This window comes from Loxodonta africana, chromosome 6 (assembly GCF_030014295.1).
Source record: "Loxodonta africana isolate mLoxAfr1 chromosome 6, mLoxAfr1.hap2, whole genome shotgun sequence".
In the NCBI taxonomy this organism is placed as follows: domain Eukaryota; kingdom Metazoa; phylum Chordata; class Mammalia; order Proboscidea; family Elephantidae; genus Loxodonta; species Loxodonta africana.
The window spans coordinates 23,069,381-23,213,559 of NC_087347.1; the positions used below are offsets into that span (position 1 = coordinate 23,069,381).

A 144,179-nucleotide genomic window follows, 5' to 3' on the forward strand; every position below is an offset into this window, starting at 1 on the left:
GGGAAGGGAATCCTACTCTCTGACCAGATGAATGTGGCCCCAAGAGTGTAAGGGTAGAGCCCCATTGCTTCTTTTCTTTCTATTCTCTAACCATTTACTCATGTTAACTAGATGCAGTTGTAGGAAGTGCTAACATAGTGAGGAAGACAAAGCCCTGACTTTTCAAGTCCAGAAAAGTCTATAGAGTCTTTTCCTAGAGAGAAGTGGAGGGGAGTCCCTAGAAGCAACTAATCACAGAGAGGAGGCACTCAAGGAAGTGATACCATAAATTTGTATATGAACTTCTGGACTCACCACCAAACTGCCTGTACATGGATCTGATTCTAAGTAGCACACCAAAGGCTTTGAGGACTGAGCCACAGGGAGGACCACTTCCAGATCCAAGAGTGAGGAGCACACAGGACAGATCCAAATAGCACTACAAATGTTGTGAAAAGTGCACTATCTGAGAACCACAGCCTATAGAAGGCAGGTAGGAACTTACAGCATGAATTCAGGCAGGTTCATGGACAGGGAAAAAAGAAAAACTAAGAAAAGAAAAAAAATTAATATTCTCCATAGGATGGAAATAAGATGATGAGTCTCATCATATAAATTTAAAACATCCCTAGATACAATCCAAAATCACTCAAAATACAAAGAGCCAGAAAAATCTCAACGTATTACAAGGAAAATAACATAGATGCCAACCTCAAAACAACACAGGCGTTGGAGTAATCATACAAAGACTTCAAAGTAGCTATTATAATTATGTTATAAGACATAAGGACATATACTCTTGAAGCAAAGAGAATGATAGAAAGTCTCAGCAGAAAAATAAAAGATATAAAAAGACCTGAATAAAAATTTTAGAACTGAAAAATACAATGTTGTTGTTGTTAGGTGCCATCGAGTCGATTCCAACTCATACCGACCCTCTGCACAACAAAACAAAACACTGGCCGTTCCTGAGCCATCCTTACGCTCTTTGTTATGCTTGACCCCATTGTTACAGCCACCGTGCCAATCCACCTCGTTCAGGGTCTTCGTCTTTTCCACTGACCCTGTACTCTGCCAAGCATGATGTCCTTCTCCAGGGACTGATCCCTCCTGACAACATGTCCATAGTATGTAAGACGCAGTCTCACCATCCTTGCTTCTAAGGAGCATTCTGGTTGTACTTCTTCTAAGACAGATTTGTTCGTTCTTTTGGCAGTCCATGGTGTATTCAATATTCTTCGCCAACACCACAGTTCAAAGGCCTCTATTCTTCTTCGGTCTACCTTATTCATTGTCCAGCTTTCACATGCGTATGATGCAATTGAAAATACCATGGCCTGGATCAGGCGCACCTTAGTCTTCAAGGTGACAGCTTTCATTTTCAACACTTTAAAGAGGTACTTTGCAGCAGATTTACCCAATGCAATGCATCTTTTGATTTCTTGACTGCTGCTTCCATGGCTGTTGATTGTGGATCCAAGTAAATGAAATCCTTGACAACTTCAATCTCTTCTCTGTTTATCACGATGTTGCTCACTGGTCCAGTTGTGAGGATTTTTGTTTTCTTTATGTTGAGGTACAATCCATACTGAAGGCTGTGGTCTTTGATCTTCGTTAGTAAGGGCTTCAAGTCCTCTTCAATTTCAGCAAGCAAGATTGTGTCATCTGCGTAACTCAGGGTGTTAACAAGTCTTCCTCCAATCCTGATGCCCTGTTCTCCTTCATATAGTCCAGCTTCTCAGATTATTTGCTCAGCATACAGATTGAATAGGTATGGTGAAAGAATACAACCCTGACATACACATTTCCTGACTTTATACCAATCAGTATCCCCTTGTGCTGTCTGAACAACTGCCTCTTAATCTATGTAAAGGTTCCTCATCAGCACGGTGAAGCGTTCTGGAATTCCCATTCTTCACAGTGTTATCCATAGTTTGTTATGATCCACACAGTCGAATGCCTTTGCATAGTCAATAAAACACAGGGAAACATCCTTCTGGTATTCTCTGCTTTCAGCCAGGATCCACCTGACATCAGCAATGATATCCCTGGTTCCACATCCCCTTCTGAAACCAGCCTGAATTTCTGGCAGTTCCCTGTTGATATACTGCGGCAGCCATTTTTGAATGATCTTCCACAAAATTTTGCTTGCATGTGGTATTAATGACATTGTTCTATAATTTTCACATTTGGTTGGATCCCCTTTCTTGGGAATAGCCATAAATATGGATCTCTTCCAGTCAGTTGGCCAGGAAGCTCTCTTCCATATTTCTTGAGATAGACGAGTGAGCACCTTCAGCGCTGCAACTGTTTGTTGAAACATCTCAATTGATGTTCCATCAATTCCTGGAGCCTTGTTTTTCACCGGAAACCCGGGTGGCGTAGTGGTTAAGTGCTAAGGCTGCTAACCAGAGGGTCAGCAGTTCAAATACGGTGAGTGCTCCTTGGAAATTCTACGGGGCAGTTCTACTCTGTCCTATAGGGTCGCTATGAGTAGGAATCGACTCAATGGCACTGGGTTTGGTTTGGTTTTGGTGTGTTTTCACCAATGCCTTCAGAGCAACTTGGACTTCTTTCTTCAGTACCATCAGTTCGTGATCATATGCCACCTCTTGAAATGGTTGAACATCAACTAATTCTTTTTGGTACAATGACTCTGTGTATTCCTTCCATCTTCTTTTGATGCTTCCTGTGTCATTTAATATTTTCCCCATAGAATCCTTCACTATTGCAACTCGAGGCTTGAATTTTTTCTTCAGTTCTTTCAGCTTGAGAAGCACCAAGCGTGTTCTTCCCTTTTGGTTTTTCATCTCCAGGTCTTTGCACATGTCATTATAATACTTTACTTTGTCTTCTCGAAAGGCCCTTTGAAATCTTCTGTTCAGTTCTTTTACTTCATCAGTTCTTCCTTTTGCTTTAGCTGCTCAACATTCAAGAGGAAGTTTCAGAGTCTCCTCTGACATCCATCTTGGTCTTTTCTTTCTTTCCTGTCTTTTTAATGACCTCTTGCTTTCTTCGTGTATGACGTCCTTGATATCATTCCACAGCTCATCTGGTCTTCGGTCACTAGTGTTCAATGCATCAAATCTATTCTTCAGATGGTCTCTAAATTCAGGTCATATTCAAGGTCATATTTTGGCTCTTGTGGACTTGCTGTGATTTTCTTCAGTTTCAGCTTGAACTTGCATATGAGCAATTGATGGTCTGTTCCACAGTCAGCCCCTGGCCTTGTTCTGACTGATGATATTGAGCTTTTCCATTGTCTCTTCCCACAGATGTAGTCAATTTGATTTCCGTGTGTTCCATTTGGCAAGTTCCATGTGTATAGTCACCGTTTGTTGGTGAAAGAAGGTATTTGCAAAGAAGAAGTCATTGGTCTTGCAAAATTCTATCATTCGATCTCCAGCATTGTTTCTATCACCAAGGCCATATTTTCCAACTACTGATCCTTCTTCTTTGATTCCAACTTTCGCATTCCAATCACCAGTAATTATCAATGCATCTTGATTGCATGTTCGATCAATTTCAGACTGCAACAGCTGATAAAAATCTTCTCTTTCTTCATCTTCGGTCCTAGTGGTTGGTGTATAAATTTGAATAATAGTCATATTAACTGGTCTTCCTTGTAGGCGTATGGATAGTGTCCTATCACTGGCAGTGTTGTACTTCAGGATAGATCTTGAAACGTTCTTTTTGATGATGAATGCAACACCATTCCTCTTCAAGTTGTCATTCCCAGCATAGTAGACTATAGATTGTCTGATTCAAAACGGCCAATACCAGTCCATTTCAGCTCACTAATGCCTAGGATATCGATATTTATGCATTCCATTTCATTTTTGATGATTTCCAATTTTCCTAGATTCATACTTCGTACATTCCAGGTTCTGATTATTAACGGATGTTTGCAGCTATTTCTTCTTATTTTGAGTCATGCCACAACAGGGAATGAAGGTCCCCAAAGCTTTAGTCCATCCATGTCATTGAGGTCGACTCTACTTTGAGGAGGCAGCTCTTCCCCAGTCATCTTTTGAGTGCCTTCCAACCTGGGGGGCTCATCTTCCAGCACTATATCAGACAATGTTCTGCTGCTATTCATAAGGTTTTCACCGGCTAATGCTTTTCAGAAGTAGACTGCCAGGTCCTTCTTCGTAGTCCATCTTAGTCTGGAAGCTTAGCTGAAACCTGTCCTCCATGGGTGACCCTGCTGGTATCTGAATACCGGTGGCATAGCTTCCAGCATCACAGCAACACACAAGCCCCCACAGTACAACAAACTGACAGACATGTGGGGGGAAAAATACAATAATTGAAATAAATTATTCATTAAATGGGTTAATAGTAGAATAGAGAGAACTGAGGAAAGATTCAATGAGCTTACAGATTAAGATAAATCAACAGAAATTATCCATTCTGAACACCAGAGAGAAAAAACTTTAAAAAAAAAAAAGAGCTTTAGCAACCTATGAGATAATACCCAAACATCTAGCTTTCACGTCATCGGAGTCCCAGATAGAGAAGAGAAAGAATATAGTACTGTAAATATATATATTTATATATATATATTTGAAGAAATAGCACCTGAACACATCCCAAATTTGGTGAAAGACATAAACTTACAGATTCAAGCTCATCAGGCTCCAAAGGTGATAAACTCAAAAGAAATCCATGTGTAAGCACAACATAAACTGCTAGAAAGTAAATACAGAGAAAAAATCTTCTAAGCAGCCAGAGTGGGGGAAAATGACACATTAAATAAGGAGAATGGAAATTCAAACGGCTGTGGTTTCTCACCAGAATCCAGGAAGGTTAGAAGAGAGTGGAACATCATTTTTAAAGTGCTGAAAGAAAAGAGCTGTCAACACAGAATTCTATATCTATCAAAATATCCTTCAGGAATGAGGGCAATGTATAAAGACATTCTGAGATGACGGAGAGCCAAGAAAATTTGTAGCAAGCAGACCTGGTCTAAAAGAATTAGTAAAGGAAGTACTTCAGATGGAAGGAAATGATACCAGAGGGAAACTTGGAACTGCAGAATAAAGAGTAACAGCACTGGTAAATAGCCCAGGAGAGAGCTATTTTCCTCTTCTTGAGTTCTTTATCTTCTTAAGTATGACAGTTGAAAGGAAAATTTATAACATTGTCTGATGGGGTTTTAAATGTATGTAGATGTAATATCTATGACAACAGCATAAAGAAGGAAATGGCAAAGAGATCTCTATAGTGCTAGAATTCTACATTCCACAGGAAATTACAAAATATTAATTCTAAGTAGACCGTGAAAAGTTAAGTGTGTGTGTGTGTATCCCTAAAGTAACCATTTAACAAAAATACAAAGAGACTTAGTTAAAACTTCATAGATTAATTAAAATAGAATACTTGTTGACACGTCTTGGGGTTGGCAACCAAAGTCACAAAACAATATGGGTATTAATTGTTTAATGAGAAACGGTTTGCTCTGTAAACCTTCATCTAAGACACAATACAAAATAAATAAATAAAATACAAAAAAAAAAAAAATCCAAAGACTCTAAAAGAAGGCAGGTGTTACGGATTGAATTGTGTCCTGAAAAAATGTGCAACAACTTGTCTAGGTCATGATTCCCAGTACTGTATGATTGTCTACCATTTTGTTATCTGATGTGATTTTCCCATGTGTTGCAATCCTACCTCTATGATGTTAATGAGGTGAGATTAGTGGTAGTTATGTTAATGAGGCTGGACTAAATCTACAAGGTTAACTTAATCTCTTTTTAGATATAAAAGAGAGAAGTAGGCAGAGACATGGGGACCTCATACCACCAAGAAGGCAGCACCGGGAGCAGAGAGTGTCCTTTGGTCCTAGGTTTCCTGCATGGAGAAGCTCCTAGACCAGGGGAAGATTGATGACAAGGATCTTCCTTCAGAGCCCTCAGAGAGAGAAAGGCTTCCCCTAGAGCTGGCACCCTGAATTTGGACTTCTTGGCTATTAGACTGTGAGAGAATAAATTTCTCTTTGTTGAAGCCATCCACTTGTGCTATTTCTGTTATAGTAGCACTAGATAACCAAGACAGCGGGAAAGAGGAAAGAGAGGAATAAAAAATCTGAGGGAAACACCAGAATACAAATAGCGGAACGGTGCACCTAAATCCAGATATGAATAATTTCATTAACTTAATGGTCTAAACAAATCAATTAAAAGGTAGACTTCATTTTATTTTGTAAAAATTATACCTCAATAAAGTTAATTTTAAAGCTTTTTTCTTTTTTTAACCTGTAGCTAATTCTCTAAGGCAATAGTTTTCTGCCTTCTTCTCCTCTCTGATTAGTCTAGTTATATTAAAACAGAGAACTGTCTCAAGGAGAGCAAGGTTTCACCTTCTGAATTAGGTAGAATTTTTTTACTTTGGTTCTTTACTGTGTCCAGGGACACAGATAATGGAAATCTCTCCCCCTCTCTCCAGCCTCCAGCTCTGCTTTTCTCAACTGGGAGATGTTCTTCTGTGATACAGAAAGACTTTCTCCATATGGTAAGGAAGGAGCCCTCTGAATAGCACACTTCCACTTCTGAAACCCAAAATGCAAGATTCCTTTTCAGAAATCCAGCTCCAAACGGAAGAAGCCTAAAGAAAGATTGGTCCAGCTTAAGTCACAAGAGCTCCCCAGTACCATTACTGTGCTCAAGAGAATGGGGGATCTGTGATTAACCAGACCTGCATTGTTTGGCTGAAAAGAGAGGCGATGGGGAAGGGACAGGATATTGTGAATGATGGTCCCACCAGAATTACGCACTTAAAATACAGGAAGTATAGTACCTTGATGGAAGTGGAATGCTAGACACCCTAAACTCACAGATGTCCCCATATCTTCCAAGAGGAAGGGCCCCTTACCAATTGAAATATAAAAATATAAAGAAAAGATGGTAGCCCCAGATTCCCCAGAAAACCCTCCCCAAAAAACTTAGCAGGAAAAAAATATTTTCACCAAGAGCTAAGTGGTATTTTGCTTTAACCCAGAATAGCAAAGATTATGTAAATGGAATATTATACTTTCCTAACTGGTACAGTTTTGAGGGGAGAAAAATGCACATTCATAAATGTACACACAAATCTATGCATTCATAACACATTCATGTTTCATGTGTGATTTGGGTCCTAGTATGCAGTAACTCTCATTTTTTTTTTTTTTTTGTTTCTATGATTTTAATACTTCTCAGTTGCCTGGGATGCTAGAAAGTTTCTAGCCCCATTTCCCTAGTGGCTCCATGTCAGAGGAAATAACTAAAAAGGAAATCAAAGCCCTAATTTCATCAGCTGACACTGCAGAGGGATCACAGACTAAGGCTGGCAACCGGCCTCTTTTCTCACAGAGGAAAATTACCAGAACTCTGCAGAATGACTAAGAGTGGCCAGAAGAGCTGCCTGGTGTGCTCTTGTCTGAAACTGAGCAGACTAAGCTTTATAAATAAGACAGCAGAGAGAAGCCAGGATTCCAACCTGAGGCAGAGCAGGCCACCTCTGACCAGGTGGTCGGACGGCATGAAACATCAATGAGCAGCAACACAATAGATGCTTCCTGGAACTGCTACAAGAGTGAAAGTCAGGGCTAGGGTGGTACTGGCTTTTTTTATCATATAGTTGTGGAGAGGGAAACCCCCAAGAAGCTAACTGGTGTATCCAGTTGTCTGGCAGAGATGAGTCAGTGTTGAGGTCTATATCCCTGACTGTGCAGAGTTGCAAGGACCCACGTGGCTCCTGGCACAGAGAAGGGAGAAAAAACATAAGTCAACTGAAATATTGTAGGGATAGTAGAGATTTCAATTTATTTCATTACATGAAATCAGTTCTGAGTCCCATGAGAATAAAGACCTCCCTCACTTATCTCCTGCTATATCCCAGCTCTTAGTATACAGCTGCTTCGTAAAACAAACAAAAAAAAAACCCATTGCCATCAAGTCGATTCCAACTCATAACAACCCTATCGGACAGAGTAAAACTGCCCCGTAGAGTTTCTAAGAAGTGGCTGGTGAATTCGAACTGCTGACCTTTTGGTTAGCAGCCAAGCTCTTAACCATGCGCTACCAGGGCTCCGAATTGGTTCACAGAGGTGCTCGAAACATATTTTTTGAATGAATGAATGAGACATTACCTACTTTTGCTCCATAACCAATGTGAATCATGAAAAAAGCTGATATATGTGTGTGCGCATGCATGTGTGTCCACACATGTGTGTGCGTTTTCCTTTGGATCCCATCTTCTGAAGTACTAAAACCCAGGAAGAAAATATGATTTTTTTCTATATGTTGTCAGTTAGGTGATGAAAGTAGAATTTGGTCTGGTCAGAAATGTCCTATTGATGGGAGATTTTTAGTCTAGCGATCCCATGTATAACCATACATTTCAATATTTTAAATATTCAATTCTCATCTTCCCTTTGCGGGTAGGAAACTGAGCCATCCATAGGAAAGAGCAAATGAGGAAAATTGCACCAAGATCAACGCTCCGGGGGAACAGAATCTCAAGGAACCAAAGGAAGGGGGAAAGCAGGCAACCATCAGCTGGCAGCTGAAATCAAGTGCTATCAGTCCTTAAAATGCAACTAAAAATATCCTACCAGCATCATCATCCGTTGTTTCCTTGTAAATTACTCTGGTTGCTTTTTATCCATTTCTGGTACCTCCTCTAAGGAACACTTCTTCCCACCAGCTACCGTTCCTGATGTTAATGTCCTCACTCCACAGAACACACCTACTCTAAGCATTCTCTTTAGTCACTTTTTGCTCAAATTCCATTGTCAGTTGAGGGATGAGCCCCTTTCCTCACCTCTGTCCCTTTGGGGCTATGGGGCTGAAAGCAGAGTAATCAGTCTGGACATTCCATAACAGAGACAAGGCAACCACTCTAAGCACTCAGCCCCTTTCCAGGTAGACTCCAGTACGAGTGAGGAGGCCTCTACTCTCAGAACTAAACATAGCAGCACAACTTGAAGAAAACTGTCAAATGATATGGACAGCCAGGCTTTGAGTGCCCTTGCCCCTACAATGACGTTCTCTTCTTAAGGATATTCCAGGAATAATTTTGCCAGAGGTGATCACACATAAAGGATATGAGGACACAACACTAAAGAGTCTCCACCCAATCTCCTTCCCCATGTTGAGGCAGGTCCACAGAGCTACTGTCCTTTCACCCTCATGGATGGTCACACATCCCCACCACTAAAAAAGCCAGTATTTTTCCCTATGGCTACCAAGCACTGCCAAGACATTGGATACTTAGCTCTCAAGCAACATAAAATCTTCAGTAGAATATAATTGAAATCCAGCTCTTAGATTGGGAGCAATGGAAGGTTGAATGGGCCCTAAAGGCTGGGATTGCTGACATTATTTTTTCTAGCAATCTTCATCTGAACAGGCTGAAAGGGAAGGTTTCTAAGAGCTGGGAGGGAGAATGAAAAGGAAAATAAACAGAATGGAGAGACAGCTGGAGAGTAGATGCCCGAGTTCCTTCTGAACTTTGTACAGGGAGACCTCACATGTTCTCCTCTCCTCCTTCCATAGCAAGAACAGATGGACTCAGCCTGCCACATGGCCAGACTGGGAACCCCCACACACTCTTTTAAAATCCATGGGGATTTTTCTCTCTCCTCTTAAACCTGACATACTGAGATGAAGCTGGATAGCCTTATTTTACCTTCCCTACTCTCTCAATTATCACTCTCTACACTTCAATCTCCTCTAATCTCCTTCCTCTCTTTTTTCATAGCCAGTTCTTATCCTTCTACCCCATTCTCACCAAAGTAAATGGGAAAAGAATTCTCAGGAGAGAAAGAAAGGATAACTTTCTCATCACAAAAATAAACGTTTGGTGTTTATTCTTAGAGATTATCTTATATAACATACATGTTTTCACACATTCAAATCCATTTCCATCGAGTCAATTCCGACTCATAGTGACCCTATAGGACAGAGTAGAACTGCCCCATAGGGTTTCCAAGGAGCACTTGGTGGATTCGAACTGCCGACGTTTTGGTTAGCAGCTGAACTCTTAACCACTGCACCACCAGGGTTTCCTTCATACATTTAGTAACTATTAAATATCAACTCTGTACCCAGCCGTGTACAGAAGATAAAAATGTGAACACAGTACAAATTCTGCTATCCTAGGACTCCCACTGCTATAAGAATTTGCTTATATCTTAATGCTTTCATACAGATAGGAACAAGGTATTATGAAAATACAGTGGAAGAAGCTCAATTATCTCTAGAGATACCACAGAAGGCTTCTTGGAAGGGGTAACCTTTGAGTTGGCTCTTAATGAATGAATAGGAATTTCTAGGCAGACAAAGAAGGAAAGAGCTTATGAGGCTAAAAGAAAATCATGTGAAAAGATGCAAAAATGAAAAACAACTTGGCATGTTGAGGGAACTAAAGTCAGCAGCAATACTAGAGATGAGACTACACAAGTAGGTAGAAGCCAGGGAACAGAGGGTTCTATGCTCTGTACTTAAAGGTTTGGGCATTGTCCCACGAAAATTAAGGAAACTGAAGGATTTTAAGGTCTGAAACATCATCATCAGATCTGCATGTTAGAAAGATTGCTCTGGCTACAATGCAGGGGATAGTGCAGCAAGGGCAAGATGAGGAGCAGGGAGATTAGTGAGCAGGCTACTGGCATATCTAAGGAAGAGATGATGAGTATCTGAACTAAGGCAGTGGCACAAGGGTTGGAGAGGAGGGTTTCATATTATTTATTGCTCAGTTCCAAAGTGAAATATTTTCCTGCTAAATATTGTAATATGGAATCAATCAAAGCAACCCTACATCCTAAGGTGAGGATTTTGTATCTTCTTCTCATTAGTTGCTGTCGAGTTGACTGCAACTCATGGTGACCTTATTATGTACAACAGAACGAAATGTTGCCAGGTCCTGCACCATCTTCATGATCATTAATGTGTTTCAGTCCTGAGGAAAAACTTCGATGAGATTGTGTGTTTTCTTAGCTTGGCTCTATTAAAAATTCTCTTGTCCTGAGCCTGAGCTCAGCAATTCTACACAAAGTGAATAGTGGTGGTTGGTGATTGTCATTGTTGAGGTTGATGATGATGATGAAGACAACCCATTTAGAATAATAAAGATCAAACTTTGAACTACCTGGAATTAAAACTGAACACCAAATATTCCTTCAAAAGGTTTGAGGTTGTATCTTTAGATATAAAGGTATCAATATTGGTTGAGACCATTCTTGGCTTCAGATAGGACACCTCCATGCCCTGCTAAACATCCAAACCAAAGAACAGAAGCAGCCACGGAGCTTATAATGCTTGAACTTAAATATAGAGGAAGAGACCTCCTTATATACATTCTTACTGATACTTGCTTTTTCCTCCACCACTCCAGCCTCACCCGCAGCCCCCATTTATAGCCACTATCCCTTCTCACTTAACTGTCACCAGATTTTTCACACATTCTTGCTCTTGCACATGCCGTTCCAACTAGCTAGGAGTTTTTTCTCCATCTATTCCGCCTGGGAAACTTGTTCTTCTCTCAATTTCCAGCTTCAAGGTCATGACTGCCTCTTTGTTTGTAACCTCTGATCCCAGAGCAGACTTTGTTGTTCAATACTCCGGGCACCAACAGTACTGTGCTCATAACCCTGTAGCAGTACTTAGATATTTAATATAATGTGCTATGTTTGTAATGTTGCCTAAGGCAATAGGCTATGCCCTTCTACCTTGCTTAGCAGCTGGCACAATGTTTGTTGAAAGAAAGAACAAATGAATGAGAAAATATAACCATATGAAGATAGCAATACAAAGAACAGTGGAGAGCAGATAAAGACGTTAATATAACCCAGAGATGACCAATAATTAAGAACCAGGACAAAAAGACATGTATATGTATATTTTTCTGGAGATAGTGTCCATGGTTTATCAGATTCCCAAAGGGGCCTGCTGACAAAAGTGTTTTTAAAACACTTATTGTGTGACCTTGGAGCTGGAAATTGAGAGATGAGCCAAAGTTTTCCAGGCAGAGTAGTTGGAGGGAAAGACAAAAGAGAAAGAGTTAACAAAGCATCCAAAAGAAAGTAGAATATGTTAACATATTTCTGTTGAGTCTTGTTATTTACTCATGTTGTATATAATTGAATCATTTACTGTGTCCACAAAGAACAAAAGCTAATAAACATGAAAACAACAATTAGAAAGCAGTTTTTTAACTCAACGGGGAATAACAACAGAATGAGCCAGTGAATTCTGGCCTCAAATCAGACAAAGCTACATAAAATAGCTACAATCCAGTAGGATGTAACTTTGGGTCTTTAAGTGTTGTATGGTCCTAAGAATATGAAAGTTTTCAAGGTTCTGAAGTGTATAAACTTTCATTTCTTAGGTTCCCATTACATCCAAAGATGTAGACATAGAAGGAAAAAAATGTACGTATCCTAAGAGCTTATCAGCTTAGCAGGAGCCACAGGCTTCTCCCGGTAGCCAGAAACATTAGGTAAAGTATATAAATTGCATTCAACATAGTGGGATTAAGTGACCATTCCCCCCTCAAGTCAAGGGACTGTTGACATTAAAACATAAACAAAGTTAGCACACCCCACCAAGGTCAGAAGCAAGAATCCAGACAGCCTCCTGGCTTAAATCTCTGTTGATAATAACATAAATTGCAACAAAAAGGGCCTCAAGTGCCTGAGATCCTTCCATTTGTCCTAGTGAACATGTGGTCTGCAGTGCCAAGGACTGCACGGCTCATCTAAAGGAGGGGTTGATTTTTCTCCAGCTGTTTCCTCTAACACCTGGAAGATAATTGCAATGCTATTATTCCTTTATACCATGAATGCAGGATACTAGGCCAACAGCAACTTTACAGCTACACATGCAATCCAGCGGCAGAAAGGTCTGCATAGAGGAAGTCTGCAGAGAGAGCTGTCTGGCACCCAGACAGACTGTGCCCTCTGACAGTCTCCTGGCCACCCTCACGGATGCAGCCTCCCATCCAGGTCATTGTGCGCTATGAACCAAAACGTGCCCACATGACAACTTAACGTACCCACATGACAAGATGAGCTTGACCCTTCTACAAATCACAGATGTCATTTAAAACCTCAAAAGTCTACAAAGGGAATCTATCATTTTCATTTTCCTGTGACAGCTTTAGCCTACATAGAAAAGTCATATTTGTGCCACCTATACCATTCTGGTTGACCAAAATGAAATAGCAAAAAACTGCATGGGGATACATGGGACAAGAATCATCAGAGCTACTGCCATGTGCTGGAAAACCATTGGGCTGATGATACTAGCTGTGAGATTAGAAAGTTTTGACTTTGCTCTAGTTATATTTTGCTGCTGCCCATCAAGAAGACTCTCAACGAGATGGGTTGGCACAGGGGCTGCAACTATGGGCTCAAGTATAACAACGACTGTGAAAATGGTGAAGGACAGGGAAGTGTTTGGTTCTGTTGTACATAGGGCCGCTATGAGTCAGAACCAACTTGATGGCACCCAACAACATCAACAACCAGAAAGTGACCCTTCAATTTGCCCACATCCCTCCAGTTCCCTTGCAGGACAGCAAAGAACTACAATCCTTGGGAAGGTATCATTTTAGTCAAGTGAATATACAGGTATGAATGTGTGGTTTGTACATACAAAGAGTGGAGAATTGTGAGGAAAAAAAAAAACCTGCCAGGATAGGAAAAAATATATATATTATGTAGCCCTAAAACATAAAAATGCTAAAAAATAAATAAAACAAAATCTATACCTTACTTTCTTTTAGAATGCATGTCTGAATTCTTCAAAAATATTTTTTACTTGTATTTACTCTGTCTTTGCTTTCAAAATGCATACTTGAGTCCCATAAATGTTTACTATGATTCCCTTGGTTCATACACATATGCTGTCATCTTTTTTGTTAGGTGTCATCAAGTTGGCTTCAACTCATAGCGACCCATGTACAACAGAACGAAACACTGTCCGGCCCTGCGCCATCTTCACAATCATTGTCATGCTTCAGCCCATTGTTGCAGCCACTGTGTCAATCCATCTCCTTGAGGGTCTTCCTCTTTTTGTTGACCTCTACCCTACCAAGCATGATGTCCTCCCCCAGGGACTGGCCCCTCTTGGTAACATGTTTAAAGTATGTGAGACAAAGTCTCACCATCCTCACTTCTAAGGAGCATTCTAGCTATACTTCTTTCAAGACAGATTTGGTTGTGTGTGTGTATATATGTGTGTATATATACATATATATATATATACACACACACAGATACACATACCTGGAGGAGCCCTGGTGGCGTAGTGGTTAAGAGCTACAGCTGCTAACCAGCAGGCCAATAGTTCAAATTCACCAGACACTCCTTAGAAACCCTATGGGGCAGCTCTACTCTGTCCTGTGGGTTTGCTATGAGTCAGAATTGACTTGACGTCAACAGCTTTTTTTTTTTTTAATACCTGGAAATATGTATACCTAGAGCCCCAGTGGCATAGTGGTTAAGAGCTACAGCTGCTAACCAAAAATTCAGCAGTTCAAGTCTACCAGCCACTCCTTGGAAACCCTATGGGACAGTTCTACTCTGTCCTATAGGGTCACTATGAGTCAGAATCAACTCAACGAGTTTGGATTATATTTGAATCTTTAAAATTAAAAATAAAAAAAAAGACTGAGCCCAAAATAAGATGACCTTTGGCCCCAGGATTTCCAAATATTCATGAGCATTTCAGACCACATAACAAGAGTCAGTTTCTGCATCTCCGGGATGTGACCAGGCAGGAGGCTGAAACGCCACACCAAGCCAGAGCAGCTGAGCTCCCGGCTTCTTCTCCACCCAATATTTACCCAGGATGGGCTCCCTCCTCCAGGCCAGATCATCATTTAGATCCTTGGTGTCCAAAATGTGGTCCACAGACCAGAAACAGCAGCACCACTTGGGAGTTTCTGAGACGTGCAGAATCTCAAGTCACAACCCAGACCTACCTGCTCAGAATCTGCAGTTTAACAACATCCCCAGGTGAATCCTTCACAGAAGAGTTTGAGAAGCCCTAATGTAGAATGTACTGTCTATGCTGCCTGAAGAAGAAAGGGAGAAAGGCATTCATATCTCCACTTCTCAGGTGGAGGAAGGCGGGCCATAGCTGAGGGCCCTGACATCATCTCTCTTGGTACAAGCATGAACTAGATTTGAATGATGACGGCGTACCTCTTTAAGATGGACTCAGAGTTTACAGACTTGAAAGATGTTTTAAATATAATTAAATCTCCCTCTACGTGCATTTTGACTACTACTAGCTAACAGTTTTGACAACACGTTGTTGTTCTTAGTTGCTGTCCAGTCAGCCTCAACTCTTGGCAATCTCATGTATAAAAGAATGAAACATTGCCCAGTCCTGCACCATCTTCACGATTGTCAGTGTGCTCAAGTCCCTTGTTGTGGTCACTGTGTATTTTGAGTGCCTTCCAACCTGGAGGGCTCATCTCCCCACACCAAATTGGGTAATATTCTGTTGTAATCCATAGGGTTCTCATTGGCTAAATGAGATTAGCTAAAACTGATTTTCAGAAGTAGATGGTCAGGCCTTTCTTCCTAATATGTCTTAGTCTGGAAGTGTCTTAGTCTGGAAGTGTCTTAGTCATCTAGTGCTGCTAAAATGGAAATACCACAAGTGGATGGTTTTAACAGAGAAATTTATTTCTTTACAGTAAAGTAGACTAAAAGTCCAAATTCAGGGTGTCAGCTCCAGGGGACAGCTTTCTTTCTCTGTCGGCTCTGGAAAAAGGTCCTTGTCCTCAATCTTCCCATGGTCAAGGAGTTTCTCGGGCACAGGGACCCTGGGTCCAAAGGATGTGCTGTGCTCACGGTGCTGCTTCCTTGGTGTTATGAGGTCTCCAACTGTCTGCTTGCTTCCCTTTCCTTTTATCTCTTGAGAGTTAAAAGGTGGTGCAGGCCACACCCCAGGGAAGCTCCCTTTACAATGGATCAGGGAGTTGAACTGAGTAAGGATGGTGTTACAATCCCACCCTAATCCTCTTAACATAAAACTACAATCATAAAATGGAGGACAACCACAGAATACTGGGAATCGTGGCCCAGCCAAATTGATACACACATTTTTGAGGGGACATAATTCAATCCATGACAGGAAGCTTCACTGAAACCTGTCTATCATGGATGACCCTGCTGGTGTTTGACATACAGGTGGCACAGCTTCCAGCATCATAGCAACATACAAGTCACCACAGTACGTCAAACTGACAAATGGGTGGACGTGTGCCAGAAACTATCTCATGTAATTCTTCTCATGATTCTATGAGTAGAATGGAAATAGACTTCATTCCTATTCCCATTTTGCAAATGAGGAAGCTGAGACATAGCTGTTAATTAACTTGCTCAAGGTCACATAGCTAATAATCCATGATTCTCACTAGGCACATTGATTCCAGAGCTCCCACACTCATCGACAACACAAACACCACTACTCCAGCAAGAGGCAAAGTAGATATAACAAGCAGGACCTTTATACACACCACACTCAGATGATCAAGCTGCAGGGTGGGCAGTCAAAAAAGACAATGACCTAAGTTCAAGGATGCAGGGAGTCAGAGGCACACGTCAGCTTAAAAGAGAAGACTGTCACTGCTATGTGGGAAGGGGCCTTCCCCTGACCACACTGAAGTCATTCCAAGGCCTTGATGCAAGGTGGCTGGAATTCTGTGAAAAGGCTGCTATTTAAAACACTTTGCTCAGAGAGGGGGACTCAAAGCTGATGTGCATCTTGAATGCAGCGTTTATGTCTACTGGGAGCCCAAACAAGCATGACTCAGAGTATCTCTCCACCTCTATTCCTCACCCCTCAGAGGAGACTGAGCAAGTGTTTGGAGGAGCAGGTAGAGGGAGAGGCAGGTGGTGGGAGCAGTGAGTAGTGGTCAGGAGCGCCATGCAAGGGCAGCTGTGAAGACTGTGACAAGCAGGGGGCAGGGGCAGGCATCCAGAGGAAGTGGTTTTCCTTCAGGCTTGCTAAGAGCAACAAAGGTTCTGGGAAAACTGAGGAGGATGCCGTGGGAAGGTGAGTGACCCAGAACTCACCACGTGCGCTTCTCGGGTTCAAAAGATGCCTAGCGGTGGCGACATTTTTAAAACCAGAGTTCTTATATATGAACATGGATTCAAAACTCTTAGTCTTTATTTCAGTCAAAATATAGCTGGATTCCCTTGAAGGCCATCTCGTCGTGACTTCAAGATTTCCTGCATTCATCTAGTCTTCAAAGCACAGCTATCAGTCTTCCAAACAGGCAAGTTTACCTTCGAGGATTAGAAGAAAAAGCAAGAGTAGGAAGAGATGAAAAACATAGCTGGTCTGTTACAAGAGCCAGTTGTGTTTGTGTGAAGCTCTGGGGCTCTCATGGGTTCTACCAGGTCATGTGTGAAAATCAAAGTGATTATACCCAGTGCAAGAGGCTGATGTACCCTCCACCTGCCAAAGAGGTGGCCTCTGGAATCATCCATGCCCTTGGCACCACTGCAAAAACAAAACTTTAAAAAATGAGCATTTTTCAGAAGTTGCTCCACGTGAGATCCTGGGATTTGAAGAGGTTGATGATATAGCCAATGGAAGAAGGTTGGCTGGTGGTGTTGCTCCCTTCAAAACGAGTTTTTCATTTTATTTTTAGGGGAAATTCTCTTTCATCTTACAACAGAAAGAGCTATTTTAAGTCCTTTAAATTAATTTCTGAGCCATGGGACTGGAAATAGAAAAATGCTATATTCAAGAAACTATTGTAAATTGGCGAATATTCTGTTATCTATACTTTTCCTACAATTGAAAAATGGAAAGAAACTATCATAGATTTGTCTTCCTTGGTTTTACTTTGCTTTTTTTGTCCCGTTACGAGTCTTTTCCAGATAATTTTTATTTGTAATCTGTTTAGTAAAAGACTGTTGCTGTTGTTGTTGTTAGGCCCTGTTGAGTTGATTTCTACTCATAGTAACCCCATGTGACAGAGTAGAACTGCCCCAAAGGGTTTTCTTGGCTGTAACCTTTATGGGAGAGAACTCCAGCTCTTTCTCCCACGGAGTTGCTGGGTGGGTTGAAACTGCCAACCTTTAAGTTAACACCCAAACAGTTAACCCTTTGCGCCACCAAGGCCTCTTAGTAAAAGACTACAGTGTCCTGGTTCTGCAGACAAAGCTGAGAATAGGTACCTTCCTTCAGCAAGGAGTGTCATCACCCTGTGATCACAGACTTAACAGATATGAGTCAAAAAGAGAGGGCCTCTAGGGTCACCTCCTGCACGCTTAAGTACCCTGGAGAGAAAGGGGAGGGCCCTACGCCTCTAGGCAAGGTCCAGGACACTCCTCAGAGCTGAGTTAGGCAGAGGGGATAGAGCTGGGTTGGAGGTTTTCCCAAAAGCCTTTGAACATTGCAGAAGCCACTTTAAATGCTCCCCAAAGGTAACACTGTTTTAGGAGGCCTTGTCTCACTGGTCTGTGAAGAGCAGCCACGGCTTCCAGGAGAACATTCGATTGAGTCAGGCTGCCCCTCAGACAGAGCCAGGGGGCTTCTCTTTTTAAAAACCCAACTGGATGATGACAAGGCTGCTGGGCTTGTGCACAAAACAACCCTCTGAAAGTCTCAACTCAGATCACAAAGACGCAATCACACTATTCTATTTGAAACATGGCAGTTGTTCTAAGTTAGAATTGTCTTCACTATGACAAAATGGTAACATCTTATTTTTCATTTAGGACCTAAAAACTTCAAAGATTTTTGGGAGAGTTTGGTATACAAGGGTCCAGATACACAAGGGGGCAATATCTCTGCAAACAATTATCCATGCAAAACCTTAAGAGTAAAACTTAGACCTTATTGGCTTCTACCGCAATTCTCCCATTAGCTGGCAATGAGACCTTGGGCTAATCACTTGCTGTCCCAGGAGCAACATCTCCTCATTCATTCCACAGTCAACAAACACATTTTGAGCCCTAAACACATTCTAGGTACAATTAACTGAGATGGTTCCCAACCTTATCAGGTACAAAAGATCCTATCTTAACACCAGAAAATTTCCCAAACCCTCCCACACAAATGTTATTGTACTTTGCCTGTTGCACCATTTTTTAAAATTCAAAGCAGGAAGCTGTGGATTCCATGATACTTTTAGTAAGTGTATACTTATTAATTAGAAGAGCATCTACACAGATTGGAAAAGTAGCAGCCAATTATTTGCAAAGTGCAGTCCATTGCCTGGTGCACACACAGATTCCCTGGCTTCGTGCAGGAATCCGAAGCTCCCAGGAGAGCGCGCTATCCCATCTCTGCTAGAAACACACAATGCCAGGTTAGGTGTCTAAGAGTTCAACCACATTATAGCAAAGCACCAGGCACTAGACAGTGTGATGTGGACATTGTCAGCCTCATGGGAAAATAACTTCACCCAACTTTAAAGTATCATTGGATGCCAAGGGTCATTAGCAGGAAACAGTTCTGGACTAGACTTTAATCATCAAAGATTCGTCACTGCCTACAATAGTCTTAAAACCCTCAAATACCCTTGGAATTCCCAAGCCATTAGAGTCAGCAAATTTATCATTAGTTATATTTCTGTCTAAGCTCAACTGCTCATTTTGTAATTTCCCTCTCCCCCTTGACTGAGGTCCTCATGCTCGTGGGACACTGTTGTCTTTGAGAAACAGCTGAAGAAGCTTCTGCAATATGTACAATTTTTTCATATGCACAATATTTTTCCTCTTCCTCTTCCTCCTATCTTCCTCCTTCTCCTTCTTCTTCTTCCTCTCTCTCTCTCCCCCCATTTCTTGACCCCCTCCCTCCTATCTTCCTGCCTTCTCACTCCTACTACCTCCAACTGCGATGGCTTCTCGTTTTTCACTTCCCTCCTTACTTTTGTAATTCTCCCATATCATAACTCTATCAGTAGCAACATAATCACTGTTTAGATGATATCACATTCAGGATCAAAGAGGCTTCCGACCCACAGTTCTAGAGATTTTGCTCCCTGGACTGTTTCCCACAACAACACAGTCTTCTTGGTCATAGAGATAAAGAACACTTACTTCGGAGTCAAGGAGCCCTGGTGGTGCAATGGTTAAGCATTCAGCTGCTAACAAGGTTGGAAGTCCAAACCCACCAGGTAGAAAAGACCTGACAACCTGCTCCCATAAAGATTATAGTCTAGGAAACCCTATGGGGCAGTTCTGCTCTGTCCTATAAGGTCACAATGAGTTGGAATCTACTCAAAGACTTACGACAACAACAAAATGCTTTGGAGTCAGACAGGCCTGAGTTCAAATCTTGTTTTGATTGTCCTTTCATTCTGCATGTTTTCAAAAATACTTGTTGAGCCATTCCTATATGCCAGGACCCCTTCTAAGAAGCACAGATGTGCTAGGGAGCAAAACACATTCAATCCTAACCTTTTGAAAGCTCCCAGTGGAGCAGGGCATCTTACAAATGATCATTGAAACTTAGATACGTAACATAAAGATCAACTAAGTACAGGTGGGATGAGAACCTATACAGTAAAACCTGCAAAAGCTGCAAAGTGTATAAGGCAGAAACCTACCAGAGAAGGAAAACTCAAATATTTTCTCAAAAGTGGTAAAACTGTAGCCCGTCAAAGGTGAAAAACTTGTGAGACCCAGAAAAACGAGGCAGTCTCGTCAAGTTCTGGCTCTCACAAGCTTCACTGTAGCAGGAAGATTTAACTTTGATTGAGAGAAAGTAAAGTTTAAGCTGAGAAGACCTAAAAGGTGATTGGAGGTGGTTAGGTAAGGAGAGAAAGAAAGACTGGTAGTTTAAGAAAACAGCCCACATGTCCATCGATAATAGTATGGATCTGAGAGTAGCAAATGCAAAGGCCCTGAGGTAGGAAGGAGTGTGGAGGAGGGAGAGTTGGGCCAGAGTGCAAAGAGGGGCTGAATGGTATAAGACAAGGCTGAAGCGTAAGCAAGAGCCAGATCATGGCAGTGCCTGAAGAACGTGTTGATGATTTGTGATTTGCTTTAAAAAGCAACTGGCACTCATGTCCAGACTGTATAAACAACTCCAACAAATTCAAGAGACAGACCATTTAAAAAGACAGGCAAAAGGCATGAACAAACATGTCACAAAGAAAAATACCAAAATGGCCAACAAATATATGAAAAGGTGTCTAACATCATTAGTCATCTGAGAAATGCATATTAAAAGCATAATGAAATACCAGTACATACCCACAAGAATGGCTACACCAGAATGGCTAAAATTAAAAATGTGACAATACATAGTGTTGGTGAGAACGAGAGACAACTGGCACTCTCTTACATTTCTGGTAACTGTGTAAATTCCTTTCCACTTTGGAAAAATGTTTGGCAGGATCTACAAAAGCTAAACATATGTAGACTCTATGATCCAGCAATTCCACTCCTGAGTATATACCCAAAAGTGCTTATGTTCACCAAAAGAATGTTCTTAGCAGCTTTATTCTGAATAGCCACAAACTGATACCAATGCAAATGTCCATCAACAGTAGAATGGGTACATAAATTTTGAAATATCCTTACGACAGAATACTACACATCAGTGAAAAAGAACAAACTACTGATGTACACAACATAGTTGAATCTCACAGACATAATGTTAAGTGAAAGAATTACACATGAGTGCATACTCTATGATTCAATTTACATGAAGTTCAAAAACAGGCAAAACTAACCTACTGTGATAGAGGTCAGAATCGAGGCTCCAGTTGTGGGGGTAGTGATGGGGAGAGTTTATTTAAGAGCCTTCTGGGGTCATCAGTGCTCCAAACTTGATCTTGGTGATAGCTCCATTGCATCAATAAAATTTCATTGTGCTGAACAATTAAGGCATGTGCATTTTAATACATACGAATGTTGCCTTGATTTATTTAAATGAGGGAAAGAGCAATGGGAAATTAAACCAGGGAGATTGCTGAAAGGGACAAGGCAGGTCCAGTAACAGAAGCTGAGAGTCTAGGAGTTGATGGCCCCAAGACTTAAGGCTGGGTGGGGAAGGATGAGGCAGCCGCAAAGGAAACTGAGAAAAAGAACTCAGAGAAAGGGGAGAAAACTGTAGGGAGGAACATGGAGTCCAGCTGAGAGTAGTTCCCAGAGTAATATCTTGTAGATAAAAGAGGATGGAGACAGGGTGTTGGGGGGAAACACTCTCCAGTCTCGTTAGTGGAAATAACATATATAGACAAGTCACGTCTTTCTGCAAGTTTGACAAATGACCTGAGTGATTAAGGAATGAAAATGTGCAGGATTTAGGAAGCAACGAGCTTTTGTTTATGGTGACGGGAAATTTGGCAATGATTACGGGTGGTGGCTGCACAAAATGATTAATGTAATTATATCATCACTAAATTGTACACTTGAAAAATGTTGAACTGACAAATGCTGTGTTATATATATATGTATTTACAACAATTAGAAAGGAAGGAAGGAAGTAGAAAGAACCACGTGGGAGAAACAAGCATTCATTCAAAATAAGGGAGAGTCCCCTTAGGGACTCAGCAGAATCCTCCACAGAGAGCAAGCTGGAGATTCATCCTTTCAGGGTCTTCAGAAATATCTACCCATGGCCTGTTTCCACCTGGAGCCGGCGTGGTCACCACCCTGAGCTAGACAAGAGGGTGAACATTGGGGCCACCAAGCCAGATGCAGAGAAGAAAGGAATTGAATGTTGAATAAGCAATACTGACAAACACCTACAGTTAAGGGAAAGGATTTAGGTCTTGTAGGAAAGAGCCAGAACCAGGTGCAGTTTAGGTTTAATAATGTGTTTAGCACTGTGCTGGAGAACAGGTTACAAAGTGTGCAACTTCTGCAATGCACCTGAAGACTAGAATGCCACTGTTGTCGATTGCCATTCAGACAATTCTCACTCATGACAACCCCATATGTGTCAGAGTAGGACTGCGCTCTCTAGTGTGTTCAAGGCTGTGACGTTCTGGAAGCAGGTCACCAGGGTTCTCTTCTGAAGTGTCTATGGTTGAGTTCAAACCACCAACCTTTTGGCTACAAGTCTAGCGTTTAACCATTTGCACCACCCAGGGACTCCGGAATGCCATCGCTTGTATGAAAATGCTGTTTCCTCCTTCGGATTTCTGTAATACAGTCTTCCTTGCAATGTGTTTATTTGTATACTTTTCTTTTCCTCCATATTAGATTGTAAACTCCTAAGGACAGAAACTGGGTCTTTTCATCCTTGAATGTCCCTTCCCCAGCCCCCACCCCCCTTCTACCCCACCCTCCCCCTGGTTGTACACAGTTGGAATCTACTCACTGCCTGAATACAGCTATGAGGAGATACTCTGAGGGGTGGGGTCCACCCTGAGGGCATCCAATTGTACTGAACCTGCACCATCTTGACCCTGAAGCATGGCTGCTCCTCTGAATGAGGTGAAAATGAAATTTTTTGTAATTCTAGAAGATATTTCAGAGAAACACAGGCTAAGTGAAGACAACCCTTGTGGCAATAAATAGCAGAGAAAGGGGATGGAGCCCAAGTTCTGAGGCAGGAAGACAAGGTCGCTGTGCCCTCGGGTACCCTTAGTTTAAAGATGTTTGGAAGTTTCCCTGGTGATCACAAAATTGCTGGTGGCAGTATGAAGTTTTCAAAATATACAGAACATGCCCCCTGAGAGCAACTCAACTGGCAATTAGGAGAATTCGGGGTCATGGCGTTCTCTTCCCTTCTTTAGTGATGAGTCCCAGGCTGCTAATTAGGAAATCAGTGACATGTCATGGACTTGATGTTACCAGCCGGGCTAAAGCCCTTAATGGTGGTGATTAATAATACTGGTGTATTCAGGATTTGATCTTTAATTTGATATCCTGGGGTGATTGGATAAGCAGCCAGACTGGTCATTTTGTTCTTTGATAGAATCTTTTATATGGGTGGGTGTCTAATACTGTAAAACAAGAGCAATAACAAAATATTATCCCCTTTACTCCCAACTCTACAACAGCCATGCTGAGGTTAGCAGTCTTCACATACAGGTGAACATTCCTGGTAAGATGCTCAGAAATCCATATTGGCCAGCCTCTGTGTGGACACAACACACTTATTGTACAGTGAATGTGTCGAAAGCTCATAAAGAACAGTGTAGAAAGATGTTTTAAGAATGTGAGCTGAGTCAAGTAGATCTGCCTCTTACCAGCCTCAAGCACATTTCTTAACCCCTCTGAGCCTCAGTTTTACTCTTCTGTAAAATGGTGATAATAGTAGTACCTACCTCATATCAAAAGGACCCTGGGTGACGCACTTGACTATTAACCTAAAGGTTGGTGGTTCAAACCCATCCAGCGGCACCTTGGAAGAAAGTCCTGACAATCAGCTTCCATAAAGATGACAGCCAAGAAAACCCTACAGAGCAGTTCTACCCTGTAACACATGGGGTCGCCGTGAGTTGGAATCAACTCAGCAGCCGTGGGTTCTACCTCATAGCAAAGTTGCAGGAATTAAATGAAATAAGGCACGTAAAATGCTTAGCATAGTGTCTCGTTCCTAATCACTTTTTAACAGAAATCAGTTAACATTGTTATCATTATTAACAGAAATCAGCTAATATTGTTGTTACTTTTACTACTTTCTGAAAATGTCTTATAGTTTAACCATCTTTCTTCAGCAATGCAGTCATTTCTCTGTCCAGAGAGAGAAGAAAGGATCCCTGCTGGTGGGGAAAAGAATCACGAATGAGCCTAGTCATATGTACAGATTTCTACCTCTATGTTTAAAAGACAACTATTTGATCTGGGTTGGTCAGGACCTGGCAGGGAGCCTTTAGGATCCTACAGAGGAGACACTCCATAATCATCGTGCTTCCTTGTATTGTCTGTGGTTCCAAAGCAGTTCAAGATCTTTGAAAGGCAGCCCTGCTTTACTTCTGCTCTTTCCACTGATAGTGGGGAAGGATCTCTGGGATCAGTGGTAGGGATGCTGGCATAAAAATAGCGATGGGAGATACAACGCAGACAGCCAATACCCTACAAGCTGAGTGGGACTTACAAAGCTTGCACAATTGTTCATGAGAAGGGCATGGCACAGGGGTGGCCATTCACCGGGAAACTCTTGGCTGTAGCCTGCCTGAGAAGGCACAAACGGTTGGCACTCAGCTGCTAACCAAAGGCTGATAGTTTGAATCCACCCAGCAGCACTATGGAAGAAAGGCCTAGTGGTCTACCTCTGAAATATCACAGTCATTGAAAACACTACGGAGCACAGTTCTACTCTGACACACAATGGGTTTTTTGGTTTTGGATGAGTTGAGTTTTTCAGCCTTGTTTACAGAGGATCCTCTAAAGAGGAAAATATGAGAGACAGGAATTTCCTTGAGGCTGATGATTGCAGAAGAGGGAAGACAGGGAGTCACCACAACTTCAAGTCAAAGACAAACCCACGTCAATACATGTAACCTCTTTGACAAGCAGAGCCTCAGTCATTGGTTCTGGCCTATGTACCAGGGTCATTGGACAGGGCAAGATGGACCACAAAGCACAAATACTGCTTGATGGCAATGTCCATCGCAAAGACAAAATGGGAGAATAAAAGAGACGAAAGAAAAAGTTAACCATATTCTCTACTAAGTCTCCTTAAAATAAAAAGTCAAAAAATCATTATTCTTAGTTATTTATCTGCTCTAATCTTATCTTCATTTAGATCCTGATTGCTTGACATTAACAGAAATGAAGTCCGGGTTGCAAAGTTTCAGAACCTCTTCTTTGCCTCAGACATGTAACGCCTTCATTTCTATTAAAAAACTGCATTGTCGTTGTCGTCTGCCATTGACTTGGCCCCTGACTCATGGCTACCCCATGCACAACGGGATCAGACCATTGCGATCCACAGGATTTTCACTGGTTGATTTTCAGAAGTAGATTGCCAGGCCTTTCTTCCTAGTCTTCAACTGAGAGCAGTTCCACTGAAACCTGTTCAGGATCACGGCAACATGCAAGCCTTCACTAACAGATGAGTGGTGGATGTGCTCAAGGTTCACTGCCTGGGAATCGAATCCAGGTCTCCCACGTGGAAGGCAAGAATTCTACAACTGAACCACCACTGCCCCCAAACAGTGTTTTCGGCAAGTAATTTCCAAATGCCAGTGTACAATCCAAGGCTGGCCAGAATCACCTGGAGAAATTTTATAAATTATAGACCCCTTGGGCTTACTCCATATAGACTGAACCAGAATCTCTAGCTGTGGGGCCCTGATATCTGTCCTTTTAAACACCCCTGATAATTTTGATGGGTAAGCAGCTTTGCAGATCCCTGGAATAGGCCATTTCCAAGCTCAGGTTTCCAAAGTCTGCCCTTGAACATCATGTCTTCAGTAATGCTCATCCTTCTAGCTCACCATCATGAAGTCAGCCTAGCAACTTCCAAGAAGGTAACGTCAGGCCAATAGCCAGTCTCTTCTAACTAATCAGAGTTTTTCTTGCTTCTTTGCTGGAAAAAGTCCCTCTTTCAAAAGTCCTAACACTTTGCACTTAGATTGGCCTTTACCTTGAGCTTTATGGACACCTCTCTTTTCTCATAGTAGAATCCAATCTACCCCTTCTAAGCCCCAAGATGTCTGTTGAGATTCTTCTAAGTGCAATATGTGTTTATTCTCAGATTTTAACGGCTAAACATCCAGAAAAAGAACCACAGAGAAATAATCACTCTAATAGGTGCTCAGTAATATGTCCCTTCCAATGGCCCAGTCCATTGGCTGCCAAAAAGATAGAAAAAGAAAAATAGGCATTGTATTTCAACTCTGTGTATGTGTGTATATGTGTGTGTGTGTGTGTGTGTGTGTGTGGTGTGGTAGGGAAAGGGAGATTTTGGGTCAAATTTAAGCAAAGCAATAAATTAATCTCCTATTCCAATGGGGGAAAGACGATCTGACCTCGTATTTGGAAGCTGGAGGAGAGACAAGTTTCTCTTCTATCGTTCTGGAAAGATGCCAGGAGCTGAGAGGTAGAAAAAGCAAGGCAGAAGAGGAGAATAGCTTTTTGTTTTTAAATCCCAGTTTTTAAGTGGTATAACATGTATTATTGTACCTAAACCATCCTAAATTATATTTCAGAGAAACAAAAATCATTTACCCTGCAGTCTCCCTTCGTTGACAAGACAGCTGTCATGGAAACCATGCTGTGCCTAAAACAAGAGATGGAGAAAATGGTCTGTTTCCATGACTCCAAAAGGAGACGCTGGTGTCTACACAGAGACGTTTATTATACATTAGGAATTGTTCACTGGCTGAGGTACCTTCCCTACCCTATGCCGGCTACTCTCTGTCGATATTCTGTTGTTGTTGTTGTTGTTGTTGCTCTTAGCTGCCACTGAGTCAGCCCCTGACTTATGGCGACCCCATGCACAACAGAGCAAAACGCTTCCCAGTTGTGCACCATCCCCATGACCTGTCGCAGATCAGACTGCTGTGATCATGGAGTTTTCACGGGTTGATTTTTAGAAGTAGATGACCAGGCCTTTCTTCCTAGTGCAGCTCAGTCGGGAAGCTCTGCTGAAACCTGCTGAGCGTCACAGCAACACGCAAGCCTCCGCTGACAGACTGGTGGTGGCTGAGGATGAGGTGCATTGCCGGGAATCAAACCCCAGTCTCCCACATAGAAGACAAGAATTCTACTACTGAAACACCAATGTCCCCACCTCAATATGCTACTTACTCTTTAAAATTTAAATGTGCCAGCTGCTCTAGAAGATTCCTTTTCCCTCAGTCAGAAGCCATCTTTCCTTCCTGTAAACTCTTACTGAGATTTGCTGTTGTCGTCCGGCTCTTTGGGCCTTGAGTTAGAGCAGGGGTTGTCAACCAGGGCTGATTTTACCACTCAGGGGACAGTGGGCCATATCTGGAGACATTTTTGGTTCTCACAACTGGTGTGTGGGGGAGGTGCTTCTGGCATCCAGTGAGTAGAGGCCAGGGATGCTGCTAAGCATCCTACAATGTACAGGAAGCCCCCACTGCAAAAACTGTCTGGCCCCAAACATCAACAGTGCCAAGGCTGAGAACCCTTCACTGGAAAGTGCCTGCCCGGTAACAGCACTGACACAGCCGGCCTAGCCCTCCTCCTCGCCTTTTTCTCCCTTGGCTTCCAGACGCCTCTCTCTTCGGGTTTCCTCCTACCTCACTGGTCCCTCCTTTTCTGTCTCCTCTGCTGCCCTCTTCTCGCCTCCCCAACTTCTAAATGTTGGATGCAGCCAGCCGCAGTCCTTGGGTTTCTTCTCTTCTTACTGAGTCTCACTCCCTTGGTGTCTCTACCAGTTTATGGCTTTAAATACCATTGACAGAACTACAATGGAGACTGTTGGGGTTGAGTGGTAGAATTCTGGCCCCCCATGCAGGAGACGCAGGTTTGGTTCCCGGCGAATGTACCTTATGTACAGCTACCACCTATCTGTCAGCAGAGGTTTGCATGTTGCTATGATGCTGAACCGTGGTGGGAACCCTGGTGGTCTAGCTACTAAGAGTTCGGCTGCTAACCAAAAGACTGGCTGTTCAAATCCATCAGGTACTCTACGGGGAAACCCTATGGGGCAGTTCTACTCTGTCCTACAGGGTTGCTATGAGTCGGAATCGACTTGACGGCAATAGATTTGGTTTTTAGTTTTGATGATGCTGAATAGGACTCAGTGAAACTTCTAGACTAAAATGGACTAGAAAGAAAGACCTGGTGATCTACTTCTGAAAAATTCATCAACGAGAGCCATATGGATTACAACCGTCGCATCCAAAACTGATCATGGGATGGTGCAGAACTAGGCAGTATTTTGTTCTGTTGTGCGTGGAGTTGCCATGAGCTGGAGTCCATCTCCCCAGCAGCTAGCAACAACACAGACCTACTACTCCCAAATCTACATCTCAGCCAGACTCCGCCCCCAGATTCCAGGTTCACAACCAAAGATCCTAGTCTTTCCCCTAAAAAAATCTACCCCGCAACAGTCTTCCTCATCTCAACTAATGACAATGCCATCTTTCCAGTTACTCAGAGAAATAACCTTACCATCTTCTTTGACTCTTTGTTTCTCTCACACATTCACCAGAAAATCCCATTGGCTCAAAATATATCCAAAGTTTGAACATTTCTCTCCACTTCCCCCATTGCCACCCTGTACCAAGCCACTGTCATCGCTTAGATGATTACAGTAGCCTCCTGACTGGTCTCCTTGCTCCTGCCTTTATCTCCTTTTCAATACAGGAGAATACAGAGTGATTTTTCTAAAATAAATGTTGGATCATGTCACTCTTCAACTCAGGACCTTCAGTGGCTCCCATCAATCTCAGAATCTAAGACAAAGTCTGTATAGTGTCGTACAAGGTTTTATATGATCCCCCTCTTCAAAAACCCCTGCTCCACCCCCAGCAGCCTCTCTCTGACCCATACTCTACTGCTCTCCACTTCACTCTGTCCAGCATCCACACTGGCCCCCTTGCTCTTCCTTGCCAGGCTTATTTAGGATCTTTGCCTTGGCTGTGCCTTGACTGGAATGGTCTTCCTTGCATTGAGCAAATCTATGCAAAAGATCTCTTCAAAGTTTTCAAAAGTAAAGATGCCTCTTTAATAACTAAGGTGCACCTGATCTAAGCCATGGTCTTTTCAATAGCCTTACATGCATGTGAAAGTTGGATAATGAAAAAGGAAAACAAAAAAAGAGAATTGATGTGTTAACACTGTGGTGTTGGTGCATGGTATTGACTATACCATGGCAGTCAAAATAATGAACAATTCAGTCTTAAAAGAAATACAGCCAGAATGTCCCTTAAAAGGGAGGATGGTGAGACTTCGACATACTTACTCTGGACATACCATCAGGAAAGACCAACCGCTAGAAAAGAACATCATATTTGGTAAAGTAGAGGGTCAGTGAAAATGAGGAAAACCCTCGTGAGGTGGAGTGACACCATAGGCACAACAATGGACTCAAACATACAACGATCATGACGATGGTGCAGGACCAGGCAATGTTGTGTTCTGTTATACATCAGGTTGCTATGAGTCAGTGACAACTCGATGGCAACCAACAACGACCCCATGGCTTGCTCCTTCAATCCTTCAGGTGTTGCCAAAATGTCACCTGCTCAGAGAGACCTTCTATGGCCCCACTGCTTAAAATTGAAGGTCTCTGCTTCCTCTCGTCAGCTCTAATTTTTTTTTCCATAGTACTTAGATGTAATCATCTAAGATAAATAGCACACTAGTTATTTATCTTATTTAGTTTATTTTCTGACTTTCCCGATAGGATGCAAGTTGTTTAAAGGCCGAGGTTTCTGTGTTTGTTTTTGTTTCCATTGTTGTATCCACAGGGCCTAGATTAGTGTTGTGCACCGTAGACGCCCAATGCAGTGAACAAATGAAGCCCCAGTTAGGCATCAAGATTTTCTAGGAGGAGGGGCTTGAGGTCACCTCACGCAATGTCTCCTCACATCCCCTTTTGCTTTCCCCTATCTTGCCCTGTATAGGCCAGGAGCTTTCTTGCACACGAGCAAATTTATTTCATTTATTAGAAAACTCAATCAATTTTTCATTGAATATTCAATTTAAATGCTTAAAATATAAAAGACATCGTCACCACGAAGAGACTTCAACATGCCCTTCTAGCAAGCTTGCTGATTTATCAGGAGACGGGCAGAAGCCGTAAATCACTTCTTAGAGCTTTGTTTTATTTTTCAGTCCAAGGACAGGCTGTGAGCGGCATTCCTGCACCATCTTGTGGACAGTCTGAGAACTACACCTACTGAAAGATGACGTCTTCCTGTGTCCCAGCGTGTGTGAAATCAATGTTGACTGACATACCCTCCCAACCCCCAAAGCGATACCTTTTTTCACTTCTCGTCACCGGCCCCTGACTCCCCCTGATGGGAGTATTTTAAGTTGGTGAATCCCACTCTTTTGCAGAAAAAAAATCATTTCCTCCTGATCTAGCAAGGAGAGACCTGAAAGCTGTTTGATGTTTTGACTTCTTCCAGACTGTTCTTTACTTAGCAGCTCCATTCAGTTCAAACCCCTAAATCGGTAAACCTGTGAGTGAGATCACTCTTTGCCGTTAATATTCCAAGTGGCTGTCCTACAAGACATAATTTCAATGACACCATGGAGCACAGCCCCATCTTGGCAACCTCCTAAACCCAACACCTACCAGCCTGTTGGGAGTTCTGTAACAAAATTTTGATTCCACCATCAGAACGCAGGTTTTCTCAAGTTTTAAATGTAAATATTCCTGGGAGAGGTAACAGCTATTTTTCCAATCATACTGAACTAAATGGCCCACAGCAGACCTAGCTCTATAGGTAGGTGTTAAAGGGTGAGGGAAGAGGGGAAAGGCCGCTAGTTACCAAGAAGGAAAGTTTTAATGGTCGGCACCAAGGAGAAGAGTCTACGACAAAAACAGGCCAAGAGGGCCTCCAAAACCAACTTCACACACCTTACAATTGACCTTCTACTCATCCAACCCACCCACAGTGTGGCCACACTAATTCCATCCCTTGTCATTTGGACTGGGGAGGGGAAAGGGCACATAGTGATCTTCCTTTGTGAAAACCCTACATGTAAACCATGGACAAAGCATTTCTACTACTCTCAAGACCCTCGCTATGGCCACCAAAGGCTGTCTGGGCAAAGAAATAGACAAAAACAGTAATTTGTTAATGACACACCGACTCTTTGAAAGACACACACAGTTTGAGGTATGAAAAGGGTCTTGAATCAGTTTAGTCAAGCTGAGGGGAATCGTTAACTTTTGTGACCCCTATAAAGAAGATGAAAGGAAGAGTGCGGGGTCTTGAGTAAATTTAAATTTCAGTCCAGTATGTTTGAATTACCCCCAGAGGGGGAAAAGAAGGGAATTAACCTTTACTGAGAGCCTGCTTATGGAAGGTACTACCCCAGGCACATGGCATACTTACTTCTCTGAAGCTCACAACTCTCTTAGAGGCCAGCTGTGTAACCTTGGGCTAGTAGCTTAACTTTTCTGAGCCTCATTTTCTGATCTATAATACGATGCTGAGTTACTACTCCAAGCCAGGTCTTTCTTACTCCTCTCCAAACTCAGTGTTCTTCCTACTATGCTGTCCAATTCTAAATCTGTTGAATTGTCAATTTGTTAAATTTTACTCTATACAAAAAAATGATTTAAATAAATGTTGTGATTTAAATAAATCGAATTTAAATAAATATTCAAATCAATTAATTAATTGTGGCAGGTTTATTTACAGAAGCACACTCTCTCTCTCTCTCTCTCTATATATATATACCAAAGAATTTTTCCTCATGTGAGATACAAAGTAGAAAGGAATCTTCCAGGTTTCCTCCTGAGCTGATTCTATCCTGGACCAGCTATCTCCTCCAGAAGGCCCCAAAAGGGCAGGCAATTTCTTTTCTTCTGTAGTTCAATGAGAAGTCTCTGTGGTGCACTTTAATCTTTTTCCATTTACAGTGTGGAAGGATGACTTTTTTTCCTCCAGTTTTAATTGATACGGAACATTCCAAGGCCAAGAAAATGTCATGTATTAGATGATGAGTAAGCTGGCCCCCATGGGAATGACAGTTACGAGACACAGCTATTTGCCAAAAATGTGACCTATGGGATTTAAGGACCATGTCACACTGCTCTGCTTGGTGCTTTTTATTTGGAGGAGCTGAAATCACCCAACTTGATTTTCTTGTGAGGAGAAAAACATCCAGAATATTCTAAGTATGAGTGGGTGAGTACACGTGAAGTGTGCCCATCCACGTGTTCGTCCCCATGGGGAAGAAAGCAAAGAATGATTCTAGCTAGGAGAACTCTGGAATTTTTTAGGGGAAATTATCTACTGTCCCAAGTGAACCAAAAAAGCAAGAGGTAAGGGACATGCCAACGCCCAAGTTATGTGTTTACCTGGAAAGTAAGCAAGCAAAGAGAACCGTAACTTTGGAGACAAGTTACAGAACATGAGTCTGTCCACATAAGGCACTTATTGTATTTTCCCCCTCTTTCAAGTCCTGCAAGAAGGCACACTCATGACTGAAAATATGAGGCCGTAAAACGTGATCAAAATGGCTCTCCAGATGCATAAATCCATTCCATGAGAAATTAGACTTGCAAAGACCAATAAGAAGGTGAAACAGGAAGAACCATGTTAACGCTTAAATGTTAAAGCCAACTCAATTGGTAATATTAACTGAGCCCCAACCACATACAAAACACTGGGCTAAGCCACATAAAACAAACAAAGAGTAAAACATGATCCCTGTCCCATTAGAGATAATCTAATTGTTTATTTTTTATTTTAATCTAATCCCATAAATAAAAACATCCTGCTTTGAACTGTTAATTAAATAAATAGCATTGAGATTGGAAATTCCAGTTCTAGACGGAAGGTTGGGTATGTGTGTTTAACTCCCTCCTCTCCTTAAAATAATTGCAGGAAATTTTTAAAAGATATTAACCCACAATAATAACAAAAACAAATGGAGGGATGTCACTGGATGAAAATCTAGCAAATGTTTGCAAGATAGAGGATGGATGGAGGCATGACAAGATGAAGGAGAGCAGAGGAAACCACTAGAGTTGCAGGAAGAAGACACATTCCCGGAAAAAGCCCATCTACCCTGCCAAATCCTAATGAAGCTCGGAACTCAAGAACAGCAGGGATGATGGAGGGTGGTGATGAAATGAAGGTCATGTGCAAGAAGAAGCTGCTGTGGTCCACTACATTCACGAAGAGCACGTGGAAGCCAGGCATCTGCCCCTCTCCCAACTCTTCTAATCATTAGATGGTTCCCCTCAAAACAAACCAAATAGCCTACTGGAAATCTCTCTCCCTTCTGGCATTCCAGACGTCCTCAATCTCCCAGAGGCAAAGCCCTCCAGTTGACAGGTCCTCTTACAGGTGAGTCCACTCCAACTCATGGTGGCCCCATGTGTGTGAAAGTAGAACTGTGCTCCATAGGGTTTCTACTGCTGGCTTTTGCAGAAGTAGATCACCAGGCCTTTTTTCCAAGGTGCCTCTGGGTGGATCCAAACCTCAAACCTTTCAATAACCATCCAAGCAAGTTAACTATTTGCAAGACCCAGGGACTCCAGCCAACATACAGAAACTTACTACAGTAGTCCCCCTTATTCATGGGGGATATTTTCCAAGACTCCCCATGAATGCCTGAAACCATAGATAGTACTGAACCCTATGTATACTATGTTTTGTCCTATACATACATACCTATGATAAAGCTCAATTTATAAATTAGGCATAGTAAGAGATTAACAACAATTACTAATAATAAAATAGTATAATTCTAACAATATACTGTAATAAAAGTTATGTGAATGTGGTCCCCAGGCAGGATGGAGTGGGACAGCATAATATTTCATTGTGATACTCATTTAACATTTGCAGACCAAAGCTGACCGTGGGTAATTGAAACCTCAGAAAGGGAAACTGCAGATAAGGGGGACTACTATATTGCCTCATACTTAAATCTGTATGGACAACAAGGATGACCAGTCATTTCAGGACAGGGACAACATTTTTTAAATGACTCTGGTCAATATAAAGATAAATTAGGATATAAGAGAACTAAAAAATATAAAATAAAATTCTAATTAGCAATTCAACCCATAAAACAAAAAAAGAAAAATGGGATGCTCGAAAAGGAAGAAGAAAAATCAGATACCAAAAAAAAAAAGCTATTGGAAATTTAAAAAGTGATCAGCAACATAGAAAATATCATTACAAAACATGGTTGAATCTGGAGGGCATTATGTTGAGGAAATAAGTCAATCACAAAGGACAAATATCGTATGAGATCGCTTTTATAAAAACCCAAAGAAAGGTTCACACACAGAAAAAAATAATCTTTGAAGGTTATGAGGGAGGGGAGGAGTTAGGAGGTAAAATCAGTAGACAAGCGTTAATTCTGGTGAAGGGAAAGACAACACACAATATAGGGGAAGTCAGTACAACTTGACTAAGGGAAAGTCATAGAAGCTTCCTAGACCCACCCAAACACCTTGAGAGACTGAGTTACTGTGGCTAAGGGCAAGTGACCATGGTCTTGGGAGACATCTGGGTCAATCGGCATAGCATGCTTCATAAAGAAAATGTTCTACATCCTACTTTGATGTCTTAAAAGCCTGTGAGCAGCTATCGAAGACATACATATTGGTCCTATCCCATCTGGTGCAAAGGAGAATGAAGAAAAACAAAGACAACGAGGAGAATATTAGTCCAAAGGACTAATGGACCAATCAGCTACAGCCTCCACCAGCCTGAGCCCAGAAGAATTAGATGGTGTCCAACTACTACCACCAACTGCTCTGATAGGGATCACAATAGAGGATCCCCAGGCAGAGCTGGAGAAAAATGTAAAAAATTCAAATTCACAAAAAATAAAAACCACACTTAACTGGTCTAACGGAGACTGAAGGAATGTCCGAGGCTATGGCCCTTGGACACCCTGCTAACCCAGAACTGAAGCCACTCTCAAAGTCACCTATCAACCAAAGATTAGACAGGCCTGTATAACAAACAATAACATGAGGAACGTGCTTCTTAATTTTATAAAGTAAATGAGACCAAACGGGCAACACCTGCCCAAAAGCAGACTAGATGGCAGGAAGGGACAGGAAAGCTGGATGAATGGAAACAGGACACCTGGGGTGTAAAGGGAAAGGGGGAAAATGCTGACATAATACAGGGATTGCAACCAATGTCACAAAACAATTTGTGTATAAATTTTTGAATGAGAAGCTAACTAATTTGCACTGTAAACTTTCACCTAAAGCACAGTAAAATTAAAAAAAAGAATATATCATTACAAGGCTTGGAAAATATAATCCAAATGATTCCCCAGAAAATAAATTCAAAGAACAAGAGATAAAAAGATATAGAAAAGAAACCTAGAAGATTGAGCCATGGATCTAATGTTAGACTATAGGAATTCTAGAAAAGCAAAAGCATAGAAACTGTGAGAGGGAGAAATTATCAAAGAAATAATACAAGACAGTGAGAATTCAGAGGTGGGGTTGATCGCTGAGGGTTAGGATAGTAAGGAAGACATGACAAAGGAGGGGAGTTTTCAGCTCAGCCTTGAAGGATACACAGGACTTTGATCAATGGGGACAAACAAGGAATCTCCTTGGACAACACTTTGCGCCTGTGGAAACTTCATGGATTCAGATTCAACTACCATTACTCTAGCATCGGCATCTCCAGACACAGATCTAAGCACCTTTATGCTCTATCTTATGTAATCCTCACAACCATCTCACAGCTCCTATTCACGGGTCAGGAGGACACAACCGCAGAAAGGGAAGCAACTGATCACACAGCTGTGCCATGCTAGAGGGGAATTCAAACCCATGATCTCCTCGTGCTCCAAGCCCATCGCCACTCTCTCATTTGGCTGGAGCTGAGGATCCCTGTGAGGAAAAGGAGGCCTTGATAACTAGAAAGTTGAGGATAAATTTTCCCAGGCTCAATATTAGACAAAGGAGTTTTAATTGTATCATTAAGACAGTGAGAAGTATTGAAGATTTTTGAAAAGGGAAGTGGCATGGTGGAAATGGTATTTTAGGAAGACTAAGCTGGAAGCAATCCCCGGGTGGTGCAAATGGTTAACGTGTCGAACTACTAATCACAAGCTTGGAGGTTCAAGTCCACCCAGAGATGCCGCAGGAAGAAAAGCTGACAATCTGCGTCCAAAAAATCAGCCATTAAAACCCTACACATCATGGTTCTTCTCTGACACACATGGGGTCACCATGAGTTAGAATCAACTCAGTGGTAACTGGTACGGGTAGTAAGCTGGCAGCAGATGGTGGCAATCAGGAAAAGAGACCTAGGAAGCTACTGGTATGGTCCCAGCATGAAGGACTTGGGTCTGAACATGATGGCACTAAGAATGAAAGAACTGAGACCGAAGCCAAGTATGTTTCAGTAGAGCTTGGGGAACACACAAGAGCTCATCCATCCTTGCCCTACCAAGAGAGCCAATTCCAGAGCAGAGAAGAGGAGCCTGCCATCCCCAAGGAAGGACTCAGCAGCAGGAGATGGCGCAGTGGGTTTCCCAGCTCACGAAAGAGAAAACTGAGTGCCTTTGGGCAGAGACTGAAGGCCAGGGTGAGGTGTACCTGTCAGCACCACTGGGAAGAGGCTATCCTGGTGGAAGAACTGTATCTTGGGTATTTCTGAGCCTGAATTGTAACTATTTCTTCCCATAATTGTGAGTATGGTCTATGAGTTCTGTGTGGCCATTGCGATGAATTACTGAATCCAGTAGAGTGCTGTGGGAGGGATGGTTGGTGTGTCAGAATTGGCAAAGACGGCAGAGAGAGGAGGCATGTCTGACCCCCTCCTCATAGGAATCACCTTGAGCTGTTAAGTCTTGGTTCTCCTTCCTCCTTGTGAAGTTAGAGGAGGTCAGACTCCACCCCCATGTTGTGGTTTTTTGTTAAACAACTTCCAATAGTCAACACCTGTGGCTCTTCAGAAATCAGCCCTTGGGCACAGGTGCTGAGAGCTGAACTGAGAACCTCTGTGGCCTCTCTACCCTGGCAGACCCTTAACCAATGACCGATAAACCAAAAAAAGCCAAACCCATTGCCGTGGAGCAGATTCAGATTCTTAGCGACCTGATGTGTTACAGAGTAGAACTGCTCCATAGGGTTTTCTTGGCTGTAATCTTTACAGAAGCAGATCTCCAGGCCTTTCTTCCATGGCACAGCTGGGTGAGTTGGAACTGCCAACTTCTAGGTTAATAGTCTAGAGCAAACCATTTTCACCACTGCTCACTCACCTTGGGAGGGAATCTCTGAGTTGTAACTTACACTTGAGTTCCTCTGCAGGAGCCGGGGCGGGGGGCTTCCTTCTAAGGGACATGGGTTGCCTAAAGCCCCACGGGGCTTGGCTCCCTCTCTGTGTCCTGCTTCTGCCTTTCTCCCCAGAACCGCTCAATCCTGGACACCTGGGAGCATGTCCCTAATAAATCACTTGCAAGCAAACCCTCAACTCAAGGTCTGCTTCTGAGGAGCACAGCCTGACAAGGTGAAAAGGGGTAAGACCAAGCCTACAACAGGAGGCTAAGGCGTTGATGGAGACGCGTCATCAGGTCCCCATGTGCGAGGCGGAGTAGTACTCCTTGGGGACCACAGGCCAAACTGTCGCCTCCGCAGGATGTGCCTCTAACCCTGGCGAGGCAGCTCTGAGATGAGACTGGAGAGGGAAGGCTGCTCCCAGGAGTCCTGGAAACGCTCTTCCTGTCTAAAGAAAGCGGGGATATCTCTCCCACATCAACGTTCCCCAGGGCCTCCGCCGGAGTTTGGCACCACTGCACCCAAGCCTACCTACCTCCAAGAGATCTCCTGTCGGGGGTTTAGAAACCTGAAAAAAGGACGCTTCCGAGCTCAAGAGGCCGCTAGCGCTTCGTTCTCAGCGCGAGGTCATTTCCAACAGCACTGACTTCATTATTTCCCTAAAACACACGGGGTGGGGACGGGGGTGGGGGGAGCTGAGGCTGCTTTGTAAAATTCTCTTGTTTCTAGCTTGGGGAAGAAGAAGGGCAGCTCAGTTTACATGGTGACCTAGTTAAATTAGTCCCGTCTGAGGCAGAGGCCGGCACCAGACAGGAAGTCCGTGAGGTGTCCGTCTCAAAGGCAGGCTCTGTGCTCGCGGCCCTGAGAAATACGTATCTCTTTAACCCTGGAGTCATTTGGTTACGTGGTTGATCCTGGGATTCCTTGCTCCCTGGGAAACAAAATTCCTTCTCCCTGGTGAGTTCCTGTTACAATAAACCTCGTGAATCCATCCACTCTGGAGAAGTCCTCTATGAAATTCAGTTCGGCTGTTGGTATGGTCTTTGAAAAGGCTGTCATTTCATTGTTAATGATTATGGCATATTTTAGCTGAAACAATTTTAGCGATTATTGTACTGATTTGTAGCATTTCCATGATATACAAAACCCTCCCGTTGCCGCCCAGTCGATTCCAACTCATAGCGGCCCTACAGGACCAAGTAGAACTGCCCTATAGAATTTCTAAGGAGCGGCTGGTAGATTTGAACTGCCGACCTTTTGGTTAGCAGTCAAGCTCTTAACCACTACACCGCCAGGGCTCCATGACATAAGGATCGGAAAACCCTTAGGCAAACTGGGTGTTTCTTGAGATTTAAGAATGAAGCTGGAGGTAATAATAACACCTTCAATCACGCAACAATTCACTCAAGTATTTCCTGAGCACCGACTATGTGCCGGGCACTGTGCGGGTGGAGGAGATAGAAAGGTGAGGCAAAAATAAATGTGGCCAAGACCGTGGAGAAAGTCATTAGGTTTAAAATTACAACCCAAAGGTAAAATTATAACCGTGACAAGTGCTTTAGAGGTGGAATACATGGCGCACTTGGAGCGAAATGGGCAAGTTCGATCTAATCAGGGAGCCCAGAGGCTTCTCCCAGGATCTGAGAGTTAACGAAGTGGCGCCAAGAGCCCCAGGGCAACCCTCCTGATCCAGTGTTAGAAGCAAAAGCGCTTTGAAAGGGACTAAGGCACGTGATCGAATCCACCAACCACTCCTTGGAAACCCTATGGGGCAGTTCTGTCCTATAGGGCCGCTATGAGTCGGAATCAACTGTACTTCGAAGGGTTTTTGTGGAAGCCACGTGAGCATGCGCATAAACACAAACGTACACACAGAAAAAAACTGAATGATAAACGTTGCAAAATGTTAACATTTAGGGTATTGAGATGGACAGGTGCTCGGCTGCTAACGGAAAGGAAAGTGGTTTGAACCCCACCAGCCGCTCCGTGGGAGAAAGATGTAAGCAGTCTGCTTCCGTATAAGATTTACAGCCGAGAAAACCCTACAGGGCCGTTCTACTTTGCCCTATAGGGTTGCTATGAGTAGAAATAGACTCGACGACAGCGGGTGGATTCGGTTTGGTTTTAGATGAAGCGCAAATCCTAATTCTTGTACTATGTTTGCAACTTTTCTATAAATCTGAAATTATTTCAGAGTATGTTTTAAAAAAATATAGTGAAAAATATTAGCCTAGGCATTTTGATGATAGAATTATGGTTGGTTATTGCAGCTCAATTTGTAAACACTGGCCTGTGGAGACTAAACCGGTTGCTGTCAAGTCGATTCTGAATCATGGCGACCCCACGTGTGTCAGAGTGGAACTGTACTCCATAGGGTTTTAATGGCTAATTTTTTGGACGTTCAACAGGCCTTCTTTCTTCTGAGGCACCTCTGCGTGGGTTCAAACAACTAAACTTTAGGTTAGTTGAAAAATCTAAAGCATGTAACAGTTTGTGCCACCCAGGGATTCTTTGGGAAGACTAGGGCCCCATATAGTAAAGAAACTACAAGACAGTGAATATAGTTTCGGGTGGAAAGGTTGCCTAGAATACCACTTTTTTGCACTTTATTTTCCTTTCTATTTTAACTTTTGATAAAGTTTGGGAAAACTGCCAAGAAAATAAGTAAAAATATTTAAGAAATTAAATGAAATCCCTTTACACATCAGGATTTGTGATCTTAAAGAATTAACAGGGTGGGTGGAGAGAACTGTTTGATTTTTGTTTCAAATAATCTTTGCTTCAAATGTTTTTTAAAGGTTAATATTTAGAAAAGAACTTAATGCTTACAAGGAGATACTGGTGGTTACTTGAATAGTGTCAGATAAGTACGTAGTTTATCACAGATTCCAAATAAAAGTTCTTCTTTCCAGAAACATCTAACGAGGCTGGTTTCATCTGTATCTATTCATTTTCTAATACAGATAAACGACTATAAATCCTCTCAGTCCCCCCGCCCTTACCTGATTGTAAATAATGATTTCATAAGCCTTTTGAGTCATTTGAGGAATTGTTTTATTCTACGCTTTCCCAGAAATACACTAATGAGTAAAATAAAAACGAATACAGGACCGTTAATCAGACAGAGGCTCATGCAGGCATTTGATGTAGAAGCTGAAGGCGGCCTTGCGTTTCCGTGTCTTGCCGTCCCTCCTCCCAGGAAGCAGCGGGCTCTGTGGGAATAACTGATGCCTCTGACTGGGACCATCTGGGGCCCATCCCCCTCTGTGAGTCATGTCAAAAGGACGTTCATTCAAGAAATTCAAGGAAAATACAGAAAACTGTAAAGTGAAAATGATGGTTGTCCCTTTTCGTTCATTTGTAAGCACATCTATAAATACCTTTCAAAAAGTCAAGATCATGCTTTATATAATGTTATATGCTCCTGGTTTTAATGGAAGATTAGCGTGAGCACTGACCTTATTTTTTTTTAGAGACGCAGGTCGGTAATCATACTCCTCAGTTAATGACACATTGGTTTCTACTATTTACTAACGGTACTTTTAAAACTCCGTTCCTTGTATCCTCGTTCTTTTTGTTTGTGCTCTTACAACACGTGTGTATGTTAGACATTTCACACAGCTCTTTAATTTTTCACTCAGCGTGTTTATAAGCTCTGTCTAGTCTGGGGCTTCTCGCTGCTGCAGATACCCAATTGCGTATTTCTAAATAGGTGGACTTTACTAACTGTATGATATTCCATTCTAGGACTGCACCATCATTCTAATATGACTATTTTCCCAGTGTTAGAAAATAGGTTGTTGCTGGTTTCTTTCTTGTTCCTTTTTAGTCCCAAGTCTACAGTCAGACCTATCTGCTCTCTGAGGTATGACTAGATCAAGTCTACGTAATGTCTCTGATACTCAATTTCCTCAACCTCAGGTTTGTACAGGTACGGATAACGCTATGTACACATAACACTGGTATGTGAAGTACCCAAACGAAAGGTGAAGGGATTAATGTGGAGAAAGCACTCAGTGACACCCGTCTATATTCTACAGTTCGGTTCACAAATGCCGATTCCTAGTACATACTATGATTCACATGAGGTAGATAGGGTTTGGTATCTTTTGTGAACAAAAAAATAAAGTGGGACAAAGAAGAGGGTATTTAGAGGCACCTAGGAATGTGACAGGAGCCCTGGTGGTGGTGAAGTTATCAGCTGCTAACCGAAAGGTCAGTTCAAAACCCCCATGGAAGAAAGACGTGGCAGTCGGCTTTAGTAAAGATTAACCCGTTGCCATTGAGTTGATGCTTTACAGAAGCAGCTGGTGGGTTCAAGCTATCGATCTGTTAGCAGCTGAGCACTTAACCACCGTGCCACTAGGGCTCCCTGTAAACATTAAAGCCATGGAAACCCTATGGAGCAGTTCTGGTCTGTCCTATTGGGTTGCTAGGAGCTGGGATCAACTCGATGGCAGTGGGTTAGGAACAGGGCATAGGGTCCCTGGATGATGCAAGCACTTAACGCATTTGGCTGCTAAACAAAAGGTTGGAGGTTCAACTCTACCCAGAGGTGCTTTGGAAGAAAAGCCTGGGGATCTGCTTCCAAAAAATCAACAACTGAAAACCCTATGAAGCACAGTTCTACTCTGACACTCAAAGGGTAGCCATGAGTTGGGAGTGGACAGCAGCTGGTTACTGGAGGCACTCGGCAGGCTGTCCCTGGACTCGCCTCCTAGGTGAGGGGTGCACTTATCAGCAATTTGTTCAGTGGCAGGAATGGCGAACCGCTCCAGCATCACTGAAACCTGAGGATGGACCATGGGAAGATGACAATGCAGCCTTCTGAGTCAGAGAAGCCATGGATACAGCCCCTCTGTACCGTTTCCCCAGAGCACGTAGCCATGGACATGGGGCTGTCAGCCTAACCTTGGGCCCCGACAAGGCTGCCAATGAGGGCTCAGCACACGTCAGCCCTCTTATCCTCCTAGAATCTCCCCATCAAGGCAAAAGGACTCCACAGAAAGGCTGGGTGCAGATCCAGCTGGGGCTACAGTGGAGTGACCCTGTCCCAATGGAATTCCCCATCAGGAGGCTCTGGATGAAGTCACCAGGTGAAAGCCTACAGGTGTCTAAGGCTCACCTGAAAGGGCCAGCATTGGAAGCCACCTGGGGCCAAAAGACCACCCCGGCCCTTTGCAGTGATGCCGGACGCCACTGGGGTATGGATGCCACAGTTGGAAAAAGGGGCACAAGAGGGACCACAAAGGGAATGCTCTCCCTCCCTGTGACATTGACTCCAGGGCAGGAGGCAGGAGGGAGCAAAAGCAGCCTTGGAGTGCCTGCAAATGGGCATGAAGCATCTTTTTTGGCCTGATGGGAAAGTTCTAAAACTGGACTGGGGTAATAATTTGCACAATTCTATAAAAATCATTGAATTGTACTCTTAAGATGGGTGAATTTTATGGTACATAAATTATACCTCAATAAAGCTGTTTAAAAAAAAAAAGAAAGCCATTGCATGGAGAAGTTAAATAGGAAATGTGACTGTGGGTTTTAATATGCAAACCAAACTAAAAATTACCAGAATGACTGAATTCTTAGGAACAGGATAGTTAAGTTGCCTGCTCTAATCCAGAGTTAACAAAAACCCATTCTGAGGCTATAGCAATCTTCATACTTGCACAATCCAATGTGTTCTTTCATACCTGAGCATACATAAAGCACAAGGCACAGTGCTGTGCACACAAGTCAGCAGCTAAGTTCATGATTGTGCTTAGCAGATGGTCAGGGCCATGCTTGGACTCCAGTGGCAATGAGCTAGGGTGGACCCAGAAGAGCAACGACCAGGGACTGGACAGGCAGAATATGGCAAGCATCACTGGTCCACAGGACACCAAGGCAGGATGAAAGGCTTGGAGTTATTATCAACACATTAGGGACAACAGGATGGCTCAGAAAGGCATGGCAGTATTAGCCAAGAGACTGAAGTCTAGATCAGAGTTCCCCAAACTAGTGAAGAAACAGAAATCTAGTCCTACAGCAGGCTCTGTGGTAAGCTTCAGACCACCTGAGATTTTTTTGGCTTCCTCATCTAGAGTTGTTAGCTGCCATCAAGTTGGCCCCTGACTCATGAGGACCCCAGGCACAATAAACGAAACACTGCCTGGGTGATCCAGTTTTCGCTGGCTGATTTTCAAAGCAGGTCGCCAGGCCTTTCTTCCTAGTCTTAGTGTGGAAGTTTCACTGAAACCTGCTCAGCAACACACAGTCCCCTACTGACACATGAGCAGTGGCTGTGCATGAGGTACACTGGCAGAAAATCAAAACTGGGTCTTCCCCAGACTTAATGGTCTTACTGAGACTGGAGGAACCCTGGAGGTCATGGTCCCCAGATCTATTAGCCCATGACTGAAACCATTCCGAAAGCCAACTCTTCAGACAGGGATTGGACTGGAGTATAAGACAGAAAATGATACTGGTGAGGAGTGAGCTTCTTGGCTCAAGTAGACACATGAGACTCTGTGGGCAGCTCCTGTCTGGAGGCAAGATGAGAAGGCAGGGGGGACAGAAGCTGACTGAATGGACACAGGAAATACAGGGTGGAGAGGAGTGTGCTGTCTCATTAGGGGGAGAGCAGCTAGGAGTACACAGCAAGGTGTATCTAAGTTTCTGTATGAGAAGCTGACTCGATTTGTAAACTTACAATTTAAAAAAACAAAACAAAAAAAGCTGGGTCTCGCACTGCACTACGAACGTGCTCCATCCTGAACCATACAACAGGGTGACCACGCACACCCATTTCAGCAGCACTGTCATGAGGACTAGTGGAGGCTGTGTGCATTCAATCCCTCGCAGACTCCGTGTTAGCTACTACAATTACTCCAGAACTCACAAGCAGGACCACTGTCTTACAGATCACAACATTCAGGGAGTTTCAATAATCCTGGTATCATCTTTGCGTCGTTAAAGAAAAAAAGCAGGAAGAAATTCAAAAACAATTCTTGCAACCAATACTATAATCCACAAACCGACCTTTGTTCGTGTATCCGGAATCGTGGGGTGTCTTGCCATGGGTGAGTCTGCATGCCTCAGCCTACCTGTGAAATTAGCGTTGCCTGCTCGGCTGTTCCCATCATTCGGCATGAGAAAGGCTCAGAGTGCATGCCACTTTGGGAAGCCAGGAAGCTGCGGGGCTGGTGAACGTCAGTGTATAGTAAGGACAGCATCACAAGACTGGTGACTCACAGAGGGGGATGGGGCCCAGGCAGTCCCAGACAGAGGCATCAGTTATTCCCACAGAGCCCCGCTGCTTCCTCTAAGAACCTGGGAGGAGGGACGGCAAGATACACAAACGCAAGGCCAACTTCAGTTTCTACATCAAATCCCTGCATGAGCCTCTGATTAACGGTCCTGTATCCATTTTTATTTTACTCATTATTAGTGTATTTCTGGGAGTCGGTGGAATAAAACAATTCCTCAAATGACTCAAAAGGTTTATGAAATCATTATTTACAATCAGGAAAGGGTAGGGGGACTGAGAGGATTTATAATCGTTTATCTATGAGAAAATGAATAGTCTAGGTACAGATGAAACCAGCCTCGTTAGATGTTTCTGCAAAGAAACAAGAACTTGTATTCTGAATGAGTGACACATGCTCATCTGACACTATTCAAGTAGCAACTACCAATCTCTCCTCGTAAGCATTAAGTTCCTTTCTAAATACAACCTTTAAAAAAATCATTTGACGCAAACAATTATTCGGAAGATAAACCATCAGAAACGTAGTTCTCTACCCACCCTGATGTTAATTCTTTTAGATTACAAAGAAGGATTTCATTTAATTTCACCATTTTTACTTATTTTCTTGGCAGTTTCCCCAAATTTTATTCAAAGTTAAAATATGACAGAAAGAAAACCATTTAAAACATGATACAAATATACAATAATACAAGTTAAAAAAAAAAAACAAAACCCGTGCTGCAACGCCTCCGGATAGGATGTGTTTTGTGATGTCACGAACATTACAGGGTCCTGTGTCCCCTCAGCGCTCCCACTCTCTTACCCAAGATCTGCCTTTGTCTCTTTTTTTTTTTTTGGTCATTTGATGCCTAAAGTAACCAACAATCAAGAAAATAACTAGCCTGACATGAAAAATGTGGACACCATGACTTATTAAGCCTTGATGGGAACACATCCTAACTGGTGTGGTATTACTCTTGATAAGCTTCAAATAACAACAGACAAGCATGACATATGAAAAGACTATCACACAAATGATGTTACTAGATCACAATTTCTACACTGACAGAAAAACCTGCCAATTAAATCTTCCCTCATTACAAGGGTAATTAAATTCTGAGGTATCTTAGTGAGAATGCTAGTACCAGAAGCATTCTAAACCACTCAATTTTCTAATACAGAAAGGTTAAAGTAGGAAAAAAAAGTTAAGGTGACTTTTAAATAAGCTATACTTGCATGCACACAGACACACACCTCAGTGCAAACGATGAAAAAGAAGAAAAATTCTAGATTTTGAAAGGAGATATCTGATTAAACCATCGAGACAAAAAATATAGTAAGACAATTTGGGACAAAATAATGTTCCATAACATATTCATAAATATAGACAACTCAATTGCATCTGGTCAAATGAAATAAAGAGTAACTTTCTATCCTCTGATTTTTAAATTCTACCCTGTCAGAACTGCTTCCATTTAGGTGTGGATATCTTCCTAGCTTCAAAAACTAAACAGAAGACTGCACGCTTTGCTGGGAAGCTGCTTGAGACTAATGATCAACGGGCATTCCACTTGCCGAGTTAGGGCCTTTGCTGTGAAACCATGACCCCCTACGAATATTCTGCTACATGCAGAACCAAACCAAAATTCATTTTGTTCTAATAAAAATAAATACATATATATATATATGAAGAAGATACTGTCAGGCATATATTCACAAGGTCTCAATTTCTTAAAACATAAGTATGCGTATATTTATTTCTTTCAAAGGCAAACAAGGCAATAATTACACAGCAACAAATCTTTCGTTCAACAATGATTTGATTCACAAGCATTTGAAATTTACATAATTTCACATCGATACCCTTGTATTTTTAAATACTGTAAGTAAAAAAGCCCCCAAATAACCAGTTCTTATTATTTCCTATTTATCCCTCTATACATCCAAACTTTAAAAAGTTACAAACTGAACATTATACAGAACATAAAAATCATGTTTAAAAACTTGGTTTTAAAATCACTGCTGCCCCAGTGATTTCGGAAAATCCTCACACTGACAAGTACAGTCACAGGTGGGAAGTGAACTGGAGGAGTGGAAAGAAAGAAGAGACAGACACAAGTTTGCTGTCTTAATATTTTACTAAGCCTGTCGGTTAAAAATGGTGATGTCTTGAGAAATAACAGTTTAGGTTTAATATGAGGAATGGAGTTTGCCTCACAGTTTGAGACATGCATTTCAAGTATTTTCCTATTTGATCTGAGCTTGCTTTAGCAAACTGATGCCGAAAGAGAATCATTACTTTCTTCCATACATTCGCTCAATGTCCGCCTGGTAATGTGTTTTAAGCTCTTTGCGTTTTAGCTTGAAGGCATCTGTCACTAGACCAGTTTCAGGGGTCCACGGTTCGGGGCTCAAACGAATTTTTACTGGAATTTCAAACTTTTCCAGACTTGCTGAGATGATGGAAAGAAATTAAAATGCAAAGGTATTAAAAATGTACAATTAAAATTCTGGGCAAATTAGCGTAACTTTCCTCAAGTCTCTGAGCACCTACCCAAATGCACAATTAATGGCCCAGAACTCTCACTTGCAATCTATCCCTCAGAAATACCAGTAATAAGAAAATAGATATGAATGGGAATTACAATGGCAAAAAACTTTTTAAAAAAATCTGTGTCTATTAATAAGACAAATGAGTTACACAGGCACAAAGTGGAATATAATTCAGTTATTAAAAATGAGTTAAATCTGTATGCGTAGGTGTGGAAAAATATTTTATAATACACTGTTAGGTTAACAAAAAAAAAAAGGTAAGTTGCAGCATAGGCTGGATAAACTTATATGCTGCTAGATGTATATGCAAGGCTGAGAAAGATGCCACCAAACTAAACTGTGTACATCTAGGGATTGGGAGCAGGGAGGAAAGAAAGGGGGAATTTACTCTGTATTTTATAACCTATTTGTTTTCTTCAACTTTATTATGACGAGTACCATTACTTTAGAAATAAAAATAATAAAGTTTAAAGAGAATCTTGTCACCAAACAGAATTTTCAATATAAGCTACATGAGGACAGAATATTTGTTCACTATTATGTTCTTAACACAAAATCTGATACCAGACTGAAACCATGTACTTTCTCAATATCAGGGTAATGAGGGGAGGGAGGGAGGGAGGGAAGGAGGAAAGAATGAAGATACAGTTTTGAAAAAACACATTTCCTTTGTAAGACTAATTTTTCAAGCATTTATTCAACAAATATTTACCGAGCAAAATTACTGTGTAAAATGCTTTACTAAACATTCTTAAAAATTTTTTTAAATGAATGCCTTCTTCTCTCAAGTTATATTACGATTTAACAAGAGGAAACAGGTAAACAAGTAGCCTTAATATATAAGAAGAAAATACACTAAATTAAGTGTATAAAGTGCCTTGGGAGAAAAAAAAAAGATGTATCAATTCTAAACTGTAAAAAAGTAAACAGAGATAAACAAGGTTCGAGTCTTCAAGATTCAAAGTACTTCAGGAGTGGTTCTCAAGAGGAGAAAACACTAAGAGCAAAGGCAGAACACCTACTCCTCACTTACTATCTCGTTATCCAACACTTCACATGTACAATGACTGTAAAAAATCTACTCTCCAACTATTCCGCATATTAACGGCTTATGTCTGGCAGTAACGAACACCATGGTGCAAGGCAAGAGTAACACTGGCTGTGATGGTTACGGTTATGTGTCACCTTGGCTGGGCCACAATTCTCAGTGGTTTGTCAGTTATGTGATGATGTAATTGGCAGTTGTGTAATGACGTGGTCACCTTCCATTTTCATATAACACCAATTTTCGCTTAATAACCTGGTCCTAGGAACCCAACCATGTCAGTAAGTGAGGAGTGCTATATAGTAAGGGATGTATCACACGTATGATCTGAGCAACAGCGAGATGTCTGATGCTACTGAGATGGAAGGGAGACAAATAGTTGATAGAAGACTAAAGCTTTTTCATTTCAAATGACTCAGCACTGCACTCTATGGTCTGGCTCAAAATTGTCTGATTTTTAAGTGTGGTGATATCATCTAAGCCTGTGTTTTAGAAAAAATACTAGCTACAACCACAAAATCAGCTAGAGAAATGAGGATTTTAACTGTTTTGAGTATTTCATCCCTGTTGTTATGTTTATATATGTATTAAACAAATATTTTTATTTTCCTCTCTTATTCCCTTGTCACCTGACATAAAATATATTAAATAATAGTTAACCCTCAATAAAATGGACTGACACAGTGGCTGTAACAATGGGCTCAAGCATAGCAGCGATTGTGGGGATAGTGCAGGACTGGGCAGTTTCCTTCTGTTGCTCATAGGGTCACTATGAGTCAGAACCAACTCAACGGCACCTAACAATAGTTAACTGTACATCACAGTATTTAAGTTACAGGATATCAAAGGACAAGAATAAAAATCACCCATGGACTTTGCATCCTCTTCTGGGGAGAAGGTTAGCATGCTTTCAGTTATATGTAGGTAAGCTGTAACATGTTAGGAGGAAGTTGGCCTTTGTGGTTCCAAAGACAACATTCAGGATACATGTCAGGGAAGCTTTAGTCTGGCTAGCATGGATACTTTGTGTGAAATGTAGAGGGGTTCGAAAGGGAGCTTGAGAAGTATATTCTACCATCTACTCAAAAATAGCAGGGAAATACTATTGTTTTCTGAGTAGAAAATGATGTAACCTAAGCCTTGCAATAGAACAGGTTTAATACATTTAAAATACTCTCCTCCCACCTCAGTTCTTAAAATCAGTTTAACAAAACACTCACCTGAAATAGCAGCTTCAGAAAGCACTTTAAGTACCTCATTTTCCATTTCACAACTGTTACACAGCTCCTCCCAAGTTCCTTTAAGACCTTTCCTTCGAGCTAGTTCTGTTAGTTCCTTTTGATTTGGCACAACAAATCCAATGACATAAGAATGGTAACTGTCAAAGTTAAAAGATAACTTAGCTCAGGAACTTAATAGTACACAATGTTGACGAACTGCAATTGCCTGATTACACTGTCGCTTAGTGATTAACTCTGTACTATTTAAAAACACACATGTGGCGTGTGTGGTCGTGGCAGGCATTTGGTTCATGCAACAGCCACTTTTATTGTTTGACTTGTCCTTTGTTCCAATTCTTTGGCAAAACTCCACTGCTAAAAAAAACTCAATCTTTTATTTCATGACAAATTTCAACTATGCAGGACTATCATCAATAGTGCCTTATACAAGTATAAGAAAATTCCTCTTTAAAGAAATCAATAGTATATGGCTCTGTATTAAACAAAAATAATGTCTACATAAACTAGAAACTTTATCTAAAGAAATCTGGCAACAAATCAATATAGCATGATTATATTCATGTTTCTCTTTGATATCATGAAAATCTGTGTTGAGAGAGGAACTCTGGGTATCCCCACTGAAAACAGATACTTTTTTGAAGCCTGTAAGAAAGAAAGAATCCTGAAGAAAAGGCAGGGCATTCGGAGGAGGACAGCTCGGGTTAGTATCACATAAGTAAAATCCAGAACTGTAACACCACTGAAGAAAATGTTGAATGGCTAAATAAAGGGCAGGCTCATTTACAAATCAATGTAGTTAATCTTTAACTGGGGCTGCTGTTGGGTTCTTTGGCTAACCCACAAAATACCTGATCATTAATACTGGAAAATAATTACCATGTGTAATACTATTATGGAAAAAACATAATCAGAGTTCCAATCTGAAATTCCAACACATTTCCCAAAAAATGCCTTTGTGGGATTTTGATTCAAACTCTCCTTCCAAGCTGCCTCTATGCTACATATCAAGCCACAGGTGGGGGCTGCCAGTCCTGGCCAGGGTCCCATGCAGGCTCAGGTTGAGAGCAGGTTAGGAAGAACTGAGTAGTGTACTGCTATTGACACCCTTTCCCCAACTTCCTTCTCAACTTCCCTTTTGCCTGGATTGGTTCTGTAAAGCTTCCCTGTGCAGACAGAGGCAGCTAGGGGTTCAAGGCGGCAGAAAGGAAGGTATTTTTCATGACCTCCCTACCACACAAGGACACTGTGGTGAGGTGTAATGCAGAAAATGGGCACAGGGGAAGATGCAGAGGGAAGCATCAAAAGGAAAGAATCAGCTAATGGCTGGATGAGGAAGAGGCTGTTCCCAGAGAAAGATGGGTTCTTGGGATGAATTTATGAAGAAGGCCCATGGAGGTAGGAAATATTTTAGTACACCCAAAAAAGCAAACCAAATTCACTGCTGCTGAGTCGATTCCAACTCACAGCAACCCTCAGGACAGAGCAGTACTGCCCCATAGGGTTTCCAAGGCTGTAAATCTATACGGAAGCGCTACCACATCTTTCTCCCGTACAATGGCTGGCTAGGTTCGAACAGTTGACCTTTTAGCGTAACAGCTGAGTGCTTTAACCACTGTGCCACCAGGGCTCCTCTGCTGTAGTACAGGTAGCATGAATCCCCTTCCTTACCTGTTTGCATATGCACAAATGTTATCTATTAGTGGGAGATTCTTCAAAGCTGCTTCTACTTTCCCAAGAGAAACATACTCTCCAGCCTGAAGTTTTACAAGGTCCTTTTTACGATCTGTGCCAAGCAAACAAAAGTGAGGGGGAGGGGAGTACATGGAAGAACAAATAATATTAATAATACCCTCAATACGTATAAATATTGGTCATTCCCTAATTTGCCTTCAAGTAAGTTCATTATCATGCTTCTAATAAAATTAAATGTACATGATAAAATTAGATCCTAATTTTTGTACTATCAAATACACTCTTTTTTAAAGAAAAACAATTGCTCCCCCTTAAACAGACTGCATCATCAGGGCTTCGGGTATGTTCTGCTTAATATAGGTTTAACATAGCAAGCAGGTGAATAAGATGCTCAGTGCCATCTGAAAGCTCGCACGCTATCTGAAGAGCTGCACGATGCAAAAACCTATTCTTTCAAAGGCACTGACCGTGAAGACTCTCCAGCCTGTGGATTCAGAATGACGTCCTGGGAGTGAGGCTTGAGCTGCGTCTAAAGGGAAGAGCGAGAGGCAGCCAACAAAGTGGAGCCACACTGGGAAAGGTCCAGAAGTATGTAACTTGAAATACACAGAGCATGAAGGAGAAGGAAGGAAAACAGCTGGAAGTCAAGGTGGAGATGAGAACAAGGGTCCTATAATGGAGGCACTAAAAGGTTTTCAGGAGGAAAATGGCCTGGTGAGATCAGTGTTTAGTATCCACACGTGGCAACGAGAAGGTGTGTTCAAGGGGGGCAAGCATGGCAACAGGGAGAAAGGTACTGCAATAGTCCAGGTGACAGAGCTCACAGCCAGACCTACTATCACAGTAAAAGGGGCAGAGAAAGAAGAGAGGATGATTTTGAGGCATATCTGATATGATCAATCAGGAGGATATGGATTAGATATGGAGAGGTGACAGAAGAGAGGTCTCTCTCATCCCCTGGTGGCACAGTGGTTAAGAGCTCTCAGCTGCTAACCAAAAGGTCAGCAGTTCAAATCCACCAGCCACACCCTGTAAACCCTATGGGGCAGTTCTACTCTGCCCTACAGGGTTACTCCAAGCTGTACTCAACCTGACGGCAACAAGTTTGGTTTTTGGGTTTAGGGACTGAAATGCTGTTAAATAAGAAAAGAACCTAAGAGGAGAAGCAGGAGGAGGTATCTTTGACCCCCACAGGTCAGAGCGCTTGAGCTGCTAGGCCAGTCTCATAGGAAGGTCCCAGTTCAGACAGGCGAGGGCCTGGCCCAATAACCAGGTCATTCCACAAAATGAATATTCCCTACATGGGAAGAATTTGACTCTTTAAGGACTACCTAATATCTACTCAATGGCACCTAACAACAACAAATAGTAATTAAAAACACCAGTGCTGTTGGACCATTTTTGAGACTTCATAATACGGTCAACACTTATAAATGCCACACAGTTCCTATTAAAAATTTCTACACCCAGAGATGACAGATAGCCCACATCAATGTTAAAGATATAGTTTTACATTATTAAACAGCTTCTCTCTATATATAGCATCTATTTTACAAAACTATTTCAGAAACATTTCCATTCAAAACAGTATTAGTTGGCTCACCAATAATCTTTAAACAACCATCAGGGTCAAACTCTCCAATATCTCCAGTACACAGCCACCTCTGTCCGTTTTCATCTTCAAAGAAATCAGCTTTTGTTTTTGCTTCATTTTTATAGTATCCCATTGTCACATTTTGGCCACCAATAAGAATTTCACCCCTGGGATGTGGTTTATCAGTATTAAAGTATCCACCTAATACACATAAAATAACTTAGAGTTAATTCAGTATTTTCATCCCTATATGTGACATCTGAAAATATGAAGCTATTCCTTTTTAAAGAAGAACATCCTATTTTAATTCAGACAGAATTTCCCAAAGGAAGCAAGGTAGAAACACTGAATGAACGAAGCTTACGAATGAACATAAATCTAGGTACGAAATTTCAATCACTTAAAAATAAGCATAAAAAGCATTATGCCAAGAAAAACTTAAACATCCAACATCCTCCATCTACAGTGTAAAGTAATTGTAAATACTGAAGTAATTTTTTAAAAAGATCCTGTAGCAATTCTTAGATATTATACTAATGAATTGATGCAAGTATTAAGTCATGCATGTAAATATTAGAATTAATCTCTATCAAATCAAATTCCTATATACTTAGCAGATTTATTCTTTACAGATAACTTCAAAATGACTCGAGGCTAAAATAGTTAAACATTTTTCACTATTTCTGCTAAGAGTCAGCTGAAAAATGATAAGCAAGCCTTAACATCTTTATCTTTTTGCTCAACAAAGTATACCGCTTAGATAATTTGTACATGCTAAGAATAGGAGCCAACGAATTTTTTTTTTTTTTAAAAAGTGAGGGATATTTAAATGGCAAGACAATAGGTTTTTATGGAATTTTAGTGGATTCCCTTTGTTGAATTATTTATCGCCATTACTCATTTCGGACATTTAGTTTTTTCCATAATTTTAGTTGCATTTTTGTAATAATAAAATTGAAAACGTTCTTTCAAACCACCTTTGAAAAAAACAAAATAAATGCATTCATGTAGCCCTAGATAAAACAACTCTTTCACAAAGGACAAGAATAAGGACCCACAGGTGATTTTATATTCTGGACAAAGGTAAGGAAAGAAATGAAGCATAATTCCAGATTTTAAAGGTTAATATCATATAAATTAGTGTCTCGTGGTGAAAATCAGTTATTACCTTCTTCCCAGTTCTTTAATTTGATTTCACAGCAAACTAATGGTGCTCCCACTCTGCCAGTATTATAGTCCCAGACTAAGATGCAAATGAAAAAAAAAAAAAAAGTATTTGCAAACAGTAGTTAATAAAGTGCTTCGTTTTCCCAAATTACCCAGAATGATGACTTATCCCAAAGCTTAAATATCCCTAGAGAACCCTTAAAAGTAGAAGCCACAAATTGGTGAACAGTCTATGTGACTTGTACAGACGTTCTCCTTGGCCCACAGTAAGTTTTTTTTTAGTTACTGCCATTTTAAGAAATTTCGCACGTAAGTATGGCATATCCAGTGATGACAGGCCTACACTTCCAGCACCGCAACTACGGGCACCCCCCTTTACATGGGCATGAGGCTCCAGCTCCCTCCCATGTTCGTACATCGGGCCCACTGTACCCATTCAAGTAGCTGGCTGGTTTGTGAGTCTGTAACTCTCATATATTAAAGGAAAATGAGCACAATGGTTTACACCTCTTCCATTTTCTTATTAGGCCTGACCGCACTGAGTACAAATCATCTACCCACCTTCCCCCCACCAGGTGTCACTATTTCAAAGTGAGGGCTCTGCAGCCTCCCTCACATGGGCTTCTACTTTCACACTCCACTTAAATTCATACAATAAGACCAGGCTGGAGATTAAGACTTTTAACTTCCAAAGAACTGGGAAAAGATCCTACCTCTATTATGAATTATGAATTACTAATCAAAGATGATTCAAATATGAAAAATAAAAGCCAGATACCTAATACTGTACAGTTTATTTACAAGTTAAACTGTAACTAACTAATCACACATACAATTTTTTTTTTTAAGACATAAGAAATTAGAGTTTCTCAGAAGAAAAGCTACCACTTGTTTGTCAGTTCGTCATACTGTGGGGGCTTGTATGTTGCTGGAAGCTATGTGACCAGTATTCCAAATACCAACAGGTTCCAGTGGAGCTTCCAGGCAAAGACAAACTAGGAAGAAGGACCTGGTACTCTCCTTCTAAAAAAAAATTGGCCAGTAAAAATCTTTTAAACAGCAGTAGAACACTGTCTTGGTATAGTGCCAGAAGATGAGCCCCTCAGGTCAGAAGGCACTCAAAATACAACTGAGGAAGAGCTGCCTCCTCAAACTAGAGTTAACCTTAACAATGTGGATGGAGTAAAGCTTTTGAGACATTCATTTGCTGATATGGCACAACTCAAATGAGAAGAAACAGCTGCAAACATCCATTAAAAGCTGGAACGCAGAATGCACGAAGTTTGAATCTACGAAAACGAGAAGTCATCAAAAATAAAATGCAACACATGAAGATAAAAATCCTAGGCACTGGTGAGCTGAACAGGACTGGTATCGGCCATTTTGAATCAGACAATCGTATCGTCTACTATGCCAGGAATGACAAATTGAAGAGATATGACGTCGCATTCGTTGTCAAACAGAACATTTCAAGATCTATCCTGAAATACAATGCTGTCAGTGATAGGATAATATGCATAGGCCTACAAGGAAGACCAGTTAATACGATCATTAGTCAAATTTATGCACCAATGACTAACGTCAAAGATAAACTAAGATTTTTACCAACCTATGCAGTCTGAAACTGAGCAAACATGCAATCGAGACGCATTGATAATTATTGGTGCTTGGAATGCAAAAGTTGGAAACGATGAAGAAGGATTAGCAGTTAAAGATATGGCGCTGGTGACAGAAATGACGCCATAGACTGCAAAATAGAATTTTGCAAGACCGATGAATTATTCATTGCAAATACCTTTTTTCTACAACATAAACATCAATTATACACACGGACCTCACCAGATGGAATACATAGGAAATAAATCGAGTACACATACGGAAAGAGACGCTGGAGAAGCTCAATATCATCAGTCAGAACAAGGCCTGGGGAACAGACCATCAATTGCTCATATACAGGGTTCAAGCTGAAGCTGAAAAAAATGAAAACAAGTCCACAAGAGCAAAGTACAACCTTGAGTGTATCCCACCTGAATTTAGAGACCATCTCAAGAATAGATTTGACACATTACACACTGATGACCAAAGACCATATGAGTTGTGGGATGACATCAAGGACATCATACACGAAGCAAGGTCATTAAAAAGACAGGAAAGAAACACCAAAATGGATGTCAGAAGAGACTCTGAAACTTACTGTTAAACACAGAGTAGCTAAAGCAAACAGAATGATCACGTAAAAGGGCTAAACAGATGATTTCAAAGGGCAGCTCAAAAAGACGAACTATTGAAATGAAACGTGTGAAGACCTGGAGCTAGCAAACCAAAATGGAAGAACACGTTCAGCACTTCTCAGACTGAAAGAACTGAAGGAAAAATTCAAGCCACAAGTTACAATAGTGAAGGATCCTATGGACAAAAGATTGAACTACTCAGGAAGCATCAAAGAAGGTAGAAGGAACACAGATTCACTGTACCAAAAGGTCAATGTTCAAAGATTTCAGGAGGCAGCATATGATCAAGAACTGATGATACTGAAGGAAGAAGTCCAAGCTACACTGAAGGCATTGGCGAAAAACAACACTCCAGGAACTGATAAAATACCAATCGAGATATTGTTGTTAGGTGTTACGTATTGTTAGGTGCCAAAGCAGAGGGAAAAAAAGGACATTGCTTGTTTAGTCTCTGCAAAATAAGACTTAGAAGTAGCTTACAAAAATATATCAAACATACAAAACGTAACTGGAAAAAGGAAAATAAAGAATGCAAGATACACCTGGCACAGGAACAGTACAAAGAAGCACTCAAGGGGAAAATGATTGGGTACAAGATTGAGTATCCGTATCTAGAAAACACAAATTAGGGGGAAGTCTAACTTTCTCTAGTACTGGAAAGCAAACTAACTTTCTCTCATAAAAGGGGCACATGAGGCACTACTGGGACTCATCTGAGAATCAATGATTACATGGTGGGTCATCTAGACTGAATCTGGTTGCCCTCCATACTTGGGACAGACCCCCTCCCTCCCAGAGACATTTCTGAATCTGAGCCTTAATACACATACCTAAATAACCAGGCAAAAACATGCTTGTTTTTCTACATAAAAAGACATTTAAAACTCACGTGAGAAAAATATATACTATATAGCCAATAGATGTTACTGAAACTTCTTTTCCAGATTGCTGATAGTTTTTAATACTACATTATCATAGTTTAACATGAAAAATTCCTCTGGATGAACTGTTAATACCACCAGTGACTTGTTAGAGTTTGTACGTTAGGTGCCGTCGAGTCACTTCCAACTCATAGCGACCCTATGCACAACAGAACGAAACACTGCCTTGTCCCCCGCCATCCTCACAATCATAGCTATGTTCAAAGCTCACTGTTGCAGCCATTGTGTCAGTTCATGCCATTGAGGGTCTTCCTCTTTTTCGCTGACCCTCTACTATACCAAGCCTGATGTTCTTCTCCAGGGACTGGTTCCTCCTGCTAACATGTCCAAAGTACATATGAAGAAGTCTCACCATCCTCACTTCTAAGGAGCATTCTGGTGGTACTTCTTCAGGACAGATATGTTTATTGTTCTGACAGTCCATGGTATATTCAACATTCTTCACCAACACCATAATTCAAATGCATCAATTCTTCTTCTGTCTTCCTTATTGTGATGAATTATTACCATGGCCAATGACTACAGAGGTACCTAATACATTCTAAGAACTGATACTGATAATCACAGTACCCAGAATTTATCATAATTTTGGTATTCACACATCTCGGCTATTCTTCTACTACATATTTGCAGAAAATAACCCCTACAAAAAAAAAGTCTGGAATTGCAACACAGCCTCTGCTGAACATGCCATTCCGGGGATAACACTAACCATCTGTAATTGTTCCAGCCCCAGCCGATTCAGTGAGGCCATATCCCTGTCCCACGGGACAGCAAAAACAGATATTCATGAATCGCTGTGTGGTTGCAGAAAGTGGAGCACCTCCACACAACAGAAGCCGAATGTTTCCACCTATCAAGCTTCGCACTTTCCGGAACACAAACCTAAAATAAATCAAGAAATCACAAGATTTTAAAGCTAAATGGAATTTTAGACTACTTCCAATTTTGATAGATGAGATTCTGAAGTGACTTATCCAAGGTCATAAAGCCAATTCAAGGAGATTCTCTTAACCCACTACTTAAATTTTAATAGTTCAACTAGGTAAAGGATATATGATCTTCTCTTAAGAACTTTTCAATTGCATACCCACAATGAATATTATTAAGCCATAGTGAGAAATCAAGTTATATGATACATGCTATGACATGGATGAACCTCGAAAACATGGGAAGTGAAATAAGTCAGACACAAAGGGACAAATATTGTATGATTTCCTTATATGGAATATCTAGAAAAGCCAAGGGTTTATTAGTATTTATTACCTAAACAATTAAGAGTTATTAGGAGTTGGGGCTCCTGGTAACGGGCACTGAGTGTCTGTCTGGAGTGATTGAAAAAACGTTTGCAAATAGACAGTGGTGATGGCTGCACAGCACGGTGACTGTAATTAGTGTCACTGAATGATATACTTCAAAATGGTTAATATGCGAAAATTTTTGTCATGTATTTTACCACAATAAAATTTTTAAAAAAAGAAAACTTTACAAGTAATATTTGAATTCAAAGTTTTTGGTTTTAATTTTTGTATAGTAACGGAGAACCCTTGCTACAACCAGAATAATTACGTTTCGTCGTTATACTATATATCTATATCATTATACAATATGTATTAGTATTAAATAATCCTGTTATTTCTTTATAAAACTTAACATTAACATCACATTAACTTTCTGCTTTAGCGTACTTTGTTAGGAATATGTATATATTTATATATAACAATTTGGTTCCTTTTAAAATTTCATTAACTCCAGTTTTAAAGTATTGTATCATCTAAGAAATCTGGTAAATTATCTATGAGGAACTAGAAAAAGAAAACCAACAATCCAAACATCTAATTGCTATGCTTTTTCCTGAAAATACTTTAATAAAAAAGATTGCTTACTGCTATGACCAAAAACCGGGGAAATTTTTTTTTTTTTTTTTAATAATTTTGAAAAAGGTAAAAACCAATTGTCAGTAATTTAAAAACATAATTATTAACAAACGTCCCAAAGCAAGTTATGGATCTCAGCTAGAGAAAGGACTAAAGTCGGGGCAAAAAAACCTTAACAAATTCTAACTAATGTGAAGCATGTGAAAACTGTATTAATATCTGCATAAAAAATGAGTGTCGTATATTTTCTAATTTCTAAACTATTTTATAATAAAATGATAAATCTACTTAATCTGCTAGTACTACAAAAATAACAAGTCTGGCATAAAACTGGTCAAAATTTAATTAAACGCAAACACTTCATCACATTTGGTTGTCATTTTACGTTTGTACTGAAATAAGTTTAAAAGCAAAGAGAAACTATTTATTTCTCCAAGTAATTAAAATCATGTTTAGTGTTCATAGAAAACATGGGAACAAGATTACGTACAGCTAAGTCCTAAGTGAAAATGTTTTTTCAAATAACACTGCAGATTTTTTTAAAAAACTGCTCATATTCTTAGGCAAGATGGATTTTTAAAGAGTCCTTCTGACTTTTTTAAGTGAATTTATTTCTTATAACTCTGTCAGTTAACCCGGCTATCAGTGAGAAACGGAGAGAGATCTTTAACTTACCTGTCACATAGTGGAGTGCTGCACCCTTTTGAAATCTGTTCCATTTTGTAATTATAGGCCAGAATAAACAGATTGCGTTGAAAACTACTCATTTCACTGACTTTATTCATGACATTTTTATAGATTCGATCCATGATTTCCTATATATATATAAAAATGTGTTAATATAGTTAATGATATTAGCTGCCTTTCAAATCAGTACCAGATTGACATTTCTATCTCTATTAAGGTGCTTTATAAAAATAGCTATTCTATATCAAGACCAGTTTTTTTTTAATAAAGCCACAATTAATTTAAAAATGAGAACACTGCAAACAGAAATTGTTTTGATAGCAAAAATATATCTAGATACAAATATGAATAAGAATTAACAGAAATAAAAGCCTTAGGGAAGGAATATAACATTACTGATCCTTTATAATGCTTTGCTCATTTCTTATTTATTCTGAACACTCTAAATGAACAACTAAGACGGTTTTGAAAATCTCATAATTTTATTTTATAAACGTAGGGTTATCACATTCTTTGCTCATGAAAGGACCATGGGATTTTTCTGTGTTTGAATGCTGTACCCAGGAAATTTCCTTGTCTGCATATTTTGCTTGCTAAGTTTACTGCAATGAAGTACACTTTAATAACTTGAAATGTTTTTTCCTCTATAATTTTAAATTACATGTACTATTTTAAGAGAACTAAGGATTTTAAGTAGGATATTACTTAGTAAACTCTAATTATACCTACAGAAACTCCAAAGCTACTGATTATTTATCTTTGGCTCTGGAATAACTGTGTAATTATGTGTGAATATGCATGCTCGAGTAGCTGATAATATAAGAATCTCCAATACTTTTCAAATGAAATAAGAAAGCCATAGAAAAGCCACATGGGAGGAGTCAGAAAACCAAATCCATTGCCACTGAGGAGTCAATCCCAACTCATAGTGACCACACAAGACAGAGCACAACTGCCCCAAAGGGTTTCCAAGAAGCCTGGTGGATTTGAACTGCTGATCTTTTGGTTAGCAGCCAAGCTCTAAACCACTGTGCCACCAGGGCTCCGTGGCTGTCCCACTTCTACTGATCGGCCAATCCTGATGCTGGATCAGGATGCACAGCCCTTCTAGGTAATTCGACCAGCATCTCTGTCACTTTTTTCTGTGTCTAAGCCAGGTGTTCCCTGAGAACTCAGGAGGTAATTATACAATTTGCTTAGAAGGGGGTGACCTCAACCTTCCCTCCCATCTCCTGCTGGCTTCAGGCTTCTACTCATCAGCAAACAGATACCATGAAAATGGTTTTAACAAGAAGCTACTTAGGGATGGGGGCAGATAATATCACATAAAGGCTGAAACTAAGTTGGATGTTTAATAAGTAAGAGTAAAAAAAATAAAGCTAAACTAAGATCAAATAAACCCTGTAGGGCTTAAGGCAATATGGATAATCAATAAGGAATCAATCCTACATAAACTACCTTGACAACAATATCCTCTCCACTAGCATTAACGTTCCCTGGAGAATGATGCTTCTCTAGTACCCAATAAGAAATAATGGTCCATCTTACCGGAACAGCTGCCATGAGCGTTGGTTTCAACACAGATGTATCCCCTTTGCTTCCTTTTTTTATTTTTGAAGACTATGAAGACAGAGAAAAGAATCCATGTAAGTGGTCCTTATTTTTAAAATTCAATGGAATTCTTAGATCAAAGAGCATGTTATAAATTCATCATTTTATTTCTATTTGAATAAGCACTTAAAAGGGCACACTTATTTTAAAATGAGTAATTGCCACTCTTACAATACAGTGTTGTGCTTACAGAAAAGAAAACAATGTTACAAATAACGACTTTTTTCTATCTCAGGTCACACACATTTCAGGTACCTGATCAGCTAAAGTCTGTGGTGAAGAGTAGCCAATGCAGCATCCATGAGAAAGACAGACAAGCTCAGCACTTAATTCTAGAACATGGGCCAGAGGCAAATAGCCAACATAAATATCTTCCTCCCTAAAAGAAAAGGGAGACGTAAGAGGCTGCTGTGCAGATACAGTGATTATAAGGAAGAGCAAGTCAGTGCTAATCATGAGCTGATAATATAAGAATCTCCAATACTTTTCAAACAAAATGAGAAAGCCATGGAATAGCCACATGGGAGGAGTCAGAAAACCCAAACCAAAAACCAAATCCATTGTCACTAACTCAATTCCAACTCATAGTGACCAAAACACTGGAAAGGCACATGGAAGGCCTCAGGGCATCAAGTGGAGCTCCCTGCTGGTGGTGTGCGTGTGTGTGTGCACGTGCGCTTGTGTATGTATGGAGTGGGGAGATGCAAAATGCTAAGGCAGGAGGAAGCAAACCACCACCCACTGCCACTGAGTCGATTCTGACTCCTAATGATCCTATAGGACAGAGTAGAACTACCCCGTAGGGTTTCCAGGGCTGTAAATCTGTACGGAAGCAGGCTACCACCTCTTTCTCCGGCGGAGCAGCTGGTGGGTTCAAACTGCCCACCTTTCAGTTAGTAGCTGAGCACTTAACCACTGTGCCACGAAGGCTCCTCTCAGATCAGAAAGAATAGGGGCTCGAACAAAAAAATGAACGATTCCTTTGAAGGACAGAAGAAATCAAGAAGGAAATGGTCTTTGAAGCTAATGGGCTACTAACCAGAGTTCAAACAGAATTCACAACTGTCTGCCAAGAATTTTTACAGAGGAAATTCCTGAACTGAAAGATGGATTAAATTATAAACTATATCTTAATACATAAGAAAATGTGTATGTATGTGTACATATCGGAACAACTTCCCCCACTCTCAAAATACGAGGCAACTGAGGCAAACCTATAGGTAACAGTTGCTTGTAATTTTTTTCTGGAAGTTACGCATATACAAGCAGAAATTTCTCTCTCCGTCCCCAAGTTCAGTCCCATGGTAATTCATCCTAAACAAAGAATGTATAATGTCTGTGCATAAACCTGCTGCTGTGGAGCCAACTCCGACTCACAGCAACCCTACAGGACAGAGGAGAACTGCCCCCACGGGGTTTCCAAGGAGCAGCTGGTGGGTTCAAACTGCCAACCTTTTGGTGAGCAGCCTAAGCTCTTAACCACTGCACCACTGTCTTAGTCATCCAGTGCTGCTTTAACAGAAATAGCACAAGCGGATGGCTTTAACAAAGAGAAGTTTATTCCCTCCCAGTCTAGTAGGTTACGAGTCCAAATTCAGGGTGTCAGCTCCAAGGGAAGGCTTTCTCTCTCTGTGGGCTGTGGAGGAAGATTTCTTGTCATCGATCTTCCCCTGGTCAAGAAGCTTCTCAGGTACAGGGACCCCAGGTCCAAAGAGCACACTCTACTCTTGGCGCTGCTTTCGTGGTGGTATGAGGTCCCCAACTCTCTGCTTGCTTCCCTTTCATCTCTTGTGAAAAAAAAGATGGTACAGGCCATACCCCAGGGAAGGTCCCTTTACACTGGATCAGGGACATCACCAAGGTAAGGGTGGTGTTACAATCCCACCCTAATCTTCTTTAACATAAAATTATAATCACAAAATGGAGGACAACCACACAACACTGGGAATCATGGCCTAACCAAGTCAACACATATTTTGGCGGCACAAAATTCAATCCAAGACAACCACCAAGGCTCAAAATAATCCAACCCACTGCACCAGACCAGAACAGTCACCAAAATATTGATTCCATCTTGGGGAATGTTTCCTTACAATCCTTCAAACTTCCATCTGGTTTCCTCCATCATCCTCACTGCCATCTAATATATCCAGTCATGCTATTACTGAAGTTTTGTCTTTTAAAAAATTAGAGTCTGTAAATATGTTCGCTCAGTAAGTACTTACCACATATGTTAAACTATTTATTCGCCTAAATTATAACATATTTAGGTATAAAAATAACTATAGAAGCAACACCAGCGGACCTAAATAATTTAAAGAATTTATAACTATAGTCACTTAAAATTTGCATTTTAAAGTAGTTAGTAAGTTTTAACAATGATATCCATAAACTATACTTTTAAATATCGTAACAATTTTGTGATTAAATTCTAATGTCTTTTTTTTTTTATTAAGGAAATGCCTACCATGAATAGACTTTAAAGGAATAACTTAAATACAGACTACTAAAATAACATAAATGTTCGCATTATAACAACAGATGTAAATACTGAACTACTCAGTACTGACTTATGTGACATACCCCAGTCTTGGAATCCGTTCCGCCATCCCAGTTATGCCAGCAATAATGTTACTATGAGAGATCATGACTCCTTTTGGAAGTCCTGTGGATCCACTTGTATACATGATTACGGCAATATCTGAGGGCAGCGGTTTGTTCTGTTTGTTTTCTGTATTGAAAACACACACACACACACACGTATACTTCTGAGAAATTCAGCCACATCACTGATTTTTTAATATTTGTTAACTCAATTCCACAAATATTAATTGTAGTTATTCATTCCAAACCAAAAAACCAAACCCGTTGCCGTCAAGTTGATTCAGGCTCATAGTGACCCTATGGGACACAGGAGAACTGCCCCATAGGGTTTCCAAGGCTGCAATCTTTATGGAAGCAGACTGTCACATCTTTCTCCCATGGAGTGGCCGGTGGGGTTGAACCACTGACCTTCAGTTAGCAGGCAAGTGCTTAACCACTGTGTCACCAGGGCACCTTTTATAGTCACACAGGGCTCAAAAAAAAAAGATCAAGTCCCTGAACATAAGGAGCACACACTCTACCCGGAAAGACAAAGAGGTAAATCTATAATGCAATAAGAGCTATGAAGAAAACAAAGCAAGACAAGGTGAGAAGATGACAGCAGATGCTATTCCAATGAAAGGAGGTAAAATTAGCAGGTGGGGCCAAATCCTGCAGGGCCTTATTAAGCTGTGTTTAAGGACTTTAGATTTCACTCTGAGATGGGAAGCAGTGTCATTATGAATAAGGGTACGTCATCTGTGACAAAGATTGCTTTGGCTTGCTGTATGGCTACTTTAGAAAGGGAAGAAATGAAGTAGGGAGACAAAAGGTTATTCCAGGGATTCAACAAAGAAATAAGGGTGGCTTGGGCTAAAGTGCCTGGACAATGTGCTAAAAAAATTTTCTCTGCTCCACAACAGTGACAGTCACTTGGTTATACTTACAGTCCTGGATCAAAAGATGCACCACAAGGGGTACTGCCTAAAGGACAGTAGACAACATGCTATAGAGGTGGCACAGTAGAAAGACAAAGCAAAGTGGGTCATGAACGACACTGTTGATCTAATTAATCTTGGGGCTAGCCTACAAGATTAATTAGATCAACAGTGGGGCAGGCTTTAAATATACATGAATTTTTTTAATGTGTTCCCAAGTTACTAGCCTTTCCTTCCTACCTACCCAGATATATTTATCTAAAACTGTTTTCAATCAAGTCTTTACTTCCTAGTCTTCCAATCATTCCTGCAATCCACGGTGTCACCTTCCACCACTGCCACTTCTTGGAAACCGTTCTCACTAAGGTGACTTTTGCCAGGTCTGACAGCCCTTCTACAACCCCTGTCATCTGACTTCTCCCGCGCACTAGTCCTGCAAATGACTCCTGCCTCATGAGATGCTCCTTTCCTTGCCTTCCACAAACCACACACTGCGTGGTTTCTTCCCTCCTCTCTAATCATTCCTTGGTGGCCTTTGGCGCTCTCCCCATTCTTTGTGGGTGATCTCAACTACTCCCATAGCTATAATTAAAACCTAAATGCTTCTAGCTTCTAAATTACTTAACTGTAATCTTAACCCCAGAGTACCAGACTTGTATTGGCACTGCCCACTGGGTACCTCCACTTGAATGTCCCACCAGAACCAAAATTCAACATGCCCAAAATTAACGTCTGTGTAATCCCACCCCAAAGAAAAACTGCTCCTCTCTCTGTTTATCTATGCGGAGTGAATGCTTACACCCATTAGTCAATAAGTTTCCAATTACAGAAATACAGTCCCATCTCCCAGCAGGCTTCATGATACTCCTTACACCAGTGCGTTCTCTTAACATTTACAACACTTATCTAAAAGCAGGAACTTCTAGAGTCAACATGACTAGATGTGCTAGTTGGAGAATAAAGAGCTGTATACTCTAGAAAGGGTAGAGTTAGAGCAGGGTGTAAAGGAAGGGCTGGCTTAGCCATTCTAGCTATCTGTTAATACTTGCAAGTAATTCACACAGGACAAGTCTACCGGCGTTATTTATAAAACCAACCTTCAACCATCCAAAACCATTAGAAAAGGAAGTGGCAAAACTGAATAATGTAAAAGAAAAGGTATTTTAAGTTAATTTCAAATAAACACTATTTTTGGAACATTAATAAATTAATGATCCTATTTTTCCTTAAAACTTTAAAGAAAAGCTAAATTAAAAGTATACCTACGGTGGCCTTATTTCGCAAACTGACAGTTTAGAAACCTGATTTGACACTGATCTGACTTCAGGGTCAAACATCTGAAATAATTCTGGAGAACCTGGTAAGAACATGCCAAAGCAAACATAAGGAGTCATAAAACTGAGCCGTACCAACGTCCGCCTTGGCCCCCAGAGCCTGCACTGCTGCCATGGTGTGCACGATGACACCCTTGGGGAACTCGGACCACGTTGGTGGTTTGCCATCGACAGTGATGATGTGCCGCAGGCGTGGGACTAAAGAAACGATATCCTGGAGAAACATAAACAGTCATCATTTTCCTCATTAGTCTTCAAACAGCTTAAGCAAATAGCCCAGGACGTAAGAAAGTAGTTTGCCACAGTCAGTGAATTATTAATTTCTTGCTTCAAAAAAAGCAAGGGGTAGGGGTGCACTGGCATAAATATCACCTTCTCCGATGGAGATATTCTGGCCTGAAATTGAAATTACTATTTTCTAGCTTTTTTTTTTTTTTTTTTTTAGCATTAGATTTATTATGTGTACCTTTGTTCTTTGGTAAAAATCCTAACCAACAAAGTCACCTCCTTGTACAATGGGCATGTAAAGACAGGCTGCCTGAACTATGTTGTTGTTGTCATGTGCTGTCAATTCATAGCAATGCAATGTGACAGAACAGATCTGCCCCATAGGGTTTTCTAGGCTGTAGTCTTAGGGGAGCCCAAAGTCCCTTCATGTTTTCAAGAGACTAAAGAAACCCCTTTTTCCCTTCAAAAAGTTTTTTGAAAACTCTTGATTACTCAGTGCTTTAGAAACAAAATAAACAACAAATTTAAAAATAACCTTTCAAAATTACGTTATTTATTGAAAAAAGACAAGAAAATAGATGAGCATAACAAAAAAAAGAAAAAGTAGTCATAGTTGCTTCAACTTAAGCATAGGCGTACTAACACTTAACATGTAATTCTCTGGATGCTATAACTCAGCATATACGAAATCTAATTTTTCTTTTCTAAATGAAAAGCAAAATTATGATATTCCTAACAGTTTACAAAGATATTAAAGTTTTAAAAGATCATAAAAGAACTAAATACGAATGACAAGGCTCATGACACTGAAATTCTAAAGTATGAGACGTAGTTAAAGAGTAACTACATCACTTACCTTCAGTTTTGTTTGCAAGAGTTCTTTACTAGTAATGATGTTGGTCACCTCCGTTTCGTTTAATCCATGAACAACCGCCGGACCTCCCAGAGTAGCATATAATGTAACAACTAAGGGAAAAAGAAGGTAAGTCAGCTATTCAAACATTTCATAGAGCCACCAAATGTAAATAAATAGCCACTAAAAGTGGATGTGAATGATAATGGAAGCATAACCTGTTGCCATTGAGTCGTTTCTGACGCATAGCAACCCTAAAGGACAAGGCAGAACTGCTCCATAGGGTTTCCAAGGCTGTAAGTCTTTACGGAAGCAGACTGCCAGATCCTTCTCCTGCAAAGCAGCTGGTGGGTTCAAACCCCTGACCTTTCAGTTAGCAACTGAGCACTTAACCACTGTGCCACCAACACACAAAAAAGCAAACCCATTGCCATCGAGTTGATTCTGACCCATAACAACCCTACAGGACAGCAGAACTGCCACATACATAGGGTATCCAAGGAGCAGCTGGTGGATTCTAACTGCTGACTTCTTAGTTAGCAGCCCAGTTATTAACCACTGCGCTACCAGGGCTCCTTTAATGGAGCATACTAAACCCTAAGTTGTTAAATTCATAGTCAATGAGCAACAGTACTAGGTTCTTCTTTTTTTCCTTTAACTATTAAAATATACTAATTAGCATCATACTTACCTTCCCCCAGTTTCTCCCAAGATTTCCAACATTTAATCAAAAACAAAAATGTTTTTCATTTTAGTATTTCAATTATAGATGTTACCGGGTGACTATCACACTCAAACAATTATAACTGATTCTAAAATTTCTAAGTCTGAACTGTTGACTAGTTGGTACTAAAATATGAAAATGGCCATATACCCGTAAGAAGATACATTGAATGTAATAGTTAAGGTAATGTGTTGTTAAGAAAACAGCACCAACAAGTGGAGATACTGCTTATTCTAAAGTAGAAAATCTAAAGAAAAAATTTGGAAATGTTGGAATTATATAAGAAATGTTGATATCATATAATAATGTTAATAAATAATGTAGATTTTTATTTGCTTTATGCCTAACTCAAAAAAGTTAAGACATAATGACTTTGAAAAAGATAATTCTTTTAAAGCTTCTCAAAAGTAAAATAATGTAAACCAAACCTGTGAAAACAAAAGGGTATGCCTATTTAAAAAAAAAAGGTGGGGTGTTTACAGCAAGATATTTGGTAAAGGTATCTTTTATGTTTTACCTGAAAGATGAGACAATGTCCAGACTTTGCAACACATTTTGGCACATGAGACCAAGGACTAGGCTTCCAGGACTATCTCACAGAATGATCCATTACGGTTATCATTCAAATAATTACAATATAAAACTCTCTACTGTTTAACCTAGCACCTTCAAGTTCAATAGGTTTGAATATGGATGCGTTTTAGAGGTCAACCATTGGTACTGACAGAGTGGCGTTAAAAAAAATGACGCTAACTTGAAAAGGGGATTCCTGGAAGACAGAGAGAGTAATGACCTGAAGTGACAGTCTGGTCCAAGAGCTTTGCCACTTTCTCCCTACACCCACAAAGACCCTCATTAGTAGATTCAAGCTCCCATGACACGTGATTATTCAGTTTGTTCCACAACTGGTTCCTTCTCCCAAACGGACCCAAAAATCCAAGTTATGACGGAGAGTCCTCCACTGATTGGATAAAACGTAAAAATAAAATACCCATTAACATCAGAATTTTAATTTCTTGAGAGTGAAAAAGTCAGTATCATCTCTCCCATGATAACTTAACTCTTTGGGGACTCATGAACGTAAGGTATCCCAACCACTTCTTATGACCCTGGAGTTCTTTGGGAAAGAGATGACACGATTTTAACAAACTTAGCCTCAAGGTGGGAGCCTTTTGAAATGCCTGCCAACTCCAAAATTCTGAGTGGGAGCCTCATTTTTGTGTAGATAGAGAGCATTGCCTTAGATGACACCTTCCGAATGTGTGACTCTTCTAAATTTTTGACAGGCTTGCTTTATTTCTGTGAGATAAGCCTCCTCATTATGCTTTCCAGTTACTATGTTTTGGTGAGAATGTACTTATTTTGAGAATAAGCTATTGCTAGTGTTCGTTCAGTCACAGTGGCCATTTTCTCCTTTATGCCATTCACCGTTTCCAGGTGTTACTGACTCCCTTCTTTTCTAGTTTCTGAATAGTAAATAATGCCTTTCCAGTAAGGGATAATGCGCTGCAGTGGTACTTTTCAAGAGACTCGAGCTCCTATAGGTGATTCTTACTGATGAATAAGATTTTCTTACTCGTTAACAGTAGGATTTACTACATCCTGGTGTCTACTGGGACATATGTGATCCCAGACAATGGGTCTCACAGTGTCTGCTGGGACATATGTGATACCAGATAATGGATATCAAAATCCATAACTTATAACAAAAATTCCAAATTGGTCTTTAATCAGCATGCCTTCCATTAGTGACAACACATGCTATCAACAAAAAATTCAAAGGAAAAAATAATTGGGTCACCGAACGGTTAAGTCCACTCTTGCAGAAGATAAAAAAGTCTACTTACGCTGAAAATTATACATAAAACACGCTTGTGCAGCAATCATCCACTCAGCCCTGGTCTCACAGAAGATAGCAATGTTGGTCTTTGGTTTCTGACCCAACATCTGTAAGCCATTTCCAAAATTAAAGGCTTGAACGAAGACATCTTCATAGGAGAGCCAATTATACTGTCCAAGAATAACCTGATAAAACAAAAAATACAAATAGCTTTTAATATAATACATTAATTTACAGAGAGAAACCAGGCAGGATGTGTTCCAAATTTTATGTTTGCAGATAATTAATTTTTCCTAACAAAAAGCTAGAAAATGAATTTCAAATAAAAAATCTATTTTAATTTTTAAAATCAACTATTTTGTGACAGCTTCTACAATTCAAATCTTATGCTAAATCTTTAAGTGTAAGGGTTTTCGGGGCGGGGGGGGTGTTGTATTTTATTTTTTTCGCCAAAATATTTAGGGTTTGATAGAATCATAAACGTCAACTTCTTGGCCAAATGGTCATACACTAAAATTTACTTACAGATTCCAGTTACTTAGGTGATTTAGGTGTTAACTGAAAACTTAGTCCACTAACATGTATAACTGATACCAAAATTTTACTTCCCCTCTACTTATGAATTCCTAATTTCAATATCACATGGTACAATATGATCCACAAACAGAAAACGGTCCTATCCAAGTTAAGAAATAAATCACTGCTCAATTTGAATTGTCTCTAATTCTGGATAAGCAAAATAAACGAGTCTCTATTTACTCAACCAGATTGGGGCTAGTTACATTATTCATCAAAGTCCCTCTGTTGAAGACTTAAATTAAATGCTCACTGGTACCCTTGATCTTTTAATATTTTATTTGTGTTTATCAGAAGAGCAGGTAACATGAACTTTGCATTAGTCATCACATCACTGCTACCATCCAACTCACCCACTGCCATCCAACGTTGTGATGCCGACTCATAGAGACCCTAGACAATGCAGAACTGCCCCGTAGGGTTTCCAAGGCTGTAATCTTTACGTAAACAGACCACCATATGTTTCTCTCAAGGAGCAGCTGGTGGGTTTGAACTGTCAACCTTTCGGTTAGCAGCCAAGTGTTAACTACTATGCCACCAGGTCTCCTTGCATTAGTCATAACCCCTTTTTAAAGATACTTTGTCCTTAGGGTTTTTCTCCAACTTAGATCAGACCATAAACCCTAAATTACATACAGACCGGATAAAAAAACTCCTCTCACTGCAAAAACAGACAGATAGCTCACAAACATGGCTGTGTTATATATGTCTCACATACCTTAAATCCACCTGACCAACTTCATTTTCAAACAATATTTAAGAGATTTCTAAGAATAAGTAAGGGGTTGAATGACAGACAAAAATAGAAAAAGGATAAATGCTGCCCTCTAGTGTCTTTTTCAATAATGGACTTCAGTAAATTCTTAACTTTGATGGATAAGACAACTGTGTTTATGATGATGCTCGGTTAACATTCGGGGTCCCAAAGTCTCGCCCTGCTCTGCGCCCCCATGAAATGCTCATCACGGGGAGCTCTAATGACTTCAAAAGGAGCTGTCTGGGGGTGAGAAGACAGGTGAGAATTGGCCTGAAACATGTAGGAACCAGATGACAAATTATTAAGAATTCTACATTGCAAAGATAAGCATGAGCTCCCTTCTCGATTCTAGAATTTAAATGATGAGCTTTATAAATCTCAAAGCATGTGCGTATTCTGAAAAGGCATGAGATATATAATCCAAATACATCAACTCATGTGATACTGCCACCATGTGGCAAAGAAATCATGTGCTTAATTTAAGTGTAAGGTTTCCTCTTACATACGAAAACAAAACAAAATATAAACCAAAGTCTCAATTTCATTATCTTAATTCTTTAAGCCACTGAGCTTCCAGTAGTTACCTTTCCCTTAAAGATTACATACGGAAGACCTCACCTACCCAATAATCTTATCTGACCTGCGCAGGCAAAAACGTCTTCCTAATCCCAACTGCGTCCCTATGGGAATCCCAGCCCACAATTAAACTCAACTATTTCTTTATTCCCTGTCTATACTGCTAAAACACTACTGAAGAAAAACTCCCAGCCTTATTAAATCAGGATCACAGGTCTAATATCTATTATGCTTGCCTAGTATATTCATTTTTTTTCACCCTCGAAAAAAAGTTATTTGAAATCTTTCTATTCAAACATCCTCTGCCCTCCTCTTCCCATCCCAGGTGACAATACTATCTCATACTTCACTGAGAAATTAAACAGCAACTCCCTTATCTTCCTACAGCCGAGTTTAATAACTTACATAATACAACTCTACCTATACTCTTTGTGGTTCCTTATGTTACAATGGTTGAGGTGTCCATGACAAAAGTCAACTTCTCAAGGACTTTGCTTCAAAGAACTTCTCAAATTTCTATCTCCAACCCTGACCACCTCCATCTGGATAACCACTTTCTTTTTTACTTGGCTGCACAACTAAAAGTCTACATAAACTTGGTGTGTTCTAAAACAAAACACTCTTAATTCACCTGCCCTCTCCCCATTCTCCTCTCCCAGCCATTCAAGAAGTAAAAGGTAACACCATCTCCAAACTAGCTCAAAACTCAAGTATTATTCTCCAATATGTTTATCTTTGCAAATTATTTCTAAATCCATCAGCAAGTTCTATCAACTTTTTCTACAAAATAAACCCCAAATTCAGCCATTTCTTTCCACCTCCACTCCTATCACCCTAGTCCATCTCTCCATTGAATTAATGCATGCTGACTGGTCAACCTTCCATTCTTGTCACCCTATAAACCATTCTTCTTACAGCTGTGATTTAAAAAAAACAAAACAAAACAGTGCTTAATACTTTGCAATGTGTTTCCACTAGGAATGGAGTCCAAACACCCTGTGCCTACCTCAAACCCTCTTCCCTTGGCTCACTTTATCCTTTCTGTTCTTCAAACAGACTGGGCCAGGGCAGGCAATCAAATGAGGCTGAGGGCACATTTTAATGAGGCACTCACTCACTCTCAGGGTCTAAATGCCCTCTTAAATAAGGTGCCCTAGGTGCCATAACAGGTGGGCTCATTCCTGTCTTAGAGCCACTGCACAATCCTGTCCTACTACTTAGAAGGCTCTTTACCCACATCTTTGCAAAGTTAGCTTCTGTTGTCATTCAGGCCTCACTCAGCTTAACCATAACCTACTCAGACAGGCTTCCCCTAACCAACAATCTGCTTTATTTCTTCATAGTACTTACTTTATCTGTTAACTTATTGTTATATTTATTGTCCCTCCTCCTTCTACACTTTAGCTATTGGGATACAAATATTTCATGGAAATATACGTTCCATGAGAAGAATAACCTAGGTGTGTTGGTCATATTGTCTTCCTAGGGTCTAGAACCATGTCTGGCACAAAGAAGGGACTTGGCATTTATTTGCTAAATGTGGGGGGTGAATGGTGTAATTAAACACTACTTCGATTCACTCTAGACCTTGAAGGAGTCATCTAACCTCTTCTCTAAAAACCAAACAAACAAAAAAACCTGACCTGTTGCCATCAACTCTGACTCAGCGACCCCATTGCAGCCTAATTTTAAAAAAGATCGGTTAAAAAAAAAATCCATGAATTTATTTAACTCCCATGGCCCATGCTACTTTTGTCCTAATTTTCATCTAGTCATACATATCCTTTGCCTACCACCTCATAAATATTTATTCTTACCCTTTACTCATGTGACACAAGTATGTTCTGTTTTCACAGACTGGGAGTTAAGAAAACAAAAGGCTAGTGTGGCTATGAATGAGACTATCTGTAGTCTTCGAGCATTCCCTCATGTGTCAATTAAGGAGAGGGTTAAGATGGTCCTAAGGTCATTCCTCTCTTAGCTTTAGTTAGCTATATTCTTATCTTATGACAGATGTGACATACCCGTTGCCTGTTTCCGTCGAGTCGATTCTGACTCATAGCAACCCTATAGGACAGAGTACAACTGCCCCACAGGGTTTCCAAGTAGCGCCTGGTGGATTCGAACTGCTGACCTTTTGGTTAGCAGCCGTAGCTCTTAACCACTATGCCACCAGGGTTTCCAATGTGACATACACATGTGTAAATATCAGTGCTATCACTCAGACTATAACTTCCTGAGACACAGGCACCTTATAATTTAGTTTGTTCAGGAACGTAAGAAATTAGTTGCTTTAATGCTGCTGCTGATCTCTTAGCTCAAGAAAACTGTAAAAATGAAATGGAGATAACATATAAAACATATTCTAAAACAAAAGCACTGCAAAAACTTGACCATTCAGAACTCTGAAGGATGAGATAGTTCAATAAAGACCAAACTTCCAGGTAACCAAGAGTTTAATCTCTTTAAGCACTAAGACTTTTACTTTTGCTATCTGAGAGAGAAGTATTTCAAAAGTACCCCTGACTTCATTTCACCTCCTTTCAATTGATGATCACCATTATAAACAAAGTATTGTGAGGGAGCCAAAAAAAGTGGAAATACTCGAGAGATCTGGACGGTTGGCAATATTTGTGATGATGATAATAACAAGGGCAGTTAACCTTTACTATAGTATTAACTTATTACACCCTCACGAAACTCTAAGAGATAGTTACTATTATTATTCCCATCTTACAGATAATACTAACACATAGACAGTGTAACTATAACTTGCTCAAAATCGCAGTTACAGGACTTAGATAGTATATATGACCCAAGGCAGATTCACTCCAAGGTCTAAATAGGTATCACAATGCTTCAACTGCACTGTGGAAGAGAACTGAGACCTTACTAAGCAGAGGGAGTAAGACCGCCTGGTTAACAATCGTAAAAGATCATTCTAGCTGCTGTATGCAGGTGGGATCATAGCAGAGGCAGGAGTGGAAGCGGGAAAGCCTGTAGAAGCCACTGGAGTCTGTGGGGTGGAAGGGACTGTAAGAGAAGTAAATCAGAGATGACTCACAGTTTTTTGGCTTGAGCAATCTGGTGCATGGTAGTGTCTTTAACAAATATGGGGTAGCAGGGAGAAGAACAAGTTTGGAAAGGAAAAGCAAAAGAGTGGTAGTTGGAAATAATTACCAAACCATATACCCTGGCCAAGAGATGGACCATTTGATGTAAATGTCCTAGTAAGTCAGAAAACAAATACCACACAAATATGCAAATAATACAAACGTGATTACGGGGCAAGAATTAACACAGACTAGGCATTAGGAAGAGGAAAAGAAAGGTAAGTTAACTCAACAAGGACAAAAATAAGTAGTTCTATTATCTTTTTGGATCAATCTAGAAGAAATGTCACAGTGAAATCTTCTCTCCCTGAGCACTATGATTACGTAATCCCTTTTATTCTCTTCTAACGTGTATAAAAATGTCAGGAAAAACATTAAAATGGTTTCCAGTCGTTAGTTCACAAAAAATGTTTGAGCCAGGCCTGTGCCCTTTTCTGTGTTTCACTGTAAAAGTTTTTTTGGTCTTTGCGACTTTGTTCTATTTCAGGTACATACAGTTTAAAGATGTCCTAGGAACTAGTCATTTCACTGTTCTTCATTTCAAGAAGACAGGACTTGCTGCTGGTAAGGCTGCGATCAGGTGACACTGAAACACACTTCGAACACCTAATTCTAAATTTTATAAAATCATACAAAACATAATTGATTGGAAAATAGTCCTGAAAAGGCTTGGCAAGCCACAGGACACAGCAGCCTCTGCTTCTTTGCCTTTTGTTTTTCTATCTGCGCCCCCAAAGAGGCTTGTCTCAGCGAAGCTGGTTGCCATGCCATCTCTGCCATAGTTAGGACAGAATCATCATTACTGCCTTTTCTTCCTCTTAGCCTCCCTTGGGAGCTCAAAATAGACTTTGAGGATAAGAGGTTTGGGAGTCTTTGTTTCAACCATATCAGACACATTCTGGAGTTAATCCAATAATTTGGGTTTATGGTGGAAAGGCCTGCCCCCCAAAACAGGGAGGTCACTTAGATATTGTACCATCATTAGCTTTCTTTTTCAATTAAAGATTATCTTCAAAAGGGAAACTATTAAGATACACTTCATTACAAACATGTCTTATGACCTCCCTTCTGAGCTCTCGGCTGCCAGTTGCCACTACTGGCAGATGCCGCACTGCCTAGGCAACTCCACTCATACTCATACCATCTATGGTCACTATGCGAAGGCCCCCTTTTCAATATATCACAGCAGACTCTGTGCTACAGGGTCACTGAGTCAGAATTGACAGCAATGGGTTTGGGTGTTTTTTTTGTTTGTTTTTTTTTTTTTGGCTTATCAGAGTAGATGCTGCTCCTATTGCAATACCATGGGTGTCAAAAGAAACCAAGGCGGGTGGCGTGGGGGAAGCCTAGCCTGTTTTACAGGCGTTTGAGATACCCACCGGCCAGTCTGCAGACCACTGCCACAGTTGCAAAACAGGACCGACAGAAACTAAAAACTCAGCTAACCAGTAGTACTGCACACCATCTTCTTGAGTAAGGCTAACAGAAAATTCATTCACTTCACTTGTGACACATGAAGCCTGAAAGTCAATTTTACTTTCCCAACGGTCTTTATTTGAGACAAGAAAGGTAGGTTTCCTAGGTGAGAGTACAGAAAACCTTCAGAACAGAATGTGACCAGCCACAAATGCCAATTCTGGTAGGTGGCCCTTCTGGCATATTGAAGTCCAGAAATTCCCCATGCTGAACAAAACCTCACAGAAATGTACTATAGACAGAATAAATCACTGACTAAAAGTAGTTTTTCTCACTTTTTACCTTTCCTAAATGGGTTCAAAGCTTTCCTGTTTGGTTGAATAAACAATGACTGCAAAGGCACCATGGCCAAGACAGGATATTAAGAGCCAATAACACAGATACACGCACCTTTTCCTTGTGTCCATTCTAATGGTGTTATCTGCCAAATTTAGACAACTATGGTAGCCCTAGAATTTTATTTTGTCCTAATTACAGTGATACTTAATGAAGAAGGAATTCCATATTCCCTACACATGTTTCTCCTTTTTCATACCTAGGAACCAGTTTGCTGCTGCAAGTACTGAATAACGACATTATTCGTTATATATTACCACCATATTGAATAATGACTGAAAGACAGTGTTGTCCCATAAAATGTATATAACATGAGAGGGATGGTGGAGAAAAGCCTTTCTACAATAGGACTTCTATTATCTATGATCGCACTAAAAGTGAAAGAACCCAACCTCTGAATTCAAACAGATATTAGATCAAAACACAAAAATGACTATCTTTCAACAGAAGACTAGAAGACTAGAGAAGACAGAAGAGTGGAAATATTCAGCACATGAAAATGTAACTAGACTCTGTTCTCATAAACAGACTCAAGAATGGTATGCTTTAAAAAGTATCAACTAATAACCATACAAGTTAATTTCGTTTTGATAAAATGTTTGGCAAATTATCATCTATGAACTAGAGAATAATCAAACATGCTTAACTACCTAATCTCAGTTTCTTAAAATGTCCTATTAACTCCAGCCAGCTGTTAAGTCAGTGTAGTAGAAAAAATTCATTTAAGTGAATCAAAACATCGTCAGTAAAAGTACCTACTGGAGCTTCAAGGACGGCTTATAAGAAAACCACGTGTCCAGTCCAGAAACAGCATTTTCATAACACTTCTGTATTCACTCTCCTTCCGTGGTGAACTACTTCATGATGTCTTTGTAGTCACTAATATAATTTTTCCCACTGAATTCCAATGATAATGGGGTAAAAGGTGCCCATATAATTTATCTAAATCAAGGCACTTTTGAGATTGTAAGGGAGGATTATTAATAATTATGTCAGAACAGGCATAAATCAGGACTGTTCCAGGCAAAACAAAACATGAGATCACTCTATTTCAACATGAGAAATGTTTACAGACTCTCTTATTCAAAATCAGAACAATGTTTTTACTTTCCTGGAGACAGTGACATTAAGTTGCTTACCATCGCCATTATGTTTAGAGGAAAACGGGGAATGGAATTTACATGTTTAAGTGGCAAGGTTAATGGGCCAGTAAACAGACTCAGCATCAACCCCCGGGCCTTCCAGTAACAGGAGGCGCTCTGAGTTTTTCATCCCAGACTTGGGTGCTCGAATTTGGATTCTCCAAGATCTAAGAGCTCCTTCATGACTGATTAAAAAAAACAAAGTTGGGGTAGGATATAGTTGGAAAAGGAGGATGAGAGAAAACAACCTGGCCTGCACAGGGATTAACCCTACAACCTAACCAAATTATCAAACAACAACAGATAATCTTACTGCCTGTACACAGACGCTATTTTCAATTTTTACCTACCAGATCTTCAAGAGCTGCTTATAAGAAAGGCATGTGCCCCGTTCATAAAGAACATTTTCGTCCCATTTCTACACTCATCCTTCATGGTGCTGCACTGCTCTATGGTCTTTGTAGTCACTACTGTAATTTTCCCCAGTGAATTCCCATGATAACAGTAATACAGTAATAAAAGCTACAGCATTTACACTACATGCCACAAAGAGTTATAAGCACATTTTGTACGTATACCGGAGCCCTGGTGGCAAAGCGGCTAAGAGCTCAGGCTGCTAACCAAAAGGTCAGCAGTTTCCATCTACCAGTCACTCCTTGGAAACCCTACGGGGCAGTTCTACCCCATCCTATAGGGTCGCTATGAGTCGGAATCGACTCGATGGCACACAACAACGACATATGTATATTAAAAACACACACAAACTTTGAGTTAATCCTAACAACCCCCTGAGCTACTGTGACTTGAGAAATAAGGGCTCTGGAGCCAGAAGGCCTGGATTCTAGTCCCAGCTTCACCGCTTCTAGCTGTAATGTCCTTGAGTAAGGTACCTATCTGTGCCTCTATGTTATCATCTGCGAAGCAATAACCCTATGAGTTTCTAGGAGTAACAGATTTACAATACCCCTGTGAGTAACAGAAACTCATATGGTATTTTAAGTGACCCGTTGTAGTCAAGTCAATTCCGACTCATAGCAACCCTAGAGGACAGTATAGAACTGCCCCAAATGGTTTCTAAGGCTATAATCTTTACAGAAGCAGACTGTCACATCTTCCTCCCACGGAGCAGCTGGTAGGTTCAAACCGCAGACCTTTCAGTTAGCAGCCAAGTGCTTAACAACTGTACTACCAGGGCTCCTTCATTTTAAGTTTTAAATAAGTTAATATATGTAAAGCTCTTAAAACAACCAGCTCACAATAAATGCTAATAAATATCAAACTCCATATTATAGAAAAAGAAACTAAGACAAATTTATTAACATTTCTCTAAGGGCACACAGCTAGTTAAAGCCAAGATTAAAACCAAGATTCAAACCCCAGTTTTGGTCTAGAGCCCAGGCTCTAATAGATTTCTTATCACCAGTTTCAGATTAACAATGGCAGGTTCTTCTATACATGTGGAAAGAAATTTTTAAAATCCATGCAATTGCCACACCCAAAGCACAAAGACATCAGGCACCCACTACGACCCACATTCAAATCAGGGACAGCAGGTCTATCACAAAACCTGGAGCATCTCAAGCACACAGGGGCTTCTGGAACTACAAGAGAGGATGGCTTCATACTGAACTAGCCATTCTACTCCAAGCCCTGGATGACACCCAGGTTCAGAAGTGTGCTGCACTAGCAGGGGTCCTTCTTTCTGAAAATTCAGAACAAGTGAGTGCAGGTACATATGGAAAGGGACTCAAGCACGGTCTAATCTCCTTCCTCCCCTGCTTCTCCTGCAACATCAGCAAATTCCAGAAGCTGCAGCCTGTGCTTGTCCCTCAGAACCATTTGTTAAGAGTACATTTTATTCAAAGGCAATTAAAGGTCAACTTACCTTTTTAAAAATTTTTCCATTTGGTTGCACTTCATCTTCTTCATTTAAAATTTCACGTGTTCCCAAAAGCCTCTTCTCCTTGAATTTGTTTTTTGCATATGCAAACACTTTATCTAGTGTATCGCAACCAGGGTATAATACTGAAGCCAAGCCATCCAAACTGTTCACAGATCTGTATGCAGACTCTGGTTTTGAATTTACAGGCTTTGCTTTAATTTGGTTTGATTTTTGTCTTGACTCAGACAAAAAATAAAATGGAATATATGTTAAAATAGTATAAAGTGATATTATAAACTGTATGAAATACAAAAGGATGGGGCTCATGGTCTGCTTTAGCTTCATTGTGGATGGTTTTGAAGACACGTGGTTATTCATAGTGCTCAAAAAGTTGAACCAACAGATTTCAGCAAGAATCTAGAAGGAAGAAAAAGAAAGACAGGTTTAAAATCATTTTTAATTAAAGAAAAATGTTCCATATTAGATAAGCAAATGAAGATTACTTTTCAATGGAGCACCAACTAATATACTGGCGCCCTACAATGTCCTGTCAGATACTGACATTTCTAAGAGACTCATTTGTGCCATGCTTATTAACCAGAGAATTAATAGTTTCTATGTCATACTGTAAACGGAAAGCCTTTCCAACCTAATCCCAAGCATCCACAAACATTTCCAGTGGCAAGGCGAGAGCAAGCCACAGCTACAAAAGAATGGAGGCCAAAAGTGTACCCATTTCCTGTCCTTTAGGGCCTTGTTGCATTAGGAATGGCAAGTATTTTGCATATTTACCACATTCTCCTCTCTCAAGGCCTGGCAGCCATAGCTCAGTAATCAAGGCACGCTTTCCCATTAAGCCCCAGTCTCACTCTAGGCACCAACAAGCAACTGGAGATGTCAGACAACATGAAATCCATTTCCCATAGTTGAACTAAATATTAAGCAGGTTAAATTTTAAGGCAAGAAGGCAGCAAACTTTAGTCATTTGATACTCTGCATTCATCAGATTTCCTCAGCATCTACTTTGCACCAGAGACTATTCTAAGCACTGGGAATATAACCGCCTAAGTCCCTGTTCTCATGGAATCTACAAATTCACTGGGAGAGGGGGAAAAAAAAAAAAAACATGTATGAGTGAGTATATAATTATCACCAGGTAGCGATAAATGTCATGAGGAAAAATACAGAGGGGTAAGAGAAACAAAGGGTGACTGAAGCCCTGGTGGCGCAGTGGTTAAGAGCTTGGCTGCTAATCACAAAGTTGGTAGTTCAAATCCACCAGCACTCCTTGGAAACTTCATGAGGCAGTTTTACTGTCCTACAAGGTCACTATGAGTCGGAATCAACTCAACGGCAACGGCTTTGGTTTGTTTTTTGCGGGGGCAGGGGCAAAGCCAAAAGCTCTGTTATATGGGGGGGGCTCCAGCTAGTGATATTATAAAGAGACTTAAAAGGAAAATTAAAAAAAAAAAAAAAACAGTTGCAGGTCGAGTCAATTCCCCACGTGTGTCAGAACAGAACAGCGCTCCACAGGGTTGTCAACGGCTAATTTTTCAGAAGTAGATCACCGGGACTTCCTCCCAAGGTGCTTCTGGGTAGACTCAAACCTCCAACCTTCGAGTTAGCAGCTGACAGTGTTAAACAGATGTACCACCAAAGACTCCTGAAAAGGAGATCGAATCACTAGAATTAGATTCTGCGTTTGAAGCTGACGTTATAAAAACTAGTGAGCTGGAAATATGAAGTGCTGGTCTGTGTAAAATGCTTGAAACAGATTATGGAGGGCATGTACTTATTGTTCATGTCAAGGTGTAGGCTATGGTCACAGAGAAGCGGAAGCAAAAGCAGGCTGGAGTATGAGATCACTTAAGGGTAGGAGGTCAAGAAACAGGCTGTGATATTGAAACCACCCATCATGACAAGATTAGTACTGGAGAGTCACAAGGAGCAGTCGTTCAAACATTTAAGAAATAGGGGGAGAAGGTGGGCATAGTCTGAAGGCAAACCTTTCAGGGGATACTGGAGCACTGCTTCAGTGGCAAAAAAATGAAAATGATCTAAAGACCCACCAATCAAAGAATGGCCGAAGAACTATGTCCGTAGTGTGGACTATTATACACCACTAGAAACTACTTACATATCCATGCACTGATCTGGAAGGACTTCCATGATACATTGCTAATTCTAAAAAAGACATATATATAGGCACATATGACTTTATGTCTGACAATAGAAAGAAGTATGGACAAGTCAAGGTGTGTAAACAATTACCTCTAAATATTTAAATGCAGATATAACCAAAGTACATTAATTTTTTTTTCACCATGAAGAATATAGTAACTCCCACATCAAGTTTAACAACATCATAAGAAAATAACTCATCATCATTTATATGATTCATGGCAAACACTGAATGAAATCTTAAAATATGAAATTGTGATTGTAAACAGCTGTTCATTTGATATGTTTTTAAATCTACATAGTCAACTGCATTATGTCATAAAAAATTATTCACATCTTCTACCACTTTAGTTAACAGCTGTTTTACATCATAACAAGGGAGTTTAGAGGAGATGTTCTCCAGTGGAGCTTCTATTGAGAGGAAGGACATGAGAGAGTTGGAGAGAGCAGGGGAGGGGAGCAAACAGGATGACTGTCACTGTCAGAAAACTAAAGACACTGAAATGCGGCCCAACATTAAAGAATAATGACAATCCACGAAACATCTCACAACACCAAGAGCCTGGAAGGCATTATGTTGAGCGAAATACGTCAATCACAAAAGGACAAATACTGTATTACACCACTATTATAAAAACTCATGAAAAGGTTTACACACAGAAAGAAACACTCTTTGATGGTTACCACTGATGGGACTGGAAGGGAGGGAAGGTCACTAACTAGATAGCAGACATGTGTTAACTTGGGTGAATGGAAAGGCAATACACAATAAGGGGAAGGTTAGCACATGACCAAGGCAAATCCAAGAGTAAAAGGCAACAATGGTAGAGACCATTACATACACAATCCTGCAGTAACAGTAGTAACAAATAATTTACAAGTGGATACATAAGTAGATATGTAAGCTGAACAGGTGTGGGATGGCATATGGGAGTAGCCGACAAGCGTATATCGGTCTGGCAGAGGATATCTCTACATACTATTTGTACGTGCAAATACGCTGCAAATACATCCACATACACAGTAAAGAACACTGGGGTGGGAGCGGGAGTCAAGTTAGGAAAACTTCTGAGTAATAACCAAACACCTTGAGGGACTGAGCCACTGGGCTTGAGGGCTTAGGTCCATAGTCTTGGGGGATATCTAGGTCAACTGGCCTAACATAGTCCATAAAGACAATGTTCTATATCCTACTCTGTGGAGCAGCGACTGGGGTCTTAGAAGCTTGCGAGGGCCATCTAAAACAGAACTCTTCCCGTCTGCAGCAAAGAAGAGTGAAGAAAATCAAAGACTCAAGGAAACAATTAGTCAAAAAGACTAACGGACCATACAAACCACTGCCTCCACTAGCTGAGACCAGAAAAATTAGATGGTGCCCAGCTACCACTACCAACTGCTCTGATCAGAATTACAATCAAAGGTCCTGGACGAAGTGGGAGAAAAATGTAGAACAAAATTCAAATTGATTAAAAGACCAGACTTACTGGTCTGACAAAGACAGGTGCAATCCCCAAGACTAAGGCCCTTAAAAAAAAGAAAAAACTGTTACAGTGGAGTCAATTTACTGAACTCACTCCCAGAGATCACCTTTCAGCCAAACAACAGACAGGCCAATAACACCTATGAGCAACATGGTCCTCAGAACACCAACCTAATGAGACCAAAAGGGCAGCATTTGCCCAAAAACAAAGCTCAAAAGGCAGGAAGGGGCAAGAAAGATGGGCAAATAGAAACAAGGAACCCAGGGAAGAAGTGGGTAGAATGCTATCCCATTGAGGGGACTGCAACTATTGTCACCAAACAAAATGTATATAAATTGTTTAATGGGAAACTAATTTGCCCTGTAAACTTTCACACGAACTACAATAAAATGTTTAAAAAAAAAAAAAACTGAAGACAGAGCTTGGGGTTTTGGAAATAACAGTACATAAAATAACAAATATTAATGTCCACCTACAAAACCACCCTCAAACAAAACACTTCCAAAACTGCCGTCAGGGTATATGAAATTCTGAAGTTAAAATAAGAATTTATCTTTTAAAATGTTACTAAAGAGTATTATTAATATTGTAATTTTTTGTTAACTGCCCATTTTTCTTTAAGTGCAGAAAATTTTAACAAGGTTACAAATCCTCAGACAAAATGCTCCTAACACATGTTTTTAGTAACAGAAAACAATGTGGTAAACGCCTGAACTTATGGGGGGAGGAGGCAGGAGGCTGCCACAGGGATAATGTTCGTAATATAGCAAATGCCTCTACCTGCTTAAGTCTGGTTGCAGCTATCTACAGGCAGATATTTCAAGAACCTCTGAGCTTCACTGAATATCAGCATAGTAGCTCAATCCAAAATTAATTTCCAGACTTGGTGGAGTGAACAACAAAAATAGGGAGTCACCCTCAGAATCTAAGACACTTCTCAGTGTCCATAGGAGGGAAGAGGTCAATAAACCATTATAGTTACACCCTAATACAGTGGCTCTTTTTATGCCCCGCTCACCTACCCTAATCCTGAAAAGGCAACCTAAAGCTCAAATTCCAGAGGTGGGAAAGAACCCAAACACTTGGGAATGCTCCCACTGACTCACTGGCAGCAGAGGGAGTGTGCCAGGAGAGAAGAGCTATGGGGAGAAAGGGCTCCAGGGGAGTATTCCGATACCGCACAGACCATTTCTTGGTTAATACTGACCACCACCCAATGTGAGCTCCTCCTGTGTTTTCGTTTCAGCCTACAACACCCAAACATGCATCAATACTATATAAATGTTCATATCAGCAAATATATATATATAAGTAAAAACCAAACCACACTCATTGCCATCGAGTCAATTCTGACTCAAAGGGACCCACAAGACACAGAACTACCCAAAAAGATTTCCAAGGAGCAGCTGGTAGATTCGAACAGCCAACGTTTTGGTTAGCAGCGGAGCTTTTAACCACTACACCACCAGGGCTCCATATATATATATACACACATACACACACACACACACACGTCACTTTGAGGACTAAGGTGTGCCTGACCCAAGCCATGGTATTTTCAATCGCTTCACATGCATGCAAAAAGCTGTACAATGAATAAGGAAGACCGAAGAAGAACTGATAGCTTTGAATTACGGTGCTGGCGAAGAACACTGAACACACAATGGACTGCTAAAAGAACAAACAAATCTGTCTTAGAAGAAGCACAGCCAGAATGCTCCTTAGAAACATGGATGGCGAGACTTTGTCTCATGTACTTTGGACATATTATCAGGAGGGAGCCGTCCCTGGAGAAGGACATCATGCTTGGTAAAATGGAGGATCAGGAAAAAAGAGAAAGACCCTCAAGAAGATGGGCTGACACAGTGGCTCCAACAATGGGCTCGATCACAGCAACAATTGTGAGGATGGCACAGGAGTGGGCAGCATTTCGTTCTGTTGTACTTAGGGGCACTATGAGTCAGAACTGACTCGATGGCACCTAACAACAACACATAGCATTTTATTTCTGATGAAATATAAGAAGTGATTTGCATGATGATGGGTATTAAGAAATCTGCACTTGCTAGCATGAAATATGCCTACAACATTTCACCAAGCTTGCAATACATGGGAAACAATTCTGAGAACCAACCATGCAAGCACTGTGCAGGGAGCTTTTTATATTGTCTCATTTAATTATCACAAAAACCCAATTTCAAACAGATCATGCCCAAAGGCACTTACAGCTAATGGAGGGGCAGAATTTAAACTACATATGTCTAACTTCAAAGCCTATCCAAACTTTTCAACTCTTCCACACTCTCTAAATAAACTCTATGGCTAACGCTTTATTGCTAGCAAAAAAAAAAGATGAAGAAAGTGGGGGGCCTTCACTGCTTTCGTGATTCTCTTCCCACAAAAGTTATGGTAAGTCAGTCACATACGTTCTACTGAAACACGAAGTCCAGATGAATGAGCCAAATCATTTCTTTTGAAATAAGAAACCAGGGTCAAGAAGGGCAGAAAGAACTATTTCCTTTCCACAACCAGACTCCCACAGTTGTTATGGAAAATGCAACCAGAGACTATGATCTGTCATCAGGACAGAGTTTCTTTAGCGGTGGGACCCTGGCACTGATGGGTATGTTTGCATCTGTGCTCCTGAAAGCTAAAAGTATAATAAAAATAACAATTTTTTTAAAAATACATATCTGGTTCAGGAGATTGGCTTTAAAACATTCACTGATTGTATTCCCTGCTGCCCACAAAGGAAGAGATCTGATTGTAGAGAAGTTTAATTCTTACAAATACCAACATTTAACAAATTATGTATTTCAGTACTATACAACCAATGGCTCCTGATCGTCCTCTATTAAAAGAAAAAAGGTTTTTCCTTGCTGAAAACCCCAAATATTAACACAATCTTTCGAAATCTTTTTTTTCCAACTCTGACTTTACAGCTAAAATCAAGACCATTAATGCAGTTAACACAACTTAAAAAAAAAGTCAAGAAATTCTGAACAGGAAAGTCAATTAGAGATATTATTAGAAGAGTTAGTCATATTACCATCTGGATTAAGTGAAGTTTCAATTCACAATTAGGAAGTTCTATAAGGAAATAATAATTTGGCCTCTTCTTTTTTAAGAAAACTAATAAACTTGTATTTATTCTAACCAGAGAAAAGAAACTTTGGCCCTAATGATATGAACTGGAAGGAAGGAAGGTAGCCATGCAGGCAGGCTGGCTTAGCAAGTCTTTCCCACTAATAAATTCAAACTAAAAACTGAAAAAGTTTAAATAGAGCCAACGCACTTTCAGAGTTATCCACTGTGATTTTTAAACTTTATTTCTTTTATTATGACACTTGAAAGAACAGTAGTTTTCTTAAGTATTCTCCTTGGACCACAAATGTACAACTTCCCCAAACCTCATCATATATATTTAAGTTACGTATGTATATACACAAGATCCCTGGTGGCACAGCAGTTAAGCATTCAGCTGCTGACTGAGAGGTTAGTAGTTGGAATCTACCAGCCGCTCCTTGGAAACTCTATGGGGCAGTTCTCCTCTGCCCTAATAGGGTCACTATGAGCTGGAATCAACTCAATGACAACAGGCATCTTTATACACACACACACACATATACACACACACACACACACTTTCACTCCATCTTCCATATTTTGCTTCTAGGTAAAGTCTGAGCCAGATTTTTTTTTTTTTTTTTTTAAAGGGCAGGGGGATCCCTTGACATAAAATCAAATAGGAAAGAGAATGAAATTAGACAGGGAGATATATACCTTTTCAACTTAGTACAGAGCAGGGAGTTTGAACACACACACACAACACGTATACATATACACTAGTCCAAGCTCTGCCACCATCAAGGAGACTAAGTCACTAAATCTTAACTGACCTAAGGAACCCATCTCTTTCTATAAGCCCTATCCCTTTTAAGGAGTAAACAACTTTAAAAGTAAAAGCAAAAAAGACTCAATGAGAAGATTTCTAAGGTCCACTTTGAAAATTCTAAGATTCTCCAATCAAGTCAGATTGTCTCCATGGTTGGGAAATGAATAGCTGCAGAAGAAGATGAAAATTCCTTTTGATTTGTAACCATGTGAATATCCTAACAAAAATACGTACGTATTTTTTAACAGAGCCCAAAAATTAAAAAAATAATAATATTTATTTTTAAATATGGGTGGTCCATGAGAAGGTGCTAATATTTTACAGACTGGTCCAACAAAGAATGGATAGGCTCAGATCTGGGTTAAGTTTCAAGCCAAACAGAGAAGTAAGGAACCCTGGTGGTGCGGTCGTTACACGCTCAGCTGCTAACCGATAGGCTGGCAGTCCAAACCTGCCGGGCACTCCATGAGAGAAAGATACTGCAGTCTGCTTCTGTAAAGATTACAGCTTTGGAAACCCTGTGGGGCAGTTCTACTCTGTCCTATAGGATTGCTATGAGTTGGAATCAACTCAGCAGCAGTGGGTTATAGGTTAAAGGAGAAATGACTGCTTCAAAACACCTACTCCAACGTGTGCACAGACCCCAGCTTTAAAGCCCCGGGCAAAACCTGGTGTCATCTGTTCGTCCTGCCCTCTTATATTTCTGTCCACACAACTAAAAGAACATGAGTCAGGTGCGGCAGCAAGGAAACAGCCAAATGAAGCACCCTTCAGTAGATAAATGTGCAGAAGCTAGAGGTCCACAAACAAAAGCAGCCAAGTGGTCTTTTTACACTGCAATGTCCCTTCGTTCCTACCTAAGGGTTGTCACATTTAGCCAAAAAAAAAAAAAAAAGATGCTTCGTTAAATCTGAATTTCAGATAAACAGCAAATAATTTTTTAGTATTAGTATGCCCTGTGCAGTATTTGGGATACAGAATAAAAATAGAAAAAAAAAATTCTCTATCTGAAATTCAAATATAATTGGGAGTCTTGTATTTTATCTAACAATCCTACATCCACTCCAAGTCCACCATGAAATGTGACAACGAATTCAGAGACCAACCACCCTGGCTTACCTGGGACTTCAGGGTACTTTCAGTGATAAAAAGCCAGGCAAGTCCCAGGAAAACAAGACAAGCTGGTCACCCTACAATCAATCATCTGATGGAATCAGCAAAGTAATTTTAGCCTGGGTTCACCAGTAGTTAAGTGTGGTCTTTTTATACAAAATAACTGCCCTGTATCTAATTCCCCCATATCTGTCATCATTTATCTACTACACAAAGGTAAAGTAAGGATAAAATGTGAAATGCAGTAGATATAAAGGGCTTTAGAAAAATGCAAAGGCATTATAAATGCTAGTTATTAGTACAGTATGAACGGTTTGGATATAAAGTTCTACTGTATACAGAATTTCAAAGCAGCAGATACTTGTTTTATTAATTATATACTTCATATGATCCACTGAAGGTGTTTTTACCTGCAACACTGCTTTGATTACATATAAGAAATGTTCCATAAACTCACTACTTTTAGGATTACAGCCGTAAGCTCTGGGTTTGATGCTGGCCTCCCATCTACTCATTGTGACATGAGCAAATACCTTAACATCCCAGAGCTTCAGGCTCAACTGCAAAAACAAGGAAAGCAGGTGAAAGCACAGTATAAACTACAAAACAGGTACTATAAAGGTACACTTTACATTTTGTTTATACATAACTATGTGTGCCAGTATTTTTCATCTTGATTATTTTCACATCCTGATGACTCTGAAGATACCGAAGTCAATTCAACGTTGTTGTTGTTGTTAGTTGCCATCAAGTAGGTCCGCTGATTCACGGGAGGCTGGTACACAACTGAACAAAACATTGTCCAGCCCTACATCATTCCCATGACCAGATTTGACCATTGGGCCCCACAGCGTTTTCACGGCCTGATTTTCGGCAGCACCACCAGGCCTCTCTTTCTAATTAATCGTGGTCTGGAACTTTTACTTTACTTCAACCTGGCTTAAATAAAAACTGCGAAATTCAGTACCTGAAGTTTGCAGTTTCTTAACTGTTGCCAAATAAGTCACTTACTGTGAGGGTTGTATCCTGAAGACACCCAAGGCTAGAGATGTGTGTGCGTGTGTGAGTGTGTGCGTGCGTGCGTGTGCGTGACAACAGATGAAAGTGGGGCTGTAGAACCAAACAGACTGGCCGTCAATTTTGACTCACAGCTACCCCACAGGACACAGGAGAACTGCTTGGCAGGGTTTCCAAGGCTGTAAGCAGACTGCCACATCTTCCTCCTGTGGAGCTGCTAGTGGGTTTGAACCACCTACCTTTTGGTTAGCAGCCAAGCACTTAGCCCAGTAAGCCACCAGGGCTCCTATACAGACTGGCTTACTATTTATTAAATGTCATCTTTTCCAGTTTTTGTTTTGTTTTCCTAGTTGCCTTCAAGTCAGCTCCAACTCATGGCGACCCTATGTGCCAGAGTAGAACTCTACTCCATGGGTTTTTCAATGGCTGACTTTTCAGAAACAGTCTCTTATTTTTTACTTCTATGATCTTCACAAAACCCAGTGCCATCGAGTCGATTCCTCACTTCTTAATTTTTTTCTTTTTTAATTCTGTACATAAAATATTTTCTTTAAAACATTCTTTTGTGGTTACGAGAGGGAGGGAAGGTAGGAGAGGGGCATTAATTAGATAGTAGATAAGAACTACTTTAGGTGAAGGAAAAGACAGCACACAATGCAGGGGAGATCAGCACAATTGGACTAAACCAAAAGCAAAGAAGTTTCCTGAATAAACTGAATGCTTCGAAGGCCAGCGTAGCAGGGGCAGGAATCTGGGGACCATGGTTACAGGGGACATCTAAGTCAACTGGCATAATAAAATCTATTAAGAAAACATTCTGGATCCCACTTTGAAGAGTGGCGTCTCGGGTCTTAAATGCTAGCAAGTAGCCATCTAAGATGCATCAATTGGTCTCAACCCACCTGGATCAAAGGAGAATGCAGAACACCAAGGACACAAGGCGATTATGAGCCCAAGAGACAGAAAGGGCCACAAGAACCAGAGACTACATCATCCTGAGACCAGAAGAATTAGATGGTGCCCGGCTACAACCGATGACTGCCCTGACAGGGAACACAACAGAGAAACCTTGGAGGAGCAGGAGAGCAGTGGAATGCAGACCCCAAATTCTCGTAAGACCAGATTTAATGGTCTTGACTGAGACTGGAAGGACCCCAGTGGTCATGGCCCCCAGACCTTCTGTTGGCCCAGGACAGGAACCATTCTTGAAGCCAACTCTTCAGACATGGATTGGACTGGACAACAGGTTGGAGAGGGATGCTGGTGAGGAGTGAGCTTCCTGGATCAGGTGGACACTTGAGACTATGTTGGCATCTCCTGCCTGGAGGGGAGACGAGAGGGTGGAGGGGGTTAGAAGCTGGCGAAATGGACATGAAAAGAGAGAGTGGAGGGAGACAGCGGGCTGTCTCATTAGGGGGAGTAATTGGGAGTGTGTAGCAAGGTATATATGGGTTTTTGTGTGAGAGACTGACTTGATTTGTAAACTTTCACTTAAAGCACAATAAAAATTATTTAAAAAAAATACTTTCTTCTTCCCATAAATTGTCAATTATTTTATCCACTTACATAGCTTTTCCTAAAACAAAAAGCTTCGAAATTAAAGCTCCAGAAATAAACAGCTGTTTTCCCTCTCCTCTGTACCCAATTTTCTGGCCTCTGCAGCTTTTCTGTAAATGCTCAAAAACTAGATTAGGTTTTAAAAATAGAAGGCACTGGAAAAAAGAAACCACCTTAAATAGCTATGAGAAATATTTGGCCTAACTCTAAGAAACCTTTTCCTGTTAAAACCAGGGAAAGAGCAAACTTACTGCAGTTCACATCTCCTTCCAAACTTCTAATCTAGATAGTTTTCACATCCAAGTAAAAACATTCTGAATAAGCCAACTCATCAAGACAGGGATTGGACTGGATGATAAGGCAGAAAATGATCCTGGTGAGGATTGAGCTTCTTGACTCATGCAGACACATGAGACTACGTGGGCAACTCCTGTCTGGAGGCAAGACGAGAGGGCAGAGGGGTTGAATGGACACGGGGGGCACAGGGTGGAGAGGAGGGGTGTGCTGTCCCATTAGGGGAAGAGCAGCTAAGAGTACATAGCAAGGTGTATGTAAGTTTTTGTATGAGAGACTGACTTGATTTGTAGACTTTCACTTGAAGCACGATGAAGAAAATACATATATATATATGTTCTGAATAATTTCTCTGCTTCAGGGCTATACGTACAGGTAACACTCTCTGCTGCCACGTGTGGAACGTCCGCTACCAACATGTAACACTGGACCACAGAGATGAGTTCTGATGGCCTTCCAACTTGTTAACTCTATAAAATATTTTAATATGAATTACTACAATCATGGACACTTATTATTATCAATACACGTGAACATCAAAAAACGCACGGGAAGAATGAGCCTGCTGTGAATCCATAACACAGCTTTAACACATTATATAGTAGCTAGGATAAACACCTAAGTTTACTCATAGGCAGTTCCATGTGTTAATGTCTGCTTCAAATTTATTTGAAATGAAATTTTTAAAATGTTCACTCTTGGATAAACTGATGATAGCATTACACTGAATATAAAATTCTGTAATCTAAATGCTTCCCCAGATTTTTTTCAAGGAGTTTAAACTGTTTCAACCCAATAATTCCGTAACGAACATGCACGCACAGGAATTCGCTTCAGTTCCTATAGTGCTTTCCAAGGTCCAGAAGTCAGAGGATGCAGTTCCCGATACGAAAAGGCTGGATTCTAAGGTTTGGAATTCAAAACACTGGGCTCCTCAAGTAGTCTATGAAACTCTCTACTTCACAATGTAGTTAACCTACAGAACCTGATTACGAGTCTCCTTTTTGGGGTACCCAGTCAAGCCTCAGCAAATTATAGCCGAGATAAATTCACCTTTGTCACTTTACCACAGCACTTTTTCACATGTCCCCCCCCCCCCCCAATTCCTGATACCCTTCTCCCTCCAACTCAGGTGTCCTAAGCGCCCTACACTGAGCACGAGTAAATGTATTAAAGTTCTCAATATATTACTCTGTCTACCCCAACCACACTCCGCGTGTCAGAGCAGAACCCTGTCTACCCCAACCACACTCCGCGTGCCAGAGCGGAACCCTGTCTACCCCAACCACACCCCGCGTGTCAGAGCGGAACTCTGTCTACCCCAACCACACTCCACGTGTCAGAGCGGAACCCTGTCTACCCCGACCACACTCCGCGTGTCAGAGCGGAACCCTGTCTACCCCGACCACACTCCGCGTGTCAGAGCGGAACCCCCTCTACCCTGACCACACTCCGCGTGTCAGAGCGGAACCCTGTCTACCCCGACCACACTCCGCGTGTCAGAGCGGAACCCTGTCTACCCCGACCACACTCCGCGTGTCAGAGCGGAACCCTGTCTACCCCGACCACACTCCGCGTGTCAGAGCGGAACCCTGTCTACCCCGACCACACTCTCTGTGTCAGAGCGGAACCCTGTCTACCCCGACCACACTCCGCGTGTCAGAGCGGAACCCTGTCTACCCCAACCACGCTCCGCGTGTCAGAGCGGAACCCTCTCTACCCCAACCACACTCCGCGTGTCAGGGCGGAACCCTGTCTACCCAACCACACTCCGCGTGTCAGAGCGGAACCCTGTCTACCCCAACCACACTCCGCGTGTCAGAGCGGAACCCCGTCTACCCCAACCACACTCCGCGTGTCAGGGCGGAACCCCGTCTACCCCAACCACACTCCGCGTGTCAGAGCGGAACCCCGTCTACCCCAACCACACTCCGCGTGTCAGAGCGGAACCCCGTCTACCCCAACCACACTCCGCGTGTCAGAGCGGAACCCCGTCTACCCCAACCACACTCCGCGTGTCAGAGCGGAACCCCGTCTACCCCGACCACACTCCGCGTGTCAGAGCGGAACCCCGTCTACCCCGACCACACTCCGCGTGTCAGAGCGGAACCCCGTCTACCCCGACCACACTCCGCGTGTCAGAGCGGAACCCCGTCTACCCCGACCACACTCCGCGTGTCAGAGCGGAACCCCGTCTATCCCGACCACACTCCGCGTGTCAGAGCGGAACCCCGTCTATCCCGACCACACTCCGCGTGTCAGAGCGGAACCCCGTCTACCCCGACCACACTCCGCGTGTCAGAGCGGAACCCCGTCTACCCCGACCACACTCCGCGTGTCAGAGCGGAACCCCGTCTACCCCGACCACACTCCGCGTGTCAGAGCGGAACCCCGTCTACCCCGACCACACTCCGCGTGTCAGAGCGGAACCCCGTCTACCCCGACCACACTCCGCGTGTCAGAGCGGAACCCCGTCTACCCCGACCACACTCCGCGTGTCAGAGCGGAACCCCCTCTACCCCGACCACACTCCGCGTGTCAGAGCGGAACCCCGTCTACCCCGACCACACTCCGCGTGTCAGAGCGGAACCCTGTCTACCCCGACCACACTCTCTGTGTCAGAGCGGAACCCTGTCTACCCCGACCACACTCCGCGTGTCAGAGCGGAACTCTGTCTACCCCAACCACGCTCCGCGTGTCAGAGCGGAACCCTCTCTACCCCAACCACACTCCGCGTGTCAGGGCGGAACTCGGTCTACCCAACCACACTCCCTGTGTCAGAGCGGAACCCTGTCTACCCCAACCACACTCCGCGTGTCAGAGCGGAACCCTGTCTACCCCAACCACACTCCCTGCCTCAGGGCGGAACCGTGTCTACCCCAACCACACTCCGCGTCTCAGAGCGGAACTCTGTCTACCCCAACCACACTCCGCGTGTCAGGGCGGAACCCCGTCGACCCCAACCACACTCCGCGTGTCAGAGCGGAACCCCGTCTACCCCAACCACACTCCGTGTGTCAGAGCGGAACTGTGTGCCACAGGTTTGTTAATGGCTGATTTTTCAGAAGTAGATCACCAGGTCTTTCTTCTGAGGCATCTCTGCGTGGACTCAAACCTCCAACCTTCCGGTTAGCAGCCGAGAGCGTTAACCATTTGCACCACCCTGCCCTAACCGCCCCTCTATACAGGCAATACTAATTGCAGATTTTTAGATAAATACCTTAGTAGTTAATACCTAACATTTAATATTCAATAAAGTATCTTTGCAAATTCAATTTTATTGAAAATCACACTCTGTCAATGCATGCTTAGCTAGGAATTCAAAGTTTGGGGTTGCCATAACCCGCTAACCACTAAAAGAAATTTGCAGAGGGGGTATTATGTTCTAATATATTTACTTAGTCACTTCAAGCCACCCTTCATTTGGCCAAGTACATTCCTGAGTAGAGGGAGACAAGAATTATCTAAGATAAAGTGGCGGCACACCAATGGGCAATGTATATGCCTTTTCCCATCACAACCACTTCGTTAACCGACGGTAATCTTGCACGTGCACGTAAAGACCTGGAAGGACATGCTCCAGATTGTTAGGGGGTAATCCCTAGCGACTCATTCGGGGGAACAGAAAACTTCTCACACCTATACACTCCTGTACTACTTACTGTTTTTAATATACATATTACTTGTGCAATTAAAAAATGATTAGTAGGAAACATTAAGATTGACTAATAAGTTCAACTGAAGTGGGTAGAAGAATTTGAAATGAGGCTTCTGAAATAGAAGATGAACGTCCACAACCATGATTCTACCAGATAAAATGTTTATTGCTTTCATAATCTCCTCAAAGTACCGTACCAACACGGACTGGCTATTCCTCACAACAGTCCTATGTAACTCTACTTTCACCTCACAGAATGCTAGGGATTATCCAAACTTTCAACTCACTGATCCTTAAACTCTTGCTCCAAAACTTTGCAAATTTTAATTCATTTCAGAAGTCACAGTAAGGACAGTAATAAAATTGTACTACATTTCTTTTACACTATGACAACTGTAATTAACATGCAGAACGTTCTATAGGTTAACAGAAAGCCCACTGCTGTTTTTCTGGCCTTGAACCTATACCTTCTGTTAAAATGTCCACCTAGAAATTTATAATAATACTAACAGAAATTTAAAATGACCATCATATATTTAGACAGTCATATCAGTCTAATTAGTTCTAAACTCTGGAAAATAACAGGCATTCTAGTTAAAATCCCTTGCAGACACTTAAGGAGATGCAAATTGAGGAGAGGAAGGTAGACAACACTACTGAGTTGTTGTTGTTGTTGTTAGGTGCCGTCCAGTCGGTTCCAACTCATAGCGACCCTATGTACAACAAAACGAAGCACTGCCCAGTCCTGCGCCATCCTCACAATCGTTGCTATGCTTGAGCTCACTGTTGTAGCCACCCTGTCAATCCACCTCGTTGAGGGTCTTCCTCTTTTCCGCTGACCCTGTACTCTGCCAAGAATGATATCCTTCTCCAGGGACTGATCCCTCCTGACAACATGTCCAAAGTATGCAAGATGCAGTCTCGCCATCCTTGCCTTTAAGGAGCATTCTGGCCTCACTTCTTCCAAGACAGATTTGTTCGTTCTTTTGGCAGTCCACGTATTCAATATCCTTCGCCAACACCGCAATTCACAGGCGTCAACTCTTCTTCGGCCTTCCTTATTCATTATCCAGCTTTCACATGCATATGATGTGACTGAAAATACCATGGCCTGGGTCAGGCACACCTTAGTATTCAGGGTGACATCTTTGCTCTTCAATACTTTGAAGAGGTCCTTTGCAGCAGATTTGCCCAATGCAATGCGTCTTTTGATTTCTTGACTGCTGCTTCTGTGTTTTGTTTTGTTTTTTTTTTTTGCTTCCATGGCTGTTGATTGTGGATCCAAGTAAAATGAAATCCTTCACAACTTCAATCTTTTCTCCGTTTAACATGATGTTGCTCATTGGTCCACTTGTGAGGATTTTTGTTTTCTTTATGCTGAGGTGTAATCCATACTGAAGGCTGTGGTCTTTGATCTTCATCAGTAAGTGCTTCAAGTCCTCTTCACTTTCAGCAAGCAAGGTTGTGTCATCTGCATAATGCAGGTTGTTAATGAGTCTTCCTCCAATCCTAATGCCCCGTTCTTCTTCATATAGTCCAGCTTCTCGGACTATTTGCTCTGCATACAGATTAAATAGGTATGGTGAAAGAATACAACCCTGACGCACACCTTTCCTGACTTTAAACCAATCAGTAAACCCTTGTTCTGTCCGAACAACTGCCTCTTGACCTATGTAAAGGTTCCTCATAAGCACAATTAAGTGTTCTGGAATTCCCATTCTTCGCAGTGTCATCCATAGTTTGTTATGATCCACACAGTCGAATGCCTTTGCATAATCAATAAAACACAGGTAAACATCCTTCTGGTATTCTCTGCTTTCAGCCAGAATCCACCTGACATCAGCAATGATATCCCTGGTTCCACGTCCCCTTCTGAAACCAGCCTGAATTTCTGGCAGTTCCCTGTCGATATACTGCTGCAGCCATTTCTGAATGATCTTCAGCAAAATTTTGCTTGCATATGATATTAATGATATTGTTCTATAACTACTACTGAGTTAACATGGCTTAATGTTTGAAGGGGTTTTCATGGAATTAAAATTAGTATGGAAACTACATTCTCATAACTTTCATAATTTTTTGATCACAAATGAAAAGAATTTGGAATTTTTTTTTGACAGTTTAGCCACAGTTGGATTTAACTTAATAAACTTTACACTTAAAAAAGATTTTACAATAAAAAAATTAAACTTTTACCAGTCGCCAACGGTAGGAGGTACCGGTGTCTTTGAAGATATGCACGTTTTTCCAGTACCTGTCAAAAACAAACATGCTAAAAACAAGACTAGATTACTTCTCACAGTCTAGTTAGTCAGAGCCAAGCAGCAATCTTTTCTTTAAAATATTTCTCCTTCTAAATCTCACAAAAAATTTTCTGGAGAATTTTCCTGGGAACACCACCTATATTTTATCATGCAACCTTTCACCAAAAAAGTATACTATGAAGACTGGGTTCACTCATAATGGTGAAGAATAATAATAATTACTAAGATATATACACAGCAATATATATTGTTTACATATATATCACTTTTATACATTAGCTCACTGGCTTTCTCAATCATCTATGAAGCAGGTAGGTTATATAGTCAATAAAAAAAAAATTAACATTAGCCCAAACGCACAGAGCTATTAAGTAGAGCTAGCAGCTAAGTATTTTGAATCAAAATTTAACACATCACTGCCTCAGATTATTAATTTCCTCTTTCCCTGCAAGGCAGCCAGTATTGCAGAACAAAGACAGGTCTTAAAACCAGATACATCTTGGTTCAAAATCCCTGCTCTGTTTCTTATCAGCTATTAAAAAAAAAAAATTTTTTTTTTTTTTTTAATAACTCTAGACAAGTTTATTCGTTTATTCATCCATCGGGAGGAGGGGGAATCTCCTTAATTTCTTTGTTAATTTCTTATGTAGATTGCCCCATAAATAAATGAGGACAACCACAATACATATAACAAATGATTCATATCCAGAATTTTTGCAGCATTTCTATAAATAAAAAACGACACTAGTAAAGGGGGCTATGTATATTTTTGAGGCACAGAACACTCAAATATTCATTAGTTTTTTTTTTAAATTGTCACCTCACTAGTTATCAGGGAAATGCAAACAATAGATACCATTTTCTCCTATTCGATCCTAAAAAACAAAAACAAAAAAAATTAATCCTCCAGCAGATTAAAAAAAAATTACAAGTGTTGGCAAGGATGTAGGAAGCAGAATATCTCTAGCGCTGTTTGGTGCAACGCAGACACTTTGGAGAGCAATTTGGCAGCATCTGGCAAAAGGTGAAATCGTAAATGCCGATGGCCCAGCAAATCCCCTTTGAGAAATTTGCCCTGGACAAACTCTGGCACACGTGCAATACTTACTTATTTTGTTTTGTTAATTTAATGGTTCAACATATGCCAGGTCTTGGTATTTAAATGGTCCTCAATAAATGTTAAGAGTCTATTATACAAATATTTACTGAGTGCCTACCCAACTCCAGACCTGATGCTAAAGCCTGGGAATGAGACCCCAGTACTTGAAAAGTTCCTAGCCCAGTGGTAGAGACTGACGATACAAATCGAAATCACTTGAGCATGGCAGAACTATTAGAGAAGTACACAGGCCGTAATGAGAAAAGAGGCAAATGCAGCCCTCTATCAAGGAGGGGTAAGAAAAGGTCAAGGCAGGTGCACTATGAGTTGGCCTGATGAATAATTTATTTCTGGCCAAGACACAAGGAGAAAGAACTCCAGGCAGTAATTACAGTACATTCAAAGGCACGGCAGCATACAGGAAAACGGCAATTTCAAAAAACACTAAGTACTTCTGGTGGGCTGAGTAGTGGCACCCAAAGATAGCAAGCCCTAATCCCTGAACTTACAAACGCTACCTTTTTTTTTGGAAAAAGGGTTTTTGCAGATGTGATTAAATTAAGGCTCTAGAGCTAGGGAGATTATCCTGGATTATCCAGGTGGGCCCTAAATGGCAACACAAGTGTCCTTATAAAAAGAGGCAGGGGAGAACTGACACACAGAGGTGATGTGATGGAGCAGAGAGATCTGAAGATGCTGGCCTTGAAGATGGCAGTGATGTCAAGGAATGCTGGTGGCCACCAGAAGCTGGAAGAGGCAAGGATCAGATTCTCCCCCAGTGCCTGACGGAGTGCAGCCCAGCAACACCTTGGTTTTGGCCCAGTAATACCGATGATCTGTGAGAGAACAAATTTCTGTTGTTTAACTCACCACGTTTGCAGTAATTTGTTACAGCAGCCACAGGAAACAGCACTTCTCTGCCACTGCAATGTATGCCACACTAAGTGGTTGAGACATTATCCAGGTCTCTGAAGCGTGATCCAGGGTTTTATGCTGGCTGACATCATCAGACCTATTTCATAATATCAAAGCCAGTGCCAATGTTGAGGCTTTACTGGAAAGGGGAAAAACTAAGAACAGGGAGATCATTTCAGAACCAGAAAACCACCACCCAAAGGATGATGAAATTCTGGATTTGCCAGACATTTGAGAAAAACCACTATGATGAAAGACAGACTGAAACTGAAAAAGGGGGAAAAAGAAACTTAAGGAAATAGACAATGTAGGAAATGGAAAAAAAAAAAAAAAACTTTGAGTATATGTATGTAGCTAACAGGATGCTATACCGAAGAACTAAAAATAAGAAAGACCAAAAAAAAAACCCTTGGAAACTAATACTAGCTGCTGAAATTAAAAATTCAATACAAGTATCAGAAAATGAGGTTCGAGATATTTCCCAGAAAGGAAAGCAAAAGCAGGGAACAGAAGTAAAAAAAATTTAAATAAAGTATCAAATTCATCAAAGAGATCCACTAAAAAGTAATTTGAGAAAGCAAGAACAAAGAGAATGAAGAGGGAGACATTATGGGAAGCGTTCTGCAACAATGCCCCAGAGCGCATGGACACTAGTCTTCAGGTTGAAGGGGCCTGATGAGGGCTGGGAAACCCTGGTGGCATAATGGTTAAGTGCTACGGCTGCTAACCAAAAGGTCAGTAGTTCAAATCCACCAGGCGCTCCTTAGACAAACTATGGGGCAGCTCTACTCTGTCCTATAGAGTCGCAATGAGTCGGGATCGACTGGACGGCAATGCATTTTGGTTTTAATGAGGGCTGAGTGGGGAAAAAAGTAACTGTATAATCTGGCAGTGTTTCAGACAAACCAGGATGGTATGGTCACCCTTCCTATAAAGGAATGAGAATCATACTGGCATCAGCGGTCTCAGCAACACTGGAAGCTAGAGGACTATGAACAGCGCCTTCACAGCTGGAAGGAAATGAATTTTAATCTAGACCTCTACTCCCAGCTAAACTCCCAATCGCAGGTAGAACAAAAAAAAATTCAGACATGCAAGAACTCAGAAAATTCACATTCCACAAGTACATTTCGCCAAGAAATTACTTTAAGAAGTCCTTCATCATGTGCTGGTATTACTTTGATAGAAGTTCTAAAGGCTATTTTTTAAAGCCAGAGTTGATCTAAGTTTGGTAATTTATTTCACAAAAGCTGGTGAAACGCTGATTCCAAAATCTGACACTGCACGTAAGACAATCTCACTAGGCAATATGGAAAAAAAAAAAAATCCTAAAATATCAGCACATCTAATCCAGCAATGAGTTAAAAGAATAAATAGAGCATAACCAAGTATAGTTCACTCCAGGAGTATCATTCACCATTTAATAATTTTTAAAGGGGTTGGGGGAGGAAGAAGGTGTGATCATCTCAGTATGTTTTTTAAAAATTAAAAAAAAAAAAAAAGTTACCATTGAGTCAACTCCATCTCATAGCAACCACACATGTGCCACAGTAGAACTGTGCTCTGCAGGGTTTTCAGTGGCTGATTTTTCAGAAGTAGGTTGCCATGCCTTTCTTCCAAGGCACCTCTGGGTGGACGTGAACTTCAAACCTTTCTGTTGGCAGCCAAGCACGTTAACTGTGTGCACCCATCAAGGGACTCAATTATAATACTTATCAAAGAATTAAGGACAGAAACTAGAAGCGCCAGCTTGGAAAAGGAATGAAGAGGAGTGCCCTAGAAGCCAAAGGCAGCCATGAAGGCTGATGAAGGTGTTGTTAGGAGCATCAAAGGCTACAAAGAAGGCAACAAGCGGTTATGACTATTACAAGTATAACAAGCAGTTGGCCTGGTCTGAAACAATCAGCCACTCTGTCTTGCCTTCTTTATCACGTAATTTTTTTTTTAATTGTGCTTTAGGTTAAAGTTGATGGAGCACATTAGTTTCTTACTAAACAATTAATACACATATTGTTTTATGACACTGGATGCCAACCCCATAATCTGTCAACACTCTCCCCCCCTTCTCGAATGTCAGGTTCCTCGTTTCCATTCGCCCAGTTTTCCTGTCCCTTCCGGCCTTCCCATCCTTGCTTTCAGGCTGGTGTGGCCATTTAGTCTCGTATACACAGTTGGAACTATGTGTGTTACTGTCTGTTTTATAGTCCTGTCTGATCTTTGGCTAAAGGGTGAACTTTAGGAGTGGCTTCAGTACTGAGTAAAAAAGGTATCCGGGGGCCTTTATCACATATTTTTTTAATTATATTTGTATATTTTATCCACGAAGATAAGCAATGCATATTTCACCAACACTAAGACAATTCTTAGTACATGCATACTGGTCATCTTGATGTTAGTTTGTTGGCCTTCTAAAATTTTGCCCATATTTTTCTTTTCATATCCTCAAATTCTTTTAAGTCAATTCAATAAACATTTACTGAGTATCTAATGTTCATTAGTGTGCTAGGTGGCAGGGATGTAAAGATTGATTCATTCATTAGTATCTCCTATATACCAGGCACAGGATATGCGACACTGAATAAAACACAACTATGGAAACCCTGATGGCATCGCGGTTAAGAGCCACGGTTGCTAACCAAAAAGTCAGCAGTTGGAATCCACCACGCGCTCTTTGGAAACTCAATGGAGCAATTCTACTCTGTCCTATAGGGTCACCATGAGTCGGAATCTACTTGGCGGCAACAAGTTTGGTTTGGTTTGGTTTATGGGGCTCTGGTGGCACAGTGGTTAAGGGCTTGTCTGCTAACCAAAAGGTCAGCAGCTCGAACCCGCCAGCTGCTCCACAGAAGAAAAATTTGGCAGTTTCCTTCCTTAAAGGTTACAGCCTTGGAAACCCTTTAGAGCAGTTCAACTTTGTCCTATAGGCTCACTATGAGTCAGAATCGATTCAACGGCAATGGCGTTTTCTGTCCAGCGGAGCTTTCTGTCTAGTGGAAGGATAAACATAGCTATTCTCCCTTAAAGAGCCCAAAAAGAACACATTATGTTTTAGACTTATCTTAAATAGCTAGCAGATACGATAATTTCATAAAGCTACCTGAAGAGGTTAAAAACAAGAGACAAAACTGTAATTAACTGCCTATTTTTAACACACCTGTCTTTTACTACCATTTAATATAAACACTATTAATGTAAACATGCATACAAGTCAGCTCCCAATTATCTGTGGATAAATTACTCACGCATCAAGGGCAATTCCCTAAGACTGACTCAGGTCCTAGGTGGTGTCCCATACAAATTTCTGCCAAGTAATCTAATGCATGACACAGTATAAGAAAGACTCTTTCTTACAAGGCAACTCAAATGTGCCCAGAGTCAAGTAACCCAAGCATTTCAACCCCACCCCAACCTCAATTCATCCCTAAAGTTGCCCCCGAACTACTAGCCTCCAAGCAGGAGCTTACCTTTTATCCACTAGACTGTGGTCTCTGAACTCTGAAGACCACAAGCCCCTCTCAGCAAAAACTGCGGGCACTCTGAACAGAAAGCGTCTACCTTTAACATTGTGTACATGTCCTACTGTGCTGTTGTTGTGTGCCACCGAGTCAATCATGACTCACAGCAACCTTACAGGACAGAGCAGAACTGATTACTATAAACATTACAAATCACGTACAAAATGTAGAAATGTGAAAAAAAAAAAAGAATGTCTAACATTTCCTTCCAGCACCCTAGCTGTTAGTCACGCACACACCCTGGAGCACACTTGAAGGATGCTAAAGCTCAGAGGTTAAGTAACTTGCTTAGATCACAAACCTGAATGACGTGGAGCCAGATCTGGTGTCAAGCAGCAGTCTGGTGTCAAAGCTCAAGCTCTTTGTCACTCCTTGTCACTCCTCTTTCCCACTTCAATCTCTACTTCTTCTGGGGGTACTATGATCTCCCTGTCTGACCCCCCACAGCACCCCCATCCAGCCACTACTCTCACCTCAAGATACTGTCGGACAGAACAGCTGTTCCTTCCATGCCTCTGAGAGTGACACACAAACTAAACATTAGAATTTCTAAAACTAAACATTAGAATTTCTAGATGTGCTAAGCAATCTCAACAGGCATCAGCTCACGTGGCAGATCTAGTGTAAGTGCAGATTCTTAGACCCAACACACTAGCAATACGGAAAGTTATAACGCATTAAGGAAATGGACTGAGTGCTTAAACCGCTGTGCCACCAGGGCTCCTTGCCCCTCCTCCTCCCAAAAAAGGTAATAATAATACAGGGATCAAGCCAGTCCCCACAAGGAAGAGGAACAAAGCTCTTGTTTTTCCAGCGTTACAGTACGAAAGCCTTCCTTATCCCACGCCATTGTAAATTATAAAGCTATAGACACTAAACTAGAAGGTCGCCATGAGTCCAAATCGACTCAACAGCAACGGGTTTGGTTTTGGGTTTTTTTTTTTTTTTTTTTTTTTCGTTTACTCAATCACTCAAGGTCCAGAATGAGGATCACTGCAATCCCAATAATGGTAAAGTAAGTAAAACTTTAGAAATTTTTATGGTTGAAACAGGAACTTTTCACCATTTTTGCCAAATTGATACTGGGTATTCTGCAACTCGGAAACCTCACTGCAAAACAAAAGAACTGTTATATGCCTACAAAATCAATTTAGGACTAAAATAATACTCAGATGCATAAGAACCATCTATGTAGGAGCCAGTGTAGTTAGTATCTAATCAAACAACAAATGCCAATACTGATTTTCCTCATCAAAAAGGAAACCCAAGTATGCTTTGCTTTTTAAAATCTCAATACTGACAAGTTCGGTCTTAAAAAAAAATATAGAGAAATCAGAACTAATTCACTTCACAGAGTAACTCTACATTTTGCTTCAATGACAAAATCCCCTTATGTGTTAAAATATAATTTACAAAATTGTTATTCACATACTAGTTTTCCGGACCATTCCTACTAAACAATAATTACTCCCAATGACTCAATTGGTTCCAAACAGTTTGTGGGCTAGCCTGAGTGACCTGTCAGGTCTACAAATTTATACAGAAACAGTACTAAAATGTCAAAACACTAGACCTGTGCAGACCAATTCAAGTATATTATTTTTTACACAAGTAACAATAATAAACCTAGATAATAAAGACACTCATTTAAAATATGTATGGTAGAAATACACACTTCTACAGAATTATAAAATATTGTCCAGTCTAATCCAGACTTTCTGGAGCCATGGAGGCTGGATGAACCCCTGAAACTACTGCCCTGAGATAATCTTTAAACCTTAAATCAAAAATATCCCCTGAGGTTTGTGGACTACAGCTTAAGGGGACTTCTAAGTCAATTGGCAAAATAAATTCTATTATGAAAACATTCTGCATCCCACTTTGAGGTGTGGCATCTGGGGTCTTAAACGCTAATAAGCGGCCATCTAAGATGCATCAATTGGTCTCAACTCACCTGGATCAAAGGAGAATGCAGAACACCAAGGTCACACGATAACTATGAGCCCAAGAGACAGAAGGGGCCACATGAACTAGAGACTTACATCATCCTGAGACCAGAAGAACTAGATGGCGCCCGGCCACAACCGATGACTGCCCTAACAGGGAGCACTACAGAGAACCCCTGAGGGAGCAGAACAGTGGGATGCAGACTCCAAATTCTCATAAAAAGACCAGACTTAATGGTCTGACTGAGACTAGAGGAATCCCGGCGGTCATGGTCCCCAAACCTTCTGTTGGCCCAGGACAGGAACCATTCCCGAAGCCAACTCTTCAGACATGGAAGGGACTGGACAATGGGTTGGAGAGAGATGCTGACGAAGAGTGAGCTACTTGGATCAGGTGGACGCTTGAGACTGTGTTGACATCTCCTGTCTGGAGGGGAGATGGGAGGGTAGAGAGGGTTAGAAACTGGCAAAATGGTCACGAAAGGAGAGACTGGAAGGAGGGAGCAGGCTGACTCATTAAAAAAAAAAAAATAGGTGGAAAGTAAATGGGAGTATGTAGCAAGGTGTATATAAGCTCATATGTGACAGACTGACGATTTGTAAACTTTCACTTAAAGCACAATAAAAATTATTTAAAAAAAAAAATCCCCTGAAGTTTTCTTAAAACACTAGTTTAGCTTAACTGTAAAAAATGTCTGCCATGAGCAGTATACTCTCTTAAGATCTATCTATATGGGATCAAATACAGCAACACGGAAGATCAGACAGGAATCTTAGGGGGCACTGAGTTTATGTTAATGGGAAGAACAATTCAGAAAAGAAGGATGAGAATGGTCTACAATTCAAAGATGTAATCAGTGCCACTGAATCATACATGTAGAAATGGTCGATCTGGTGTATGTTTTGCTGTGTATTCTCAACAACAAAATTAATATATATAATTTATATGTATATCAATGTTTTCCTCTGGCCTTAACTCAATATGTGAGCAACACCAAACCAACCTAACAATTGTAATTAGGTGTATTTCTTTAAGCATTTACAGATGCTTTAATAACTCCTAACAATAGCTGTGGTAAGTTCTAACATTCCTAATCATACAATTTAAACCACAAAAAGAAAAAAGTTAAGAATTCAACTTTTCTGCTTCCATATTTTACAACTGGAACCCTGGTGGTGCAGTGGTTAAGAGGTGCAGCTGCCTAACCAAAAGATGAGCAGTCTAAATCCACAAGCCACTCCCTGAAAACCCTATGAGGCAGTTCTACTCCGTCCTATAGGGTCAAAAATTTAAACTTCTTTTTGTAGAAACCGAGACCCAAAGAAGTATGCTAGCTTGACTGGCCAGTCAGTGGCACAAGTTTCCCAATCTTCCCATTCAGCTCTGGCTGTTTGCCTTTTAAGTGAACAGAGGGCTATAGCTTTGTGTCTTCCACGTGGTGTGGCCCCTGCCTACCTCCGCACTAACCTTCATCTCAGACCACCTCTGCATGCACTCCTGCCCCTCTGCGCTTCTTTCCGATCTTCCACGTGTCAGGCCACCATCCTACCCCCAGGCGGCTGTGAACCTCTGCCTACAAAGTTGCCTACCTCCTCACCATCACCTCCTTCACCTGGATTTTCCCTCTTCCCTCTAGTTCAACGCCACTTCCTCACAGAAGCCTCCTGAGAAACCCCAGCCAGGTTCCCGACTCTGAACTTTGCTTTCACAATACCTATCGCGGTTGTAATCAAATAACTCTTTGTAGACCTGCTTATATCCATCTTCTCCATTCTAAGGAATGAGCACCAGAGAGGAATCGCACCTGTCTCAGCACTCCGTCCCTGGAGCCCACCAGTACAGTGCCTGGTGGAAGTATCCACCAAATGGGTGATGAAGGGAGGAAGGAAAAGAGGAAGATATTAAGAACAATGACTTACTTAAATAACAAATTTTCCAGACACATTCTAATTTTCTTTCTATAAAAATTATATAACTTTCTTAGTATATCCATTGTATACTCTGAGGTGCACCTGTAATTCTGAATGGTGAACCTCTCCCTGTTGAGTATTTGCCCTACTTACGTTTTTTCCCTAGAACTCCACCTTTCTTACGATGAGCATTATGTTCACCAAAAACAGGGGGAAATGTCATGATAGCACAGCACGGTGACCCAAAAATGGAACACTTCATACCTGTGATCCCAAAGAGAAAAGATTCCTATCACTGGAAAACCAATTCAACTCTTAAACAACTAAACAAAAAACTGTAAATGGCTCCGTCAGTCCCTCTCTTCCCCTCACCCAGTGGTTCTTTTCTGCCATCCCATCTGGGCCACCAGCTCCCTTCTGCCTCACCTGCTCCCAGAGGCCTGGTGCTAGGGACCAATCAATCGTTTCTAAGGTGTTTTCCCTGGCAATCGTGTCCTTGATAAGTGCTCTGAGCATCCTAAAGCTCTAAAATATTACCTCTTGTTACAAATTCATTCATTTCCTCCACGCCTACCCTCAAGCTACCAGCTAGAGACAGTTATCCAGTCAGGTTCAACTCACATGCTTAGGGGAGCCAGCCTTAACTGGGGCCGCCCTAGACAACGCCTAGTGGGTCCCTAGTGACAATTACTTTCCCACTGCCACTCCATCTTTCGTGTTCCCAGAGAAGACAGAAAGCTAGTCACCCATCTCTAGAACCCTGCTCCAAGGTTATTTTCAAGCCTCTTCATATCTCTTTCCCACCCCCCTCCTTCATAACATCCTCAAACATGCACCTTGACCCTAACTTCATTCAAGCTACTTCACTGCTGTCTCTTTACACCCATCACCAAACTTCTTGAAAAAAAAATTGAGAAAAATATAGACAGACTGACAACTTGGGTCCAGAACCACCAAGTTTAGAATACACTTGCCACCTCCACTCACTCCTCCTGCTCACTCCAAACACCCTGGCTAATCCAGCTGCTGACACAGCCTCTAAGAGCAGAAATGACTGCAGTAGCAAAATCCATTGTTTTTTTTCCCCCTGGGCCTTCATTCCTTCTTGACTCTGAAAGGACCTGTAGTCAAAATAACTTGTAAACTCTCTTTCCTTGCCTTCCTTGGTACTACTTTTTGCTTCCCCTCTATCCTCCCCGTATCCCTTGCTGGTCCACCTGCCCCAAGGGTCTGTTGCCTATTCTCCTCTTCTCTCTCCATTCTCTTTCCTGCAACTCCTCTCACTCCTTCTTCAATTATCACCTTTACATTAAGATCTTCCCTACTGAGCAAGGAAGAATGAAGAAAACTAAAGATACAAGGGAAAGATTAGTCCAAAGGACTAATGGACTACAACTACCACAGCCTCCACCAGACTGAGTCCAGTACAACTAGATGGTGCTCGGCTACCACCACTGGCTGTTCTGACACGGATCACAATAGAGGGTCCCAGACAGAGTTGGAAAAAAATGTAGAACAAAATTCTAACTCAAAAAAAAAAAAAAGACCAGACTTGCTGACCTGACAGAGACTGGAGAAACCCTGAGAGTACAGTCCCCGGACACCCTTTCAGCTCAGTAATGAAGTCACTCCTGAGATTCACCCTTCAGCCAAAGACTAGACAGGCCCATAAAACAAAACGAGACTAAAGGGGCACACCAGCCTTGGGGCAAGGACTAGAAGGCACGAGGGGACAGGAAAGCTGGTAATAAAAAACCAAACCCAGTGCCACCGAGTCGATTCCGACTCACAGCGACCCTATAAGACAGCGCAGAACTGCCCCATAGAGTTTCCAAGGAGCGCCTGGCGGGTCTGAACTGCCGACCCTTTGGTTAGCAGCTGTAGCACTTAACCACTACGCCACCAGGGCTTCCTCGAGGGCACAGGAAAGCTGGTAATAGGGAACCCAAAATTGAGAAGGGAGAGTGTTGACATGTCGTGGGGTCGTTAACCAATGTCATAAAACAGTATGTATACTGTTTAATGAGAAACTAGTTTGTTCCGTAAACCTTCATCTAAAGTACAATTACAAAAAAAAAAAAAAAATCTCTCCCACAACAGTGTGACAATGGCCTCAGTTTCTACAGAGGTGGGGATGACATTGTACTATAAAAAAAAACATCTCCCCAAATGACACCCATACGCAGTCCATGGACTGATACAGCACCTTTCCCACCACCTACCAGTTTCTCTGGTCTGTTAATGCTCTCACCACCCTCCCACTACCCAAAGCATTTGGAGAAATTTCCCTTCCTTTATCCTCAGCACATCCAGTCACTAAGAACTGATGATTCTATTTCTCAATCATTCAGCCCTGCCCCGCTTACTATAACTTCTGCAGTTGAAATCCTTACTCCTTTCACGTGGTGAATTCAACCTTCTCTTTAGTTCTCCCGCTCGAATCTCACCCTCCCTCCCCCATCAATGCATCCTACATCCATACTGCCAGTGTGGTAATGCCACTCCTTTACAACCCAAATTTCACCACGTTGATTCCCTACTCAAGAGTCCAATTCCCTCCTATTGCCCACAGGAAAAAAAAAAAAATTCCAAACTCCTCTGCTAAGCATTTACAGTCCTTCACAACTTAAAGTCAATTTACCTTTCAACTCCCACCCCAACCCCATTCTCTCCTTCATACACTCTATACTCAATCAACTCTCATCATCTCTGTTCTCCTGACCCGCCTCTGTCTTTGACTCTGCCTTTGCTCACTTTGCCTCTGCTCACTCTACCTGAAATGTCCTTCTTTCTCCTCTGTACATCCAAATTCTAGTAATTTTTTTTTTTAATGTCAATAAGTTTTTAAAGTGTTTTACATGTTGTCACTCATTCCACTTCCCATCAAGGTCACCTTAGCTCCTCCAAAGCTTGAGTAAAGATTTATCTTCAAGACAGCCCTTTCTAAAAGAACCCATACTTAATCTACAGCTGTCCTGTCAGTCAGCCCTGTCACAATTCTCAGTTGGTCTTCTTTTATCTTCACTTCAATACAGACATTGATGACACACTTCAAAAATTTCTCACCTAGAATTTTGGGGATCTAATTTTTTCAAATTATTCACTTTAGGGCCATTTCAGAATCTATGAAAGCAGATAGATCTATATGATTAAAGCACTCTCTGATATCCAAACCTTAACAGGCTCTACTTCTCTATCCACTGCTGAACCCTCAGGGTACTCTACAGGCACTTTCTTATGGCACTAATTTTTTCTTTGTAATTAATTACCTATATCTTGAGGTGGAATGCCTATAAACTCCTAATGATAGTCAGTGCCGGTCTCACCTTTGGTTCCAACTATTTACTGCCTACTGCCTCTGGGATGACTTCCGAGAATCTTATTTATTGAGATGTCTGAAGAAGAAGAAGACACCAGGCAGATACCCCAGTGAATTCATGTAATAAGCACATAAATGAATATACAGAGGGAAATGCACAAAGAAAATTAATAAAGTATCAAAGAAACCAAAGGAAGAAGTATGGCACAGATAACAAAAACCCTGAGCTGAATAAAAGAAAGGGAGGTTAAAAATAAAATGTCTTAGACAACAGTAATGGAGAAGCAGATCCTAACATTTTTGAACTAGAAATGATTATACACAAGGAAACTAAGGCCCCGCCAAAAAAACCACACCCGTTGCCCTGGAGTCCATTCCAACTCATAGAGATCCTACAGGACAGAGCAGACTTGCCCGTTGGGTTTCTAAGGCTGTAATCTTTATGGAACCAGGCTGCCACATCTTTCTCCCATGCAGCGGCTGGTAAGTTCAAACCACCAACCTTTTGGTTAGCAGCCAAGCACTTAACCACTGTGCCACCAAGGGTCTAACTAAGGCCCAGGAAGGCGAAGCGTTGTGGATAACGACACACCATCAGGCATGACATGGACAATGCCACACCACCAGTCACAACCACAGGCCAGGAGCATACATATAATATGCACACATACGATACTATCTATATAATGTTTAAAAAGATGCAGAACAACACTATACTCTGGGAATACAGACAAGTAGTAAAACTGTAAAGAAATAAACACAAATAATAAACACCAAATTCAGAGCAACAGTTAACTGGAGGATCTGGGAGAAGGTGGTGGATTTCTTTTACTGGCTTAAATATTACGAATATTTCTTTCTTTTTTTTTTTTTTTTTAAAGAAAGGGGGGAATGGAATTAGCAGATTATGGCATCCCAAATTCCTCTATATTCTTGATGCTAAGAGAACTCTAACAGGGCAGTGATGATTGCTATGAAGGAATGTTAAAGGAAAATGCTCCCTGAAGTATTTATGTTCAAGTACAAGTAAATTCTAGTTGAAGTCTCCCCATTTAGTTTGTTACCCATGCTCATGGTTTCAGCTACCACATCTATAGAGATAGCTCCAAAATGGTAAATGCCCAACCCAATTCTCTGAGCTCTAAGGTCTCAAAGGCAGCTCCAACTCAACATTTCCAAAACTGAAGTCATGCTCTCCCCATATCTGAACAACCAGTTCTTTCTTAATAAACCCCATCTCAGTGAATTGTATATGTATCCTATCCTTTGCATGAATCTGAAACCTAGTAATCACTAAAACCTCCTTCTCTCACCCCATATACTACTTATCACCATGCCCTGACAATTTTCCCTCTAAATCTCCATCTTCTCAATATTTCTGCTCATCAAATAAGCTAGCATATGACAGTAATTTTGAAAAAACAACAAATTTAAGTAGTCGTGTGCTGCATAACATTCGTTCAAGCAACGTCCGACCGCATATATGTCCGTGGTCCCGTAAGGTCATAACCTAACCAGACACAGCGAATGAAACAGCTTCCTGCATGCAACACGTGTATCTCATGTCTCCTGTATACGAAGCAACTGCACTCACTGCCAGTTGTGCAATGAACAGTACATATACAGCCTACAACACATGTCTTGACAGTCATAATAAACGCCTATGTTACTTGCTTATGTATGTACTGTACTTTCTACCATTATTTTAATGTCAGCGTTCCCTACTCACAAATAAAAAGTACGCCGTGTAACTTTGCCTTGCCTTGTAGGCAGCAGCATCCAATCGCATGTATCACGTGCCTCTTTAACAGTTGCAGCCTTATTTCTCTGTTTAATTTTCTTTCAAAATATTACTGTGAAGTGCATCATGTCTCCCAAATGCAAGAAAACCAGTGCTAGTCATAGCAGCAGCAAGAGGCAAAGGACAAGCATAAATTTGGGAGTGAAACAAAAGGTATCCCGTATAGCTTTGCTAAGTATATAATACAGTGTTCGCACAACATCCAAACCACATAACACCCTATTTCACAGAACGTATCATGGACATTAAGCGACGCATGACTGTATTAGTATTCACTAAACTGAAATCTCCTTGAAAGAAGGCACTTTGTCAGGCTCATCTTTTTATTTATTCCACACGGTACAGTTAACACAATGTTTTGCATGCAGATGGCACTCAGTAAATACCTCTAAGATATAAAAGGAGATCAGGCACTGAGGAGAGCAAGCAGAGATGGGGGAAGACAGATGCCAGGCCACTACCACATGAAGGCTGCAAGAAACAGAAGCTGAAAAGAGACATGGACCTTCCCCCAGAGAAAGAAAGCCCTCCCCTAGAGCTTGCACCCTGAATTTAGACTTCCAGCCTCCTAAACTGTGAGAAAATAAATTTGTTTGGTAAAGCCACCCACTTGCGGTATTTCTGTTTCAGCAACAATAGATAACTACATCATCCAAACTTCTCCTCAAGTCCAAACTTCACGTGAAAGATTCTCACTTCCCAACTGTTCATTCTGAAACGGAAAAAATGTTTTACACAAAAAATGTTTTACCACAAGTATACTTCTTTTAAGTTTTAAGCACCCTGAAGGCAGGCTGAATGATTACTTCAAACGGTTCCCTACCTCATTTTTCTATCTTGCCAGAGTGACTATCTGGGCAGGAACAGATATTGCGTGGGAAGTGAAAAGTTATTCACTGTTACTCAAAAGTTCTCAAGTTCTTGCCTTATGTATGTTTAATCACTGCCTCTGAATGCAAGATTGTCAGTCAATCAATTCAAAAAAGCTCCCCAGTCTAGATTTTGATCTAAATCACAATCTTTGTTATGATCTTCATTCAACAGTACTTTTCCTTCATTGCATGTACTATCACTTGCAATTACATATTCATATTTATTTGTGTGATCATTTCCTTTCTGCCTGTTTCCTCCATAAGGGCAGGGATCACATCAATTCGGTTGACGGCTGTATTCTCAGCTCCTAATACAATGCCTGACATATAACATGAGTTAAAAAGCTCTAGCTGAGTAATTAACTGAATGAAGGATGAACTGGTCAGTTTACCCTAAATCAGAAATGGTGTCCCTCTTCGAGCTCTAGGACAGCAGGGATGCACATAAGCAAATGTCAGAGATCTTGAGGCTTTAAGATATGACTCACCTAACCCAAAAGAACATGATTTTTCCCTCATGATTTGTCACTTCGTTTCTTCCATCCAGCTGCCCTTCCTTGGAGAAAGACATTTCACACTCGTGATATCTGAGCTTTAACTCATCCAGTCCAATGTCTTACAAATCTGGTAACTGAGACCCAAAGACACTAGGTGACTTGTTACCTCCACCCCCATGTCCAATGGATCTCTCTGCCCTACACCAACCACACTGCATCCCACTGAACCGACCCTCTTTATGGAAGAAGAAACCAGGACAAGTCTAAAGAGAAAAAGTGTGCCATAGTGACTGAAAGCCTTACTCACCCGGAAAGCTGAGGGGCTGCCAAAAAACAAAAGAATAAAGTTTTGTATGAGCAGACTCCCACACCACAACACCTCTTCCCTATAATAATCTTCAAATACACTTTCGGGAGCAACTCAGCAGCACTCTTCAACTCTCAGAACTAACCTGAGGTAACAAAAAAGCTTGCAATGCCCATTAAAGACGGTACCATTAAACTGCAACTCTCCTGGCCATCCAGCCTAAAACCTACTGTGGAAACTACTCAGCCAGCCACCAACGAGACGCAGCAAAGGACAGTGGTTAGATGCTAGAGCTGAGATTCAGAGCAGCCCAGCTGAATTCCAGCTTCATACTAGCTGTGATCTGGGGCAAGTGAAAGTATCCAAGATGCAGCTTCTCCACCTGTAAAATGGGAACAACACCACCCAGAGCATTGTTAACAAGGTAAAGATACCTTGCATAAAGAACTCTGGGCTGTGTATGGCCTGAAACTGTTGTTAGCTGCCTTCCAGTCGAGGCCGATCATGGCGAGGCCCATGTGTGCTGAGCAGAACTGCACTCCACGGGGTTTTCAAGGCTGTGGCCCTTCCACAACGCAGATCGCCAGGCCTGTCTTCCGAGGCGCCTCTAGGTGGGTTTGAACCTTCCAGCTAATAATTGAGCACTCAACTATTTGCACCACCCAGAGACTCCTACGGCATGGAATAAAGTCTCAATAAACATCAAGTGTTCGTTATTTTATTCAGCTGTGATCACTTTCACAAGGCCTATTCCCTCTCGGGCTTCTGTATCATTTTAAGGACGCTGTTGGGCCCTTTCCGTTTTTAGAGCACATTTTCTGGAACCAGGCTACCTGGGCAAGCTAGCTTATCTTTTGTGCTACCTGGGCAAGCCAGCTCATCTCTTGTGCCTCAGGTTCATCTGCTAAACGGACCTGATAAGGCCCACGCCCATGCTAGTAAACACGCCGTAAGTGCTACACATCTTATCACTAGTGTGTTAACTGGATCACGTTTAGGGAAAAGTAAACATCCAGCTCTCAGCCCCAAAACATCGGTCCTCCTTAAAGCGCCGCCACCACGGGTCGCGGCCAGAACAAATACCTAGGTCGACCTACCTCACACACCCCATTCCTAACAGAGAGCACCGCCCCTCCAGCCCCGGGTCTTCTGAAATCGCGGGGCTCGGTTCCTCCCACGTTCACAGCCCCGCTCAGGCCGCGCCGGAGCCGACGGAATGAAGTTGCCAGCCCCCCGGCCGCCCCGCCGACAAGGCACCGGAGCGACCCCGCGCGGCCTACGCCGCCAGGGCTGCGGCTCCCCGCTCACGTGGGCTTCCGGCTGCGGCCCGCGTCACCTGCCCCCGGAGCCCACCGCAGGCGTCCCCCACCGGGCCACGGCCGGCCAGGGGCGCCTCTGGGAACGAAGCCCGCGGCGACGTCGGGGACCCAGGCCGTGCCCTGCAGGCCGGGGCCGCCCCCGGTCCAGCCGCAGCACGCGGAGGCCGCGCAGCCAAACGGCCCCGCGACCCCACAACCGGCGCCGCACTCACCGCGACGCGGGGGCCCCGATTGCTCCGGCCTCGGGCCCACCAGGCGTGACCGCGCCCGGGGCATCCACGCCCCGCTGCAGCCTCTGGGGACCCTGGTGCAGCCGCCGCGGCCGCACCGAGAGGGGGCGAGCCTCCGCTCCCCCGTCCGCCGCTGCCGCCTCGTCGAGCCCCCGCCGGGTGACAACACGCGCGTCGTTTCTAGGCGCCGGCGGTGCAGCGTCTGTTGAGCCGAACAGCCCGGGCGGTGCAGCCCGGCCGGCGCTCGTTGCATATGCAGAGAGGCCGCCTCCCATTGGCCCGCGGGCGGTGGCGCGTGCAGGGCTGGGCCTATAGAATTCCGGCCCGGAGTGCGGCGCTGGCGGCCGGAGGCGGGGCGGGGTTACTACCGGTCATTCGGCTGAGCAGCGGCTGACGGGATCTGACCGCCGTCGGCGCGGGCGGGGACGGAGCCGCAACTCTGCGGCCGCGACGTGGGAGGGGAGGAGGCCAGTGCAGTGGGAGCTGGAGAAGGGCTTCCAGACCCGAGGGGATGAGACCACCACCACCGCCCCCCCCCCAAAAAGAACTCCAAGCCTGCTATGAAACTGCTTCCATACTGTATAAATCTTCACATAAAAACAAAACCAAACCCAGTGCCGTCGAGTCGATTCCGACTCATAGCGACACTATAGGACAGTGTAGAACTGCCCCATAGTTTCCAAGGAGCGTCTGGCGCGTTTGAACTACCGACCCTTTGGTTCGCAGCACTTAACCACTATGCCACCAGGGTTTCCAAAATCTTCACATAGGTTATGAAATTTATATGCATCTTATTTTTCCGTGGTTCAACGGATTAAATGTATTTTATCCTTTTGTAGCACAAATTTCTGTCAAGTTTTGTGAAATAAGATGATTTTTGAAAAGGATTGGGGCAGAGGGAGGCTCAAAAACTCAAAACCTGTTCAATGCATTATTTTTGTTTGGTTTCCCCTAGCCTAGTAAGTAAAGCCATTCTTCCCTAAATGCACTCAATATTTATACAACTTTGCTATTTGTTTTCAAAGGATAAAGTTTACTCCACATTATTGTTTTTGAACGTTCTTCTTAAGCTTAAAGTGTTTCTGGATTTTAGAATTTGCCATTGTATTTCATTTTGAGCACTGCACAGTGAAGAAGAAAAAAAAAACTACCCAGCACAGGTAGAGTGTCTCCCCACGAACAAACAAACCAAAAACACCCTGACCAAGAAAGAACAACAACAACTGCAGTGCATTATAAGCTTAAATTCAAAAGACTTTGAATACCCTTACCATTAACAGACTGGACCCTGTTTTATTTAATTCGTCTGTGCACAAAGTTCAATTGGATGCCACAGGAAATAAGACCACGGTTTGTTTTGTTTTGTTTTTATTCTTTTTTAAGTAGTGAAGGAGCTGTAAGAGCTCCTTGTGTAGTAAATCTTGCTCTGATGTAAAACTTTTCTAAGTAGGTGAAAGGTGATAACTCATCCAGCCTCAGGCAAAAGCTAGGGCTCCCTTCCCAGGAGAGTCTCACAATCAAGGAGGCAGCCCGAACTTCTACTGGGTGGGGTGAGGATGCACCGAACAAAGAAAGCTTACTCACCTTGGGTCCTAGGCCAATTTAGCTACCTAAAGGGATGAATAAGCAACCTGCTCTCCCGCTGGAAAATATGGAAGTTCAGTTGCTTGTTAACCAGTTGAAATGCTATCAGAGGATACACCCTGAAGATAAGTGGAATGCAGAATTTCTTATCTGAAAAGACAGCCTACATTCAGTAATTTTACAAGCAGTAGTTTAAGAATGGAGTCCTGATGGTACAATGGTTAAGAGCTCAGGCTGTGAACCAGAAGGTTGGTAGTTTGAATCCACCAGCCACTCTTTGGAAACCCTGTGGGGCAGTTCTACTCTGTCCTATAGGATTGGTAGGAGTTGGAATCGACTCCACGGCAACAGATTTGGTTTGGTTCGGTTCGGTTGTTTGGTTTGGTTTTAGAATCACGAAAGACTCCAGGAAAACCAAGTAACTTCCAAGGGAGGAAAACCAACTCTGAATCTTCCCTTCAATAAGCATAAGGCAGACAATTAGAATCGCACCAGCATCTTTCTTCATTATGTCTTTCTATATTATGGACTCGATTTGGTTTAAAGGTTCTACGGTGTCATCGAAGACCCATCTCCTCCCATCTCTTCTCTCTGCCATCCTCAGTGTGTCTACCTTTTCTCTCCCTTTGTGGTTACAAGATGGCTGCAACTGCTCCTCAAGCTGACTTCTTTGCTTTTAAGAGCCCTGTAGGAATCTATCAGGCACAACTTCTGGGTGATAAAGTATATGGTGGCCCAACGGTTAAGCGCTCAGCTGTCAACCCACCCAGCAGCTCCATGGGAAAAAAAGACCTGCCAATCTGCTTGCCTTGAAAGATTATGGCCTTGAAAATGCAACGGGGCATCCTACAAATATATCCTAGAGAAGTAAGAGCCATCACAGGAATAGACATGTGCACACACATGTTCACTGCAGCATTATTCACAATAACAAAAAGATGGAAACAACCTAAGTGACCATCAAAAGATGAATGGATAAACAAACTATGGTACATGTGCACATAGGAACTACCCAACCATAAAGAACAATGATGAATCTTTGAAACATCTCACAACATCGATGCATCTGGAGGGCATTATGCTGAGTGAAATAAGTCAATCACAAAGTGACAAATACTGTATGAGGCCAAAAAAAAAAAGGCCACCAGTATAAAAATTCATAAAAAGGTTTACACACAGAAAGAAACAATCTTTGATGGTTATAAGGGAGGGTGGGGTAGGGAGGGTAAAACACTAACTAGACGGTAGATAAGTGGTAACTTTGATGAAGGGTACGTCAGTACACAATACCAGGGAAGTCAGCACAACTTGACCAAGGCAAACTCAGAGAAGCTTATAGACACATCCAAACTCCCTGAGGGACCAAATTACTGGTGTCTTAGTTATCTAGTGCTGCTATAACAGAAATACCACAAGTGGATGGCTTTAACACAGAGAGTTTGATTTCCTCACAGTAAAGTAGGCTAAAAGTCCAAATTCAGGGTGTCAGCTCCAGAGGAACGCTTTCTCTCTCTGTCAGCCTTCTCATCAATCTTCTCCCAGGCTAGGAGTTTCTCTGTGCAAGGACCTGGCGCTCTGCTCCTGGCACTGCTTTCTTGGTGGTGTGAGGTCCCCCTGTCTCTCTGCTCGCTTCTCTCTTTTATACCTCAAGAGATTGCCTTAAGACACAACCCATTCCAATAGGTTGAGTCTTGCCTCACTAACACAACTGCCACCCATCCTCCCTCATTAATATCATAGAGGCAGGATTTACAACGTACAGGAAAATCACACAATACTGGGAATCTTGGCCCAGCCCAATTGACACACACATTTTGGGGGGGGGACATAATTCAATCCCTGAAAACTGGACTGAGGTATGGGGACCATGGTCTCAGGAGACATCGAAAAAAATTGGCATAACATAGTTTATAAAGAAAATGTTTTATGTCCTACTTTGGTGAGCAACATCTAGGGTCTTAAAAGCTTGTGAGTGGCCATCTGAGATGCATCTGTTCGTCCCACACCATCTGGAGCAAGAGAGAATGAAGAAAACCATAGACACAAGGGAAAGATTAGTCCAAAAGACTAATGGACCACAACTACCACAACCTCCACCAGACTGAGTCCAGCACAGCTCGATGGTGCCTGGCTACCACCACTGACTGCTCTGACAGAGATCACAATAGAGGGTCCTGGACAGAGTTGGAGAAAAATATAGAATAAATTGCAAACTCACAAGTTTCAGACTTACTGGTCTGACAGAGACTGTAGAAGCCCTGAAAGTATGACCCCTAGAAACCCTTTTATCTCAGTATTCCTGAGGTTCGCCCTTCAGCCAAAGATTATACACCATGGACTGCCAGAAGAGCAAACAAATCTGTTTTAGAAAAAGTACTGCCAGAATGCACCTTGGAAGCAAGGATAGCGAGACTTTGTCTTACATACTTTGGACATGTTATCAGGAGGGACCAGTCCTTGGAGAAGGACATCATGCTTGCTAAATTAAAAGGTCAACAAAAAAGAGGAAGGCCCTTAATGAGATGGATTGACACAGTGGCTGCAAAAATGGGCTCAAGCATAACAATTGTGAGGATGGCACAGGACTGGGCAGTGTTTCATTCTGTTGTACACGGGGTCACTGACTCCTATGGCGTCTAACAACAACATAAAACAAACAATAACCCAAGTAGTTCAACCATGTATATGAGACTAAATGGACATACCTGCCCAGGGGTAAGGAAGAGAAGGCAGAAGGGGACAAGAAAGCTGAATGAATGGAAATAGGGAACCCAAGGTTAAGAAGGGGAGAGTGTTGACACATCGCAGGGTTGGCAACCAATGTCACTAATTTGCTCTGTAAACTTTCACCTAAAGCACAATTGAAAAAAAAAAAAGATCCTATGGGGTGGTTCTACTCTATCATATGGGGTCACTATGAGTAGTGATTGACTCAACGACACCTAACAACAACATGGATCCTATAGTTATATGCCCATTGTTGCTTCTCTGCCATAAAGCAGACCCTTTGGATCTAATGTTATACAAGATTCCATGATGGCAAATCAGCTGACAGGTTGTGGTGCTAGCAAAGCACTATGGGCAGGAACAGTAAACTCATACCCTAGTTATGTATCAGACCCGGTAAAGGCAAATCAAAATCCCTGCTCAGAAGAAATCCCTGGCAATCTACTTCTGGAAAATGAGCCATTGAAAACTCCGTGGAACACAGTTCTACTCTGACACACATAGATTCACCATGAGTCAATCGACTCAACAGCAACTGGGTAAGAACAAGTTTCATGGCGTCAAGCTCTGAAGTGGAGAGTCGCCATGTTATCACCACATACTGGGCAGGTGAATGACAAGGAGATATGAGCAGGGCACCAACAGCATCTGCTGTTGGTGGTAAATCAACAGTGTTGGGACTTACCCTTTAGTTAAAAAAAAAAAAAACTGGAATGTATTTCAAGGACTTTGTCAGTTACTGAATTTTAAAAAACAACCAGGAGAACAATTTTAAGAAGCCCTCTGACCAAATGTAACTCTCCGGTCTTTCTAGGAAGTCCTTCTTTTTAACCCAGGCTTTGACTTCGGAAGGGATTATAGTATTGCTACTAGCTCCCCCCAACTCCTGAGGACCCCAGGCACAATGGAATGAAATGCTTCTAGGTCCGGCACCATCCTCGTGACAGTTGCAGATTGGACCATTGTGACCCATACGGTTTTCATTAACTGACTTTTGGAAGTAGATTGCCAGGCCTTTCTTTCTAGTCCATCTTAGTCTGAAACTCCACTAAAACCTACTCAGCATCATAGCAACATGCAAGCCTCCACTGAGACGGGTGGTGGCTATGCATGAGGTGTATTGGCCAGGAATGGAACCCAGATCTCCTGCACATGGAAGGTGAGAATTCTACCTCTGAACTACCAATGCTCAGAAGGGGTGCGCGTGGTTGATCATGAGGTGACAGGCGTCAGATTGGGATTCCTTCATATCCCCTCTAGACTTTATACAGATCTCTATGGACGATGGTACCTGGCTACTGCTACTAAATGCTTTGATTAAGGACTCAATAGGTGGAATCTGATGAAAAGGGAGGAAAAGTATGAAACAGAATTTCAAATTCTTATGGAATCCAGAATTACTGAACCCAATGAGACTGAAAGAGCCCCAGTATATCTTGCCCTGAGATAATCTTTAAACCTTGAACAGAAACTATCCCTTGAAGTTTTAAACCAAACAACAGTTCAGCTTAATTAGTCAAGAATGTCTGCCTTGAGTATTGCCCTCTTTAAAAGGATTGTCTACATGAGATCAGATGGGCAACACCAACTCTAAAGCAAAGATGAGAGGTCTGAGGCAGTGAATCTAAGTCAATGGCGGTAAATAATTTGGGAAGGGATAGAATGGTGATGCCCTGAGAAGAATGTAACCAGTATCACTGAATTGTACATGTAGAAATTGTTGAATGGGGGTATGTTTTGATGTGTATATTTTCACCAAAAATAAGAAAAAAAACATTTTTTTTTCTTAATTTTGGCTGGAGATTCTCCTGCAGTCTTCAGTATACTGGATAGTTTAAACACTCTGTCAGTAGGATTTTCTTCAATTTAATGCCATTTAACTTTGTTCTACTTTCTGTAATGAATAAGAACTCACCAGCCTTCACTTTTAATAACACTTCCCCATTTACAAAACACTTTAAAATCCCGTTTTACTTTTCCAGGTTAGACAATCTCAATTTTTCAAGCCCTTTCCCATCAGGCTTATTTTCTATCCTTTTAATCGTTTTTATTGCTCTTTTCCTTTCTTCATCATTTGGAGGACAAAGTAGAATACCTAAACTTTAACAAGGACTTGGCAATTGTAAAATATATTGAAAACGTCTATTCCCAGTTCTTACCATCAGAATTCCAAGAAGATAACCTAAAACTAATTAGACTTTTAAAGTAACACACATGCTTTTTCATTCCTGGTTCATTTTGAGCGATGATAATTCCCAGTTAAGGCTTGTCAAGTCAATGCCAACTCACAGAGCCCAGTAGGGTTTCCAAGGCTATAATCTTTATGGGAGCAGACTGCCACATTTTTTTTTTCTATGGAGCAGCTGGTGGATTCAAACCACTAATCTTTCAGTTAGCAGCTGAGCACTTAACCACTGTGCTACCGGGGCTCCTTTTCCCAGTTAAGGCAGTGAACATTTACTAGGTATACACCCTTATATTCCTAAATATTTCTTCAAATCCATTGCTGGGCTTGTTTGATTGCTGGTCCTTGTACGGGCCTCTGCATATACAGCCCTTTATATTATCTTTACTAAATGTTCTCTGTAAATTATCAATTAATTTGAATTCACTTTCCACTTTATAAGTACATATGTAAAGAACCCTGAATTCAGGCAGTTTTATTTAAACTCCTCAAAACAGTTAGTCTATTATATTTTCAAGATCTTCTGGAATAAAGACTCAATATATTTGATTTTAAAAAGAATCTAGATGTATCAGCTAGTTTGGCTGTGTGTAACGGAGAATGCGATTGAATGACCCTCGACGAGGTGGATTTGCACAGTGGCTGCAACAATGAGCTCAAGCATAACAACAATTGTAAGGATGGCGCAGGACCAGGCAGTGTTTTGTTCTGTTGTGCATAGGGTCACTAAGAGTCAGAACTGACTCAACGGCACCTAACGACAACAACAGAGAATGCAAAATAACAGTGGCTGAAACATATAAGGGTTTTTATTCCACATAAAAAAAGTCTGAAGCTAGGTAGTCCCAGGCCAGTATGGCAACTCCATGAAATCATCAGGGGCTGGGATGCTTCTCTCTGTTCCGCTGTCCTCAGTGTGTGTAACTTCCACACTCTAGGTCCAAAAATAGCTGCTGGAGCTCCAGTCATCAATTCTGTATTCCAGGCATCAGGAAAGAAGAAGAGAAGAATGCAAAAGAGAAGCAAATTCCTTTAAGGCATTTTCCCCACATAACACCTTACTCTGGTTCAATAATTAAGAATGTCATCACTTAAAAAAGTAATTTCCTAGATGCGCACATTGCCCTTTAAGCAAAATCAGGGTTCTGTTACCAGCATGAAGGTGAAAATCGTTATTGGGTAAGCAACTGACAGTCACTGGACACTCAATAAAGTTGGTGCAGCTGTTGAAAACCACAATATGATCGGCACTGAAATACTTCCCCTTAACCTGACAATGGAAGACCCTGGGTGGTGCAAATAATTAAGCCTTTCAGCTCCTAGCCAAAAGGTTGATGGTTAGAACCCACCCAGAGGAGCCTCGGAAGATCTGCTTCTGAAAAGTCACAGCCTTGAAAACCCTATGGATCAGTTGTACTCTGTACACGTGGGGTCGCCATGAATCAAGATTGACTCCATGGCAGGTGTCATGGATTGAATTATGTCCCCCCAAAAATGTGTGTATCAACTTGGTTAGGCCATGATTCCCAGTGTTGTGTGGTTGTCCTCCATTTTATGATTGTAATTTTATATTGAGAGGATTAGGGTGGGATTGTAATCCTACCCTTACTCAGGTCATCTCCCTGATCCAAAGTAAAGGGAGTTTCCCTGGGGTGTGGCCTACACCACCTTTTATCTCTCAAGAGATAAAAGGAAAGGGAACCAAGCAGAAAGTTGGCAAGCAGCCCCGGGAGCAGAGTGAGTCCTTCGGGCCTAAGGTTCCTGCTCTGAGATGCTCCCGGACCAAGGGAAGATGGATAACAAGGACCTTCCTTCAGAGCCAACCGAGGGAGAAAGCCTTCACCTGGAGCCAGCGCCCTGAATTCGGACTTCTAGCCTACTGGACTGTGAGTGAAAAAACTTCTCTTTGTTAAAGGCATCCACTTGCGGTATTTCTGTTACAGCAGCGCTGGATGACTAAGACAGCAGGTAACAACATAACAACCGAATATGCTCACACTCTTTCTTAGGATCAATGAACATGCCCCTGTCTGTTTCTCCCTTTGATTCAGAAAGTGGTGACAATAAAGAGCAACTGGTCTGGATTCTTCTGACAAGGAACTTTCATATAATTGTGAAATAAATAAATAATCCCTGAGTCTTCTCCAGAATCGTCAGTCTTAATTCTTTTCGAAGTTCCTTACTGAACTTACTTCTCCTTCCTATCTTCTTCTTTGTTTCTTTTCTCTGGACTTGCCATAGTTTTTCTACATCGTTATAAAATGTTTGAAGCCAAGGCCAGACACGGTGCTCTCTAGTTCACTGAGTATTAATTTGACAAATATTTAGGGGCTAAACACATGGGGTCACCATGAGTCGGAATCGACTCGACAGCAACAAGGGATCAGACAGAAGGTACTGTGCTAGACACTGTAGATACAGCACTAAATTGAGAAATGAAAGGTCCCGACCATCAAGGAGCTTCTATTCTCATATATAAGAAAATTATAATAGCTAAATAAAAATAATAAACCAGCAAGATAATTTCCGCTTCAAAAGTGCTGTTAGGACATTTAAACAGGATAACTGGGAGAAAAGAGGAATAGAGGCAATTTGGGATAGAGGAGATAACTCTGAGGTGGACATTTAAGCTCTAAGGAGGAACTGAGTGACATTACAGGGGAAAATCCAGCTCTCAAGAGCATCTCCCAGAGCCCAGGAACATATTCTTGTAGCATATGGACTTGACCTGGTGTTTTTAGAAATCCTTCCCAATTTGCAGAATTCATAAATACAACAAGGAACTCAATCCTATCATGTAAAAACCAAAAACCAAACCCACTGCCATCAAGTCGATTCCGACTCATAGTGACCCTATAGGACAGAGTAGAACTGCCCCATAGAGTTTCCAAGGAGCGCCTGGTGGATTCGAACTGCCGATCTTTTGGTTAGCAGCCATGGCTCTTAACCACTATGCCACCAGGGTTTGCATATCACGTAAAGGGCTGTTAAATCCTGTTTTATCATTTAAGGCCTTACTCAAATGTCAAGTGCTCTGTGACGCTCCCAGGCGAAATTACTTGCCCAATTCTCTGTGTGTTTTGTTCATAATTTTGATTTATTGGTCAGGTCTCTGTATTCATGTCCTAGAGCTGCTGCAACAAATACTACAAATTGGGTGGCTTTAAAAATATAAATTTATTCTCTCACAGCTCTGGAGGCCAGAAGTTCAAAATCAAGGTGTCAGCAGGGCCATGCTTCCTCTGAAGGCTCCAGGGAAGAATTCTTCCTTGCCTCTTCCAGCTTCTGGTGGTTGCTGGCAATCCTGAACATTTTTTGGCTTGTAGCTCCATCACTCCTATCTCTGGCTCCGTCATCACACGGCCTTCTCCTGTATCTGTGTGTCCTCAACTCTTCTTATAAGGATGCCAGTCATACTGGCTTTAGGGCCCATTGTAATCCCATATGAAAACCAAACCAAACCCACTGCCATTGAGTTGATTCCAACTCATAGCGACCCTATAGGACAGAGTAGAACTGCCTCATAGAGTTTCCAAGGAGCGCCTGGTGGATTGGAACTGCTGACCTTTTGCTTAACAGCCATCGCACTTAACCACTACACCACCAGGGTTCCCAATCCAGTATGACCTGCTCTTAACTAATTAATCTGCAAAGGCCCTTTTCCAATGTCACATTCTGAGGCTCTGAGTGGACATGAATTTTGGGGGAAGACTATTCAACACGGTACAGCCTCTTTCGGTTACAAGGAATAGAAATACAAATCAAGCTGACTTAAGCAAACAGAATTTTTTGGCTTATTAAAAATTAAACCGTTCAGGAGTATATCTGCCTTCAGGGGCAGCTTGATACAGGCCTCAAAAGAAAGCAGAAAGAGCAATTTTGAATCTCTTCTCTCCACTCTTAGCATTTGCTCCCTTATGTTGGCATTTGCTCCCTCCTGAGGCCACAGATGGTAGCGAGAAGCCTGGCGTCTAATTACATGCGTATCCCACTGAAAATTCAGAGTTTATTTCCAGAAATCTCATTTCCTCTTGTCCAGGTCTGTGCCCCTCCTTGCCCAGTCTCTGGCCAGAATATTCTGCTCTGTCTGACCAGGCCTGACTCCCTCGCTCTACCCTTGGATCATACAAAGAGTGAAATTCAGGAGTCTACACCCCAAAGCACTGCTAGAACATGTTGGGAAAGCGGGGATAGAGTCCCCACAAGGAATCAGAGAGCAGTTATTGGTAGAAAGATGAAAGAGAACAGAAACACCAGATGGCAACTACCATGAGCTTGGTGCTTCTGGTGTTGTTTGATAATCAGCTGTGTTTCTCTTTCTCTCATGCCATGACGAGCTGTTTGAGAACAAGAAGTATATCTTCTTCATCCTTTTATTCCTGGGATCTACCCAATGTACTGGTAGGTACAATGCCTGCACCAAACAGCAGCTCAATAAACATTTGTTGAATTCAACTATTGAATACTGTAAACCAAACCAAACCAATTACTGTAGAGTTGATTTCGACTCATGGCAAACCGTGTGTTTTACAGAGAATTATGCTCCACAGGGTGTTCAATATTGTGACCTTTTGGAAGCAGATTGCCAGGCTTTTCTTTCAAGGCACCTCTGGGTGGATTCAAACTACCTTTGAATCCTTTTGATTAGTAGTCAAGCGCTTTAACCCTTTGCACCACTCAGGTACTCCTCTGAATACTGTACATACATGCATATGTTTAGAGGGGTATATCAACTCTACTCTTTTGATATTTACAGTACATTAACAGCAGCCTGGTGGTGCAGTGTTTAAGCGCTCAGCTGCTAACCGAAAGGTCAGCGGTTCAAATCCAATAGCCACTCCACAGTAGAAAGATGCGGCAGTCTGTCTCCGTAAAGATTATGGCCGTTGAGTCAGTTCTGATTCATAGCAACCCTATGTACAACAGAATGAAGCACTGCCTGGTCCTGTACCATCCTCACAATCATTGTTATGTTTGAACCCATTGATGCAGCCACTGTGTTAGTTCCTCTCATTGAAAATCTTTTCTTTTTCACTGACCCTCTGCTTTACCAAGCATGATGTCCCTTTTTTAGAGACTGGTCCCTCCCGACAACATGAGATGAAGCCTCACCATCCTCGCTCCCAAGGAGTATTCTGGTGGTACTTTTCCCAGGACAGATTTGTTTGTTCTTCTGGTAGTCCATGGTATATTCACTATTCTTTGCCAATACCATAATTCAAATGCATCAATTTTTCTTTAGTCTTCTTATTCATTGTCCAGTTTTTGCATGCATATAAGTGACTACAAATACCATGGCTTGGGCCAGGCACACCTTAGTCCTCAAAGGGACATCTTTGCTTATAATACTTTAAAGAGTTCTTTTGCAGCAGACTTGTCCATGCAATAAATACTTCCTCTGATTCCTTGAGTGCTGCTTCCATGAGCATTGATTGTGTACCCAAGTAAAATGAAATCCTTGACAACTTCAATATTTTCTCTGTTATAGACACATTAAAGTTTGAGAATCTCTGCCTACTGCTCTGGACCAGCGTTGTCCAGTAGAGATATAAAAGCACCCACATATATAATTTTAAATTTTCTGGTAGCCATATTAAAATAGTAAAAAGAAACAGGCGTAGTGAATTTTAGTAATATATTTTATATAACCCAATATATCTGAAATATCATTTCAACTTGTCATCAGTATAAAATGATGAATGAGATACCTTTTGGGGGGTACTAAGTCTTTTAAATTCAGTGTCTATTCTGTACTTGCTGCCCATATCATTTTGGACTAGCCTCTTTTACAGTGCTCAATAGTCACATATGGCAGCTACCATATTAATCAAGGCAGCTCTAGACTGTAAAATGCATGAAAATAACCCGTTTTGTTCACTACTATATCGCACAGTGCCTGAGATGTTGTGGGCACTCAATAAATGTTTGCTGAATTTATAAATTGGGGATAATATTTAAAATATTTAATCAACACAGTAGAGGCACCAACCAAACAGAATAGGTACTTCTATCAATCAAAACCAACACAGGATAAAAGCAACCAGTATTGCCACATTGGTGAGAGCTGGCAGAATATCAGGCAGAATTGGTCCAATCCCTTCATTTCTCAAAGGAGAGCAGGGGGTCAAAACAGGGAAGTGACTTGTTCAAAGTCTCTCGTCCCTTATTACAAAAACTAGGATGAGATCATCAGGACTCAACTTCTAAGCCAGAGCTAAAAGAAAACTCAAACCCATTGCCACTGAGTTGATTCTGACTCCTAGTGGCCCTACAGGACAGAGTAGGACTGCCCCATGGGGTTTCAAAAACCTTTGTAGAAGCAAAATGCCACACCTTTCTTCCACAGAGCAGCTGGTGGGTTTGAACCACTGACCTTTTGGTTAGCAGCTAAGCACTTAACCACTGCACCACCAGGCTTCTTACCCCAGAGCTACTACATTCATTCATTAGTGAGTACATACTGTGTGCAAAAGCATGGTATGCTAGGCCCAGCGGGGGAGAAGGCAAGAAGAAGAATGAAGTATTCATCCTCTTCCAAGAATACCCCAGCCAATAAAGATCATTTTCACTCTCACTGGAACTGAAAACCCAGCTCAAGCTGATTTAAACAAGGGCATTTATTGAGTCCTGTAACTGCAACCCTAGAGATAGAGTTAGTTTCTGGTGCAGTATCATCCGGGCTCACCTGTGAGTAGGCTCCTCACATATCAGCTTCTCTGGGGCTGTCTTCTTTCCTGGGGTGCCTTCACTGTCCACCTCGACAGCAGCTCTAATCCACTCTTCCTCAAATCACCAAATCGAGCAGAAGAAAGCAAGCCTCCCTTCTGCAGAAGTCTCAGGAAACATCTGCTTGAGTCATGTCCGCCATTCGAAATAACCAACTAACCTCAAACCCAACCTTTGTGTGTAGGGAGATAAATTACTCTGATTGGCTTAAGCTAATCATGGCCCATCCCCAGAGCTGGGAGCAGGCTCAACAATGGCAGCAATCTGTAGGCTAAAGGTGGGGAAGAACTCGAGAGAAATTACTTCAAATGCAGGAGAAGGAGGCTGGGGGAACAACAACAAAAAAATAGCATCTACTCCAGGACGTGTTTTTTAATCTTTTTTGATTTTACTACCTCATTTTTGAGAAGGCCAAAATTAATCCAAAATACCTGCCCCCTCTTCTTTCTCTCCTACTTATTTATTTCCTTCTTTCCTTCTTTTTCCACCCCCTCAAAGACGGAAGCATCAGAAGGACGGAAGTACGAGTTACGGTCCAAGTCAAAACAGACAGGTTCATTTTAGAGTTTCTCTTTTCCTCCTTCTAATCTTGACTATGGAAAAACTTCATCATTTGTATTTTTCCTACCATTATAAAGACAGTTTTAGTCCAGAAATTTTTAGTAAAGACAAGCTATCATACTCCAGTTTTTTAAATATAAACGACCTGTGAAGGCTGCTTACTTGTATCTTCCTGTCCATAGTGAACCTCTCACGCTCTTGTGAGTGCTTCTAGGATCCGTACACACGTATAAAAACATTTCATATTTTCTTTGTTTTATATTTTTTCTTTGTCATTTTTACTGCATGATATTCATCTTAGTATCAGTCCTTGCTTAAAAGCATGTTTGTCAAACTAGCATAAAGTGTGGAAGTATCAAAACCTATAACTAAAATCTAGCCAGAGTACCTAGTTCACCCCACCTGGGTAGAGTACAGCTTTAATGAGAACTTGAGAGGACCTGCAACTTTGGTGCCTTGTTACTTAAAATATGTTCCCTGGACCAGCAGGATTAGCCCTCCCTGGGAGTTTGTTAGAAATGCAGACTTTCGGGCCCTCCCCAGACCTACCAAGTCAGAGTCTGCATTTTAGGGAGAAGTGATAGTTCCCTCATTACCAGATGGGGATACACTCGCTGCTTATGCCGAATGCCAGGCACAGGAAGAAGAAAACGACTGGCCCAGAGAACAGATACAGTGTCTCTGCTTTCTGGTGCCTTGGCACGTTGAACAGGGCCCCAGTGAAGCATTACACAGATGGAGAAAGAGCTGGAAGGAGGGTAGAGAGACTTGAAGTTTATCGGTGGTTATTTCCTACTCACCCAAAAAGCAGGAGCTCCTGCCACCTCTGAGCATCTGCTCTAAATTAAAAAGTTTAAAAGAACGAAGCTTCTGGAAAGGGGGCCTCTAGCCTTCCGAAAAAACATTCCAGCCCTTCCCTTCAAGGCCTAGCTGAATGATGCCAGCCAGTACCCATAAGGTCAGAACATGCATCCCAGCCTCATATGTATTTTTTTGACCTGTGGTATTAATTCAAAAAAAAGCAAAGTAATTCACCACATGTTGGTTTTAACTACAAAATCACAAATTCTCATCTGTCCACTTTTCAATCAGCTACTAATTTTAGCAAGGGCAGAAAGTAGGAAATCATCAAAGAAACAATTGGTGAGAATGTGTTGGTTTGGGTGAGATACTCGAATATATTGTTTGCGTTATTGTTAGCTGCTGTCAAGTCAACCCCCAAGTCATGGCAACTCTATGTGTTACAGAGTGCAACTGCTCGGGTTTCCTTGGCTGCAGTCTTATGGAAGCAGTTTGCCAGGTCTTTCTTCTGTGGAGCAGCTGGGTGAGTTTAAACCACCAACCTTGAACCACTTAGGCCATCCATGTTCCTACCCCAATATATGAGCCTTTCTATTGTCACTATTCCAACGCCCATCTCTCATTTTGTACTGTGGTGGCTTGTGTGGTGCTATAATGCTGGAAGCTATACCACTGGTATTTCAAATCCCAGCAGGGTCACTCATGATGAACAGGTTTCAGCAGAGCTGTCAAATTAAGACAGACTAGGAAGAAAGGCCTGGTGATCTACTGAAAATTAGCCAATGAAAACCCTAAGAATCACAACGGAATACTGTCTGATATAGTCTTGAAAGATGAGCCCATAGGCTGGAAATTACTCAAAATACACTGTGGCTGCAGCAATGAACTTGAGTGTGAAGATGGTTTAGGACCGAGCAATATTTCATTCTGTTGTACGTGGAGTTGCCATGGCTCAGAGCCTAACAGCAGCTAACAACATTGCCACTACTAAAAGAGCTCTAAAAATAATAATCTCCTTCAGTACTTCATGTTTACTGAAGTAGTGATGTGAGAGACACACTCTTAAAGGGAATGAAACACTTGGTACATAAAATTTCAGAGCTCTATTTTAATCTATTCAATCACACTAAAATTCTAGCTAGATCATTTATAAAAGATTATCTCTAGTATGGACATCTGTCATATTGTCTGCCCAGCAACCCTTTATCTATTGAACCACTTTATCTACTGAAATCAACCCCTCTTCCTTTGGGGAACTGCCCTCCCCATTTTGTGTGTTTCTGGTGGAACCAAATTTTGCCCACACTGGCCACAGCAGTGATTACAAAACCCAACCTGCCCGTCAGAACATCTCATCCTGCCTAGCCAAGGGTGTTGGCTCAAAGGTTGGTCATATGATCCAGGGAGGACCAGAGTCCTCAGGGGACATTTGTCTTCTGAGAAGGAGGCTGAGTTGGAATGGTCTAAGCCTGCAGTTGCCTGGCTCCATTTCAACTCTCTCCCGGAAACCATCAAGCCAACACACACGGAGAAGAGCCCAGGAAAGAGATGGGGCGAGAATCCGCAGATCTAGTGGTGCTTGCGGTCAGCACCCAGCCCCACTCTTTCTAGTAAAACGAGTCAGTGTGTGTGTGTGTGTTTGCTAAAGCTAGTTTTGGGTCAATCACAACGGAAGCTTTCTGATATAGAAACAGGAGAATGAAAGAAGGATTTCAAAATGAAATTCATTGAGGCTGAGGAAGGCAGTTTGTTACAGTTGTGAAATTGTGGTTATGTGTTTGTTAAGCAAACATTTACACGAGGCACTATGTTATTTCCTGTATTTTCAGAGTCATTTACTGGTTACCTGGTATATATATTTTGCACACATTCTCTCATCGTGTTTTGGCATATTTTCTAGCATCCAGTCTCTGTAAAGCAGAGATCCTAGGCTTCCTTTTCTTCTTGCACTAGATCAGGCAAGCTAAGGCGTCCGGGCGAATACAGCAAAAGGAAGCATAAAACAACAGTTCCTTCTGAACAGATCTGCCTTGAATCACTTGCCCCTTTTCTGTTCTGGTTAACTGGATGGATACAATGACATTTCCATCGACTCTTCTCTAAATTGGGGGCGGTGGTGGTTCAGTGGTAGACTTCTTGCCTTCCATGCAGGAGATCTGGGTTCTATTCCCAGCCAATGCACCTCACGTACAGACCCCACCCTTTGGTCAGTGGAGGATTGCGTATTGCTACGATGCTGAACAGGTCTCAGTGGAGCTTCCGGACTAAGATTAGAAAGAAAGGCCTGGCAATCTTCTTCCAAAAATCAGCCAAAGAAAACCCTCTGGATCACAAAGGTCTGATCTGCAACCGATCACAGGGAAGACTCAGGACTGGGTGGCATTTCGTCCTGTTGTGCATGGGGTCATCATGAGTCAGGGGTCAACTCAACTAACAAACAAAATCTTCTAAATCAAAATATTGGGATGGAAAAATAGCACTCATTTATCGAATGGATGTTTTACATACATATTATTTAATCATTTCTCCATTGTATGGGAGAAAATACTGAGGCTTTGTTATATACCTTCTTGAGATCCTGAAACTAGAGGGTGATAAAACCTGGACACATGCCCAGGCCTATCTGGCTTCCTAGCCCGTGATTTTCCCCACAGCACTTCATTGCTTCCCAGGGAATGGGGCAGCATTATCAGTCACCCTGGCAGTAGTATCACACTAAATGCCCATGTGTTCAAATGGTTTGGAAGCGTGTTCAGTATTCCGTAGCCTCAGTGTAAGACCACAGCATGTCAGGTAAAAAGTAACCATAAAATTGAGCCTGAATTGAATGCAAGGTAAAATAGAAAATGCATTATGCTACAACCCTCTCTCCCCCACCGCAAAAATATTTACATACAATGTGAACGCTGGGAGAGAGGAAACACTAACGAAAAAGGAGAAAAATGGTGAGGAGGAGGAATTTCTGCCTGATGAAAAAGAGAGTTTAAAAGGAGAGTCATTCATCAAAGACCCTGCATCTCAAGTGGAAAAAAGGCAACGTGTGGTGTCTGATCACCTCTAATTTCAGGAAGGGGAAGAGAGAGAATCACCATTTGGATCAGCCCAAGGCAGATTCCTGTTAGACAGAGGTCAGACCACCTCCTCTCTCCAACCTTTCTACCAGTTCTGACACCAGCCATCCCTCCCACGGCATTCTACTTCTCTGCTGGGTTCCTTAACTCATTACAATGGTCACACAGAACTCACAGACCATACTCACAGTATGGGGTTTAATAGGAAAGTAACAGGTTACGATTCAGAATCAGGAACAACTCATGATACCATTTCTTCCGTCAGGGCAGCTTCTTAGCCATCCCACGGATAGGACTCTCTCTGGCCCTCATCTCCTCTGCCCTTTGGTCCCTCAGCCCCGCCTCTGACCTGCTTGGGCAAGCGTTACAAAGATCTTTAGCTTTGTCAATAAGTGCCCAGGGCACCCCACTCCACCAGGAAACATCCTGCCCAAAGGCACTTAGCTCTCTTGCTCTGCGGGTCAGCACGTCCACTGCAAATACCTCGCTCCTGGGGCTGGAAAACCCACCAGCTATCTTGTGCCATTCTCCTGGTTCTGCTGCCACCATTTCTTTGCTGCTATTTCTCACTGTCTTGAGCCATCTCTAGTGTTGCCGCTCTCTCTCTCTCTGTCTCCTGGGTCTAGGAGGTTCTCAGTGCAGGGACCCCCGGTCCAAAGGACACACCCTGCTCCCAACCCTTCTTGGTGGTAGTGAGATCTGCCCTTTGCTCTGGGATTGGATCTCTTTTAAGCCTAACAGAATGGTAAAACTGATCACCCCCCTCGTCAGGGTTCCATATACCTTATTTTCATGGTCCCACAACCACAGGGCTTCCATGCACCTTATTTGCATTCTTAGCAGGCTGTCCAATCCCCTTGGTGGGCCACAAACAAGTCAGAATCAACTTGATAGCAACAGGTTTGGTTTGGGTTTTGGTTATTATCATTACAAGGCCATGAATGGCTAAAAGAGCCATATTAAGTAATTCATTGCACTGCATCAAGTATCAATGTTAGCATATAGGGAGAAAAAAAGATATCTAGTTTAATTTATCTAAAAAAGGCAACAATTCACAGTGTGGTTTAAAAAAAAATACCAAGCATTAAATAGCGATTCCAAAAAAAAACCAAACCCATTGCCGTCGAGTGGATTCCGACTCACAGCGACCAAATAGCAATTAAAAACCAAAACCAAATCCAGTGCCGTCAAGTCGATTCTGACTCATAGCAACCCTATAGGACAGAGTAGAACTGCCCCATAGAGTTTCCAAGGAGCGCCTGGCGAATTCGAACTGCCATCCCTTTGGCTGGCAGCCGTAGCACTTAACCACTACACCACCAGGGTTTCCAAAAAGCAATTAGGAATCAACAATATATACATATAGTCCCATTACTGCCATTAACAATGACCCTCCCAGCCTCGAGATTTCAGAAGCAGGACTAGAAAAAATGCTGGAAGTCAGTGAGGTTTGCTTTTGACACAGTCCCACTCACTACTAAATAAAATAAACTCCCCAAACAAACTCTCAAAACCCCATCAGCCCAACTCTCCCTATTCACACCCGTGTATAACAATTTCCTGGCCTCTCCCCATCCTTTAAAACTCACCCATCCTATATCTCATTGCTGAAAGGCATATTCTCTGTTTTTTATAACATAATCCTTTAATCTTAGGATGTGAACATGGAACAGTTTCTAAAATACATTGCTGCATTACACATATAAAATGAAAATGCATAGAAAAAGAACTGGAAAATACATACTAAAGTGAGGAGAGGGGAATGGTGAGGTGAGTTTGTGAGATGAGGGTAGATTTTCACCTTTTGTTCCCTGTGTCTATTCTTTGAAGTTTTTCCATTACGCATGTGTTCATAGGAAACCCTGGTAACATAGTGGTTTAGTGCTACAGCTGCTAACCAAAAGGTCAGCAGTTTGAATCTGCCAGGCGCTCCTTGGAAACCCTGTGGGGCAGCCCTGTTCTACTCTGTCCTGTAGGGTCGCTATGAGTCAGAATTGACTCAACAGCAGTGGGTTTGATTTGGTTTTTTTTTTTAATGTGTTCCTATATTACTTACGTAATTTTTTAAAATGAGGGGAAAAGCTCAAGAAAAATTATAGCTTCATTCATCCTGCCCTGCCCAGAAAACTTTTAAATTGCAGCCTTTGAGAGTAGAATCCTGAATACACAGAGGGATATAAAGAAAAGGGAAGTGTTCCAGGTCTCAGGGGTTGGATGGTGGGGTGAGAAGGGATGAGTTTTCCACAGCTGGGACTTTTTAATGCAACGTTGTTGTTGTCAGCTGCCATGGAGTTGACTCCAACCCACGATGGCCTTATGTACAACAGAACAAAATGTTGCCCAGTCCTCCATCAGCCTCACAATGACCAACAAGTTCAAGTCCATCGTTGTAGCCACTATGCCAATCCATCTTACGGAGGGTCTCTCACACCCTTGCTGGCCCTCTACTTCACCACACATGATGTCCTCCTCCAGCAATTGATCCCTCCAGATGACATGTCCAAAGCAAGCCAAGTCAAACAGTGTTCTGTTGTGATCCATAAGGTTTTCTTTGGCTAATTTTGGCCAATGCCAGGCCATTGTTCCTATCCTGTCTTAGTCTGGAAGTTCTGCTGAAAGCTGTCTACCATGGGTGACCCTGCCGGTATTTGAAATAACAGTGGCATAGCTTCTAGCACCATAGCAACACACAAGCCAACACAGTATGACAAACTGACAGACATGTGGTAGAAATACAACTTTACTCTTAGAGTATACGTGAGGGAAACCTACATAATCACAGTCACCATAAGACAGGGAACAGGGGGAACCCCAAATCTGCAAAGTAACAGGAAATGGGTCAGGGCACAGAAACAAAGCCACTCCCCAGAACAATGGGGCAGGGTATCAGAAAACAGCCCACGAACTTCTTTCAAGTCGTGTTTCAGAAGCAGCTGGAGAAAACTGGCCCCGGGGACATGCACAGAACATCCACCTGTGACTGCTGTGTGACCTTCCACCGGGGCAGTGAAGACCGCACAGGCGCAACACCCCATAATAAGTTCTGCTACAAATCCCAGAGGCCTTGGGGACAAGCCATTGTAGAAAACTGCTGTGCACGTACCTTAGTTAACCTATCCCTGCCCAAAACAGACTACTTTCCGGAAAACCCTGCCTATGTCTGTGAATAAACATGAATCTTTTCCCGCCCAAGAACTTTTAAAATCGGGGGTGGGGAGGGGTCTTTTGTTCTGTGAGATGGTGGGGAGAGGGGTAAGTGCTGCTTTAGGCCCCCCTTGTCTCCGCTTGCAAGTCTCTTCAATAAGGCTTTGCTCCTGTGGAAAATTCGGCAAGCCTTATCTGTTCATTCTTGACCAGTGAGAGGCAAGAACCTTATTCTTGTAACAACCATCCCCTACGAAGCCACCATCTGAAATAAACCCTTTGCTTTATCTCTGTCCCTAGATCAAGTTATAAGGTTTTAAAGCGTACAAGCTGGTTACAGGACGACCTCTGAAGGGGAACGGTCAAGTAAAAGTCAGGGGGCTTTTGGCTTTCTTCTATATTATTTCGATTTTCACAAGAAGAATGTATTCATGAATTGTTTTGTAATATAAAACAAATGTAAAACAAAATACATTCTTAAAACACATGTTGGAAAATAGAAATGGGATGGGGGATGGGTGAGACACAGGATAGTTTGGTCACAGTTAAAGCAGTCTGAGACCCTCTGCTCACTCTAAGGAACCCTTATCCTCTACTATATACCCAGAAGGTCAGAGATTTAGAGGGTCAGAGGGCCTCGGGGTAGAATGGTTTAGGTGGAAGGAAACCCATCCTTGTTCTGTGGCTGGAGATGCAGGGTGGGTCCTCCATATTCACATTTTCTCTCTAGATTTGCTGACTCCCTGATTTCTGTACTGATGTAGACAGGCAGTGACAGAGACCCAAATCAGATCACTTTATTAAAAAAGGGGAATTTATTTTCTCATATAACTAGGAAAAAAAAAGAAAGTATAGAAAGGCTTCATGCAAAGTTGGATTAGGTACTCAAACTACGTCATCATCAGCAATTTGTTTTTCTGCCTTTCAGTTCTTCCTTTTTCCTCCTGAGCTTCTTTCTCAGTTCTTTTGGAAACAAAGATGGCAACCAGTCTCTGCAGGTTTATAACCCTACCCTATATTCCCACTAAGAAGCCCCAATTGGAGAAGAAAACTCTCTGTAGACAGCTCCAGAGAAAGTCCTCGTGTTTAAAGTCACTGGTCTGGCCCAGGTCATGTACCTATTTCTGAACCAATTGCTGAGGCCAAGGAAATGGGATGTTCTGATGGGGCAGGCCTAGGTCATGTGACTAGCAAAGGTGTGGAAGCCTGGGATCAGCCCTACCTGGACCACAGGTATTGGGTTGGCAGAGGAGAACTGGTATCCTAAAGGCATATCAAAGTACTACTACTGAAAAAAAGGGGAAGGGTTGCTGGGAGGCAAAACAAGAGACACCCACCAGTTAGCCTGAGGAGTAGCCACACCAAATAACCTAGGCTTGTTGTCATTGTTATTGTTAGTTACCATCAAATTGGCTCTAACTCATGGTGACCCCAGCACAACAGAACAAAACACTGCCAGGTCCTGCACCCGTCTCATCATGATCATTGGTGTGCTTCAGTCCATTGTCGCAGCCGCTCTGTATTTTTAGTATCTTCTAAACTAGGGGGCTCATCTTCCTGCACTAGAGCAGAAAATATTCTGCTAGGGTTCATTTGTTGTCGTTATTGTCATTTTTATGTCTCTAATGGCTCGATGGCACTGGGTTTGGGTTTTTTTTTTTTTTTAATGTCTGTTATTAAAAAAAATGACAGTATGTCTCAATGTATGTCAACTGTGGTGTTGGAGAAGAACATTGAATATACTGTGGACTGCCAAAAGAACAAACAAATCTGTCTTGGAAGATATACAACCAGAATGCTCCTTAGAAGCAAGGATGGCAAGACTACATCTCACATATTTTGGACATGTTGTCAGGAGGGATCAGTCCCTGGAGAAGAACATCGTGCCTGGTAAAGCACAGGGTCAGTGAAGAAGAGGAAGACCCTCAATGAGATGGATTGACACAGTGGCTGCAACAATGGGCTCAAGCATAACAATGATTATGAGGATGGCGCAGGACCAGGCAGTGTTTCATTCTGTTGTACATAGGGTCGCTATGAGTCAGAACCAACTCAATGGCACCTAACAACAACCACGATGTCTGTCAAAAGCTCTGGCTTTCATGTCTCAACCAATTTCTCTTTTCATTCCTACTTCGGATTCTCAAGGAGACCTCAGGGAATTATTTTCAACACTGGGAGGGGTTATCTACCAAGCTCTTATGATTTGGGCTGAGAAGGAATAATTTTCTAGGCAGGGAGCAGTCATTCAACATGGTTTTTGTCCCCTTCTATGTAAGAAACATATGCTTGGCCCAGTTCCTGCCTTCAATAATTAGACTAATGGAGGTACCATAAAAGAAAATCAATATTAAGAGAGTGTGATAAGGATTAGGATGCAGTTCTACACAAGCTGACATCGGAGGACTACGAAGGAGAAGCCTCCAAATCAGCTTGAGGAAGTCAGGAAACACTTCAAAGGACATGTAAGAGTTAGGCAGGGAGGTGGAGGCCAAGGGAGTGGACAGACATTCCAGGTGGGGAGAATAACATGTACCAAAGCACAAAGGCATGATGGACCCTGGTGCATTTTTGGAATTACAAGCAGACCTGGATAACTACCACTCAGGGTGTGTATAGGAAAGTGACCAGAGACAGGGCTGTAAACATCATGAATGGATGTGTCAACATGTCAAGGATGAATGTTCGAAATTTGTCTTGTAGGCAACCATTAGCCACCAAATGCTTTTAGATAATATGACCAAATGTGTTTTGTCATTTGCTTAATCACTTGCTGGAGAGTAGATTGTAGAGGAATAAGACAGAGCTAAGAGACAAATAACATCTACTTCAATGGTCTGGGTAGGTCTTGATGAGGAGAAATTAAACAAAGCACAATGAGGATGGAGAAGAGGGAATGGATTTGTGGCATATGAACAAGAGAATTGATGGGACAGAATAGCTGATTACCTGGGTGAACAGAAAGGAGAAAGAGGGGGAAAAGAGAGAGTGTAGGAGAGTTTTCAGGTTTCTGACTTAGGTGACTGGTTGGTTGAAACTACCTGTCATTCAAACAAACTAAGGTTTCTGAAGAATATGATGAAAACTGTTGGAGACATCCATTTGGGACAACAGGGGCAGAGTCATAGATGACATTAGGGAACAGGGGTAGTTGAGGTCATGTTTGTGGATGGGTCAGTTAAGAAGAAAGTATGATAAGAAAAGTGGGAAGGACAGAACCTTGGGTATCACCAACATTTAAGAGTACAGTGGATTAAAAAACCCAAACCCATTGCCACTGAGTCAATTGCAATTCATAGCTGCCCTAGAGGACAGAGTAGAACTGTCCCGTATGGTTTTCAAGACTAATCTTTACAGGAGTAGATCACCAAGTTTTTCTCCTGTGGAGTGGCTGGTAGGTTCAAACCACCAACCTTTTGGTTTGGAGATGAGCACTTATCCACTGTGCCACCAGGGCTCCACACAATGGATAAATAGGAGAAAAAAAGATGACAAAAATGAAGGGACCAGAGATGAAAGGATGCAATGAAGATGTCTACTTCACTAAGAAGAGTAGATTGTCTTCTTTGTAGTCATTTGCAAATCTCTTTTGAAAAATTGCCTCATTCCCTTCCCCACTCAGCTCATTCCCTACCAAAGCTGCAGAGGAGTGGGGATAAGAAAAGGTTTTGCAAAAGCACGCAAAAAGACTGCAGCCTCAACAGAACAGCCAGCTGTGGCACTTTGACATAATTTTACTTTTCCCCGCTCTAGAATGTGTTGTTAGCAAGTGATTTTTGCTCACTTCAGAATTTTTGGCCGTCTTCCCGATATCTAAGGTCACAAGATACATGAAGCATTACAGTGGTACTTTCAAAGTAATCGTCATCTTCACAACTAATCAACTGGACTTCCTTAGGAAACTCTGCTTAGTGTCCCCTCCCACCAGGAAATTCTCTTTACTGAGCCCAGAGGGCCTTTCCCTCTGGTTCCCAGAATAACTGAGGAATCCCAAAGCCCACCAAGTGTTGCCTGGGTTTCCCAACACATGCTAGTGGAACTTGAACAAGAACTCACAGGAAAAACTGAACAATGATTTCATCACAACACCAGGCATGTATTGTGAAAGCAGACCTATTTCACTAAACAAGTTTACAGTTGACCACACAGAAGCACCCATAGCTAGAACTATTTTTGATTGACTGTTTCTTTGAATTAGATTAAAATATACATCTAGTGTGGTTGGATGTTTTCATGTTCTTTACTAACTTTGCTTCTAAAAAAACCCGAAAACCAAACCCAGCGCCGTCAAACTTTGCTTCTACAAGGTACTAAATTTACTTCCTGAATACACGGAACCTCAAAGAAAAAATGAAAAGATTGAGTGATCAAATCTTTTTTTGCGGGGGGGTGGAGAAGATAAGTTAAATAATAAACAAATATCAAGTTTCCAGTCACCATGTCTGTAAAATTAGACTCTCAGTGCTAGAGACTTGAGTAACATTGCTGTTAGGTGCCATCAAGTCGATTACAACTTACAGTGATCCTATAAACTACAGAACAAAACACTGCCTGATCCTGCACCATTCTCACAATTGTTGCTATGTGTGAGCCCACTGTTGCAACCACTGTGTCAGTCCATCTCATTGAGGGTCTTCCTCTTTTTTTGCTGACGTTATGCTTTACCAAGCATGATGTCCTTCTCCAGGGACTGCCCTCTCCTGATAACATGTCCAAAGTACATGAGGTTAAGTCTTGCCATTCTTGCATTCTTGCATTGTGGCTATACTTCCTCCAAGACAGACGTGTTTATTTTTCTGGCAGTCCATGGTATATTCAATACTCTTCCCCAACACTGTAATTCAAATATATCAATTCTTCTTCAATCTTCCTTATTCATTGTCCAGCTTTCAGATGCATATTCGGCAATTAAAAATACAATGGCGTGGGTCAGGTACACCTTAGTCCTCAAAGTGACTTCTTAGCTTTTCAACACTTTAAAGAGTTCTTTTGTAGCAGATTTGCCCAATGCAATGTGTCTTTTGATTTCTTGACTGCTGCTTCCATGGGTATTGATTGCAGATCCAAGTAAAATGAAACTTCACTATTATCTCCATTTATCATGATATTGCTTATTTCTCTAGTTAGGAGAATTTCTGGTGTGTGTGTGTGTGAATTTTTGTTTTGTTTTCATCAGCATTATAGGAAGACATAAACTTGCTTGCTGAAAGTGAAGAGGACATGAAGCACTTAACAATGAAGACCGAAGACTACGTACAGGCTTCAGTATGGATTATACCTTAATTACGGAATTATGCCTGTTATAAGAGTTTAAAAAACAAAACAGCCCAGAAAATTAATCTGGTTTTATCAAAATGTGTTTTAAAGCAAGTAAGAAATTTTTTATTTTTTTTACTTAACACCACCAGTCATACACAAGTCATTGGGTAAGTTTTGTGAGGCCTTTGGACTTTTTTATTTTACTTGGCTATGAACAGTTAGAACAAGTTTCAGGTCTCACGTTGTTATGGGGAGGAACTTCTTTTCTTTTTTTTTTAACTCTCTGCCTTGGGATAACTGATTTGTGTGGGTGTTATGTTGTATATAGGGTTGCTATATGTTGGAATCAACTCTAGAGCAATGGGTTTTGGTTTTTTGTGTATGTCACAAGGCAAGTTCTATCTGACAAGGTAATTGTAACCAAGACACTTCTTGCATTATTTTAGGGTGGGGTTAAAGGCGGGAAGGGTATAGAAGGAAGAGAGAAGACTCTTCATGGCCTTGAGGACTAAGGGATTAGAGGGCCTTTTCATTTTTAGTCACTTTCCCAGCCCAGCTACAAACATTACTGGCTGTGGTAGGGGTGGGGTGGGAAAGGAACGGGGACATGATGTTCCAATAGCCATGCCGAGTATCTTAAACATCCAGTTGGGTAGCTTTCAAATTTTAAATTCTGTGTTTCTGTTGTTCCCTATCTTAAATATCATATATCAAAAACAAAGCTTAATCTAGGAATCTGTATCTGAATATTGAAGACTCAATGATTTAGAAGGCCATTTTTCCAATGATTTCTCTCATCTAAAAATGTTTTAGAAGCAGAGGCCGATTTATCACGACGCTAATAAAATTTTTAAGTCCTGGGGCACCTTACTGGCATGTGCAATGTGCTCTGTCTTTGGTTAATTTGCAAAAGAGATATTTTAACTACCATCAATCAAGATTGGAAACCCTGGTGGCATAGTGGTTAAGAGCTACAGCTGCTAACTAAAAGGTCTGGAGTTCCAATCCACCAAGTGCTCCTTGGAAACTCTATGGGGCAGTTCTACCCTGTCCTGCAGGGTCACTATGAGTCGGAATCAACTCAACGGCAGTGATTTTGGTATTTTTTGGTTTAATCAAGATTGCTGTCTCTCTCCACTCTGACTTCCCCCGTCCACTTGCTGTCATGTTGGCTGTTGTTGGAGTGACCATTGGCATTTGAGCTCTAGGGAAGGAAAGCTTAATTTGGAGATATGTTTAGTTTGGGTTTAGAAGGATACATTTACAGGATTCACAATCTCATCTCTGTATAGTTAAGTTATTGTTAGCTGTTCTGATAAGAATGTTCCATGAATCTTCCTAATGTCCACTCATCTGGATCAGAGGTCATATCACAAAATGTGTATGTCCTATGACGCCCTATATCAGCTTTTTAAAATTTAACGTGTTTCATTTTCTTAACCAAAATGATTCATTGTGTGCCAAATTTTGTATTCCTTGTTTTTATTTGAATTCATTATTTTGCATTATTTTTCTTAAAGAGGGCCCTCAAAGCTTTAGGCCCCACTAGCCTGGATCTGCCACCGTAAGGAAGGAATATATATGTTTGAGTAGCTTGATAGATCATAGATAGAGAACTTCATGTATTGACCTCTTAAAAATGGACTAGGATTTGAATCCAATGCCAGCTTTGTCAGTTAGTGGTTCCAAACCAAAAAATCATTGCCGTCGAGTTGATTCCAACCTATAGTGACCCTAGAAGACAGAGTAGGATTTCCAAGGAGCGGATGGTGGATTTGAACTATTGACCTTTTGGTTAGCAGCCGTATCACTTAACCACTGCACTGCTACTTGGCCATAAATCCCTCTCTGAGCCTTAATTTTCTTAGCTGTCAAATGGAGACAATCCTTACCTCAAAACATTGTACAAAGATGAAATGACATCATTCATGTATATAGAACCCCTAGATTCATGCTCCTGTTTCCATGTGAACAGAATGATGATGTAATCAGATCTCTGTTAGTGCAGGAAAACAGTTCAGCTCATCACAGAGTCTGAAGATGACCTTGCCTTCGTTTTGAAAAGTTTTGATATTATTTGAAAGTGTGTATGCCACATGAATCCAGGGTTATTACCCGGTTTAAAAAATATATTTAAAATAATAAAGCCCCATGTACATATCTGGCTTAAAAGATGCTACAAACCAGTCCCTTGCGGGGTATCTCCTTGACCCTGACTCACCGCTAATTAATATATCATGTTCCCAGACTGATTCAGTGGCATCTCAAGCAAGGCTGGGCGCTTGCTCTAAGGCTGTTGTTCTGATTTATGACTTCTTCAGTACATAAAGATAATTAACTGTTTTGTTTCAGGAGACTTCACAGCTATGATAATTAAGGTTGATAAGAAGAAATGACGTCAATGTTTATAACAGCACTAATAGACACAGGAAGTGAGGTTGAACTTCATTCTCTAACAAGCATAAAAATTACAAGGATCAGACTACCCGTTATTAGACTTATAAACATTGTTGAAAGATAGTAAATTGGCCTTATGTGACTCCCTTGGGTTTTAAACACTTGGAATAACTAACAATCTTTTCTATTTTTGGCTGTGCATGGGGTCACCAAGAGTCCAGGCCGATTTGACTGCAGTAAACAACAATACTCAGAAGAACTCTGTAGTAGGTATTAATGTTTTTATTTTACATATGAAAAAACTGAAGCTTGGAGAAATTCAGTAACTTGCCCAAATGATGGAACCAGGGTCACATCCAAGTTCATCTGACTTCTGAGTTGCCTTCATGGAAGATAACAGTGTGAGGCTGAAGAGAGGAGGTAGTGTTAATATTGAGTTGTCAGCCCCTACAGGAGTGGGCTTGCTCTTTTGTCTTCTCATATCTTCATCAAGGAAGGACCTTAGAATGTATTTTAAGTTTGGCAAAAAA

At 41.6% G+C, this 144,179-nt stretch overlaps 1 protein-coding gene across 8 annotated transcripts; it reads right to left on the minus strand.

Annotated features, from left to right (window-relative positions):
• Positions 1-46,733: 46,733 nt before the first annotated feature.
• ACSL3 (acyl-CoA synthetase long chain family member 3) lies at positions 46,734-115,303 on the minus strand. Of its 8 annotated transcripts, XM_023541099.2 has the most exons (17): positions 97,396-97,471; positions 91,915-92,011; positions 90,867-91,011; positions 80,007-80,420; positions 70,153-70,330; positions 67,585-67,694; positions 66,576-66,714; positions 64,229-64,376; positions 61,901-62,024; positions 61,583-61,654; positions 60,023-60,162; positions 58,183-58,355; positions 54,300-54,374; positions 53,141-53,332; positions 51,514-51,628; positions 49,825-49,982; positions 46,734-47,459 (listed from the first exon to the last, which is right to left on the minus strand). In XM_023541099.2, the coding sequence occupies exons 3-17, from the start codon at positions 90,915-90,917 to the stop codon at positions 47,302-47,304; spliced, it is 2,247 nt and encodes a 748-aa protein (XP_023396867.2). In that variant the 5' UTR covers positions 90,918-91,011; positions 91,915-92,011; positions 97,396-97,471; the 3' UTR covers positions 46,734-47,301. The 8 variants fall into 8 exon arrangements, with proteins under 8 accessions (XP_023396867.2, XP_064142713.1, XP_064142710.1 ...); XM_064286643.1 differs by lacking the exons at positions 90,867-91,011; positions 91,915-92,011 and adding an exon at positions 99,433-99,577 and having other exon boundaries at positions 97,396-97,453; XM_064286640.1 differs by lacking the exons at positions 90,867-91,011; positions 91,915-92,011 and adding an exon at positions 99,433-99,577.
• Positions 115,304-144,179: the final 28,876 nt, after the last annotated feature.

What these genes read in the sequence shown, in the direction of transcription:
- ACSL3 (XM_064286640.1), bottom strand. Translation starts at nt 97,470, where the DNA reads ATGTTTGTTTTTGACAGGTACTGGAAAAACGTGCATATCTTCAAAGAC. An exon ending in CCTCCTACCGTTGGCGACTG is followed by an intron (nt 80,421 to 97,395) that starts GTAAAAGTTTAA and finishes TCTTCCTTCTAG; the next exon opens with ATTCTTGCTGAAATCTGTTG. An exon ending in TGGTTGTTTAAAGATTATTG is followed by an intron (nt 51,629 to 53,140) that starts GTGAGCCAACTA and finishes TGCTTGGCACAG; the next exon opens with ATCGTAAAAAGGACCTTGTA.